This window comes from Natator depressus, chromosome 23, assembly GCF_965152275.1.
Source record: "Natator depressus isolate rNatDep1 chromosome 23, rNatDep2.hap1, whole genome shotgun sequence".
NCBI lineage: Eukaryota > Metazoa > Chordata > Testudines > Cheloniidae > Natator > Natator depressus.
In genome coordinates this window covers 11,365,905-11,510,083 of record NC_134256.1, presented here as the reverse complement: position 1 = coordinate 11,510,083, position 144,179 = coordinate 11,365,905, and the positions used below count along the sequence as shown (strand labels likewise).

At 44.9% G+C, this 144,179-nt stretch overlaps 1 protein-coding gene across 1 annotated transcript; it reads left to right on the top strand.

The window, feature by feature from the left end:
* Positions 1-43,702: 43,702 nt before the first annotated feature.
* Positions 43,703-129,517, top strand: LOC141976360 (butyrophilin subfamily 3 member A1-like). Its single transcript, XM_074937310.1, has 22 exons — positions 43,703-43,809; positions 44,036-44,157; positions 60,493-60,554; positions 64,054-64,074; positions 72,059-72,079; positions 78,418-78,438; positions 82,926-82,946; positions 87,519-87,539; positions 89,103-89,123; positions 89,534-89,554; positions 91,562-91,588; positions 93,998-94,018; positions 96,129-96,149; positions 107,410-107,430; positions 108,994-109,014; positions 109,425-109,445; positions 111,453-111,479; positions 113,889-113,909; positions 116,020-116,040; positions 117,349-117,369; positions 124,480-124,506; positions 128,608-129,517. The coding sequence occupies exons 4-22, from the start codon at positions 64,065-64,067 to the stop codon at positions 129,135-129,137; spliced, it is 915 nt and encodes a 304-aa protein (XP_074793411.1). The 5' UTR covers positions 43,703-43,809; positions 44,036-44,157; positions 60,493-60,554; positions 64,054-64,064; the 3' UTR covers positions 129,138-129,517.
* Positions 129,518-144,179: the final 14,662 nt, after the last annotated feature.

Sequence of the window (144,179 nt, the reverse complement as noted above, 5' to 3'; positions counted from 1 at the left end):
AGGGTAATGGCTTGTAGAAAGTGGTGTTGGAGAGCTGCTGAGCAGCCTCTCGTTCATATTCCGACCTATTCATGATGACAACAGCACCTCCTTTGTCAGCCTTTTTGATTATGATGTCAGAGTTGTTTCTGAGAGCAACAAAAATCTAGAAATTCATTAATAGCAATTCTTGGAGCCCAACAATTGTTCTCCTATGCTGCTGCATAGCCAATAACAAGTATTTATGTGTGAAGGGAAGATGCACTTATTTGAAGAAATATGTTGTTCACCTCTCCTTTTGTGAGAACCTTTGTGTTTCAGTTAAAGTGTTGAAAATCAGTTCAGACTTACCCAATTCTTTCCTGCATTCTGTTGTTCTGGCTTCTCCTATAAAATAAAATAAAAAAATCTTCAAATTTATCTATGTTAATTATTCAGTCCCATATTCTGTACATGGGCAAAACTTCTATTGCCAGAGCCTAGGTCCAAGGCCATTATTCAGCTATTTCATTCTTCAGAACAGAGTTCATATATTGTATACATTTAATCAACTAGAGATTATTAAATTAGAAGATAAATTAATAAAAAAAATAAATACAAGATTTTTTGTCAGACTATATCACTTTAATAAATTTGGGCCCTCCCTGTCCTTTTAAAAAGCTTTGTCCTCAAATGCATCCTGAATTATTAGGTGTCTCAGGTGAAACTAATACCAATTAGTGTTTGAACTAAGGCACTGACCGCAACATCTTCCAGGTCTTTACTACCTAGCACAAGGTGCACCTGATGTGTCTGGGACCAGTAGAAACAAACACTGAAAACACTACATAAAAATAGACTTCCACTGCAAAGTTTAGTTGGGAGTTACATGAAATATCTGCTAAATATTGTACTATATTTGGAAAGAGGGACTGTGACTTCCAAAGAGTACGGTGCCAGTTTCCAGCACTGAGTTTTCATCACTTTGATTAGATATCTAAGCAAAGTTAACTCTCTGAGCTAGCTTCCACTTGGGATACCCCAATGTTTTATAGATAGTTAGATAAAAGCCTTTGATTATAGCACTCCTTTGTGTGAGGTCGCATTTCAGAAAGCAGTGTAAACTCACCATTTCCTTCCTGGATTTGATCTGGAAAAAAATGATATTTTTAATATATTGAATTATCTAGGTCTACTTATGTTACTGTTCTTCCTAAATATGTTCCAGGTCTAATTCTTGAGGCCCCTCCCAGCTCTACATTTTTACAAGTGTATCCTGTGCCTTTGCCCCATAGGGTATTCTCTGCACACATACCCCAAACCTCCTCAGTCAGGTGTCTGCCAATAATTCATTATTCCCCCCCACTTCCCCAGATGAATTCCTTATCCCGTGGAGAATTCACTAATCTGATCAGCTTCCATTCAGGCCTCTAAGTACTTATCTGCCTCCGCAAACCAGCCATACAATTCCACAGTCTACCTTCTGCTTTCACTCCTATTGCACCCTCAGCCCACCATCTCTCCTGACATCAGTCCAGCCTAACACACATCCCAACAATCCATTGTCTGTCTCTACACAATTAATATTCCACTAGGTCACAGTATATACATTTTCACCATCACAAACCTCAGTCCTGGCACCTGGCCTCTGAACTCATTCTTATCCTCCCTAACACCACTAATGCAACCCCTCCTGCAATGTCCCTAGGAACCCACAGAAGGACACCATCCATCCTCTGTCCTCAAGGCATCTGAAATTAGCGCTGAAGGAAACATTTTTAAGTGACTTCTTTCTAGTTGAAAATACTGTTTTGTCAAAACTGAAATATTTCATAGAAACTTATTTTATCAGGAAGATTTCTGAGGTTTGGGTGAAATTTTTGGTTAAAACCAGAGTAGGCCCAAACCCAGAATATCTAACAGTGCAGTGGTTAGGGTACTCCACCATGGTGTGGAAAACCCAAATTTAAATCCCTCTTTTACTTAATGCAGAGCAAGGACTTGAATGTGGGCCACTCCACATTCACCAGGGAGATCTCCTCACCCCCAGGCTGTGGGGTCAATCTCCTCTTTTGGAGCTGTTCCACTTTGTCAAAATAATTAAATATTTCTGTTGGGGGGTGGGGGAGGTAACAGATTCTGCTTTTCCCCTCTTCCAGGCACAAGAGAGGGAATCCTTGACACTTCAATTCACCCTTGCTGACTCCTTTCACACAAGAAACATGTCTACTCCCTACCCCCAAGTAAAAGTTACCACTCCTCACCAAAAGGATTTAAGGTTTGGATCATCTTCTTGATGGGCCGAATCGTGAGAGCCAAAACATTTGCAACAATTCCTTTGTGTTCACTAACTTCTGCTTTCTCGTTATCTGAGAAAGGGATATGTTGAGGTTAGATAGACAGACACGTATAGCCTGGAAACTTTTTAGTCAGAAGAGGAATGTCAGGTGACTTTCCATCTAAACATCATTCTCAGTTATGAGACCCTGTATAGTGTATGAAAAAAATAATTCTGTTCCCTTCTCATTAGCTGCCCTTCCACACCCTGGTTCCACTCATATCTTTTCTGCCCAATCCATCAGCCTCAACAATATATAGTTTGGCCACCATCCATCTTCTGCTTTTCCTTCATACCCCATACCTGAACTCAGCCTGTTTATTTATACTCATCCTCCTGCCTTCAGCCCATCCACTACTGCAACGCTCCAGGCACCCACATATTTCATCCTTTTCCCTCCCTGTCTTACCCAATAACTTACCTGATCCTCTGCAGCCCCAGTCCCCAGCAATCCCTGCTCTGCCCCCATACCCTCGCCTATTCAATTGATCTTTTGTACCTATCACCACACTAATTTACTGCTCCTTGCCATCACCACTCAATGTTGTCATCTCTTTTCCTATAACCTGGTTCTCTGGCTTTCTTCCTCTAGTTACAGGCCCGTCCACAGTCGACTGTATGATGGACTTTGCTGATTATCTCCCAGGTATAAGAAAAGAAACGCTTGAAATTCCAATTAACCCTACCTGGCAACATGCACATTTTTTGTGGCAGAAAGCTCAAGAGTGCAAAAATCCTGAAGGGTAGACTTTTTTCTGCGTTAACGCTCTCTGAAAACAAAAATAAAAATTTACAGAAATAAAAATTATATATATTTCGATTGGCACAGCCTTGTTTTATTACAAGTTAAACAGAAGAATGGAAAATCACTTTGCATATAAATAGCTTGATAAATTATCAAAACTGTACATCATAAGAAATCAAAGTCAGAAAAATCACACTTTGTCATTACCATAATTACTGTACACCACAGACCAAGCGTCACAACCTTAGTTCTACCTCCTAGGAATGCCAGGTTTTCAGCCTTTACCCATACTTCCATATAAATCCCTTTCCCAAGCAATGCCCTCCCAACAGAACAAACTACTCAAAGAGAGGTTTCAGAGTAACAGCCGTGTTAGTCTGTATTCGCAAAAAGAAAAGGAGTACTTGTGGCACCTTAGAGACTAACCAATTTATTTGAGCATAAGCTTTCGTGAGCTACAGCTCACTTCATCGGATGCATACTGCGGAAAGTATCGATCTTATTATATGCACACACAAAAAGCATGAAAAAAATACCTCCTCCCACTCCACTCTCCTGCTGGTAATAGCTTATCTAAAGTGATCACTCTCCTTACAATGTGTATGATAATCAAGTTGGGCCATTTCCAGCACAAATCCAGGTTTTCTCACCCTCCTCCTCCCCCCCCCCGCCACACACACACAAACTCACTCTCCTGCTGGTAATAGCTTATCTAAAGTGACCACTCTCCTTACAATGTGTATGATAATCAAGGTGGGCCATTTCCAGCACAAATCCAGGTTTTCTCACCCCCCCACACACACACAAACTCACTCTCCTGCTGGTAATAGCTTATCCAAAGTGACCACTCTCCTTACATTGTGTATGATAATCAAGGTGGGCCATTTCCAGCACAAATCCAGGGTTTAACAAGAACGTCTGAGGGGGAGGGGGTAGGAAAAAACAAGGGGAAATAGGCTACCTTGCATAATGACTAAGCCACTCCCAGTCTCTATTCAAGCCTAAGTTAATTGTATCCAATTTGCAAATGAATTCCAATTCAGCAGTCTCTCACTGGAGTCTGGATTTGAAGTTTTTCTGTTGTAAAATAGCGACTTTCATGTCTGTAATCGCGTGACCAGAGAGATTGAAGTGTTCTCCGACTGGTTTATGAATGTTCGTAAAAAGAAAAAAGAAAAGGAGTACTTGTGGCACCTTAGAGACTAACCAGTTTATTTGAGCATGAGCTTTCGTGAGCTACAGCTCACTTCATCGGATGCATAGCATATCGTGGAAACTGCAGAAGACATTATATACACACAGAGACCATGAAACAAAACTTCCTCCCACCCCACTGTCCTGCTGCTAACAGCTTATCTAAAGTGATCATCAAGTGATCATCAAGGAAGGCCATTTCCAGCACAAATCAAGGTTTTCTCATTCCCCCCCCCACACACACACACAGACACACATACAAACTCACTCTCCTGCTGGTAATAGCCCATCCCTCTTTGAAACCTCTCTTTATAATGCGCATGATAATCAAGGTGGGTCATTTCCAGCACTAATCCAGGTTTTCTCACCACCACCCCCCCACACACACACCCCCTCCAAAAACCACACACACAAACTCACTCTCCTGCTGGCAATAGCTCATCTTACAATGTGCACAGCAATAATCCAAGTTTAACCAGAACGTCTTGGGGGGGGGGGGGGGGTTTGTAGGAAAAAAACAAGGGGAGATAGGCTACCTTGCATAATGACTTAGCCACTCCCAGTCTCTATTCAAGCCCAAATTAATAGTATCCAATTTGCAAATGAATTCCAATTCAGCAGTTTCTCGCTGGAGTCTGGATTTGAAGTTTTTTTGCTTTAAGATAGCGACCCTCATGTCTGTGATTGCGTGACCAGAGAGATTGAAGTGTTCTCCGACTGGTTTATGAATGTTATAATTCTTGACATCTGATTTGTGTCCATTTATTCTTTTACGTAGAGACTGTCCAGTTTGACCAATGTACATGGCAGAGGGGCATTGCTGGCACATGATGGCATATATCACATTGGTGGATGTGCAGGTGAACGAGCCTCTGATAGTGTGGCTGATGTTGTTAGGCCCTGTGATGGTGTTCCCTGAATAGATATGTGGGCACAGTTGGCAACGGGCTTTGTTGCAAGGATAGGTTCCTGGGTTAGTGGTTCTGTTGTGTGGTATGTGGTTGTTGGTGAGTATTCGCTTCAGGTTGGGGGGCTGTCTGTAGGCAAGGACTGGCCTTTCTCCCAAGATTTGTGAGAGTGTTGGGTCATCCTTCAGGATAGGTTGTAGATCCTTAATAATGCATTGGAGGGGTTTTAGTTGGGGGCTGAAGGTGACGGCTAGTGGCGTTCTGTTATTTTCTTTGTTAGGCCTGTCCTGTAGTAGGTGACTTCTGGGAACTCTTCTGGCTCTATCAATCTGTTTCTTCACTTCCGCAGGTGGGTATTGTAGTTGTAAGAATGCTTGATAGAGATCTTGTAGGTGTCTGTCTCTGTCTGAGGGGTTGGAGCAAATGCGGTTGTATCGCAGAGCTTGGCTGTAGACGATGGATCGTGTGGTGTGGTCAGGGTGAAAGCTGGAGGCATGTAGGTAGGAATAGCGGTCAGTAGGTTTCCGGTATAGGGTGGTGTTGATGTGACCATTGTTTATTAGCACTGTAGTGTCCAGGAAGTGGATCTCTTGTGTGGACTGGACCAGGCTGAGGTTGATGGTGGGATGGAAATTGTTGAAATCATGGTGGAATTCCTCAAGGGCTTCTTTTCCATGGGTCCAGATGATGAAGATGTCATCAATATAGCGCAAGTAGAGTAGGGGCGTTAGGGGACGAGAGCTGAGGAAGCGTTGTTCTAAATCAGCCATAAAAATGTTGGCATACTGTGGGGCCATGAGGGTACCCATAGCAGTGCCGCTGATCTGAAGGTATACATTGTCCCCAAATGTAAAATAGTTATGGGTAAGGACAAAGTCACAAAGTTCAGCCACCAGGTTAGCCGTGACATTATCGGGGATAGTGTTCTTGATGGCTTGTAGTCCATCTTTGTGTGGAATGTTGGTGTAGAGGGCTTCTACATCCATAGTGGCCAGGATGGTGTTATCAGGAAGATCAGCGATGGATTGTAGTTTCCTCAGGAAGTCAGTGGTGTCTCGAAGGTAGCTGGGAGTGCTGGTAGCGTAGGGCCTGAGGAGTGAGTCTACATAGCCGGACAATCCTGCTGTCAGGGTGCCAATGCCTGAGATGATGGGGCGTCCAGGATTTCCAGGTTTATGGATCTTGGGTAGTAGATAGAATATCCCAGGTCGGGGTTCCAGGGGTGTGTCTGTGCGGATTTGATCTTGCGCTTTTTCAGGAAGTTTCTTGAGCAAATGCTGTAGATGCTTTTGGTAACTCTCAGTGGGATCAGAGGGTAATGGCTTGTAGAAAGTGGTGTTGGAGAGCTGCCGAGCAGCCTCTTGTTCATATTCCGACCTATTCATGATGACAACAGCACCTCCTTTGTCAGCCTTTTTGATTATGATGTTAGAGTTGTTTCTGAGGCTGTGGATGGCATTGTGTTCTGCACGGCTGAGGTTATGGGGCAAGTGATGCTGCTTTTCCACAATTTCAGCCCGTGCACGTCGGCGGAAGCACTCTATGTAGAAGTCCAGTCTGCTGTTTCGACCTTCAGGGGGAGTCCACCTAGAATCCTTCTTTTTGTAATGTTGGTAGGCAGGCCTCTGTGGATCATTATGTTGTTCAGAGGTATCTTGGAAATATTCCTTGAGTCGGAGACGTCGAAAATAGGATTCTAGGTCACCACAGAACTGTATCATGTTCGAGGGGGTGGAGGGGCAGAAGGAGAGACCCCGAGATAGGACAGCTGCTTCTGCTGGGCTGAGAGTATAGTTGGATAGGTTAACAATATTGCTGGGTGGGTTGAGGGGACCATTGCTGTGGCCCCTTGTAGCCTGTAGTAGTTTAGAAAGTTTAGTGTCCTTTTTCTTTTGTAGAGAAGTAAAGTGTGCGTTGTAAATGGCTTGTCTAGTTTTAGTAAAATCCAGCCACGAGGAAGTTTGTGTGGAATACAGACTAACACGGCTGTTACTCTGAAACCTGTCTTTATGAATGTTATAATTCTTGACATCTGATTTGTGTCCATTTACTCTTTTACGTAGAGACTGTCCAGTTTGACCAATGTACATGGCAGAGGGGCATTGCTGGCACATGATGGCATATATCACATTGCTGGATGTGCAGGTGAACGAGCCTCTGATAGTGCGGCTGATGTTATTAGGCGCTGTGATGGTGTCCCCTGAATAGATATGTGGGCACAGTTGGCAACAGGCTTTGTTGCAAGGATAGGTTCCTGGGTTAGTGGTTCTGTTGTGTGGTATGTGGTTGCTGGTGAGTATTTGCTTCGGGTTGGGGGGCTGTCTGTAGGCAAGGACTGGCCTGTCTCCCAGGATTTGTGAGAGTGTTGGGTCATCCTTCAGGATAGGTTGTAGATCCTTAATAATGTGTTGGAGGGGTTTTAGTTGGGGGCTGAAGGTGACGGCTAGTGGCGTTCTGTTATTTTCTTTGTTAGGCCTGTCCTGTAGTAGGTGACTTCTGGGAACTCTTCTGGCTCTATCAATCTGTTTCTTCACTTCCGCAGGTGGGTATTGTAGTTGTAAGAATGCTTGATAGAGATCTTGTAGGTGTCTGTCTCTGTCTGAGGGGTTGGAGCAAATGCGGTTGTATCGCAGAGCTTGGCTGTAGACGATGGATCGTGTGGTGTGGTCAGGGTGAAAGCTGGAGGCATGTAGGTAGGAATAGCGGTCAGTAGGTTTCCGGTATAGGGTGGTGTTGATGTGACCATTGTTTATTAGCACTGTAGTGTCCAGGAAGTGGATCTCTTGTGTGGACTGGACCAGGCTGAGGTTGATGGTGGGATGGAAATTGTTGAAATCATGGTGGAATTCCTCAAGGGCTTCTTTTCCATGGGTCCAGATGATGAAGATGTCATCAATATAGCGCAAGTAGAGTAGGGGCGTTAGGGGACGAGAGCTGAGGAAGCGTTGTTCTAAATCAGCCATAAAAATGTTGGCATACTGTGGGGCCATGAGGGTACCCATAGCAGTGCCGCTGATCTGAAGGTATACATTGTCCCCAAATGTAAAATAGTTATGGGTAAGGACAAAGTCACAAAGTTCAGCCACCAGGTTAGCCGTGACATTATCGGGGATAGTGTTCTTGATGGCTTGTAGTCCATCTTTGTGTGGAATGTTGGTGTAGAGGGCTTCTACATCCATAGTGGCCAGGATGGTGTTATCAGGAAGATCAGCGATGGATTGTAGTTTCCTCAGGAAGTCAGTGGTGTCTCGAAGGTAGCTGGGAGTGCTGGTAGCGTAGGGCCTGAGGAGGGAGTCTACATAGCCAGACAATCCTGCTGTCAGGGTGCCAATGCCTGAGATGATGGGGCGCCCAGGATTTCCAGGTTTATGGATCTTGGGTAGTAGATAGAATATCCCAGGTCGGGGTTCCAGGGGTGTGTCTGTGCGCATTTGATCTTGTGCTTTTTCAGGGAGTTTCTTGAGCAAATGCTGTAGTTGCTTTTGGTAACTCTCAGTGGGATCAGAGGGTAATGGCTTGTAGAAAGTGGTGTTGGAGAGCTGCTGAGCAGCCTCTCGTTCATATTCCGACCTATTCATGATGACAACAGCACCTCCTTTGTCAGCCTTTTTGATTATGATGTCAGAGTTGTTTCTGAGAGCAACAAAAATCTAGAAATTCATTAATAGCAATTCTTGGAGCCCAACAATTGTTCTCCTATGCTGCTGCATAGCCAATAACAAGTATTTATGTGTGAAGGGAAGATGCACTTATTTGAAGAAATATGTTGTTCACCTCTCCTTTTGTGAGAACCTTTGTGTTTCAGTTAAAGTGTTGAAAATCAGTTCAGACTTACCCAATTCTTTCCTGCATTCTGTTGTTCTGGCTTCTCCTATAAAATAAAATAAAAAAATCTTCAAATTTATCTATGTTAATTATTCAGTCCCATATTCTGTACATGGGCAAAACTTCTATTGCCAGAGCCTAGGTCCAAGGCCATTATTCAGCTATTTCATTCTTCAGAACAGAGTTCATATATTGTATACATTTAATCAACTAGAGATTATTAAATTAGAAGATAAATTAATAAAAAAAATAAATACAAGATTTTTTGTCAGACTATATCACTTTAATAAATTTGGGCCCTCCCTGTCCTTTTAAAAAGCTTTGTCCTCAAATGCATCCTGAATTATTAGGTGTCTCAGGTGAAACTAATACCAATTAGTGTTTGAACTAAGGCACTGACCGCAACATCTTCCAGGTCTTTACTACCTAGCACAAGGTGCACCTGATGTGTCTGGGACCAGTAGAAACAAACACTGAAAACACTACATAAAAATAGACTTCCACTGCAAAGTTTAGTTGGGAGTTACATGAAATATCTGCTAAATATTGTACTATATTTGGAAAGAGGGACTGTGACTTCCAAAGAGTACGGTGCCAGTTTCCAGCACTGAGTTTTCATCACTTTGATTAGATATCTAAGCAAAGTTAACTCTCTGAGCTAGCTTCCACTTGGGATACCCCAATGTTTTATAGATAGTTAGATAAAAGCCTTTGATTATAGCACTCCTTTGTGTGAGGTCGCATTTCAGAAAGCAGTGTAAACTCACCATTTCCTTCCTGGATTTGATCTGGAAAAAAATGATATTTTTAATATATTGAATTATCTAGGTCTACTTATGTTACTGTTCTTCCTAAATATGTTCCAGGTCTAATTCTTGAGGCCCCTCCCAGCTCTACATTTTTACAAGTGTATCCTGTGCCTTTGCCCCATAGGGTATTCTCTGCACACATACCCCAAACCTCCTCAGTCAGGTGTCTGCCAATAATTCATTATTCCCCCCCACTTCCCCAGATGAATTCCTTATCCCGTGGAGAATTCACTAATCTGATCAGCTTCCATTCAGGCCTCTAAGTACTTATCTGCCTCCGCAAACCAGCCATACAATTCCACAGTCTACCTTCTGCTTTCACTCCTATTGCACCCTCAGCCCACCATCTCTCCTGACATCAGTCCAGCCTAACACACATCCCAACAATCCATTCTCCATCTCTACTCAATTAATATTCCACTGGTTCACAGTGTATACATGTTCACTCATTGGGAGAACCATCAGGACTGCATTAAGCACTAAGCTGCTCTATGTGGTAGAGCTGAACAGCCTCTTGTAATTGGAAAAACTGCAGGTCTGGTACTTGTGTGAAGGGAAGATACACTCATTTGAAGAAATATGTTGTTCACCTCTCCTTTTGTGAGAACTTTTGTGTTTCAGTTAAAGTGTTGAAAATCAGTTCAGACTTACCCATTTCTTTCCTGCGTTCTGTTGCTGGCTTCTCCTATAAAAGAATAAAAATCTTCAAATTTATCTATGTTAATTATTCAGTCCCATATTCTGTACATGGGCAAAACTTCTGTTGCCAGAGCCTAGGTCCAAGACCATTATTCAGCTATTTCATTCCTCAGAACAGAATTCATATATTGTATACATTTCATCAACTAAAAATTGTTAAATTAGAAGATAAATTAACAAAAAAAAATAGAATACAAGATTTTTGTCAGACTATTTCACTTTAATAAATTTAGCAATAAAATTCAGATATGAATTTCATCCCATAGAGCTTTATTCCTCACAAAAGGATAAATAAATCTTATTAGTTATTCCTTTTTCTTGTAACTAATTTACTTGTCTAAAGTTCCACATGGAGTTCTTAAAAAAAACCCTTGTTAACTATAACAGACAATCTATCAAGGGTATATTGACACCACGTAATGTAAAGTACAATAAAATTCAGTGCAATGAAGTTTTTGGAAATCAGTGCATAATTATCTATTGTTTTCTTTTTTGTTGTTGTTTTTTTCTGAAAGAGAAGTTTTTTTCAAAGTATACATGTTTTTTTAAATTGTAACCAGGAGGCTTATTTAAGCAACAAAAATTCCAAGATATGGTAGGGAGAGCCATTAGTCATGTTGATGTTATGATTTACTGTTTTAAATTATTATTTTTTATTACAGAGATTACTAATATGTCATTAGAATCACCATACCAGTGACCTAAAAGGGAAGGTTGTCTAACACTTTCATAATAAATCCCTGTTTACACTACTGACACACACCTAATAAATAATGCACAGCACCTAGTACAATAGGGTCCTGTCCATGACTGGGGCACCTAGGTGCTACCATAATATGTCTGATAAATAACGTACAGTGCCTAGCACAAAGATATTCTTGTCCATGACTGGGGCTTCCAGGCACTACCATAAGACACCTAATAAATAATGTGCAATGCCTAGCACAATGGGATCTGTGACAGAGTGCAGGAGGTGAACAGGCAAGCCTGCACTCTGAGCACTCAGATGTTAATTAGTTCCCATTGAGAAAGCTGATGGAGGTAATTAGACAATCAGGTTGGTCAGCTGGGTGGGATAAGGAGCCAACTGCCTCATCAGTCCAAAGCTGATAAAGAGGCAGGATTTTCCTCCACAGGGGAAGAGAGAGGGGACCAGGGCTAGTTGAGCCCAGTGACATGGAGGCCTCAAGGGAGGGAGACCTCTACTCCCCCTAGGGCTTGGGGAGAGGGCCAAAATGCACTGTCAGTGTTGTAAATAGCATGGGGATTGTTGTGGAAATGGGAGGAAACTTCAATAAAAGGGTACGGTGAAGGCAAAACCACTGGAGTCTGCTCAGTTTCTGCTCAGAGAAAGGTTGGAGAGAAGCCACACCCTGTAACAGGGTCCTGTTCAATGACTGGGACACTTAGGCACTACTATAATACTGTTAATAAATAATGTACAGCACCTAGCACAGTGGGGTCCTGGTTCAGGGATGGGGTTCCTAGGCACTACAGTGATACAAATAATAACAAGCCTCACCCATCAAAGGTAGACAGGCACCTATCTCTGCTCAGGATTCACAGCCATCAACCCTCTCATGCAGTTAGTCACCTGAGCTCAGTCAGCCCTTTCTTACAGAAAAAGCAAGGTTGTGTAGCCCAGGTTATCTAAATGTCTGCTGGTTGGTGCACTCACTCTGGAAGTTGAAGAATGGCTGAGATTCACTGCTGACTGCAAAATTGGGGTGTATGGCACTTTGGGGGAGTGCAAGGCTTCCCCAGGCGTTCCATGCAGGTGGACTTGCTGCAGGGATCTCATGGGGTGAATGGGATGTTCTGAATGCTTTGAGATTCAATCCAGGAATGCCAAAGCTGAGGAGGCTTCTTGCCCTGGACATCGTGCCCTGAAGGGAGTCATGCTGCACCAGAGTCCTGGCTAAGCTTCTCCCAGAGCAGGTTCAGAGCACTCAGTCTGTGACACCCGTGAGGGTCCAGAGTGAGTGGACTCCCTGAGGGGGCCCACGGCAGAGACAGGCGTGCTGGAGGCTCAGAGAGGTGCAGTTCCAGGAGGCGGTGGAGCCCAGGGCTTAACCCCCAGAGACAGAGTGGAACCCTGAGAAGGGCTGTCACGCTGAAGGAGGGTTCCTTCCAGTGACCGTTCGGAGCTGAGAGAGCACGGGGCCTATGAATCCATGACAGGGAATAATGGCTTGATCCTGGGTATCCACACCCTCATCTGTGAACGCCATCTCTGTGTCACATGCATCTGTAATAGCCATCTCCTGCTTGTCCAGGCTATGCTGTCTCCCTTGGGCCCCTCCTGGGAATGTCAGTGGTGTCTACAGTTTCCAGTGCCAAGGAGAATTTCTCTCTTGCTCCTAATCACTGTACACTGTGGTGTTGGGGCTGCCTGTCTCTAGGGAAATAGATAGGTCTGTGACCCTGTGGATCAGAGCAGTTAGGAAACCCCCAAGCCTCAGAGATGCAGCTGAGTGTCCACTCTCTGTAGAGTCCCGATGGTCCTTTCCAAGTTATGGCATGGATGCAGTGCAGACCCTGAGCAGCAGGGACAGGGCAAGGCTCCTCCAGCTCAGTCTATTAGCTCCCCCTTTCAGTGCTTCAGAGGGATAACATTAGGGTGAGCCTGAATCTCTGTATAGCCGGTGCACTAGGAATTAGGATTTGGGCTCCTTCATGCCTAAATCCCGTTTGAAAATGAGATTTAGGCTCCTAAATCAGTTAGACTTGCAACACTGAGCTCCACAACTCCTAGATACTTTTACAAATCTGGTCCTTAGAGCTTCTGATCCTCAGGCTCCTTTCATGAAAGGGGGGTAATAGCCTTCCCTGACTCACAGGGGTGTTGTGAGGTGCTCAGATACTGCAGTGATGAGGGTCACATAAATCCTGTAGATAGATGAGACTATGAATAAAGTCCTCTGAGGTGCTAGACCACATTGAGGGTTGAAGGGATTTCGGCCTCCCAGTCCCTGACACTTATGTTGCCTCATACTGTATAGACCCAGTCAGGTGACACCCTGAAACATCAACCTGCTGCCTCCCATGCTCCTAGGCGCTGGTCTATGTGCCTCTAGCCTTTCCTTTCCTTTTCCTGGCCTCTGAAAAAATCCTGGCTCTCCTCCTTCTATGTACTGATCTTATTAACCCTCACTAAATGCTGTCTGTGTCTGATGCTTGCACTATCCATTTTTCACTCAGGCAAATGTGTGTGTGGTGAGGTCATTACCCCAGTGCTGTCTTTTTTTCAGGGTGCACAGCAGCCAATAAGAGGCATCTTATCCTGTGCCTCCAGCTTTAGAAGGCCCTCTCACCCAACTCACTCATGGGCACCTGGGGTCGTCCTTGAACCCCCAAAGGGTCCTTCTAAAACATCCTGTTTGGGCCCTCATACCCCAGACGTCACTCCCCTGTCCTGCACCATTGGAGAGCTCTAGACAAATGATGCTCAGACAACTTGGGTGTGGCCAGATAGTAGTTGGAGCAATACTGTATTTACAACTTCATAAGAAAATTTAGTCTGAATCCAGACGAGGATGGGTCTCAAGGTAACTTTAAGAAAAGGAGTACTTGTGGCACCTTAGAGACTAACAAATTTATTTGAGCATAAGCTTTCGTGAGCTACAGCTCACTTCATCAGATGCATTCAGTGGAAAATACAGTGGGGAGATTTATATGCATAGAGAACATGAAACAATGGGTGTTACCATACACACTGTAACCAAAAAGAAAAGGAGTACTTGTGGCACCTTAGAGGCTAACCAGAGTGATCACTTAAGGTGAGCTATTACCAGCAGGAGAGTGGGGGAGGGGTGGAAACCTTTTGTAGTGATAATCAAGGTGGGCCATTTCCAGCAGTTGACAAGAAAGTCTGAGGAACAGTGGGGGGTGGGGGTGGGGGTGGGGGAAATAAACATGGGGAAATAATTTTACTTTGTGTAATGACCCATCCACTCCCAGTCTCTATTCAAGGCTAAGTTAATTGTATCCAGTTTGCAAATTAATTCCAATTCAGCAGTCTCTCATTGGAGTCTGTTTTTGAAGTTTTTTTGTTGAAGAATTGCCACTTTTAGGTCTGTAATCAAGTGACCAAAGAGATTGAAGTGTTCTCCGACTGGTTTTTGAATGTTATAATTCTTGACATCTGATTTGTGTCCATTTATTCTTTTACGTAGGGACTGTCCAGTTTGACCAATGTACATGGCAGAGGGGCATTGCTGGCACATGATGGCATATATCACATTGGTAGATGTGCAGGTGAACGAGCCTCTGATAGTGTGGCTGATGTGATTAGGCCCTATGATGGTGTCACCTGAATAGATATGTGGGCACAGTTGGCAACGGGCTTTGTTGCAAGGATAGGTTCCTGGGTTAGTGGTTCTGTTGTGTGGTGTGTGGTTGCTGGTGAATATTTGCTTCAGGTTTGGGGGCTGTCTGTAAGCAAGGACTGGCCTGTCTCCCAAGATCTGTGAGAGTGATGGGTCATCCTTCAGGATAGGTTGTAGATCCTTGATGATGCGTTGGAGAGGTTTTAGTTGGGGGCTGAAGGTGACGGCTAGTGGCGTTCTGTTATTTTCTTTGTTGGGCCTGTCCTGTAGTAGGTGACTTCAGGGTACTCTTCTGGCCTGTCAATCTGTTTTTTCACTTCAGCAGGTGGGTATTGTAGTTGTAGGAACGCTTGATAGAGATCTTGCAGGTGTTTGTCTCTGTCTGAGGGGTTGGAGCAAATGCGGTTGTTGTCATAAATATAAAGGGAAGGGTAAACCCCTTTAAAATCCCTCCTGGCCAGAGGAAAAATCCTCTCACCTGTAAAGGGTTAAGAAGCTAAAGGTAACCTCGCTGGCACCTGACCAAAATGACCAATCAGGAGACAAGATACTTTCAAAAGCTGGGAGGAGGGAGAAAAACAAAGGGTCTGTGTATGTCTGTATGCTGCTTTTGCCGGGGACAGAACAGGAATAGAGTCTTAGAACTTTTAGTAAGTAATCTAGCTAGGTATGTGTTAGATTATGATTTCTTTAAATGGCTGAGAAAAGAGCTGTGCTGAATAGAATGACTATCCCTGTCTGTGTGTCTTTTTTGTAACTTAAGGTTTTGCCTAGAGGGATTCTCTATGTTTTGAATCTAATTACCCTGTAAGGTATCTACCATCCTGATTTTACAGAGGTGATTCTCTTTTTACTTCTATTAAAAGTCTTCTTGTAAGAAAACTGAATGCTTTTTCATTGTTCTAAGTTCCAAGGGTTTGGGTCTGTGGTCACATATGCAAATTTACCAAACCTTCCCCATGAAGTGGGGTGCAAGGGTTGGGAGGATTTTGGGGGGAAAGATGTGTCCAAACTACGTTTCCCAGTAAACCCAGATAAAGTTTGGTGGTGGCAGTGGAAATCCAAGGGCAAAGGATAAAATTAATTTGTACCTTGGGGAATTTTTAACCTAAGCTGGTAAAAGTAAGCTTAGGAGGTTTTCATGCAGGTCCCCACATCTGTACCCTAGAGTTCAGAGTGGGGAAGGAACCTTGACAGTTGTATCGTGGAGCTTGGCTGTAGACGATGGATCGTGTGGTGTGGTCAGGGTGAAAGCTGGAGGCATGTAGTTAGGAATAGTGGTCAGTAGGTTTCCGGTATAGGGTGGTGTTTATGTGACCATCGCTTATTAGCACCATAGTGTCCAGAAAGTGGATCTCTTGTGTGGACTGGACCAGGCTGAGGTTGATGGTGGGATGGAAATTGTTGAAATCATGGTGGAATTCCTCAAGGGCTTCTTTTCCATGGCAGATGATGAAGATGTCATCAATATAACGCAAGTAGAGTAGGGGCATTAGGGGACGAGAGCTGAGGAAGCGTTGTTGTAAGTCAGCCGTAAAAATGTTGGCATACTGTGGGGCCATGTGGGTACCCATGGCAGTGCCACTGATTTGAAGGTATACATTGTCCCCAAATGTGAAATAGTTATGGGTGAGGACAAAGTCACAAAGTTCAGCCACCAGGTTTGCCGTGACATTATCGGGGATACTGTTCCTGATGGCTTGTAGTCCATCTTTGTGTGGAATGTTGGTGTAGAGGGCTTCTACATCCATAGTGGCCAGGATGGTGTTTTCAGGAAGATCAGCGATGGATTGTAGTTTCCTCAGAAAGTCAGTGGTGTCTCGAAGATAGCTGGGAGTGCTGGTAGCATAGAGCCTGAGGAGGGAGTCTACATAGCCAGACAATCCTGCTGTCAGGGTGCCAATGCCTGAGATGATGGGGCGCCCAGGATTTCCAGGTTTATGGATCTTGGGTAGCAGATAGAATACCCCAGGTCGGGGATCCAGGGCTGTGTCTATTGGATTTGTTCTTGTGCTTTTTCAGGGAGTTTCTTGAGCAAATGCTGTTGTTTCTTTTGGTAACCCTCAGTGGGATCAGAGGGTAGAGGCTTGTAGAAAGTGGTGTTGGAGAGCTGCCGAGCAGCCTCTTGTTCATATTCCGACCTATTCATGATGACGACCGCACCTCCTTTGTCAGCCTTTTTGATTATGATGTCAGAGTTGTTTCTGAGGCTGTGGATGGCATTGTGTTCTGCACGGCTGAGGTTATGGGGCAAGTGATGCTGCTTTTCCACAATTTCAGCCCATGAACGTCAGCAGAAGCATTTTATGTAGAAGTCCAGCCTGTTGTTTCGACCTTCAGCAGGAGTCCACCCAAAATCCTTCTTTTTGTAGTCTTGGTAGGAAGGTCTCTGTGGGTTAGTATGTTGTTGAGAGGTGTGCTGGAAATATTCCTGAGTTGGAGACATCGAAAATAGGTTTCTAGGTCTTTAAGCCTCCTTTCACATCCTACTCCACTTTGGGGGTTAGTGGTGAGAGGGGGCAGTGTCAGGCCTCCAGTAAACTGCACTGGCTGTTAATGTCCCCACAGGACTGCTCCATCAACCCCTGATCTTGAACGTATGGTAGGGTTTCAGCCAGGCACCCTTCCCTGGCCACACTCCTGACATGCACTCTACACTAGAGATGGAGAGAAGGTGGCATAGGGTCATAGTTGGAGAATCCCCATCTCACCAGTTAATCCAGCTTTCTCCATGCTTTGTGCTGGTGAAATACAGCAGTTCATGTAAAATAGCGGGGAAGGATCTGACTCTTGATTTAAACTTTCAGTCATATCATATACAAGGCAAGCAAAGGATGCAAAGTTGATCACATATCAAACTTTTGTTTACTTTATAGAAAACACAGACACTTACATTTAGATATTCAAAGACTCCAAAAATAATTATACAACACACATTGTTAAACTACATACAAACATATTGCATTTGTGCAATCATAAGAAGTTGTGTAATAAAGTAAAACGTACAGAGTACAGGCTTACAAACTATTTAATGGGACACTACACAATTCCTATACACAGGGTTAGAATTTTGGATTTTCGGTTCTTTAACGTGAAGTAATGTTGAAATGAAATGGAGTGTGTTATGGAGGTTGTTGGTATGCTGGTGTGATGACTATATTGAGCTACTACTTGGCGATTGGTTCTGATGGACATGACCATAGCCTCAGTTTCTGATTTCTCCGTTTGCCATTGCTTGTCATGTTCATCAATACACTTAAGCAGACTTAAATAAGAATGTTACTAAATAGTATTGCTACAAATCCTTTCTAAAGAAATAATTAGATTAATTATTTTTCAACCAATTTTCACCAAAAGTCTCACCAGAAATCCTTACTTGTTCCTTTAACTGAGGAGGTTAAAATGGGCAAATAAAAGTCATCAGTTTTTGAGTTACCTTTTCTAAAGGAAAGAACTAAAGGAAGCGTACAGTATTCCTCCACCTTTGTACCAACATGACATTGTAATGGGCTACTTACTTTCTAGTCACTCTGGATGAACAAAGATTAGGTACTGGAGAATCAGTAACAGTTTAGTTTAAATTCTCTTTGTAGAGTTATAACTCGGTCCTCCTAAGAACAGTCTTTTGACTTCTCTTATTTCTGTAAAGTATCATGAAAACTTGTAGCACTGGTATCACTAAAAAACCCCAAAAAACAGATTTTCTTTTTTAATGAGTTTTTTTGCTCTAATATTGAGATGTTTTGGAATATTAGATGATGCCAGTCTAATGTGACCAACAAACCCTTATGTAGAGGAAAGTGAAATTAAGCAAAGAGATGAAGACAAATGATTGAAAAATCATAATTTGACTAGAGTTTCAAACCATTGCATTCACAATAAGATCAAACAGAAGATGTTTTTATTACCAATAGTGCTCATGTTCAGACTTACGTTTGCTCTTTGAAGGGAATCCGGTCTCTGTGTCTGCCTTCTAACTTCCAGCTGAGAAAGGGACAGAGTTCAAACTCTTTTTCTTTTTATCTGTCCCTTTCAGACAGAAGACAGTTTTCCTGTTGGACAATGAAAGTACATGTTACAGCAACAATAAGTCAACATGACAAGGTTCAAAGATCATTAGTGACAAAAGCAAACTACAGAAGATAAAGGTGAACTTTGATCTCACTCTTTGAATACCTGGGGTGTGATTCACCACTCCATTATAGAATTTTATGCTGATGTGACTACAATCATAGAATCATAGAATATCAGGGTTGGAAGAGACCTCAGGAGGTCATCTAGTCCAATCCCCCGCTCAAAGCAGGACCAACACCAACTAAATCATCCCAGCCAGGACTTTGTCAAGCCAGGCCTTAAAAACCTCTAATGATGGAGATTCCACCACCTCCCTAGGTAACCCATTCCATTGCTTCACCACCCTCCTAGTGAAATAGTGTTTCCTAATATCCAACCTAGATCTCCCCCACTGAAACTTGAGACCATTGCTTCTTGTTCTGTCGTCTGCCACCACTGAGAACAGCTGAGCTCCATCCTCTTTGGAACCCCGCTTCAGGTAGTTGAAGATTTCTATCAAATCCCCCCTCACTCTTCTCTTCTGCAGACTAAATAACCGCAGTTCCCTCAGCCTCTCCTCGTAAGCCATGAGTCCCAGCCCCCTAATAATTTTCGTTGCCCTCTGCTGGACTATTTCCAATTTTTCCACATCCTTTTTGTAGTGTGGGGCCCAAAACTGGACACAGGACTCCAGATGAGGCCTCACCAGTGCCGAATAGAGGGGAATGATCACGTCCCTCGATCTGCTGGCAATACTCATACTAATACAGCTCAATATGCCGTTGGCCTTCTTGGCCACAAGGGCACACTGCTGACTCATATCCAGCTTCTCATCCACTGTAATTCCCACCCCCGCTTCTCTGCTACCAGGTTGCTGGCCAGCTGCTGGACCCCCCACCCTTCGGTGCTGCTACTGCTCCAACTGAAGCCCCTTTGCTGGGGGGCCTGCTAGCCCACTCTCAAGAGGCAGGGAGTGAGGGACCCCAGCCCCAGCCATTGCTGCTGTGGACACCACCACCATCACCTGAGAGGGGTCCTTTCTGCCTCCCCGGACCACCACCTGGAGTTCCTGGAGCTTCTGCTGCGGAGCTTGCTGCCTGGAGCTGCTGAAGCCCCGAGGAGGAGAAGAAGAGGAACATCTCCTAGTGGGGGAGCACCTAGAGACTCTGCAGACCACCGTGGAGGGGGCCTTCAGACTGAGTAACTTTTAAACTGTGCTCTTGTGGTGAGGGTTTTGACTGTGTTTGTGGGGACACAGAGGGTGTGGCGTGGAGCTGCCCCCGATCCATGTGTGTCCCCCCCAACCCCCACCACTACCACCACCGCTGCCCCCTCCAGCACCCCCACTGGCTGTCCTCAGCTCCTGTCTCTGGACTCAGCTGCTTTCTTGGCTTGCCACGCCCTATTTCCACCATTTGGGCCAGAAGCAGCAGCCAGCCCAAATTGACTTTGTGCAAGCGCACGTGGGCGCACGTGCCGCCCGCCCGGACTGCCCACCTCACAGCTTTGCCCCTTGCTACCTGCCCTATTTGCCCCTTGCAGCCTTTTGCCCCAGCCCCCCTTACTAGCTTCAGTTTGTTTGCCTGCCCCGCCCGTTTCCCTCTGCAGCCTTTATGTGTTTGCCCTGCCCCAGCTGCTGAAGCTAGCCCCTTGGTTTCAATTTCCTACCTCCAGCCCACTTAGCCCCTTGCTCCGTGCGCCCGTGCCCCCTCCCATGCGCTTGTGCCACTCCCCATTTTAGTTTAAACCCTCTTCACTGCACCCCCAATGCTGTTGTATCCCCCCTCCCCTAGTGCAGCTAGAGGAGCCGGAATTCCACCAAGTGTTGGTTATTGCCCCTCACCCCTGATTGCCCCCCTGTCCAGACCACCCCCTTTGGTGCCCTCCTCCCCTGCCTGCAGCCTAGCAGGGAGGAGTGGTTGACCTGCTTCTCCTTTTTCCCCTTCTCCTTCTGGTGTCTCCCCTTCCCTCCCTGCTCATGATGGCGGGGGCCGAGACAGGTGGGGCTCCTCCAGAAAACCCCACTGCCCCTCCCCAGTGCCACGTGGCCGGGATTCGAGCCACCGGGGCACCCCTCTTTGGTGTGGAGCAATCAACCTCCTTCCCGAGCGGGGGCCCTACAGAAGACAGTCCACCTCCTGATGCCGTAGCTGCCAAATCCACCATAGATCCTGTGCCCGGCATCGCTGAGAGTCCCCTCCCCACCCCACCAATCCTTGAGCCTGACCGGAAGGTACCACCACCCAGTTGCTTGGCCTCTGATGCCCAGAATCTCGCCTCTGCCCCTGCTCCTGCCCCTGTCCCTGATCCTGGCCCTGCCCTTGATGCTGACCCTGTCCCTAGCCCCTCCACCTCCCGCGATGTTATTGCCGCCCCTGGGCTGTCTCCTTCCCTTTTCCAACAAATGACCCCCAGGGAGCGGCCTTTGTGTTTCCCTGTCCCGACCCCTAGGGGCTGCTATCTTTGCTCCGCCGCCCCCTATTGCCCCAGGATTCGAGGTGGGCCACGTGGCACCAGCTTGTCGGGGGTCCGCACCCTGCCTGCCCGTCTCGGTGGGCCACGGGGCTGTGTCAGGGGCCCTTCCAGAGGATGGTCAGGAGTCAGTAATCCCACCCCACCCCATGCACTGTGAGAGGAGCTGAGGGAGTTTTTAGAAGACGTCCGTGGCTCCCTCAACAAGGTACAGCTTGCTCTCCAGTGATGGGGGGACTTTCATCAGATCCTCCGGGCCACAAGGGCCCTTATGGGGGAGGGTAAAAGGACTGGGAAGCAGGCCGCCACGGCCTGCCATCTGGTCTGCAGCTTCCATGACTCATTGCTCACCTGAAGGGTAGGTCATGGTTTGCTGCGTGGCCCAATCTGGGCCATGAGCGTCCCTGCCGGCGAGGATCCACCCCAACCCTCCTCATGGCACCGCTCATCTTCACAACATTGAACACCAGGGGCTGTAGAATGGGTCTCTGCAGGTCCCAGGTGCTCTCCTTCCTTCGGGAGGGGAGTACTCTGTGGTCTTCCTGCAGGAGACCCATACGGATCCAGCTGCCGAAGACAGCTGGTGGCTGGACTGGGGGGACAGGGTCTACTTTAGCCATCTCACAGTGCATATGGCTGGAATGGCAACCCTGTTCTCCCCCGACCTACGGCCCGAGGTGCTGGGGGTCGCCAAGGCTGTGCCGGGCCGCCTGCTGCACCTCCTGGTCCGTATGGAGGGGCTCATGGTCAACCTCGTTAACGTCTATGCCCCGACATCGGGCCCGGAGCGGCTGCGATTCTATCAGCAGGCATTTGCCTTCCTCGGCACTTTGGATCCTCAAAAGTGCCTGGTCCTCGGCGGGGACTTCAACACCACCCTCAAGGAGCGGGACCGCTCGGGGACCGAGCAGTGCCCAACCGCCACGGACGTCCTCCGGGAGATAGTGGAACATCAGTCCCTGGTGGACTTCTGGCACGACCACCACCCGGATGACATTTCCACATTCACCTTTGTCCGGGTGGAGGCCCATTGGTGGTGCCACTCCCGGTTGTTCCGCATTTATTTATCATGCTTCCACCTTTCAGGTCCTGTGAATCCCCCTCTTAGGCTGGGGGGGATCCTTTAGCAGTGGAAGCAGCCCGCCCACTTCCCGGATCCCAATAGGATCACTCTCCTGTAGCCATCTGGCACGACCCTGTCACACTACATTGGGAACAAGTATTTAATAATGGGCTCTTCAATCTAGCAGAGAAAGGTAGAACATGATTCAATGGCTGGCAGTTGAAGCTGGACAAATTCAGACTGGAAAGAAAGTGTACATTTTTAATAGTGCAAGTAATTAAATATTGGACCAATTTATCATGGTTTATGGTGGATTCTCCATCACTGACAATTGTTAAATCAAGATTGGATGTTTTTTTTCTAATATCTGCTCTGGGAATTATTTAAGGGAAGTTCTCATGTCTGTACTGTACGGGAGGTCAGACTAGATTGTTGCAATGGTCCCTTTTTGGTCTTGGAATATTTGAAATAACCTCAGCCATGCCAATTGTATTTAAACTTCAGGCCTGATCCTGATCCTACCTGATTAACTCTGCATTTATGCTGAAATAACTAGAGAAAAATCCAGCCTTAAATCAGGGCCTGTTTGATTTGACTAATTTTTCTTATTCATCCAAGAGTCAGCCCAGAAATTATGTAACTACACTGTTTACCATATGCACTACAATGTCTTGTTAGCTGTGTGTGACTGATACAGGATGAGGGGAAATAGGGTTTAGATGGGTTCACCCCCATCCCCGACATGCGTCCATTTTGCAGCATGAGGGGGACTCTGGTGCATGCCTACCTGGAATGCACCAGGTTGCAGCCCCTTTTCTGGCTCCTCCAGAACTTCCTGTACAGGTTCTTGCTGCACGTTTGCCCCACAACTTTTCATATATGCACACCCTGTCCTTGGCCCCAGAAAGTCTCGAGACCTCCTCATCAGCCTCCTCCTGGTGCTGGCCAAGGTGGCCATCTACAATAACAGGAGGAGGATGCTGGATGGGATGTTCTCTGTGACTTTGGGGGCCTATTTCCGTTCCTCCCTTGTTTCACACATCCGGGCAGAGTTCCTCTAGGTGGCATCGCTGGCTTCCTAGACAGCTTTGAGGAGCAGTGGGTGCTGTCCAGGGTTCTCTGCTCGGTGCCCCACTCTGGATCCCTAATTTTGAACCTATGACCCCCATCCTGACCCTGTTATTCTTTAGTTTTCTCCCATACTTTTTAGCTGAACCCAAGGTCCAGTAGCTCCTCCCGTTAAGTAGGGGGAATGGCCTCCCGGAATTCAATAAGGCCTCACTACACTATGCTATGGAGTACAGTGCTTAATGAAATCAATGTTTTTAAGGCAGCACTTGTGATTTTTTGTGGCCTAGGATTCAATGTAAGCCACTTGGGGCCAGATATTTAAAGGTATTTAGGTACCTAGTGGGATGTTCAAAGGGACCGGGGTGCCTAAAACCCATTGAAATCTAGCCTTTGGTCTAAGGCTGGGCTCAGTCACTATGGTCCAAATCCTGCCCTGCTGGGCTCCACTGCAGCAGCACAAAGCTCTTCTAAAGCCAGCAGACTGGTTACTAGAGGATTCCATCTCTCCAGGGGAACTTGTATGATACAGAGCCACCTTAGTATCTCCTGTGTCACCCCATTCCTAATAGTTGGTGAAAGGGCTGTGACTAGGGAAGGGGAGAGGCTGGAGCTGCCTTATGCCCTGCCAAGCCTCAATTATTGAAATGGCCCCTTTGGGCTAATAGCAGCCAGCAAAACTTAGAGCAGCCCCTACATTGCTCTAAATTGTATCAAAATGGCCCCAGCATTGGCATGTCCTCTTCCTGAGTCACGCACATCACTCCTTGCCCACAGCTCAGGATCTGTGCCTATTGCTCTAAAAATGGTGGGTCTGAGTCTACTCTGACTTCCATGGGTGTCAATAAAGAAAACTCCATTAAAGTGAAAGATTTTTTGCTGCTTTGCACCACCAGAGCTAGTGGGGCATACTGGCCCACAGCTTTTACAGGGAAGTGAGCTCAAATTGATTGTTATACTTCACTCAGCAAAGGAACCAGGTAAAGGGTAGTAGGCTAATGAGTATCTTGTTAGCACATTCCTGATGTCTAATTAGGAGTCTCATTCACCTAAGCTTTAAACATAAGAAAAAAGGTTAAAAATTGACTAAACAATACAATTGTTCAAAATAATTGGGGAAATGTGTTTATAACATGGTCCCTGATTATTATTTTTTTTCTGTTGGGAACTATTTTTCACAGTGCAAGGATCAGTTGCATTATTTAAAAAAATGTCAGAAATAAAAAGAATGGGCAAAACTCCACTAAAAAATAATCCATGACCTGAGAGTGCATTCATGGGCTCCTGAACAGAGCTGGTAAGGAATTTTCTGACAACACAATTTTATCTTAAAATTCTAATTAATGAAAAACAAAAGTTTTTATGGGACAAGGAGAATTCTGTGGGGGGAAAAATCACTGGGAAGATTTCTCAGGGTGTGTGGAAGATATTTTATTGAGACCTTTACATTGTTGAGCTGTGTTTGGGGTGTTTTAATAAGTTAGAGATTTCTTTGTACCCTGCTTGTGAAAAAAACCCAGCTTCTTTCATCTCTTACACATTACCCCATTAAACCCAATGGGATTGTACAAGAATCACTAAGGGCTGGTCTACACTGGGAACTTAGATTGTCATAGCTATGGGGCTATGGGAAATCCAAACCCCCAGAGAATCGTAGCTATATTGACATAGTCCTCACTGTAGACAGAATGACATAGATGGAAGAATTTTTCCATCAATTTAGCTACCACACCTCAGGGAGATGGAGAGAGAACCCCTCCCATCAGCACAGGTACCGTAACGTCTACACTGAATTGCTACAGAGGCGCTGCTGCAGCTGCACCACTTCAAACTTTAGACAACCCCTAAATATGTGAATTAAAAGAGCATTAAACCCGTGTGGACATTTTCATTAAGAATTAAAGTGGCCTGAATTCAATTTAACATAATTCACTTTGAGTGAATTCCCAGAAGAATTGTATCTTGGTAGGAAATGTCAAGAAGATTAGATAACTTTATTGGGGAGGGGGGTGTAAAAATTGGTTTTATAGTGGAAATCTGCCTTCAATCTGAATTTTGGTCCAGCCACTGCTACTCCATAATTCAACAGAATACAGTCCCCGAAAGTGCTTATTAGTGAGATATCCAAGTTATCTATCTTTTATTATCGAGGAAAATGATGAAATTAAGTAACCAATGAACTTCTTGTTATTGTGCCTTAAGATGAAGATGCCAATAAGGAAGATGTGAGATAAGGTTGTGTTTGTTTATTATTAACATCTGCAAACTGCAAGTCAGAAACACCAGGTTTTAAAGCACTCATATTGGACAAATATCATATTGGAGAAAAGTAACAAACAAAAATAAAATAGGAAATTAAAACATGTTTATTGCAAAACATGTAACAAAGAAAGCATGGCAATGTACAATTTAAAATAGTTTTTTTACATCAAAATGCATTCATGTAAACCTTGATTTCAGTGTCATTTTATATTTATTCCTTTTTAATTGAACAAATTCTCATTGTTGTTTCTTTGTGTGAATTTTTAAAGAACGAATAAACCTCTCCTGAGAATGAACAATTCTTATATGTGAACAACACAGACATGTCAGTTACATTGAAAAAAGTCACCTGCCTGTCTTGGTAACTAAGGTAAACTCCAATTTTCTTGGGCTTTTTCTGCACCATGACCCGGGTCCATGGGTCTGTTTTTGCCCAATAATCTCTCCCACTCAGACCCAGAGTCCAGAATCCCTCTTTAGGGGACAGGGAAAGTTTTCCTTTTCTCTGTATTGATGTTCTGGCTACTCCCAGGTCCCAGTCAGTGCTGCTCACAACCTCCACCTCCCAGTAGTGCTTTCCAGAGGAGAATCCTTCACAGCCCAACACACAGACAGTCGAATTCAACCTCTCTGGGTTTTTTGGAACTTTTTGAGGTTGGGCTTCATGTTTCAAACTCTTCTGATCCCCAGTAATGGAGAGGTTGGGGTGGGCTGTTCCTGCATCAAGAGAGATGTCAGCTACAGGAAGAGAGATTTGGTTTTGAGAATGCCAGTATAAACTGGAACAAGAGGGAAATATACACTATGAGTCTTCTCCTGCAGCCCCTCCTTATGCAAACCTCCCACTGATGGATATAAACTGTTCAGGAAGGACAGGCAGGGCAGAAAAGGTGGGGAAGTTGCACTGTATGTAAGGGAGCAGTATGACTGTTCAGAGCTCAAGTATGAAACTGCAGAAAAACCTGAGAGTCTCTGGATTAAGTTTAGAAGTATGAGCAACAAGGGTGATGTCTTGGTGGGAGTCTGCTATAGACCACCGGACCGGGGGGATGAGGTGGACGAGGCTTTTTCCGGCAACTCACGGAAGTTACTAGATCGCAGGCCCTGGTTCTCATAGGAGACTTCAATCACCCTGATATCTGCTGGGAGAGCAATACAGCGGTGCACAGACAATCCAGGAAGTTTTTGGAAAGTGTAGGGGACAATTTCCTGGTGCAAGTGCTGGAGGAACCAACTAGGGGCAGAGCTCTTCTTGACCTGCTGCTCACAAACCAGGAAGAATTAGTAGGGGAAGCAAAAGTGGATGGGAACCTGGGAGGCAGTGACCATGAGATGGTCGAGTTCAGGATCCTGACACAGGGAAGAAAGGTAAGCAGCAGGATACGGACCCTGGACTTCAGAAAAGCAGACTTTGACTCCCTCCGGGAACTGATGGGCAGGATCCCCGGGAGAATAACATAAGGGGGAAAGGAGTCCAGGAAAGCTAGCTGTATTTTAAAGAATCCTTATTGAGGTTGCAGGGACAAACCATCCCGATGTGTAGAAAAAATAGTAAATATGGCAGATGACCAGCTTGGCTTAACAGTGAAATCCTTGCTGCTCTTAAACACAAAAAAGCAGCTTACAAGAAGTGGAAGATTGGACAAATGACCAGGGAAGAGTATAAAAACATTGCTCGGGCATGTAGGAGTGAAATCAGGAAGGCCAAATCACACCTGGAGTTGCAGCTAGCAAGGGATGTTAAGAGTAACAAGAAGGGTTTCTTCAGGTATGTTAGCAACAAGAAGAAAGTCAAGGAAAGTGTGCGCCCCTTACTGAATGAGGGAGGCAACCTAGTGACAGAGGATGTGGAAAAAGCTAAAGTACTCCGTGCTTTTTTTGCCTCTGTCTTCACGAACAAGGTCAGCTTCCAGACTACTGCACTGGGCAGCACAGCATGGAGAGGAGGTGACCAGCCCTCTGTGGAGAAAGAAGTGGTTTGGGACTATTTAGAAAAGCTGGACGAGCACAAGTCCATGGGGCCGGATGCGTTGCATCCGAGAGTGCTAAAGGAGTTGGCGGATGTGATTGCAGAGCCATTGGCCATTATCTTTGAAAACTCATGGTGATCGGGGGAGGTCCCGGACGACTGGAAAAAGGCTAATGTAGTGCCCATCTTTAAAAAAGGGAAGAAGGAGGATCCTGGGAACTACAGGCCAGTCAGCCTCACCTCAGTCCCTGGAAAAATCATGGAGCAGGTCCTCAAGGAATCAATTCTGAAGCACTTAGAGGAGAGGAAAATGATCAGGAACAGTCAGCATGGATTCACCAAGGGCAAGTCATGCCTGACTAATCTAATTGCCTTCTATGATGAGATAACTGGCTCTGTGGATGAGGGGAAAGTAGTGGATGTGTTGTTCCTCGACTTTAGCAAATCTTTTGACACTGTCTCCCACAGTATTCTTGCTAGCAAGTTAAAGAAGGATGGGCTGGATGAATGGACTATAAGGTGGACAGAAAGTTGGCTAGATTGTTGGGCTCAACGGGTAGTGATCAATGGCTCCATGTCTAGTTGGCAGCCGGTATCAAGTGGAGTGACCCAAGGGTCGGTCCTGGGGCCAGTTTTGTTCAATATCTTCATAAATGATCTGGAGGATGGTGTGGACTGCACCCTCAGCGAGTTTGCAGATGACACTAAACTGGGAGGAGAGGTAGATACACTGGAGGGTAAGGATAGGATATAGAGGGACCAAGACAAATCAGAGGATTGGGCCAAAAGAAATCTGATGAGGTTCAACAAGGAGAAGTGCAGAGTCCTGCACTTAGGACGGAAGAATCCCATGCACCGCTACAGACTAGGGACCGAATGGCTCGGCAGCAGTTCTGCAGAAAAGGACCTAGGGTTTACAGTGGACAAGAAGCTGGATATGAGTCACCAGTGTGCCCTTGTTGCCAAGAAGGCCAATGGCATTTTGGGATGTATAAGTAGGGGCATTGCCAGCAGATCAAGGGACGTGATCGTTCCCCTCTATTTGACACTGGTAAGGCCTCATCTGGAGTACTGTGTCCAGTTTTGGGCCCCACACTACAAGAAGGATGTGGAAAAATTGGAAAGAGTACAGCGGAGGGTAACAAAAATGATTAAGGGACTGGAACACATGACTTTTGAGGAGAGGCTGAGGGAACTGGGGATGTTCAGTCTGCAGAAGAGAAGAATGAGGGGGGATTTGATAGAAATCTTCAACTACCTGAAGCGGGGTTCCAAAGAGGATGGCTCTAGACTGTTCTCAGTGGTAGCAGATGACAGAACAAGGAGTAATGGTCTCACGTTGCAGTGGGGGAGATTTAGGTTGGATATTAGGAAAATCTTTTTCACTAGGAGGGTGGTGAAACACTGGAATGCGTTACCTAGGGAGGTGGTAGAATTTCCTTCCTTAGAAGTTTTTAAGGTCAGGCTTGACAAAGCCCTGTCTGGGATGATTTAATTGGGGATCGGTCCTGCTTTGAGCAGGGGGTTGGACCAGATGACTTCCTGAGGTCCCTTCCAACCCTGATATTCTATGATTCTGTGAATATCGACACCTTCCACCTTGATTCCTGGCCCTATCAGGAAATGTGTCACCATATATCCTATGCTTTTCCAGGGATACCTGGGCAGGAGGATCCCAAAAGAAAAGAAAAAAAAGGGGTGGAGTGTTAGGATATAGATATTCAGGCCTGTCTGTAAAGGCCTATACTCTAAGAATTTAGGTGTGTTCTTATCACTTGGCTAGGTCTAGAGGTATAAAAGAAAGAATCAAAATCACTGTCTGCCAGTGTAAGGTCCTTCTCTTACTGTGACAGTCTGAGGCCCTGTTCTTAGGCTAAGGCCTTTGGCTAAGCAGCAGGGGCAGCCATAAGCTGGGAAGCGAACGGTCACATCCTCACATTACAAACTAGTCACATTGAAAGAAGGTGCTATTGGGCTGATTGTGCCTATCACCTCCAGAGAAAGGGAAGTGCCTAGAAGATGTAAAAGGAAACTTAGTTTGATAGCATCCTGTCTGGCAAGAACTCACTTATCAATAGCTGGGATGTGAAATCCTCACTTCTGTATTGTTTTGTCATTATAGTTCCCACTTTGCTATTTTTTATCTGAATAATCTCTGTCTGGTTCTGTGATTGTTCCTGTCTGCTGTATAATTAATTTTGCTGGGTGTAAACTAATTAAGGTGGTGGGATATAATTGGTTACATAATCATGTTACAATATGTTAGGATTGGTTAGTTAAATTTCAGTAAAATGATTGGTTAAGGTATAGCTAAGCAGAACTCAAATTTTACTGTATAGTCTGCAGTCAATCAGGAAGTGAGGGGGGTGTGTGGGTGTGGGCGGGGGGAAATGGGAACAGGGAATGGGGGTAAGGAAATTGGAATAATGTTTTGCTAAAGGGGGAAATGGGAACAGGGAATGGGGATGGGGAAATTGGAATCATGTTTGGCTAAGGGCAGGAATGGGAACAGGGACACAGGTGTAAGGCTCTGTGGTGTCAGAGCTGGGAAGGAGGATACTAAGGAAGGAAACTGGAATCATGCTTGCTGGAAGTTCACCCCAATAAACATCGAATTGTTTGCACCTTTGGACTTCGGGTATTGTTGCTCTCTGTTCATGCGAGAAGGATGAGGGAAGTAAGTGGGTGAAGGAATAAGCCCCCTAACACCTATCATAACATGTGGTATACCTCATCCAGTGCACTAAATGACCCAATAACAACTAGGTGGGTGAAACCAGACAAGCACTACAGTCTCAAATGAACTCACACAGGAAAATTATAAAAGACAAAAACACCCTATCACCTGTGGGTGAACACTTTTTCACAAAGTGATGGCTCTACAGTTGACCTATCAGTCCTCATCCTCAAAGGAAACCTGCACAACACTTTCAAAAGATGAGCCTGAATTCATAACTCTGCAAGACACTAAAAATCGTGGACTGAAGAGAGATACTATATATGTGGTTTATGTTAACAGTTAAGTCTAAAGCAGAGTGTGAAGAGTCACAGAGGGATCTCACAAAACTGGGTGACTGGGCAATAAAATGGCAGATGTAATTTGATGTTGATAAATGCAAAGTAATGCATATTGGAAAACATAATCTCAGCTGTACATACAAAATGATTGGGTCTAAATTGGATGTTACCACTCAAGAAAGATCTTGGAGTCATTGTGGATAGTTCTCTGAAATCACCCACTCGATATCTAGTGGCAGTCAAAAAAAGCTAACAGAATGTTAGGAACCATAAGGAAAGAGATAAATACTAAGACAGAAAATATCATAATGCCACTATATAAATCCATGGTACACCCACACCTTGAATACGGCATGCAGTTCTGGTTCCCCATCTCCAAAAAGATATATTAGAATTGGAAAAGGTACAGAGAAGGGCAATAAAAATGATTAGGGATACTGAACAGCTTCCGTATGAGGCAAGATTAAAAAGACTGGACTTTTCAGCTTGGAAAAGAGATGACTAAGGATGAATATGATAGAGGTCTATACAATTGATTGGTGTGGAGAAAATCAATAAGGACGTGTTATTTGCTCCTTCACATAACACAAGAACCAGGGGTCACCCCATGAAATTAATAGACATCAGGTTTAAAACAAACAGAAGGAAGTACTTCTTCATACAATGCACCGTCAACCTGTGGAACTAATTGTCAGGGGATGTTGTGAAGGCCAAAGCTATAATGTGGTTCAAAAAAGAACTAGACCAGTTCATGGAGTCCATCAATCGTATGTTGCTTACATTGGTAGATGTTAAAAGGTATCTGGCTACTTCCTAGGGGGTAACTGGACACAGTCAGCGTGCCTGGGATTGGTGGGTGGTTTCTGGGGTTGGCATGCTGGGTGCTGTTGGGGTTGGGTGGGTGCTGGATGTCTGGGAGTGCTAAGATCGGTAAGTGAGTGTTATCTGGGAGAGGCACTGAGGTCTGTCTGAGGGCCAGCTGCAAAGGAGCTCATGGCTGGGTTTTTGCCAGAGGACAGGGGACTGGAAGTTGTCTGGCTAAGGTCTGTTTGTGGAGCAGATTGTTCATAGAGATGTGAGGTCTCTTTGAAGGGCAGAGCCTCTAGGATTTCTCTCTGGATCCAGAGTCTGTCTGGGAGGCATGGAGACTTGCTGAAGTCTGGCAGGGGCAGCCTGGAGATAGTATGGAGCTCCCTCACTGTTACATGACATTCTGGACACATAGGATATATCTACACTGCAATTAAAAATCCACGGCTGATGTGTGCCAGCTGACTTGGGCTAAGGGGCTGTTTAATTATGGTGTAAACATTCGGGCTCAGGCTGGAGCCTGGGCTCTAGGATCCTGTGAGGTGGGAGGGTCTCAGAGCTTGAGCTGCAGCCTGAGCCCGAATGTCAACACCACAATTAAATAGCCTTTTAGCCCAAGCCTGAGTCAGTGAGCACAGACAAGCCATGTGTGTCTAACTGCAGTGCAGACATACCCATTGGGTCCCATGAGTTAGGCGGCTAAATACCTTTGGGAATAACATGCTTGGAAGCTCTGTCTGAGTATAACAAAGATTCTGCCTCACTTACAGACTTGCAGAATCCAAAATGAACCATTTAATGCTGCAGCACATTCAATAACGTTTCCTTTGTGCTTTTATTTACAGAATGGTTGAAGATCTATTTCCACAAAGATGAGAATAAAAAAGAAAAAAAAATATTGAAAATAAATATCTGGGAAAATTGTAATTCCCAAGCAAATGCTAATTAGAAAGCAGTAAAAGGGAGGTAACTTTTAGTCGTTGCTGTTTAGGACAGGGTTCACAGAGTTAATAGGCCACTTTCAGCCCTTATATAAAATGGGGAAGCTAGCGGAGTTGACGTCTGAGCAATCGGCGGTAGATGGATTGCCGCAGCGTTGATCCCGGCTGTAGTGTAGACAAGCCCTATGACTACGACAGTTCCTTTGCTTTCACTCGGCACTGCTGCTAATCCCTGTTGTAGCCTTTCTCCTCCATCCCCTGTGCAATCTGCTTATACTTGTTGACATGGCCCATAGTTGTGCTTATACAGCCTCTTCTTCCCACAGGCTCAGGAGATCCAATATCTATTCCATGGCAGAGCAGCTCTGGAGCTTGTAGCTGGCATGGGCAGTTGGGCAGTTGCACCCAACAATGGAGAGCTACTAGATGTGCTTACCGGGCTGGGCAATCAGGAAAAGACATTTCAAAAAATTGCAGGGCTTTAAAGGGGAGTGGGTCCTTCAGTCTGAGTGACCCCTGTGCAGTGGCGTTAACAATTGTGACCAGAGTGTACAGTGTTGGGCATTGTGGGACACCTGCTGGAGGACTGTTAGGGATGATACAGGTAATGTATTATCTTCACTCATGCTGCACCAACCTCAGTATATCTACCATGGCTCAACACTGCTTGGGGAGCTGGTGTTACTATGTTGGCATAACGGGTACTTATATCAGTGGCAGACAAATTAAAATGTTTACACACACATGAGTAATCCTGACACAGGGGAAGGACCTTGGGTAAGTGTGTAAGTTTATTTCCCATTACAGGGATGGCGCCCCAACTTAGCAGGACACAGCTACGGACATTTCATTAATGTACTGGTACTAGAAGAGGTCCTGGTACAACAAAGAGACGTAGTGTTGTTATCAGCTTTTCATTCCCCTGTAGATTTAGGCCAGGGGCAGGGGCATGTGGGGCAGTTTGTTATGTACACAGGGATGTCCCTTGAAACCTCCTGAGAGATCAGAATGAAACGTTCATGGATGTTCCCTGCAATCCTTTCCCGAAAGTTTCTAGGAGTGACAGACTTTTGTGTTCTCCACAGTAGGACACATTGCCACACGACTCAGAGATCGCAGCAGCAGGCACTACGGCAGCACACATCACAGCAGCATACGGGCTCGGGGGCATTGGGATGCCAGCAGCAGCTGTGCTTTCTCTGCCTTTGTTACCCTCAGGAGTGAGAAACCAGCTAAAATCACCACTGCCTGTGGAAAATGGTGCCAGTATTCAGTGTCAGTGCCACATAGTTTCATGCAACCAAGCAATTCCCTCATTTCCTTCACCCCTAGCAGGTCGTACTCACTGTCACCTGAGCAGTGAGTGGTGCCATGCACAAGCACTCTGAAGCTGAACTGTCACTAAGCATGATTTGTGTAAAACTGAAAGGGAGCAAGGGAAGCAATTTCTAAATCTTAAGTTTTGCTTTCCATTGTGAGTATACTGACAATGGTAGTTCTGTGTGATTTATCTGCAGCTGCTGCCATTGAGGCCTTGGCGGATTCCCCCTCCACAGCTGTGGAACACCTGAGCCAGATGAGGCAAAAGAAGAGGACTGAGGGGACATATTATTGCTCTCTATAAATACATCAGAGGGACAAACACCAAGGAGGCATTAGTTAAGCGCCAATGTGGACACAAGAACAAATGGATAGAAACTGGCCGTCAACAAGTTTAGGTTTGAAATTAGTCAAAGGTTTCTAACCATCAGAGGAGTGAATTTCTGGAGCAGCCTCCCGAGGAGTGAAGTTCTGGAGCAGCCTCCCAAGGGGAGAAGTGGGGGCAAAAAACCTAACTGGCTTCAAGACTGAACTTGATAATTTTACGGGGCAGGGGGGATGGTACGATGAGACTGCCTACAATGGTATGTAGCCAATCTGAGAATATCTCCAATAGCTGGTGATAGGACACTAAATGGCGAGGGCTCTGAGTTACTACAGAGAATTCTTTCCCAGGTGTCTGGCTGGTGGGTCTTGCCCACATCTCAGGGTCTAACTGATCACCATATTTGGGACTGGGAAGGAATTTCCCCCTGGGTCAGATTGGCAGAGACCCTGGGTGTTTTTCACCTTCCTCTGCAGCATGGGGCACGGCTCACTTTCAGGTTTATGGTAGTGTAATTTGAGAATTTTCTGTAACTTGAAGTCCTTAAACCATGATTTGAGGACTTCAGTTATTCAGTCAGAAGTTAGGGCTCTATTACAGAAGTGGGCAGGTGAGGTTTTGTGGCCTACAGTGTGCAGGAGGTCAGACTAGGTGATCATGATCGCCACTTCTGGCCTTAAAGTCTATGAGTCTATGAGGAGGACATGTACTGTGATGGGTTGGATCACAGAAACCCCTTTGGGGTTGCCAACTCAAGTGCCAAGACTACTTCTGCCCCTGCTTTCCCTGTCAGCTTGGGACTCCAGCACCCTGTCTTGCTGAGCCAGACACACCAGTCTGCTCCAGTACAGACCCAGGGTCTGAACCACGTGCCCCAAAGCTGAAGACTTAACTGAAAGCAACTTAAGAAGTATTCCTGTCTTTAACACTCAGATGCCCAACTCACAATGGGGTCCAAACCCCAAATAAACTCATAAATTGTTTGCCCTCTATAACACTGATAGAGAGATATGCACAGCTGTTTGCCTGCCCCCTCCCCTCGATATTAATACATACTCTGAGTTAATTAATAAGTAAAAAATGATTTTATTAAATACAGAAAGTAGGATTTAAGTGGTTCCAGGTAGTAACAGACAGAACAAAGTGAATTACCAAGCAAAATAAAATAAAACACGCAAGTCTAAGTCTAGTACAGAAATAAAACTGAATACAGATAAAATCTCACCATCAGAGATGTTTCAATAAGTTTCTTTCACAGACTGGATGCCTTCCTAGTCTGGGCACAATCCTTTCCCCGGTACAGCCCTTGTTCCAGCTCAGGTGGTAGCTAGGGGATTTCTCATGATGGCTGCCACTTTTGTTCTGTTCCACCCATTTATATATCTTTTGCATAAGGCGGAAATCCTTTATCCATCTGGGGTCCCACCCTCCTTCTCAATGGAAAAACACCAGGTTAAAGATGGATTTCAGTTCAGGTGACATGATCACATGTCACTGTCAGACTTCATTGATTGCATGATTCATCTGATTGCAGAGCCATTGGCCATTATCTTTGAAAACTCGTGGCGAACGGGGGAAGTCCCAGATGACTGGAAAAAGGCTAATGTAGTGCCAATCTTTAAAAAAGGGAAGAAGGAGGATCCTGGGAACTACAGGCCGGTCAGCCTCACCTCAGTCCCCGGAAAAATCATGGAGCAGGTCCTCAAGGAATCAATCCTGAAACACTTAGACGAGAGTAAAGTGATCAGGAACAGTCAGCATGGATTCACCAAGGGAAGGTCATGCCTGACTAATCTAATCGCCTTCTATGATGAGATTACTGATTCTGTGGATGAAGGGAAAGCAGTGGATGTATTGTTTCTTGACTTTAGCAAAGCTTTTGACACTGTCTCCCACAGTATTCTTGTCAGCAAGTTAAAGAAGTATGGGCTGGATGAATGTACTATAAGGTGGGTAGAAAGTTGGCTAGATTGTCGGGCTCAACGGGTAGTGATCAATGGCTCCATGTCTAGTTGGCAGCCGGTGTCAAGTGGAGTGCCCCAGGGGTCGGTCCTGGGGCCGGTTTTGTTCAATATCTTCATAAATGATCTGGAGGATGGTGTGGATTGCACTCTTAGCAAATTTGCGGATGATACTAAACTGGGAGGAGAGGTAGATATGTTGGAGGGCAGGGATAGGATACAGAGGGACCTGGACAAATTGGAGGATTGGGCCAAAAGAAACCTGATGAGGTTCAATAAGGATAAATGCAGGGTCCTGCACTTAGGACGGAAGAACCCAATGCACAGCTACAGACTAGGGACCGAATGGCTAGGCAGCAGTTCTGCGGAAAAGGACCTAGGGGTTACAGTGGACGAGAAGCTGGATATGAGTCAACAGTGTGCCCTTGTTGCCAAGAAGGCCAATGGCATTTTGGGATGTATAAGTAGGGGCATAGCGAGCAGATCGAGGGACGTGATCGTTCCCCTCTATTCGACATTGGTGAGGCCTCATCTGGAGTACTGTGTCCAGTTTTGGGCCCCACACTACAAGAAGGATGTGGATAAATTGGAGAGAGTCCAGCGAACGGCAACAAAAATGATTAGGGGTCTGGAACACATGACTTATGAGGAGAGGCTGAGGGAACTGGGATTGTTTAGTCTGCGGAAGAGAAGAATGAGGGGGGATTCGATAGCTGCTTTCAACTACCTGAGAGGTGGTTCCAAAGAGGATGGTTCTAGACTATTCTCAGTGGTAGAAGATGACAGGACAAGGAGTAATGGTCTCAAGTTGCAGTTGGGGAGATTTCGGTTGGATATTAGGAAAAACTTTTTCACTAGGAGGGTGGTGAAACACTGGAATGCGTTACCTAGGGAGGTGGTGGAATCTCCTTCCTTAGAAGTTTTTAAGGTCAGGCTTGACAAAGCCCTGGCTGGGATGATTTAATTGGGGATTGGTCCTGCTTTGAGCAGGGGGTTGGACTAGATGACCTCCTGAGGTCCCTTCCAACCCTGATATTCTATGGTTCTATGATTCTATGATTCATTACCCACTTGCCAACACACACGTATACAGGAAGACTCCCAAGTAAAACAGAGCCATCTACAGTCAATTGTCCTAGTTAATGGGAGCCATTAAGATTCCAAACCACCATTAGTGGCCCACACTTTGCATAACTACAATAGGACCTCAGAGTTATATTTCATATTTCTAGTTTCAGGTACAAGAACGATATATTAATACAAATAGGATGACCACACTCAGTAGAGTATAAGCTTTGTAATGATACCTTACAAGAGACCTTTTGCATGAAGTATATTCCAGTTACATTATATTCACACTCATTAGCATATTTTTATAAAATCATATAGAGTGCAACGTCACAATGTTCAATGAAATCCTGCAAGCCAGTGCTGCATCAGACAATAAGCACATGGCCTGGAGGGTAAACACTGCTGACAGAAAGAGCAGAAAGGAGAAAGAACCAGGAGGCCCAGTGTAAAAGGGAGAGGAAGATGCACCAGGGCTTCTCCAGCAGTGAAACACAGAGGCTGCAGACTCTTGTGGACCTACAGATTCAATGATCCTGGGCTCACCTCCCTTTGCAGTCCATGGAGAACTCCACTGTAGCACCTCCCAATACCCCCTCAATGTTCCATGGGGTATCAGGAGCTGCAGAGCTACCCCTATCACTCCACCCCATGGGACATTAATAGGGTGACCATATATCCCGTTTTGGCTGGGACAGTCCCTTTTTAAGTCCTGTCCTGGCCATCCTGACTTTTGGGGGAAAGTGGGCATTAGTCCCATTTGCTCTTGCCAGTTTGATCAGTTAGCAAGAGAAAATGGGACAAATACCCAATTTTATCAAAAAAGTGGGACGCGGAGGAATGTGCAGGGGGTAAGTGGCAATGCCAGCCCCAGGGCAGGGCAGGGAGGGGGGCTCAGTTCAGCCCGCTGTGTGAGGGAGTGGGAGGGCTTGGGCTAGTCCCACACGGTGTCCCATTTTCCCTTTGGGAAATATGGTCACCCTAGACATTAAGGACAAGCATAGCTTCACATACACTGACCTGTGAATGCCACAGTTTTAGTATGTGTAGGTAAAATGGACACGGATGTTCTTTGCCCTTGAAAAGTTCCATTCTATTATTTTATTAAGTTTTTAATGTATTTGCTTTCATATTGCAGATTTTTTTCTTTTCACTTATTTTGTTACTGAATAAATGCTGTTATTTGGAACATAATTCATCTTTATTGGTTCACAGTATAGGCTGCAACTTGCCTAGCAGTTCTGAAAGCACCCACTTGCTTAATGTACAGTGTGACACAATTCATAGGATCAGTGACACAGTGTAATAATCATAAAGGTACAGCAAGTGCCTCAAAAATAATAGGTACAGTGACAGTGTTCTATTTATACACCAAGCACTACACAATTCCTAACACATCCCAAAACAGCAGAGATAGGTACAGCACAGCACAGTACAGTACAATACCATGAATCACTGTGGCTCACTATCAAAGTGCTTCTTCAAAGTGTCTCTGAGCTGTATTGCTCCACGCTGAGCTTTTCTAATAGCCCTTGTGTCTGGCTGCTCAAACTCAGTAGACAGCCTCCACCCTCCTCCCTGATGGCAACTTGCCCCCTTTGCTTCACAGCTATTATGCAGGACACAGCAGGCAGCTATAACCATTGGGATATTTTTCTCACTGAGAGACAATCTTGTGAGTAAACCACGACAGCATCTCTTCAATCTATCAAAAACTCATTTGGCTGTCATTCTGCACCTGCTGAACTGGTAGTTGAATCTTTCTTTGGGGGATGTCAAGGTAGCCAGAGTACAGGTTTATGACCCAGGGGAGCCAGGGGTAGGCTGGGTCCCCCAGGATCACCACTGGCATTTCAACATTGCCAGTGGTAATCCACAAGTTGGGAAAGATAGTCTCTGCTTGTAGCTTTCTGAAAATTCCTGGGTTTTCAAAGATGTGAGTATCAATTACAATTACAGACCGGTAAATCTAACATCAGTACTGGGCAAATTAGTAGAAACAATAGTAAAGAATAAAATTGTCAGACACATAGAAGAACATAAATTGTTGGGAAAAAGTCAACATGGTTTCTGTAAAGGGAAATCATGTCTTACTAATCTATTAGAGTTCTTTGAAGGGGTCAGCAAACATGTGGACAAGGGGGATCCAGTGGACATAGTATATTTAGATTTCCAGAAAGCCTTTGACAAGGTGCTTCACCAAAGGCTCTTATGTAAATTAAATTGTCATGGGATAAGAGGGAAGATCCTCTCATGGATTGAGAATTGGTTAAAAGACAGGGAACAAAGGGTAGGAATAAATGGTAAATTTTCAGTATGGAGAGGGGTAACTAGTGGTGTTCCCCAAGGGTCAGTCCTAGGACCAATCCTATTCAACTTATTCATAAATGATCTGGAGAAAGGGGTAAACAGTGAGGTGGCAAAGTTTGCAGACGATACTAAACTGATCAAGATAGTTAAGAAAGCAGACTGTGAAGAACTTCAAAAAGATCTCACAAAACTAAGTGATTGGGCAACAAAATGGCAAATGAAATTTAATGTGGATAAATGTAAAGTAATGCACATTGGAAAAAATAACCCCGACTATACATACAATATGATGGGGGCTAATTTAGCTACAACTAATCAGGAAAGAGATCTTGGAGTCATCATGGATAGTTCTCTGAAGACGTCCACGTGGTGCACAACGGCAGTGAAAAAAGTGAACAGGATGTTAGGAATCATTAAAAAAGGGAGAGAGAGTAAGATGGAGAATATCTTATTCCCCTTATATAAATCCGTGTTACTCCCACATCTTGAATATTGTGTACAGATGTGGTCTCCTCAAAAAAATATACTGGCATTAGAAAAGGTTCAGAGAAGGGCAACTGAAATGGTTAGGGGTTTGGAACAGGTCCCATATGAGGAGAGATTAAAGAGGCTAGGGCTTTTCAGCTTGGAAAAAAGGAGACTAAGGGGGGATATGATAGAGGTATATAAAATCATGAGTGGGGTGGAGAAAGTGAATAAGGAAAAGTTATTGGCTTGTTCCCATAATATGAGAACTAGGGGCCACCAAATGAAATTAATGGGCAGCAGGTTTAAAACGAATAAAAGGAAGTTGTTCTTCACTCAGCACACAGTCAACCTGTGGAACTCCTTGCCTGAGGAGGTTGTGAAGGTTAGGACTATAACAGGGTTTAAAAGAGAACCAGATAAATTCATGGAGGTTAAGTCCATTAATGGCTATTAGCCAGGATGGGTAAGGAATGGTGTCCCTAGCCTCTGTTTGTCAGAGGGTGGAGATGGATAGCAGGAGAGAGATCACTTGATCATTACCTGTTAGGTTCACTCCCTCCGGGGCACCTGGCATTGGCCACTGTCTGCAGACGGGATGCTGGGCTGGATGGACCTTTGGTCTGACCTGGTATGGCCATTCTTGTGTTCTTATGTTCATGCACCTTTCCTAACCAGCCCACATTGATATCAGTGAAGTGTCCCCAGTGATCCACCAATGTTTGCATATCCATGGAACAGTAGACCTTTCTCTTGGTGTACTCTGGGGCCAGGTGGATTTATGCCAAAATAGGGGTATGTGTGCCCTATATCACCTCACCACATTTCAGAAACCCTGTTGCTACAAATCCATCCGTGATTTCCTGCACATTGCCTAGAATCACAGTCCTCCATAACAGGAGATGATTAATGGCCCTTGAATTGTTTTTTGCTATGTTCTTCAGCAACTTGTCCATGAAGGACTTGTCCATGAAGAATTAATTGTTGCAGTACTTCCTGGAGGTCTGCAAATGCAGGATAATTGTGTGTCCTGTATTTGCAATGTTCATGGGAATGGTGCAGACTTCTGTAGGATCCATACGTCTGTCAGAGATGGCAGACACAGAAAAGCGCCACACAAGTTTGTGGGATTTTTTAAAACAACGTGTGAAAATTATGGGATGTGGATGGATTTAGGGGATGAAGAAGTTGCATGCTGGGAATTTGACCCCAAGCTCCCAGAGGTCCCTGCCTGACTCATTTCTACCCCCACAACACATATGAAAAGTTCCCAAAAGGCATTACGTCAGACAGCGTGACGTGTGGCACATTGGGGTACCTACGCATGGTGCGCTGCACTCTGCATTGACACAAGCCCTCCTGGTTAGTATAAGCCGTGCACAGAAGATACATTAACGGTGGTGGTTATGTGCTGACATAACTTGCATTAACCGAAGTTTGTAATGTAGACATGGATATAGGGAAACAGAAAGGGGCTGTTCAGAAGGGGAGATATAAACAAAGTGTTTCCTGCATCAGTTTCATTATATGATAACTATATGATCTGTAAATTGTAAATAATTTCCACACAGAGAGCTCTGGGACATTGGCATGAGAACATAAGAACAGCCATAAAGGGTCAGACCAATGGTCCATCTAGCCCAGTATCCTGTCTCCCAATGATAACCAATGCCAAGTGCTTCAGCGGGAATCAATAGAACAGGACAATTATTGAGTGATTCCTCCCCTGTTGTCAGGTCCCAGCTTCTTGCAGTCAGAGTCTAGGGGTTGCATCCCTGACTGTACTGGCTAATAGCCATTGGTGGACCTATCCAGGAACTTATCTAATTCTTTTTTTGATCCCTGTTATAGTTTTTGCCTTCACAACATCCCCTGGAAATAAGATCCACAGGTTGACTGTGTGTTGTGTGAAGCACTACTTTCTTATATTTGTTTTAAACCTTCTGCCTATTAATTTCTCTGAGTGGCCCCTGCTTCTTGTGAAGGGGTAAATTATCACTGCACCATTTCCAATTCTAATGTATCTGTTTTGAGATGAGGTGACCAGAACGGCAAGTGGTATCCAACGTGTGGGTGTACCGTGGATTGATATTTCGGCTTTATGATACTTCCTGTTCTGGTCCGGTCCCAAGATAGGTATATGTGTTCCATCTATCATCCCACCCAGTTAGGGAATCCCATTGCAGCAAAGCCATCCACTATGACCCGCACATTTCCCAGAGTCACTACCCTTGATAGTAGCAGCTCAGTGATCACGTTGGCTACTTGTATCACAGCAGCCCCCACAGTAGATTTGCCCACTCCAAATTGATTCCCGACTAACCGGTAGCTGTCTGGCATTGCAAGCTTCCAGAGGGCTATTGCCACTTGCTTGTGAACTGTGAGGGCTGCTCTCATCTTGGTATTCTTGCGCTTCAGGGCAGGGGAAAACAAGTCACAAAGTTCCATGGAAGTGCCCTTACGCATGCAAAAGTTTCGCAGCCACTGGGAATCATCCCAGACCTGCAACACTATGCAGTCCCACCAGGTGGCGCTTGTTTTCTGGGCCCAGAATCGGCTTTCCACAGCATGAGCCTGCCCCATTGCCACCAGGATGTCCAAATTGCCTAGGCCCATACTTTGAGAGAAGTCTGTGTCCAAGTCCTCATCACTCTCGTCACCATGCTGCTGAAGCCTCCTCGCCTGCTTTTGGAGGTTCTGGTTCTGCACATACTGCAGGATAATGCGCGAGGTGTTTACAATGCTCATAACTGCCGCAGTGATCTGAGCGGGCTCCATGCTTGCCGTGGTATGGCGTCTGCAGGAGAGCAGGAGAGCAGAGTTGCAGCAGAAGGTGGCTGACGACGGATGCCATGAGAATAGATATTTATAGACAACAACGAGAGGACCTGCGAGGTGGATTCATGAGAGTAGGAGAGCAGAGTTGCAGCAGAAGTGGTGGAGGATGACTGTTAGCACCGCGCTAACATTTTCTGAGGAAGAATGCACGTACCTGGGAGCCCATGACAAACAACATGGAGAAATTCGCTATTGAGACAATAGCAGCAGAGCAGAGTTGCAGCGGAAGCGGTGGATGACGACGGTTAGCAGTCCTACTGCACCGTCTGCTGAAAGCAGTATGGGGTCTGCATGGAAAAAAGGCGCGAAATGATTGTCTGCCATTGCTTTCACGGAGGAAAGGGCGACTGACGACATGTACCCAAAACCACCCGCGACAATGTTTTTGCCCCATCAGGCATTGGGAGCTTAACCCAGAATTCCAATGGGTGGCGGAGACTGCAGGAACTGTGAGATAGCTACCCATAGTGCATCGCTCCGTAAGTCGATGCTAGCCATGGTAGTGAGGATGCACTCTGCCGACTTAATGCGCTTAATGTGGACATACACAATGGACTGTATAAAATCGATTTCTAAAAATCAACTTCTATAATATCAAGCTAATTTCATAGTGTAGACATACCCTTACTATCTATCCCTTTCCTGAGGGTGCCTAACATTCTGTTAACATTTTTTGACTGCTGCTGCACACTGAGCAGATGTTTTAAGAGAACTCTTCATGAAGACTCTTTCAATGTAAGTACAAAAATTTCAGCAAACTGAAATTTCCTCATGGAAAATGTTGATTTTGAGGAAACCCCATTTTTTCTGAATTGTTACCATTTAATTTGGTTTAGATCAAATGTACCTTCACATTTAAAGAGCGAGGTCACATAACAACCACACTGTTTAGGTGGGATGGTATTAAAATTAAAAATTGTCACTTTAAATTCTACTGGGTTTCCTGGTCCTGCTTGCAAGAGTGGGCTCTGAGTGGAAGTGTGCAATATGGATCTTCGGCAATCAGTCTACTATCGGGACAGTCTGGATCAAGATGGGTTGAGTTGTGCCTCTCTGCCTTAGGTAGCAGTCTGCTGGATCTATTTCTGTGTTTTCTTGTTGAGTGTTAAATGTCTGGATTCAAAGATATAGAGTGGTGTTAAGTTGCAACCATCTAGCAAGAGTAGGGTTTCTTTCTAACTCTGTGTATGTGTGTTGTGAGCATAACAGGGAGAGTCTTGCTCTTTGAACCTTTGCACTTTTTTGCATACCAGCTGCAGTGAGTGAAACTTGCACTTTGATTTTCCAGAAGGGAGACTGGTTTCTGTTTCAGAGAAAGAGAGAAGAGAGTGACTTCCGATCAATGCTCTTACTCAACGGGATATTCCAGAAGGCACTCACAGAGTCTGTGATTATCTTCAAAGTGAAAATGTGAGTCAATTTTCATACTTTTTTTCTAAATAAGGCTTTGTTCCATTGCTACAAATTGAAAGTTTTGTTGTTGAAGTTCCTATCTTATAGCGTTATTCTATCAGCACATCGATCAGCAAAAGGATGGTATTTATGAAAAAATGAGTATGATCAAAGAGGCAATTAAGTCTAATAAAACTTTAATAATGAGTAACTTCAGCAACCCTCAAACTGGCCAAATTTCAGATGTTACAAGCTTTCGAGTACAAAAGAGGAGAGACAATTCTCGTACTGCCCAGAGTAACACACACATACAACAAAGGTAGCAGGTAGACAAAGGGTAAAATAGCATGTTGAAACAGCCAGGTTCACAATGATAATTGACCTGAACTGATTCCTTCAGAAAATAGAAATCAAGCTCAAGCAAAGACAATGTCGTAAAGGAACATAAAATATGTCAGATAAAATATCCTCTATGTGCAGATTATTCAGTAATGGCTATTACAGGGCTCTTGCACCTTGTCAGATCCAACATGGCAATTGCTATTTTCCTGTGTCTCCTTGATAGTGTTTAGCTTTTTTCCTTGTCCTGATAATAAATAACAACATCAACTATTTTTTCAGGAGTATCTCAAGTATTCTTTCCATCACACCCACTGAGGGCTAGATGTGGTTAAAACACATCCTCCAACTTAGGTCACAAACGTCACTTTCTACCTTTTTCTCCATATCTGATTATAAATAGGTGGATTCTTAAGATGTACGTTCATTTCGGATTTTCTGTCAATTTGCTTAATTTACTTGTTTATTTTCTGTTTGTCCAATTAAAGGTCTGTTGGGAACATCAGCCTGTCAACAAGGACTAGGTGATTTTATTTTTTCAGGTCAACTGAAACAGTTGGCACACTTAGGTTGAACTTGGTGAATAGCTTTTGCTGAAAAAAATGGTATAAAAATTACTGAAAAAGTTGAAATGTTTTGTTTTGACTTTTTGTAAATGAAACATTTTAACCTTTCATTTCAAAATGCTCTTTCATGTAAATATTTGCTAATTTAATTAAACCAAAACACAAAAAGGTAAAACACTCAAAAAACAAAATGAAACATTTTGTTTAACTGTATTTTTTCAGGGGAGCGTCTTTCTGACACCAAATTGAAAATCTATTATTCACCCAGTTCTGCTATTAATTGCAGATATTAAAAATCACAGAAATATCTGTACAGTGCCATCTCATTTAGAGAATGATTTAAATTAAAATAACAATTTTTTACGATAGCAGTGCTATAGGTGTGTTTGACATTGTATAGAAACCAAAGAAAAATAAGACCTCTGTCCTGATCAGGGCAAACAATCCACAGTTGTTTTGAAAACCTAAAATAAATGTTCTCTGTTAGTAAGTAGCCCATATAGAGAAGAAGCAGGACCGGAGGGATGCTGTACATTTCTCTTCACTCAAAAATGGCTACATAAGGGCTCGTGATCACAACTTTTATTTGACCACTTGAAGAAAGAGTGAATGATTGTTATTGATATAAATAATATGAAACATGCAAACCACAGTATTTTCATCCTTCAGATTTCTCCTTCAAAAAAACTCAGGGGTGGTTCAGCATCCAGGGAGCCGAAATCACAATTATATAATTGTTTCCTAATGTTCCACATGCCCCCACCCACACCCAAGTGTTTGTTTTGTTCTCTTGCTTCATACGTAGAGTATAGACCTGTTTGGGCAGGTATTTTATTTTATTTTATTAAATACATGTGTACGCTGCCTAGCCCTGTCAGGCTGTTGCTAGGTTGCACACAGTACAAATAAATAATAATAATTAAAACACTGAAAATTTAATATATGTAGCAGATAAAAAGTGGGGATTGTGGTATCCCTAATTTATTAAATAATAATAAAATTAATAAATTATTAAGACACGTTAGATTCATAGATTCCAAGCCTGGAAGAGACCTCTGTGTTAATCCAGTCTGAGCACCTGTGTAAACAGGCCAGAGAATTCCACCAGCTGATTCCAGCACTGACTCTAACATGGTTGAGCTGGAGCAGACCTTTTAGAAAGAGACATTCGGATTTGATTTAAAGAATCCAAGGGAGGGAATCCGAGTGATTGGGTCAACTCCCAATACCCCAGAAGGTATGGGCAGCTGTTCCAATGATTAATTACCCTCTGTCATAAATAGAAAGGGAAGGGTAAACCCCTTTAAAATCCCTCCTGGCCAGAGGAAATCTCCTCTCACCTGTAAAGGGTTAAGAAGCTAAAGGTAACCTCGCTGGCACCTGACCAAAATGACCAATGAGGAGACAAGATACTTTCAAAAGCTGGTAGGAGGGAGAGAAACAAAGGGTTTGTGGGTCTGTCTACATTTTGTCTTTGCCAGGGATAGACCAGGAATGAAGCCTTAGAACTTTTAGTAAGTAATCTAGCTAGGTATGTGTTAGATTATGATTTCTTTAAATGGCTGAGAAAAGAATTGTGCTGAATAGAATAACTATTTCTGTCTGTGTATCTTTTTTGTAACTTAAGGTTTTTGCCTAGAGGGGTTCTCTATGTTTTGAATCTAATTACCCTGTAAGGTATTTACCATCCTGATTTTACAGGGGGGATTTCTTATTTCTAATTCTATTTTTATTAAAAGTCTTCTTGTAAGAAAACTGAATGCTTTTTCATTGTTCTCAGATCCAGGGGTTTGGGTCTGTGGTCACCTATGCAAATTGGTGAGGCTTTTTATCCAACATTTCCCAGGAAAGGGAGGGTGCAAGTGTTGGGAGGATTGTTCATTGTTCTTAAGATCCAAGGGTCTGGGTCTGTAGTCACCTAGGCAAATTGGTGAGGCTTTTTACCAAACCTTGTCCAGGAAGTAGGGTGCAAGGTTTTTGGGAAGTATTTTGGGGGGAAAGACGTGTCCAAACAGCTCTTCCCCAGTAACCAGTATTTGTTTGGTGGTGGTAGCGGCCAATCCAAGGACAAAAGGGTGGAATATTTTGTACCTTGGGGAAGTTTTGACCTAAGCTGGTAAAGATAAGCTTAGGAGGTTTTTCATGCAGGTCCCCACATCTGTACCCTAGAGTTCAGAGTGGGGGAGGAACCTTGACACCCTCATTATTCAAAAGCTGTATCTTAGTTCCAGCTTGAATATTTCTGGCTTGAACTTCTAGCAGCTGGTTGCTTTTTATGCCTCTGACTGACAGATTCAAGAGCCACCCAGCGTTAGATATCTTGAGTCTCTCTATCTCTCTAGGTATTTGTAGACAGGAACAAGTTCTTTCTTTCTTTCTTTCTTTCTCTATTTGTGTGTGTATATTATGGTAGGGCCTAGGAGCCCCAGTCATGACCAAGTACCGCATTGTGCTAGGTGCCCTGCATTACTTATTAGATGTACCATGGCAGTGCTAGACGCCCCAGTCATGGATTATGACCCCATTGTGCCAGGCCATGTACAAACACAGAACAAAAAGATGGTCCCCGCCCTCAAGAAGTTACTTTCTAAATAGAGACGACAGACGAGGGGGGGAGGGGTAAAGCACACAAGCAGAGGGGAACAAAGAGAGAGTAGCAAATAGTAGTTACTGCTACATTGGATTTTTTGGGAGAGGAGGGTTAGTTAGGCAGAGGATCAGCTAAAGGGCAGAGGGAGGGGACACTGAAGGGAAGAGTGGTAAGGGGGACAGGGCAGGGGAGAAGAGGGCAAGAGGAGCAGTAGCAGATTACCACACAGGCCAACAGGGCCCATGCCCAGGGGCCCCAGTCAATTTGGGGGACCTCGCAGGCCAGCATCCTGGCCCCGCCCCCTGCTCCTCCTCTCCCCCCCCCAGATATTGCCCTGCCACCTTGCTCCTCCTCTTCCCCCTGAGACCTGTCCCCCTGGCCAGACCAGAAACTGGAGTTGTGGTCGGGTGAACATATTCCCCTGCCCTGCACGGAGCTGCCCTCCTGCCGCTTTCTCCCCCCTCCATCTCCCACACAGAGCTGCCCCCCCAAGCCACTCTCTCCTCACCCCTCCATCTCCTGTGTGAAGCTGCACCCCCCCTGAACTCCTCTCTCCTCTCCCCTCACTCCCGCATAGATCTGCCCCCCCGCCTCTCTCTACCCGCCTCCACCTGCCTTGTGGATCTGGCCCCCTTAGCCCTTCTCCCCCCTCCCCATTTTACACATGGGTGTAGTGAAACACACAGAGGTTAAGTGAATTCCTACAATCAAGCACAGAGTAAATATAGTATCACTTCTAATTAGAGAACTCAAGCGTCCTGACTCCCAGTCCCCAACACTTACAAACAGACAATACTGTTTTAATGAAAACCCTCATGTTTCAGCTATTACAATATTTGGCACTTAGGCAGAGTTCTCTGGCATAATGCTGTATTATTTCTACAGACAACTGCAGCTGTCCAAACTCACTCACCTGAAACTGCAAGCTCCAGTACCTCTGTCACAAGTATCAGCAGGGTTATTAATTCAAAACCAAACAATTTATTGACAAGGTGACAAGTTTAAGATAGCCACAATTTTAGTGCATTGAACCATTTATTTCCATTCATATTTATTTTATGCTGCCTTTTTAATTAGTGTTTTAGATTCTTTGACATGTAAAGAGACAAGGTTTCCACCCTGAGCAGCTTACAATCTAGTATTTTTCCAACAAATATATAGTTTATATTCAGTGTTTTTAAACTTCAGTCTGCTTTATAAAAGCTAAATAATTAATCCTCATGCCTTGCTGGGAGATAAGTAAGTAAAAATCATTTTATAATGTGGAAACTCAGAGAATGCAAAGTTACGAAACAAGCAAAGATCACCTAGCAAGGAGGAGAACTCATTTTTCTGGCTCCATGGCCTGTGCTCAGATGCTCTGACTACATAAGCTTCCCAAACAACTTAAAAAGGAAAAATTACATATCGGATCTAAGTTAAATAGGAATAATTGAAGTATTTTAAATCGTAACATGTTTTTTCTTTATCAAACCATTTACAATCAGATAGGCAGTTCTAAGTCATTTAAAACAATAAAGGCAGTAAAATAAAGTGCAGCAACTGTGCATGGTTCCTTTGTTGTCTTCACTAAATAGGTGGTTTTCCCCCATAGCTGTTTTTTTAAAAAGACTTTTCCAGCCAGCCCAGTTGTCATAAATGTAAAGGGAAGGGTAACCACCTTTCTGTATACAGGCTATAAAATCCCTCCTGGCCAGAGGCAAAATCCTTTCACCTGTAAAGGGTTAAGAAGCTCAGGTAACCTCACTGACACCTGACCAACATCACCGATGAGGGGGCAAGATTCTTTCAAATCTGGAGGTAGGGAAAGAGGCTTTTGTCTGTCTGTGTGATGCTTTTGCAGGGAACAGATCAGGAATGCAAGCCTTACAACTCCTGTAAAGTTAGTAAGTAATCTAGCTAGAAAATGCGTTAGATTTTCTTTTGTTTAATGGCTTGTGTCATAAATATAAAGGGAAGGGTAAACACCTTTAAATCCCTCCTGGCAAGAGGAAAAACCCTTTCACTTGTAAAGGGTTAAGAAGGTAGGATAACTTCTCTGGCACCTGACCAAAATGACCAGTGAGGAGACAAGATACTTTCAAAGCTGGAGGGTGGGGGAGAAACAAATGTTCTCTCTGTCTGTGTGATGCTTTTGCCGGGAACAGAAAAGGAATGGAGCCTTAGAACGTAGTAAGTAATCTAGCTAGATATGTGTTAGATTCTGTTTTGTTTAAATGGCTGATAAAATAGCTGTGCTGAATGGAATGTATATTCCTGTTTTTTTGTCTTTTTGTAACTTAAGGTTTTGCCTAGAGGGATTCTCTATGTTTTGAATCTGATTATCCTGTAAGGTGTTTATCATCCTGATTTTACAGAGGTGATTCTTTTACTTTTTCTTCAATTAAAATTCTTCTTTTAAGAACCGGATTGCTTTTTCATTGTTCTTAAGATCCAAGGGTTTGGGTCCGTGTTCACCTATGCAAATTGGTGAGGATTTTTATCAAGCCTACCCCAGGAAAGGGGGTGTAGGGTTTGGGAGGATTTTGGGAGGAAAGATGTTTCCAAGCGGGTTCTTTCCCTGTTATATATTTGTTAGACACTTGGTGGTGGCAGCAATAAAGTCCAAGGGCAAAAGGTAAAATAGTTTGTACCTTGGGGAAGTTTTAACCTAAGCTGGTAAAAATAAGCTTAGGGGTTTTTTCATGCAGGTCCCCACATCTATACCCTAGAGTTCAGAGTGGGGAAGGAACCTTGACAGCTTGTAAAATAAGCTGTGCTGGAGGGAATGTATATTCCTGTTTTTGTGTCTTTTTGTAACTTAAGGTTTTGCCTAGAGGGATGCTCTATGTTTTGAATCTGATTACCCTGTAAAGTATTTACCATCCTGATTTTACAGAGGTGATTCTTTTACCTTTTCTTTAAATAAAATTCTTCTTTTAAGAACCTGATTGATTTTTCATTGTTCTTAAGATCCAAGGGTTTGGGTCTGTGATCACCTGTACCAATTGGTGAGGATATTATTATCAAGCCTTCCCCAGGAAAGGGGTTGTAGGGCTTGGGGGGATATTTTGGGGGAAGACATCTCCAAGTGGGCTTTTTCCCTGTTCTTTGTTTAAAACGCTTGGTGGTGGCAGCATACTGTTCAAGGACAAGGCAAAGTTTGTACCTTGGGGAAGTTTTTAACTTAAGCTGGTAAGAATAAGCTTAGGGGGTCTTTCATGCAGGTCCCCACATCTGTACCCTAGAGTTCAGTGTAGGGAAGGAACCGTGACACCAGTACATTATATATAAGCTATCTAGGCTTTTCTCTGCTCCCCTCTCACCCTCACTCAGATTCATTCCTTCCCTATTTGAATGGGCCTTTTAGACAGCCAAAATTTCCCCTCTCTTTTATTTGTAAACACACCTTCCCTTCTAGGGACCCCCGAACCCCTCTCTCCCCCCTCCCCACATGGAGCTGCCCCCCCAAGCCTCTTTTTCACAAAACTGGGCATTTGTCCCATTTGCTCTTGCCAACTATGATGGACAAATTACCAGTTTTGCCAAAAAAAAAAAAAATCAGGACGTCTGGGGCAGGGCTTAAAAATGGGACTGTCCTCACCAAAACAGGGTGTATGGTCACCCTAGACTGTACTAAGAGCTGCCCAGGCAGCCTGGGCAGCGGTGGGGAGCCTGCCCTGGGTGAGGAACTGGGGTGCCAGAGAGCAGCCCTTGGCCCATGTCCCTGCTCCCCAGGTCGTGCCATCTAGGACAGGTGGAGGGTCCAGGGCTCCCCACAGGAGCCCAGACTTTCTGGGCAGCTCTTACCATGGCCTGGCTTGAGGCCAGGCCAGGAGGCAGGGCCATGGGGGGAAGGCAAGGAGCAGTGGGAGGGGCCCCATGGCGGGAGTGTGGGGGGCCCAAATGTTCTTTGTGCCCAGGGATCCAATAAATCTTAATCAGCCTCTGAAGAGGAGTAATACTGAGGGGAAGAAACTAGGACACTTTGGTAACCTACATAGACAGCACTGCTTTATTCTCTCACTGTAAAGTAAGTTTTCCAGACCTTGAATCATTCTTGTCACTCTCCTCTTGAATCCCTACCAATTTTTCAACATCCTTTACAAAGTGTGGACACCAGAACTGTGTCTAGTAGTAGTCTTACCAGTGCCACATATGAAGGTTATGTTAGTGTTTATTTTTTATATATTGATATCTAGATCTTGATATAGGTAGGTAGATATATGTATAATGATTCCATGGGTACTTAGCAAAATATACTGCATGAGCAATTCCTATTACAGGAAAACAGGTATGTGTAGGTTTAGATTGGCATTTACTGCAGATATGGTATATGGCTTCCATGTCCTATTTTCTGTAACTGCCCTTCTAAAGTTCACACAAACCTTTGAGGTATTTAGGCAATAAAACAGGCTGTTCTTAAGGTTAAATAATAAACCATATCAGGCAAAATACTTGTAGCTGATAAGAACTGGCACAGTTATAAAGCCCAGGTCTGACCACACAAAACAGAGCATAGCCCTTTATGGGCAAAGTCTGCTGTCTGCTCTGCAGTAACTGAGGAAACGCTCTGCACTGGAACTAGGTGCAATCCCTTTGGGTCTAGGACCGGGTGTGGGGAGAAGGAAGAGCACAAGCAATCCATCTTCTTATTGCCCTGTGTAGCAGTGGGGCAAAATGTCCCTTTGCAAACAACTGTTTATAAATGAATTGACACTTACTGTCTTTCTCCTGGACCTCTCCTTCCTTATCTACCAAGTTACCTATATGGCTTCCACCATTGTAATACCTGATCATGTCCCAAATATTTAAAAATAGAAACAGCAATTCTCTTCCTTCTTTCCCAGCCTGTAGTATGACTCGATTTTAGGGATATTTATTTTTTCTGCATGTGTATGTGTGAGGGTTTGTTCTGTGTCTCAATGTGCATGAAGAATTTCTGGTGGAAAATCTATGGAAAAGAAAGGAGCTTTATATTTAGTGAGGTCTGTGCTCATTCTTGTCTTCTGTCAGTATGAGTTCTATACCCTAGGTCTGGCTCCCATGGAAATGCTCTCTGCTGAGCTCATGAGGCTTCCTCTGTCTGTTGATACTTTCACAGTTCCATTACAGCAGAGCAGTATTGGTTGGTCATTGTGATAGAGAGAGAGAGGAACTTTCTATTGTGTTCTACTCAGTTTTCGATACTAAACCCATCACCCAAGTATCTGTGAACGATGGGTACGATAGAGGGTTGCATGGAGGCCTTGCGTATCATAGAATCATCAAAAATCAGGTTTGGAAGAGACCTCAGGAGGCCGTCTAGACCAACCCCTGCTCAAAGTAGAACCAACACCAACTAATTCATCCCAGCTAGGATGTTGTCAAGCCGGCCTTAAAAACCTCTAAGGATGAAGATTCCACTACCTCCCTAGGTAACCCATTCCAGTGTAGAAAGAATAGTAAATATGGCAGGTGACCAGCTTGGCTTAACAGTGAAATCCTTGCTGATATTAAACAGAAAAAAGAAGCTTACAAGAAGTGGAAGCTTAGACAAATGACCAGGGAAGAGTATAAAAATATTGCTTAGGCATGCAGGAGTGATATCAGGAAGGCCAAATCACACTTGGATTTGCAGCTAGCAAGGGATGTTAAGAGTAACAAGAAGGGTTTCTGTAGGTATGTTAGCAACAAGGAGAAGTTCAAGGAAAGTGTGGGCCCCTTACTGAATGGGGGAGGCAACCTAGTGACAGAGGATGTGGGAAAAGCTAACTCAATGCTTTTTTTACCTCTATCTTCACGAACAAGGTCAGCTCGCAGACTACGGCACTGGGCAGCACAGTATGGGGAGGAGTGACCAGCCCTCTGTGGAGAAAATAGTGGTTCAGGACTATTTAGAAAAGATGGACGAGCACAAGTCCATGGGGCCAGGTGCACTGCATCTGAGGGTGCTAAAGGAGTTGGCAGATGTGATTGCAGAGCTATTGGCCATTATCTCTGAAAACTCATGGGGATTGGGCGAGATCTCGCATGACTGGAAAAAGGCTAATGTAGTGCCCATCTTTAAAAAAGGGAAGAAGGAGGATCCAGGAAACTACAGGCCAGTCAGCCTCACCTTAGTCCCTGGAAAAATCATGGAGCAGGTCCTCAAGGAATCATTTTTGAAGCACTTTGAGGAGAGGAAAGTGATCAGGAACAGTCAGCATGGATTCACCAAGGGCAAGTCATGCCTGATTAACCTAATTGCCTTCTCTGATGAGATAACTGTCTCCGTGGACGAGGGGAAAGCTGTGGATGTGTTATTCCTTGACTTTAGCAAAGCTTTTGATATGGTCTCCCACAATATTCTTGTCAGCAAGTTAAAGAAGTATGGGCTGGATGAATGGACTATAAGGTGGATAGAAAGCTGGCTAGATTGATGGGCTCACCGAGTCGTGATCAATGGCTCCATGTCTAGTTGGCAGCTGGTATCAAGCAGAGTGCCCCAAGGGTCGGTCCTGGGGCCGGTTTCGTTTAACATCTTCATTAATGATCTGGAGAATAGTGTGGATTGCACTCTCAACAAGTTTGCAGATGACACTAAACTGGGAGGAGTGGTAGATACGCTGGAGGGTAGGGATAGGATACAGAGGGACCTAGACAAATTAGAGGATTGGGCGAAAAGAAATCTGATGAGGTTCAACAAGGACAAGTGCAGAGTCCTGCACTTAGGACGGAAGAATCCCATGCACCGCTACAGACTAGGGACCGAATGGCTAGGCAGCAGTTCTGCAGAAAAGGACCTAGGGGTTACAGTGGACGAGAAGCTGGATATGAGTCAACAGTGTTATTAGGTTTCCTCCCCCATTCAGTAAGGGTCCTACACTTTCCCTTACCATCTTTTTGTTGCTAACATACCTGTAGAAACACTTTCTGTTACCTTTCTTGTCTGTTGCTAGCTGCAATTCCAGTAGCAGTTTGGCTTTCCTGATTGTGACAGGTTGAATCACAGAAACCCCCTGGGGAGCTGCCACCTGATGTACCAAGACTACTTCTTCCCCTGCTCTCTTTTCTTCCTTTTGTCAGGATCCTGAACTCAACCATCTCATGCGCACTGCTGCCCAGGTTGCCACCCACTTCTACCTCCCTTACCAATTCTTCCCTGTTTGTGAGCAGCAGGTCAAGAGGAGTATGGCCCTTGGTTGGTTCCTCCAGCACTTGTACCAGGAAGTTGTACTCAACAGTCTCCAAAAACTTCCTGGATTATCTGTGCACTTCTGTATTGTTCTCCCAGCAGATGTCAGGGTGACTGAAGTCCCCCATGAGAATCAGGGCCTGTGATCTGGAAACTTCTGTTAGTTGTTCAAAGAAAGCCTTGTCTACCTCATCCTCCTGGTCTGGTGGTCTATAGCAGTTGCCCACCATGACATCACCCTTGTTGCTCTTGCCTCTAAACTTAACCTAAAGACTGTCAACAGGCTTTTTTTCCAGTTTCATACCGGAGCTCTGAGCAGTCATACTGCTCTCTTACATACAGTGCAACTCCTCCACCTTTTCTCCCTCGCCTGTCTTTCTTTAACAGTTTATACCCATCCATGACAATGATCCAGTTATGTGAGTTACCCCACCAAGTCTCTGTTATTCCAATCACATCATAGTGCCTTGATTGTGCCAGGACTTCCAGTTCTTCCTGCTTGTCTCCCAGGCTCCTTGTGTTTGTGTACATGCACCTAAGATAACTGGTCAGACCTGCTGGAAAATCACAGTGAGGTGCAGAGGGACTGGAAGGCTGAAACCCTGGTTGGGAGGGAGAGAGATGCAGGTCTCTGCCTAAGCAAGGTGATGGCTGGGAGCCTGAAACCTAAGGTTGGTGCCCTCAAGAAGGAGCAGAAGTGTGGGCGTGGTCAAAGCTGCAGTTAACCCTGAAACTATGACAATTGGAAGTTCAGGAGTGTTTTAAGGTGTGTGGCTACATTCCTAGCTTTGATGATGTGCAGTAATCAAACCTTGAGGTTACTAATGTATGGATTACAGTGGCCAGGTCTGTGGCTGTAGGATGAGTGTGAAGGGGCAGTCTGTTCCTTAAAGACAGTAGTGCCTAGTGGTCTGCCAATATAAGGTCCAATACAAGGTCTAATATAAGGACCTAAGGGGATATGTATAGAGGGGAAGTGATCCTGGGACTGAATGATGCTTGGTAGGAAATTCCATCACTATATTTTCAAGGTTCAAGGACCAGGAGCCATGCACAGAGGGTGGGGTAAGGTTCCCGATTCATCCAACCAATCAGGAATGAGCTGGAGAATGGGGGACTAGCATATATGCTCCCTGCTCTGTCATAACAAGGCAGACACACAGGAGAAGATGAGGCTGCTGAACCCTTGAGCACTAACTAGGGAAAAGGACCAGCTGAGGGAGCAGCCGGCTAAGGGCCTACAGTGGGCTAAATTACAGCCGTGCTCCTGGAGCAGAACTGGGGATACCTAGTTTAAGGAGAGAGGAAACAACTGCTTGAATTACCCAACCCCAGGAGGAGGGATGTGGGCATCTGCCATAAGTAGAGATACAGAGACTGAGACGTAACCTTCTGGGGACTATGAGCAGAGTTCAGAGGGTGGGCCTCAGAGATATCCCAAAAGCCAAAAGAAGCTTTTGTTTATTTGGGATTTTCATTATGGACTATTTTGCCCTAGGTTTTGTGTTATCCCCATTCTGACTCTCGCCTTGGATTTAAACAGTTCATACTTGTTCATGTGTTCTTTAGGCATTTCAGCTGCCACCTCAGCTAAGGGTCCACTGAGCTGCGGCCTCAGCTCTACCATGTATTGGTCAGTAGAGATGTTGTACCCAAGGCAGGCCCTTTTGAAGTTTTCTAGGAAGGCCCCAGTATCATCGCCTGCCTTGTAGGTGGGGAACTTTCTGGGGTGGGGAGTGGTACCTGGAGAAGGATTGCTAGGGTTTGTTGGTATATTCTGCTGAGCCTTTACCTTCTCCATCTCCAGTGCATGCTTCCTCTCTTTTTCCCTCTCCTCCTCCTTCAGCCGCATGAGTTCTATCTGTCTTTCATGTTCCCTTTGTTTTTCCTCAGCCTGAAATTTGGCTAATTCCAGCGTTTGTCAAGTCGTGGATTTTGTCATCTTAACCTCTCTGTTTTTAACTAACTTTACACCCGAGGTTTAGAAATAAACAAACAAAACTTGGCTGTAAAATTTTGCTGTGCTGGAATAGAATACCTATTCTCTGATAGTGATTGTCAGCCTACAGAAAAAGACAATTCCCTTTGTCTCTGCTCTGGCCCCAAATCAAAGCAAAAAACCTCCAACTACTTGGAAACCTGCTTACCAGCAGCCTAAAGGAAAAAAAAACGTCCTTTTCAAACTTGTGCTTCTTGTAAAAAAATCAAAATCCTAAAAAAAAAAAGCCCCTGCCACTTTTGTCTCCAGCAAATGGGTAGAACATCCCCCCTATTTACTTTTAGGGGAAAAAAAAACTTCTGGTTTACCAAGACTGTGAATTTCCCTGCAGGAGGTTAAGTACCCTGCCTCCAGGCAAAGAAAACCTGCAATTCACAAAGATAATCCCCTTTTTTCTCTCCTCTGGCCCCAAAGCAGAGAAAAAACAAGCTGCTTTCAGTTTCAGCTGCTTTCTGGACCTCCTTTCCAGCAGTCCCAAAGAAAAAAAAAATCCTTTTTAAAATCTGTATTTCTGGTTCAAAAAATCTCAAATTGATCTCAAAATGATTTCAAGTTAATCCCACCACTCTGCCACCATGTCAAGGTTCCTCCCCCCCTCTGAACTCTAGGGTACAGATGTGGGGACCGGCATGAAAACCTCCTAACCTTACTTTTACCAGCTTAGGTTAAAACTTCCCCAAGGTACAAATTAATTTTATCCTTTGTCCTTGGAATATCCACTGCCACCACCAAACTCTAACTGGGTTTACTGGGAAACGTAGTTTGGACACGTCTTTCCCCCCAAAATCCTCCCAACTCTTGCACCCCACTTTCTGGGAAAGGTTTGGTAAAAATCCTCACCAATTTGCATAGGTGACCACAGACCCAAACCCTTGGATCTGAGAACAATGAAAAAGCTTTCAGTTTTCTTACAAGAAGACTTTGAATAGAAATAGAAATAAATAGAAGTAAAGAAATCACCTCTATAAAATCAAGATGGTAGATACCTTACAGGGTAATTAGATTCAGAACATAGATAATCCCTCTAGGCAAAACCTTAAGTTACAAAAAAGACACACGGACAGAAATAGTCATTCTATTCAGCACAATTCTTTTCTCAGCCATTTAAAGAAATCATAATCTAACACATACCTAACTAGATTACTTACTAAAGTTCTCAGACTCCATTCCTGGTCTATCCCCAGCAAAAGCAGCATACCGACAGACACAGACACAGACCCTTTGTTTCTCTCCCTCCTCCCAGCTTTTGAAAGTATCTTGTCTCCTCATTGGTCATTTTGGTCAGGTGCCAGCGAGGTTACCTTTAGCTTCTTAACCCTTTACAGGTGAGAGGATTTTTCCTCTGGCCAGGAGGGATTTTAAAGGGGTTTACCCTTCCCTTTATATTTATGACACTCCACGTAACCCTTCTCTCTCTAGAGATAAGGGTCACAGTCTACTGAGCCATTTTCACCATAAGCCAGCAAGGGAGGTGAGGAGAAGCTATCCTCCCTTGCACAGTCTCTGTTGTCTCCCAGTCTCAGTGATTAATTGGGGAGGGGGGGAGGGCAAAGGGGGGAGCCCAGGCCCACCCTCTACTCCAGGCTCCAGCCCAGGGACCCTAATAGTATCAGCTATGGTAGCTGAACTTTTAGAAACATGACATGTACAATTCCCTGGGCTACTTCCCCACAGCAGCCCCCACTTCCTCAAGCTCCACTTCACCCTTACCTTAGGGCCTCCTTCCTTGTGCCTGATATGGTGTGTACTGCTCAGTCTCTCCAACAGCACAACTTCCTCTCACAGCTCCTGACATCCACCCCCACCTGACTAACTGGGAGGCTTTTAACTAGTTTCAGCCAGTACCTGATTGGCTTCAGGTGTCTCAATCAACCTAGCATTCTCCCTGCCTTCTGGAAGTTCTTAATTGGCCCCAGGTGTCTTAACTGACCTGGAGCAGCTGCTATTTAACTTATCCTGGTACCAGGGATTTGTTTAGCCTGGAGCTAATATATCTATCTCCCACTACTTTTCTATAGCCATCTGGCCTTGCCCCGTCACACAGTCAACATGATTTTATGGAAAATAGGTCTTGTCAAACAAAATTAATTTCATTCTTTGATTAGGCATTTAAGAAAATAAATCAGATTAAAAGTTCCTAGACTCTGTTTGCCAGAAACTGGGAATGGATGAAAGGGGTTGGATCCCTTGATGATTGCCTGTTCTATTCATTCCTTCTGCGGCTCTGGCATTGGCCACTGTCGGAAGACAGGATACTGGGCTAGATGGACCTTTGGTCTGACCCAGTATGGCCGCTCTTATGTTCTTATGTTTGATGAAGGTAGTTTTGAATATGTAATATGCTTAGACTTTTTTTTTAAATTAGTACCACATGACATTATGATTTAAAATTAGCACTATGCAATATCAATAAAGCACATAGAAAATGGATTAAAAGTGGTTGGCAGATCTAAAAAAATAGCCATCATGGGGAAACATGATCGAATACGGGTGTTTGTAGTGGGATTCTGCAGGGATCAGTTCTAGGCCAGAACTACGCAACATTTTGAACATTAGCATAAATTCATAGCATAAACTATTCAACATTAGCATAAATGCTATTCAACATTTTCCTCAATGATCTGGAAGTAAATATAAAATCACTGTTGATAAAAATTGCAGATGAAACAAAGATTGGCAGAATGGTAAATAATGATGAGGACAGGGCAGTCATACAGAGCAGCCAGGATCAATTGGTAGCTGAATCTGTTCAAGCAAAGTGTGTTTTAATGAAGCCATATGCATAGTTATCCACGTAGGGAATAGGAATGCAGCCCATAGCTACAGAATGGAGAACAGTGTCCTGGAGAGCAGTGACTCTGAAAAGGATTTAGGGGTCAACATGAGCTCCCAGTGTGATACAATGTTTTTTGGATGTATAGACAGGGGAGTAGTGTTGTGTATATATACAGGAATAGTATATACAGAGGGAGTAGTTTTTACACACACACACACACACACAAACACACACACGGTCAGACTAGATGATCTAAAGGTCTCTTCTGGCCTATGGATCTATGGGAACCATGAACTGGACAGTAAATACCCTTTACAGTAGGGAATATTATTGAAGAAACCAATTCTTCAAACATTCTTTAATCCTAACATCATCACCACAGTCCTGACTGGTTTCATTTTTAGCCAGCTGCCCTTCATCCAGGTGCTAATATCATCCATGTGTTAGGAAAGCTGGGAGATAAAACAGAAATATAGAGCTGGGAGCATCTGCATACTATTGGCTCATCAGGTCACATTGGCACAGATCCTCAAATGTATTTAGGCATCTATTTCCATTCACGTCAATGAAAGGTACATGTGTAAGTAACTTTTGAACATCTGGGCTCCTGTACCAGCAGCTTCATGTATATGTTGAATAGGGTTCTGGAGTTGGAGGAACAGTTGTCTGTGAAACCCTCCTGGGTAACGCTTGTATTTTACAGACTGTGTTTAATTTGACATGTCTCTGTGTCTCGAGTATTTGCGTGTTGTTGCAATTTCCCCTGATTTTATGAATTTCCAGATTAACTAAGGTTTGGAATGGTTTCTGAGCACTTCAGAATATTGGGATTTTGCTGCATTTATGCATCTGATAGTTTAACATTATTATTATTATTACTGTGCATGATTGCACACTGCTTTTTAACACAGTGCTTATATATTTAAACATTTCCTCTCCATCTTTTAGAAACACTTGAGGAGAATAGCAGAGTCTGCACTAATTTTTTCACCAATTTCAGCCAAATACAGGTTGGTTGTATTAAAATATGTAAATGGCTCCTTGAACTCCTTTCCTTCTCCTTTCCACTGAAAATAACTGCTTTCACTTTGAACCAGCCAAGCTGATGTCTATTCTATTCTATTCTATTCTATTCTATTCTAATTTTGCATTCTTATGTAGAATTTTTCATTAATTTCTGTGTGTTTACATTCAAACAAAATAATGATCTGGGAGTGATTTCTTGGGTAAAATTCTGCCCTATTTAAGTCAATAGCAAAGCTCCCATTTATTTCAATGGGGCAGGATTTCATCTATTACTGTCAATGTTGTAACCTATCCATTAAAAATAAATCATTGTTTACTGGTTCCTTTTACAAAATCTAGTATTGAAATTCTTGACGTTGTAAATTAGTTCACAGGAAGAGTGTTAATTAGCAGAGAATGTTTCTCGGAATCTTTAAGGCTAAATCAATTCAATGATAGGGCTAACTAAGGTATTCATAGAGAACATTGTGCCTACTTACCTTCCTGAATCAGGAAGAGTCTTGGGTGTCAAAATGACTTTCTGTGAAGGTAACTGAAAATGTACTGTTGAACCTAACAGACCACCAATTAATCCTGTTTGCTGGAATATTCATAGAAAGTTTCAGAGTAACAGCCGTGTTAGTCTGTATTCGTAAAAAGAAAAAAGAAAAGGAGTACTTGTGGCACCTTAGAGACTAACCAGTTTATTTGAGCATGAGCTTTCGTGAGCTACAGCTCACTTCATCGGATGCATAGCTATGCATCCGATGAAGTGAGCTGTAGCTCACGAAAGCTCATGCTCAAATAAACTGGTTAGTCTCTAAGGTGCCACAAGTACTCCTTTTCTTTTTTCTTCATAGAAAGTGTGCACATGAGGGAAAAATGCAGTCACAATGAACTCATGTACAATCCTACATGTCTGGTAATTATCCTCATACATCGTTATTCCATTTGTCTGCAATGGACTGTTGGTTGACCATGCCTATCAGCATTTACTGTGACAGTCCAAAGGTGAGGAGTTTGGCACTGAATAGTTCCCCCCATATAACTGCATCACACGCCAATGGTTTGCTTCTCTATTGGCAGAAACAACTTGCCATTTGGAAATTGAATTTGGTCCTGGAACCATAGATGGAGCCGGCATCTGAGCCAGTGGTTTCTGTATCAATGTGTTTGCTTTTAATTACAGTGGCTTTTCTTGTGGCAATCAGTTCTACCAGAAGGCTCAATAAATGGAAAGCCTTATCAGTTAAAAAAATAAAGCAAACCTCTACTTTTTTTTCACCAATGTAGATCATAGAATCATAGAATATTAGGGTTGGAAGGGACCTCAGAAGGTCATCTAGTCCAACCCCCTGTTCAGAGCAGGACCAACACCAACTAAATCATCCCAGCCAAGGCTTTGTCAAGCCAGGGCTTAAAAACCTCTGAGGATGGAGATTCCACAACCTCCCTAGTTAACGCATTCCAGTGCTTCACCACCCTCCTAGTGAAATAGTGTTTCCGAATATCCAACCTAGACCTCCCCCACTGCAACTTGAGACCATTGCTCCTTGTTCTGTCATTTGCCATCACTGAGAACAGCTGAGCTCCATCCTTTTTGGAACCCCCCCTTCAGGTAATTAAAGGCTGCTATCAAACTCCCCCTCACTCTAGACGCCTCCTCCTCTTGAGATGCCGTATTTAGTTGCTTCGCCTTGCAGCCAGCTGTATCCCTTTGATTCTTTCATGCTCTCTCCAACTCCTTATTCTTTGGGTTTAGACTGCTTGTTCATTCCCAGTACTCTTCTATACTCAAGGATTCACTGTATAAAAATAAGCAACTCTCTTCTTACTTGCCAATTTGTCTTAAGAGAATATGGAAGACATGAGTCTAGATTTCAGCCATTCTTTGGACTTACCTTATTAATTCTTGGGTTTGAAAGTACTGGAAATTGTCTATGGGGCTTATGACAGTCACTGAGGTTATTTAGGGAGAACTATTCAGTGTCACAACTTAGTTCTCAGCAGCAAGCTGCCTCTCTGAGTGTAGTAGGGAATGGTCAACCCAATTGTCAGTTCCAGCTAAAGAATTCATAGTCGTAAGAGGATAGATTTACAGGCAAGAACATGTTGTTCAAAGTTTGCAGTATTTACCCAGCTCCAGCGAAGTGACAAGAAAACTATTCCTGACTCTGACACACACTTTTTTTATATGACCACAGTCAAGTCTCTTCTGCTGTCTGTGCCTCAGTTTACACCTCTGTAAAATGAGGATACAATTTCTTACTCACCTTTATAAAACACTATGACACCTACTGCTGGAAGAGCACTATTCTTTAAAGTGCAAATTACACTTAAACGTCTGAAAACCAGGAAATAGTTAAGGTACACAGAAGCACCATCGACATCGTATATGGATTTTAGAGCACTAGGCATTTTTAATGCACCTAAGCATTGCCTGGATGTTTATATTTAACAAACAGAGTTATCTGGGATCCACCAGTGCCATGCGGTTTCTCCATACTGCAATTGTGATGCAAAGAGCAATAGACACAATAAATGGCAATGAGGCTGGGCTCCTAACCCAGGAACAGAGAGCAACAGAGAATGACTGGAGAGGCCTAGTGAAAGTAGAAGTTAAAGGAAACTGGACCCACTCAGCATGAAACTGCTCAGTCGGGGAAAAACGATTAAAAATGCCTGGCTGTTTTGGGAAAATGCAATTGTTTGCAGACTCATTAAAAGATCAGTCCCCTGTATTGAAAGACTGGAAGTGTATATAATGGTTCGCATGATGAGATAAAGGTGCTGGTTGTACAGAGTTTCATGGGGGCTTACATTTATAACCTGCTGCATACCCAAAGAGCTCATATTAAACCCACAGACAAAACACCTGCTGCATGGAGATGTGTGAATCATGGTCAACCCAATAGTCAGTTCCAGCTAAAGAATTAACTGCTGTAAAAGGATAGATTTACAGGCAAGAACATGTTGTTCACAATTTACAGTATTTACACAGCTTCAGTGAAGTGACAAGAAAACTATTCCTGACTCTGACACACACTTTTTATATGACCACAGACAAGTCTCTTCTGCTGTCTTTGCCTCAGTTTACACCGCTATAAAACAGTATGACTCCTACTGCTGGAAGAGCACCATTCACTGATCAAAAACTTTATGAATGCAGACAGTGTCTCATACCATTCCATTCCATACCATACAGTTAAGGTACAAAGAAGCAGCATCAACATCATATATGGATTTTAGAGCACTTGGAAAAAACACCTTTTAAAAAAAGTGAGCTTCTCACAACCCTTAACTATTTTGGAACTAGTGTGCCTCCATAATAGGAGTGTATGGTGATAATGTTTTAATATTATCTAGTAAAAATCCCCAAAGTATTGTTCTTCTGTTGCTTATCATTTAGGACAATTTCTAGTTGATAAAATCAGATTACATTTTATAATGACATCGTTTGGATAAAGCAATGTGCTGACACTTCGATGTGTTTCTTTTTTTCAGGATCTGTCAAGATGGGAGGGAGTAAGTCTGCATGGATTTTTCAGCAGTTTAACTCAGGGAAGATCAACAGGATATACAATTTTTTTTCATCTTTTTTTAATCTTTACAGTATCCTGTCCACATAAATGTCTGTAGCAGCTTAGGTTTGATACAGCCTAGAATCTGATCCCATTAACAGAGTCACATATTCCTTAATCCAACACATCCCATTGAATGAAGCTGAACATTGGGTTTTAAAATCAATAACTGTGAATGTTGTTTGTAGGACGAAGAGTCAGTTTTTAAAGGCATTTAGATACCTAACTCCCATTAAAACCAATGGGAGATAGGCAGTTTAATATCTTTAAACATCTAGCCGTAACTGCAGGTGAATCACAGGGACATATCAAGCTATGGATATTAATGCAGAAAATCATACAATTTAATGAAGAAATGCTGTAAAGATTAACAATTCACAGTGTGTTATAATGGTTGATTGGGCTGGAACTTATTTCTCAGGACATATGGATTGTAATAAAAATCAGTTACATTTTATCGGTATGCAGTTTAGATAAAACAATGTGCAGGTATTTAAAGAGCTGTTTTTCTTTTCCAGAATCTCTCAAGGAATTAATGAGTAAGTCTTCCTGGAAATTTCAACAGGTTCACTCTCTCTCTCCTTCTCTCTCACTCACACACACAGAAGATGGGCAGTGCAAATGTTAACTGTATTTTCTGGAATACTTACATCCTGCCCTCTGAAATGGGTAAAGAAGTGGTTCGGGACTATTTAGAAAAGCTGGATGAGCACAAGTCCATGGGGCTGGATGTGCTGCATCTGAGTGCTAAAGGAGTTGGCGGATGTGATTGCAGAGCCATTGGCCATTATCTTTGAAAACTCATGGCGATCGGGGAGGTCCCAGACGACTGGAAAAAGGCTAATGTAGTGCCCATTTTTAAAAAAGGGAAGAAGGAGGATCCGGAGAACTACAGGCCAATCAGCCTCACCTCAGTCCCTGGAAAAATCATGGAGCAGGTCCTCAAGGAATCAATTCTGAATTATTTAGTTGGGGATTGGTCCTGCTTTGAGCAGTGGGTTGGACTAGATGACCTCCTGAGGTCCCTTCCAACCCTAATATTCTATGATTCTATGAAGCACTTAGAGGAGAAGAAAGTGTTCAGGAACAGTCAGCATGGATTCACCAAGGGTAAGTCATGCCTGACTAATCTAATTGCCTTCTATGGTGAGATAACTGGCTCTGTGGATGAAGGAAAAGCAGTGGACGTGTTGTTCCTTGACCTTAGCAAAGCTTTTGACATGGTCTCCCACAGTATTCTTGCCAGCAAGTTAAAGAAGTATGGGCTGGATGAATGGACTATAAAGTGGATAAAAAGTTGGCTAGATTGTCGGGCTCAATGGGTAGTGATCAATGGCTCCATGTCTAGTTGGCAGCCGGTATCAAGCGGAGTGCCCCAAGGGTCGGTCCTCAGGCCAATTTTGTTCAATATCTTCATTAATGATCTGGAGGATGGCGTGGATTGCACCCTCAGCGAGTTTGCAGATGACACTAAACTGGGAGGAGAGGTAGATACGCTGGAGGGTAGGGATATGATACAGAGGGCCCTAGACAAATTAGAGGATTGGGTCAAAAGAAATCTGATGAGGTTCAACAAGGACAGGTGCAGAGTCCTGCACTTAGGATGGAAGAATCCAATGCACCGCTACAGACTAGGGACCGAATGGCTAGGCAGCAGTTCTGCAGAAAAGGATCTAGGGGTTACAGTGGACAAGAAGCTGGATATGAGTCAACAGTGTGCCCTTGTTGCCAAGAAGGCCAATGGAATTTTGGGATGTATAAGTAGGGGCATTGCCAGCAGATCGAGGGACGTGATCATTCCCCTCTGTTCGACATGGGTGAGGCCTCATCTGGAGTACTGTGTCCAGTTTTGGGCCCCACACTACAAGAAGGATGTGGAAAAATTGGAAAGAGTCCAGCGGAGGGGAACAAAAATGATTAGGGGACTGGAACACATGACTTATGAGGAGAGGCTGAGGGAACTGGGATTGTTATTCTGCGGAAGAGAAGAATGAGGGGGGATTTGATAGCTGCTTTCAACTATCTGAAAGGGGGTTCCAAAGAGGATGGATCAGTGGTAGCAGTGGTAGCAGATGACAGAACAAGGAGTAATGGTCTCAAGTTGCAGTGGGGGAGATTTAGGTTGGATATTAGGAAAAACTTTTTCACTAGGAGGGTGGTGAAACACTGGAATGCGTTACCTAGGGAGGTGGTGGAATCTCCTTCCTTCGAAGTTTTTAAGGTCAAGTGTGACAAAGCCCTGGCTGGGATGATTTAGTTGTGGATTGGTCCTGCTTTGAGCAGGGGGTTGGACTAGATGACCTCCTGAGGTCCCTTCCAACCCTGATATTCTATGATTCTATGATTTTAAAAACCTTATTTACTTTACATAGAACAATAGTTTAGTTATATATTATAGACTTATAGAAAGAGACCTTCTAAAAACATTAAAATGTATTACTGGCACGCGAAACCTTAAATTAGAGTGAATAAATGAAGACTCGGCACACCACTTCTGAAAGGTTGCCGACCCCTGCTATAGAGGATTAACAATAATGAGTCATGTGGGATTTCATCTCACCTGTGCTACCCCAAAAAATAATCTATTACTCAGAATTTTTTTTAGTGAAACATGCACTGATTAATGAGTGAATTGTTTCACAAGCTGAAATTAATCTGAAGGATTTATTAACTTAGTGGAGAGATTGCATACTGATTTTTTCTTAGATTAGTAAATGAAAATTTTGCTGGTAAGAAAAAAAGAAATACTCCATAATCTGCTGAATGTTTCTGTTCCTGCCTATCAGCAAGTGTTCTCGGAATTTAATTAATATTTGGTCAGGTTTTACCCCCTATCGGTTGGGTAACAGTGCACACCTCGGAGTGGTGGAAGTCTGCATCGTGTCGAAAACTGGTTGTGGTTTTGTGTCCTCCACAGTGGGGTTTTGGTATCCCTGTGGCAGTGAGAAAGTGGGTGGTTCAGGGTTACTGTAGATCTGAGGTGGATTTTACACTTGTATTTCATGGTGGGAGATTCTGCATTTCCAGTGAGGGGAGCTGGATCAGACCATGAATCAAGGGGTAAGGTAGAATGAGAGGGTTATGCAATGGGGGCTGAGGGATGCATGTGCAGCAATTTTTCACCTTGGGAACTGCATCTCAGTTCAAACCAATTTCTGTCAGAAAAGTGTATGGATGATTTGGTGATTTTTCTTTCAGACCGTGCCCAAGAAGTGGAGGGTAACTTTCCATTGCTTTCTGAACATTGACAGCCAAACAGAATAACACTGTAGGAGTGATCCTGTGTAGTTACTTTCAAATGTCACTACTCAACATGCAGCAAGAGCCATTTGTTTTCTGCTGGGTTTTCCTTCCATCCTGATTAGTTCACCCATAGTAAATTAGGAAAGTGTATGGCCTCCGAGGTAATTATCCTGGCTGCACAGGTAGCTCTTACCACCAATGGTATAAGGGCTTTGTTGAGAGCAAGACTATGCATTGAAGGAATGGCAGAGCTCACCTGTACTCCAGCCCTATAGGGCTTCTCACCATTTCGTGTAGGTTAGGGCAGCAATGGTTCTGAGCTAATACTGTGTAGGGTTTGCCACATCACATTTGATAAACCCTGTCTTGTGTTGGGTCTCAGGTAGAGGTGGTTCCAAATGGCATTTTTTCCATAGAAAATTTCACCTCTATAGACTACATCTTTTATGAACCATGGTCACCCCTCTTGGTAAGCGGAGCCTGTGTATCATGGTCTCACTGGCCATGGTGCATCTTGGTATATATAGTCCAGTTGGGGAACCTGGACCATATAAGAAAATGGGGACATGAGGTAACCGAATCACAACTCCCACCAATTTTCCTCCAAAATATTTCTCTTTTCAGTTAAAACTAAATATTTTTTGTTTGTTTGTTTTATGACAAATCAATGTTTTCTGTATTAAGCAGATACTCTTTGCAAAAAAAAAAATCATTTTGTTGGAAACCCAGTCTTCCACTGAAAACCAGTTTCAAGAGAGAATTTTTAATCAACACTAATTTCAGTCTCTGGTTTCTAACTGATGCTTCCAAAATGTGTTGGATTTCAGGAAACTGGGATGTGCATCCACCATCTATTTTGCTCCTTTCAGAACCTCCCAAGGACAGAGATTTTATTCTGTAGCATACATTTGAAAATACCAATGTGTAAAAAATGTTTTTCTTTTTTAGAAATGTCTGGGATATTTGTCAGTAAGTCTGCTTTGATGTCATACCGTTTTCTCTCACAGATGATTTTAGCATTATGTCTTCCTTTTCCTGGGATAGTCTTCTTGGTCCTGCAGAGGAGAGACAGTCCCATCCCTGAGGTGCTATCATCCTGGCAGAAGAGAATTAGATGTACTGGATAGAAGACAATGTGTTGCACTTCCCCACCAGGTTGGCAACCTAGGGCTTGTCTGGATGAACAGTTATTGCATGGCAAGCTGGGGTGTAAATTGATAATGCATTAGCTGTCCATGTGGACCCTGCTGGCACACACCAATGATTCCCTAATGTGCTTTGATGTGCTCTGCAGCAGGGTGTACACGGACATTTAATACATGGCTGGCTATTGCACTGTGGATTTACATCCCAGCTTGCTGTACACTAACTGTTCACCTAGACAGAACAACCAGTACATGACTGAGCATGGGTCCTTCCTTCCTTCCCCCTGCATTGCATCCCCAGAGACGGCCAGGTGCATGAGTTAGCCCTTTCTTCTCCCACGGTCCTTTGGTTCTCCAAGACCTGCAAGTGTCACAAATGGGAGGGCAGTTCAGGGGTCACATTATAATGGGTTTCTATAAACCCCACCCTTCCCTGTGATATTTCATGTTTGAGGGTGGTGTGGGGGGCATTAGTGGAAGTAGGGGACAGTTTGTGGAGGTGGAGATGGCTTAGGGGGAAGGCCAAGGAGGGTAAGAGGGGATTCTCAACCAGTGAACTGTTGGAGGTTTACCAGATAAGGCAACTGTGAAGCCAAATTACTAATGACACCTCCTGGTGTGGAGGGCTATTTGCAACATTTGTGCATGTAGCGCCATACACATCAGCACTGAAACAATTCAGTCACAATAAGTACTTAGCCCTGAAGACTGAAAGACAATTTGTGATGTTACCTAATGCTCCCCACAGTGGATTGAAGCACTTTTGTGTGTGGATGCAAGTTCATTTCAATAAATTTACAAGGAGATAAATGACATTCTGTAGTCAAGCCAAGGCCTAAGATGTTACAGTACCTCAGTTCATGGAGTAGGGCAGGTCAAGAAGATTTTTTGGAACTTGATATTAAGTATTATGTACTTGGGAATGTCTGGAATCTCTAGTAGATGCAGGACGTTATGGTTTCGGTTTGCCCAGGTTTTATTAGAAGTGATGTGTGAATGTACTTAAACATGAGCCTTTTTTATTCTTTTCCAGAAGGAAAGGACAATAAGAAGAGTAAGTTTGAATTGATATTGGGACAGCTACATTTGTAGGAGAACTATGTGCCTTCAATATAACAATAAAATTTTACTCTGGTTAGCTTGCTCTATTTTGGAAGTGGATTAAACTAAACTGGAAAAGGTCATTTTTCTGGAAAAAGAGTGTCCAGAGGGGGAGTTACCCCAGAATAGCTATAGAGCTTTAAATGCATACCTTATGTTATTCCGAGATAACTTCCTCATGTAGGCAAGCCCTTATCTGGAAAGGTTTGGCCACAAAGTTTGGTAGCAAGCCATTCTGCAGACAGGGCATGTGCAAGTTCTCCTTTGATTTAGTTTCTGCTGGTTTTATTCACTTCTTTAGTGGAGGAGCTTGTAGAACATAAGGCTGCTGTGTGTTGAGCAGACCCAGGTTCTGCATGAGGAGTCCATTACTGGTGGATTGTTAATATGTTCCTTAGGGAGAGAAAGAGGCCTGTGTCTCTCACACAGACCACTCTTTCTAGGCCTCTGCTTAACAACCCTTCTCTTTACATTTACAGGATTATTAATTTGTACCTACACACGGATTCACAGAGCGATTTAGGGGTTGTGACACTGAGCATCACATCTAACTTTTAGGCACCTACAAACTCACTGGGATAACAATGGGATCCCCATAAACCTCAGTTAGGCACCTAAGCTCCCTGCACAATGCTTGGGGAGAGATAGGCACCTTAAAATAGGATCCACAGAAACCAGCATGATAGGCAGGGAGTTGCCTAAGCCATACAATGGGGGATGCCAACGAGAGGGATGTGTGCTAAACCCCACTCCTCTCACAAACACAGGCATCTAAGTCCAGGATTCAGGGAGGTGTCAAAGTCTGTTTGCAATCTGCAGCCAGCTCTAGCTCTGCTCTACACTACAGACTGACATCAGTATCACTATGTTGCACAGTGGTGCAAATAATCCAGACCCCTGAGCCACATAGTTAAACTGACTTAACCGCCCCCTGTGCACAGCAGTATGTTGAGGGGAGGGCTTCTGCTGCTGACACAGCTACTGCCTCTCATGCTATGTCTACCCTGCCACTTACATCGGTATAACTGATGTCACTCAAGGGTGTTGGTGTCTCACCAACATAGCTACCACCGCTCATTGGGGGAGGATTAATTATGTCAATGGGAGAGCTCTCTCCTGTTGGCATAGAGCGGCTACATTTGAGATCTTACAGCAGCTGTGTTGGTATACCCGAGCAGCTGTAAGATCTCTATTGTAGTCATAGCCTTAGGGAAGTGGATTAACTATACCCCTGCAAGAGCTCTCTGCCATCAGCCTAGAGCGCCTTTGTTAAAGTGCCAGAGCTGCAGCCTTTTAAGTGTAGGCCTGCCCCTAGGCATGGAAGCTGTTTGTTGCAAGAAACACCTGAGGAGGTGATAATAGCAGCTCCCTTTTAGCCCAGTGGTTAGTGCACTCACCTGGGATGTGAGAGACCAAGGACAGGTCTTCCCTACCCGCCGGATTGGCGGGTAGTGATTGATCTATCGGGGATCGATTTATCGCGTCTCATGGTAATGTGATAAAATCGATCCCCGAACGCACTTCCCATTGACTCTGGAACTCCGGCTCCGGAACACTTACCTCACAGACAGGTAAGCCGACCTAAGATACGCCGACTTCAGCTACGCTATTCGCCTAGCTGAAGTTGCGTATCATAGGTTGACCCCCGCCGCCAGTGTAGACCAGGGCCAAGGTTCAATTCCTGATTCTACCTACTGGGGAGAAAGGATTTGAACGGGGGATTCCTAACTTTCAGATGAATGTTGTAACCACTGTGCTATGGGATAGTTTGACATGGTGCTCTCTCAGTCTCTCCTGGTGCAGCTGTTCTACTTTGGAGAACTAATTAAACAGTCACTGGGCCAGAGAGAGAGAAAAAATAAGATTATTCTGTAACCTGGTGGTTAGGAAAATAGGAGACACAGGGGCCAGTCCCCTTGTGCCACCCAAAGAGGCTACAATAAGAAATGAATCATAGAATCATAGTATAACAGGGTTGGAAGGGACCTCAGGAGGTCATCTAGTCCAACCCCCTGCCATGAACATCATGGAAGAAAAAAATGAACTCTGAATGGATTCATCCTCAATTCATGTTGCCATTGTTGTTTCTTTTTTACTATTTTCTGTCCAAAACTTTCAGGAAATGAACAGAAATCCATTTGCACTTCAGGTCTGCAAGAAATTTCCTCTGAAATCTGTGTCTCAAAACAGGCCTCAGCCACCCATCCACCCCCACCCCCACCCCGAGAGAGAGAGAGAGAGAGAGAGGACTTACTCTTAGAAATATGGGAGCAACATTTTTTTCTCTAATAATCTAACTGGTGCTTCAGAAATGTGTTGGATTACAGGAAACTGGGATGTGCATCCACCCTCTATTTTGCCCCTTCTCAAAATGTAGCATAAATGTGAACAAAAAAATATATACAAATCTCAACATTTGGATTTTTTTTTCTTTTTCAGATTCAACCAAGATTGTTGATAGTAAGTCTGCTTTGATGTCACACCATTTTCACTCACAGATGACTTTATCATTATGTCTTTGTTTTGCTGGGATAGTCTCCTTGGTCCTGGGGAGAGAGACAGTCCCAGCCCTGAGGTGCTTTCGGCCTGAGAGAAAATAATGGGATATACTGTACAGAAGACAATGTGTTGCACTTCTCCATCAGAGCTGTGCCCACCAATGGGTTGGCAACCTAGGACATGTCTAGATGAACAGTTAGTGCATGGGAAGCTGGGGTATGAATCAATAGTGCATTAGCTGTCCTTGTGGATCCTGATGGCACACACTAATAATTCCCTAATGTACTTTGATCTATTCTGCTTTGAAGCAGGAGTAGTTGAATGTGCACTAGGGCAGTGTTTCTCAAACTAGGGCCGCCACTTGTTCAGGGAAAGCCCCTGGTGGGCTGGGCCGGTTTGTTTACCTGCTGCGTCCACAGGTTCAGCCAATCATGGCTCCCACTGACCTCGGTTCGCCGCTCCAGGCCAATGGGGGCTGCAGGAAGCAGCACAGGCCGAGGGATGTGCTGGCCGCCCTTCTTTTTTCAGAAGGAAAGGCCAATAAGAGTTACTCCAGAATAGCTATAGAGCTTTCAATTCATACCGTACACTTTGAGACAATTTTCTCGTGTAGGCAAGCCCTTATTTGGAAAGGTTTGGTCACAAGGTTTGGTAGCAAGCCGCTCTGCAGGTGGGACATCTACAAGTTCTTTGCTTGAGTTCTTGCTGGTTTATTCACTTCTTTAGTGGAGGAGCTTGTGGAACATAAGTCTACTGTGTTTTGGTGAGACCCATGCTCCTCATGGTTGGTGAAATCTTGTGAGGGGTTGTCAAGGTTCCTCCCCCACTCTGAACTCTAGGGTACAGATGTGGGGACCTGCATGAAAAACCTCCTAAGCTTATCTTTACCAGCTTAGATCAAAACTTCCCCAAGGTACAAAATATTCCACCCTTTTGTCCTTGGATTGGCCGCTACCACCACCAAACAAATACTGGTTACTGGGGAAGAGCTGTTTGGACACGTCTTTCCCCCCAAAATACTTCCCAAAAACCTTGCACCCTACTTCCTGGACAAGGTTTGGTAAAAAGCCTCACCAATTTGCCTAGGTGACTACAGACCCAGACCCTTGGATCTTAAGAACAATGAACAATCCTCCCAACACTTGCACCCTCCCTTTCCTGGGAAATGTTGGATAAAAAGCCTCACCAATTTGCATAGGTGACCACAGACCCAAACCCCTGGATCTGAGAACAATGAAAAAGCATTCAGTTTTCTTACAAGAAGACTTTTAATAAAAATAGAATTAGAAATAAGAAATCCCCCCTGTAAAATCAGGATGGTAAATACCTTACAGGGTAATTAGATTCAAAACATAGAGAACCCCTCTAGGCAAAAACCTTAAGTTACAAAAAAGATACACAGACAGAAATAGTTATTCTATTCAGCACAATTCTTTTCTCAGCCATTTAAAGAAATCATAATCTAACACATACCTAGCTAGATTACTTACTAAAAGTTCTAAGGCTTCATTCCTGGTCTATCCCCGGCAAAGACAAAATGTAGACAGACACACAAACCCTTTGTTTCTCTCCCTCCTCCCAGCTTTTGAAAGTATCTTGTCTCCTCATTGGTCATTTTGGTCAGGTGCCAGCGAGGTTACCTTTAGCTTCTTAACCCTTTACAGGTGAGAGGAGATTTCCTCTGGCCAGGAGGGATTTTAAAGGGGTTTACCCTTCCCTTTCTATTTATGACAGGGGTCCACATCCATTGCTGGTGGAGATTGTTAATATGTTCTTAGGGAGGAAAAGTGGCCTTCATCTCTTACACAGGCATCTCTTTCTAGGTTTCTGCTTAACAACCCATCTCTTTACACTTACATGTTTATTAATCTGTATCTATGCCTGGATCCACATAGGGACTTAGGGATTGTGACACTTAGCACCACAACACCTGATTTTAGGCACCTAGAAACTCACTGGAATAACAATAGAATCCCCATAAACTTGAGTTAGGCACCTAAGCTCCCTGCACAATGCTTGGGGAGAGATAGGCACCTTAAAATAGGATCCACAAAAGCCAGCATGATAGGCAGGGAGTCACCTAAGACAGACAATGGGAGATGCCAAAGAGATGGGTGTGTGCTAAACCCCACTGCTCTCACAAAGACAGGCATCTAAATCCAGGTTTCAGCGAGGTGTCAATGTCTGTTTGCAATCTGCAGCCAGCTCTAGCTGTGCTTTACACTACCGACTGGCCTTGGTATTACTATGTCGCTCAGCGGTGTGAATAATCCAGACTCCTGAGCGATGTAGTTAAATTAACTTAATCGTCCCCTGTGCACAGCACTATGTTGAGAGGAGGGCTTCTGCTCCTGACACAGCTAATGCCTCTCACACTATGTCTACACTGCCACTTATGTCAGTATAACTTATGTTGCTTAAGGGTGTTGGTGTCCCCCAACATAGCTCCCACTGCTCATTGGGGGAGGATTAATTATGTTGGTGGGAGAGCTCTCTCCTGTTGGCGAAGAGCAGCTACACTGGAGATCTTACAGCAGCACAGCTGCATTGGTATAGCTGTAAGATCTCTCGCATTGACATAAGCCTTGGAGAGGTGGATTAACTATACCCCTGCGAGAGTTCTTTGCCATCATCCTAGAGCATCTTTATTAAAGCACTAGAGCTGCAGCCTTTTACATGTAGACCTGCCCCAAGGTATGGAAACTATTTGTTGCAAGGAACACCATGGGAAGAGATAGCAGCAGATCTCTTATTACTTTTAGCCCAGTGGTTAGTGCACTCACATGGGATGTGGGAGAACCAGGTTCAATTCCTGATTCGGTCTACTGGGGAGAAAGGATTTGAACTGAGGACTCCTACCTTTCAAATGAGTGTTGTAACCACTGTGCTATGGAATAGTCTGACATGGTGCAGCTGTTCCACTTTGGATAACTAATTAAACAGTCACTGGGCCAGAGAGAGAGAGAAAATAAGACTTATTCTGTAACCTGGTGGTTAGGAAAATGGGAAACCCAGGGGCCAGTCCTCTTGTGCCATACAAAGAGGCTACAATAAGAAATGGACATCATGGCACTAAAAAAGGAACTCTGAATGGATTCCTCCTCAATATATGGTTCCATTGTTGTTTCTTTTTTATTTTTTCTGTCTGTCCAAAACATTCAGCAAGTGAACAGAAATCCATTTTCATTTCGGGTCTGCAAGAAATTCCCTCTGAAATCTGTGTCCCAAAACAGACCCCAGCCACCTTTTATATTCCCCTGGGTGGAAAGCCACACCTCCACCCCCTCCCCAACCCCGAGAGAGAGAGAGAGACTTATGATTTACTCTTAGAAATATGGTAGCAACATTTTTTTCTCTAATAATCTTTTTTTTTTATATTTATCTCATGGGATGTTTTTGAACTCCAGAAATAGGTAACATGTAGGATCTCTACAGCAGTGGTAATGTTCAGCATTTCCTCTATTGCAGTAACAAGGGGGGTTTTACAGTTGGGAGCTGAGTCTCGTTGGGAATTTTTCGAATGGACTTCACGAGGGTGTCAGATTGGAATTTGCCATTAATCTCTTGAATGGTTTCAAGATCAGGCACTTTGAGAGAGTGTATATGTGTGGGCATGGAGCTGAGAACCACTTCTGTTTAGCCAATGAGAAATGTTCTCTCTTTGAACATAATGAAGAAGGTAAGGTTTCCCAGAATCCTATTTGCCCTTCAGTCAGGTCAAATCTCAGTCATATGGAGAGAAGAGAAAGGATCAGGCAAATGGATATTTCAGATGGCAGGTGAAGACATTTGCCATTGCAGCGGAAGGAGGTGCTTTATGGAAGTGCTGAGCTTTTAACAAAGTGACAGCCAAGGGATGTGAGTTTTTATTTTTTCAGCCTCCTTCTGGATCACTTGTTGTGGTGGATGCCAACAAGAAGGACCATCAGGGCCAGACAAGGTCTGCTGCAAAGGAGAAGGAGCCCCGGAAGCTGAACATACTGGGCAGGAAAGCCTACTTGACTGGGTGGCTTCAACTTTGCATAGCAAACCAGCAGGCACTGCTGGGTTGCTATGACAATAACATGGGGGAAGCAACGAACAAGTTCAAGGACAGACTTTCCCATGACAGCCAGTAGGAGTTCTCAACCCTCGTGTACAAGGGCAAGACAGTGGGCTGGGCCTCTCTGCAGGCAGCCCTGGATGCCACGAATTCTGTGGCTAGATCTATGGCCACATCAGTCACCATGCTCAGGAGCTCATAATTGCAGGCATTAGGGTTCCTGCAGGAAGTAAAACAAACCTTCCAGGACCTGCTGTTTGAGGTACGCTTGTTCTTTTCAGAGCAAAATGATGCCAGATTGCATGGCCTAAAAGACTTCAGGGTAACACTAAAGTTCCTGGGCCTGCATTCTCCAGCACAAGCCAGGAGACTGTGTAGGCCACAGCATTACAGGCATTTCTATGCCCAGCTGGCAAGGCTTGATTAGTGGAGAAGGAAGAACAAGGGATTTGGGTGTAGGCCATCTCCACCATCTTCCTCCTCCACAGGACTGTCAGTCATCCCCATATCACTCAGTCTCCTCAAAACACTAATTTTGACAAGTTGATAGAGGACAACCTACCAATTGCTATCCAGGATCCAGTCACCCCTATCTTTTCAAACCACCTTTCACATTTTTCAGAACCTGGAAGTGGATCACTTCTGACTGCTGGGTTTTGAACATAATAAAGTTTGGTTACGCCCTTCAGTTTATTTCTATCCCACTTTCCCACCCACCTTCCCCATCCCTCTTCAGGGACTCATCTCTCTCCTTCAGATGGGAGCCGTAGAAGAGGTTCTGCTGCCGTTAAGGGGAAAAGGGTTCTATTGCTGGTACTTTCTGGTTCCCAAGACCAAGGGAGGTCTCAGACCCATTGTACGCCTGTGTTGGCTTAATCTCTATCTCAGGAAGCTGAAGTTCTGCATGATGTCCTTGGGGTCAATCATTCCATCACTGGATTCAGGGGATTGGTGTGCCAAACTCTACTTAAAAGACACATACTTCCACATCTCAGTTTTCCACAACCACAGAAGGAGTTGATACAGAGAAGAAACCCTCTGGGACTCCACTCAGTATGCCGGGGTGGCCAAACTTACTGACCTGCTGAGCTGCATACAACAATCTTCAGAAGTTCAAGAGCAGGGGCACGCCTGACAGGGCTTGGGGTTTCAGCCCCACTCCTGCTGAAGCCCCGAGCCCTGGCAGGCATGCCCTGCAGGGCTGAACCCCCTTCCCCCCACCCTGCTGAGCAGAAGCCCCTATCCCTAGGTGGAGAATGGGGGGAGGTGTATGGGGGACTCTGAGAGCCATACTTTAACTGTTAAAGAGCCACATGCGGCTCACGAGCTATAGTTTGGCCACCCCTGCAATATGCCCTTCCAGTTTCATTGTGAACCATTGATAACAACTCTCTGGGAACAGTTCTCAAATCAGTTATGCACCCACAATATAGTAGTTCCATCTAGTTTGTATTTTCCTAATTTGTTCATGAGAAGGTCATGTGAGGTAGTATCAAAATCCTTACTAAGGTAATTATATACCACATCTACCACTTCTTCCCTATCCACAAGAATTGCTACCCTGTCAAAGAAAGCTATTAGGTTGGATTAACATGATTTGTTCTTGTCATGTCCGGCTTGACTTACTTATCACCTGTTAACTTCTAGGTACTCAGTGCAATCCATTTAGCTCATGAGCATTTGGTATTTGCCCTAAATGAGAACTATTTTTTTTCTGATAACAGTGTGATTTTGGCTTTCCCCAAAAGACCTAGCAATTTCCATGTACCCTCAAGCAATTGCAACTGTCCTGCAATGATCATAGTCCTGTCAATGGACAAAAATATGATGATAGAACCCATAAACTTTAAGAAAAATATTTTTTCAAGGTTGCTTTATCATGGAAACCTATTGGTCAAATTACCCCAGATTTGGATCTCTAACCAAGCCAGGTCCCACATATGGCACATCAGAATTCAAGGCACTGCAAGTAGCTGGGTAGATTCTAGGAAAGTCGAGCTATAAACAGAAGGCTAGTCTAAACCTTAACTAAGGCAGACCCTACAATCTGCTAGAATAAGTATTACCATTTTGTGTTTTTCTATCCTCTAGGGAAAGCAATTGTTCCTAAAAGAAACCTAAGAAACAAGACTATCTACTTAATATTATTCTGACATTTTAACACTGAAGAAAGAAATATTTCAGATAAATGTTGTTGCAGGCTTTTCCTCTTGACTTTGTTGCACAATGACACTCTATATTTTGTTTGTTTGACTAGGGACAAAAAGAGGGGGAAAAGGTAAGATTGCATTGACTTTTCAACAGTTGCAAGCAAAACTATTGTTATACAACAACAATAACAAAACCTCCCAAATGTTTTTAATCCTGCTTGTACTCAAGACTTTCCCACTCATTAGTAAATGGGGATATATTATTGGTTAGTAGATGTATTTTTTACTAATTTCTGCAAAGTTCCATTAAACAATCCACCAAATCTGGAAAAAATATGCACACATTGAAAATATTTTTTTTTTATTGTGCGGATTCACACAAAATGGAAATGAATAAGTGTTCATTCCTGTTTGAGCAGTTATACTGAGAGGGACAAATTCTACCCTCAGACTTACCTGTGCTTTAATGTAATTGAAGGCAGAGAATCAACAGCAATGAACTACGTGGTTTTCATTTCACCTATACTACCTCCTAACATAGTCTGTTACTCAGAAGTGTTTTCAGTGAAACAGTACAGTGATTAATGAGTGAATTGTTTCACAAGTTGAAGTTAATTTGAAGGGTTTATTAACATTATAGTTGAGAGATTGCACACTCATATTTTTTCTAAGATTAGTAAACGAAAATGTTGCTGGTAAGAAATAAAGAAAGAAATACCCCTACATTTCCTGAATATGATTCTGTTCCTGCCATCAGCTAGTGTTATCAGAATTTGGTTAAAACCTGATTAGGTTTTCCCCCTGTTGGTTGGGCATTGCTGTATGCCTGGTAGTGGTGGAAGCCTGCAGCATGTCTGAAACTGGTTGCAATTTTCTGAATTTGATAGTGGGGGTTTGGTGTTTCTGTGGCAGAGGCCCAGGGGGTAGGGTGTGTCTCAGTGTTTCTGTAGGTCTGAGGTGCATTTTACACTTGCATTTCATGGTGGGAGATTCTGCAGCATTTCCAGTGAGGGGAGCTGGATCAGACCATGAATCAAGGGGGTAGGGTAGAATGAGAGGGTTCAGCAATGGGTGCTGAGGGATGCATGTTCAGTAATTTTTCACCCTGGGAATTGCATCTCTATTGAAAACAATGTCTGTGAGAAAACTGTAAAGATGATTTGGTGATTTTTCTTTCAGCCCAAGTCCAACAAGTGGAGGGTAATGTTCCATTGCTTTCTGAACATTGACAGCCAAAGAGAATAATGCTCTGGGAGTGATCCTGTGTAGTTACTTTCAGATGTCACTACTCAACATGCAGCCATTTGTTTTCTGCTGAGTTTTTACTCCCTCCAGATTAGTTCACAGGTGGTTAATTAGGAAGGTGTGTGGCTTCCGGGGCAAGGGGCAGATTCTGCCTGGCCTTGGTACAGGTGCACAGTGTGAATAGGTAGGGAGTAAAGTCCCCTCCCTCTCACGTGGCAGACTTTCAAGCTCCGTATTCAGGGGAACATGGGCACTGCTTTTTCCCTGCTCCCTTGGTGTGTACAGTGTCCCACAGGGGGCAAGGAGAATGGGTCTGCTCCCCCTGCAGCCCATATGCTGGACATTTTACTAAATAAGTCAGAGGAGTTTTACTTTATCAACTGAATTTATCACAGACAATAGAGCAAATGGGAAAATGATTTTCTCTGGTTATGTTTGGGTAGAATTATCATCCAAACTGTACTCAAACAGCACCATAGCCCCAGTGATCCTCTCCGGGTGAGGCAGCAAAATGCTTAAAGGACTGGAGGCACACAGGGCAGACAGCCTGATTATCCCAGGTCTTCAATGTCACAGAAGTCCCCGCTCAGGAACACCATAAGTTGAATTTCTGTGGCTGAGAATGAGGCTTGTGTATTTCAGGATGATTGGCTAGAGGGAATTCTGACTTTGTATGATTGATCAGGTCTCCTTCTATCCCCTGACATGCCCTGTGCCCTGTTTGCTCCCTTTGCACTGTCTGGGCCATGGAAAGGGAAAGGAACAGGGTAGAGAATCTGTCCCAAACTCCCTTTAGAAATAACCAGTAAAGTTCCCATGTTGATTTCTCTTTCAGATGGAGTCCAAGTGACAGAGGGTACGTTCTCAGAATACTATTTTGAGAATGACATATTACCATATTTTCTTCAGAACTTTTGTCCTAGTTCAACAGCAAGATTTTTTTTTCTTCTACCCTTTTCACTAGAACTCCCATTATACTTGCTGGAACCTAGATTAACTCACAGGAGGGTTAGTTAGCAGATCCCATGTCTCTGAGTTTCAGAGCCCCCCGCCCCACATGTACAGTGTGTGGCAGAGGGAAAAAGTATTTCACCTTTCCAGTGTATTTTGTTTTATCTTATTGGGAGCTGGGGGGAGGGAGGGAGTTATGATTAATGGGTTTTTTTGGTGACTTTTTTTCTAAATGAAGATTTATTTATCAGTGCATGCTGTTTGCTGGAGGATAATGGTCTTTAACTCCACAAAGAACTTCCCTGTTACAAGATGGCTGCCATCTCCCCTTGTTCTCAGTATTAGTGAAGCCTCAGTACCCTCAGTTATGTAGCATTTTTGCATAGGGCATCTCTCACTCATTGCTCTCACAAGGACTGAAGGCCCAACAAAGACCGATGCCACCTCCATTTGCCTGTTCTTCCCAGGACTCCTCTTTGCATCCTGTCACCAGAGATGCTGCTGTGACATTTGTTATGGCATGTAGGACATACTTTGTAGCATTTGCCACTGCAGATTTTGTTGGGCCAGTATGGTACTGTATCTCTTGAATTGGCTTATCATTGATGATTCAGAAAAATGCCTTAGTTAAAGTGAAGTAGGATCTGCACCCAGAAATATTTTGGGCCCATTCAAAACCTTCAGTATATGGTTTATCTCACAGCATGTGTTTGAAACTAAAAATGTGTTAAGCCATCATTTATGCTCATTGAGGGAATGGCAGAGCCCACCTCTGGTCCAGGAATTTGCAAGTGGCACATGGCCCCATAGGGACCCTTACCAGCTGGTGTAAATTAGAGCAGTAATGGCTCTGAGCTAATACTGTGTAGGGTTTGCCACATCATGTTCGATAAACCCTGTCTGGCTTTCGAGTCTCAGGTAGAGGTGGTTCCAAATGGCATTTTTTCCATAGAAAAGTTCACCTCTGTAGAACTTCTGATGAACTATTTACTCTGAGGAACCTCTTGGTAAGGGGAGTCTGTTCATCATGGTCTCACTGGCCCTGTCATAACCATACAGCTAAGGGTAACCTAGAATTCCCCCTTTACCTCAAAGGGGTTAAGAAGCTGAAATAACCTGGTTGGCACCTGATCAAAAGGACCAATGGGGAAAGAAGATACTTTCAAATCTGTGGGGGGGGGAGGCTTTGTTTTGTGTGTTCTCTTGGGAAGCAGAGAAGCATCAGGTCAGAAAACTCCTTCTCCTATAAACCAATCCTGAACCAGTCTCTAATATTACAAAAAGAGTAAGTAAATAAGGCAAGGCGTGTTAGATTACCTTTTGTTTTCCACTTGTGAATTTTCCCTTTGCTAGAGGGAGGTTTATTCCTGTTTTTTTTTGTAACTTTGAACTAATCCTACAGGGAGTTCCTCTGTGTTTGTGAATCTTTTGTTACCCTGTAAAGTTATCTTCCATCCTGATTTTACAGAGGTGATTCTTTTACCTTTTCTTTAAATAAAATTCTTCTTTTAAGAATCTGATTGGGGTTTTTAGTGTCCTAAAAACCCAAGGGTCTGGTTTACCTATTTGGTTGGTATATTATTCTCAAGCTTCCCCAGGAAATGGGGTGAAGGGGCTTGGGGGGATATTTTACGGAACAGGAACTCCAAGTGGTCCTTCCCCTGATTCTTTGTCTAAATCACTTGGTGGTGGCAGCATACTGTTCAAGGACAAGGTGGAATTTGTGCCTTGGGGAAGTTTTTAACCTAAGCTGGTAAAAATAAGCTTACTGTTCAAGGACAAGGTGGAATTTGTGCCTTGGGGAAGTTTTTAACCTAAGCTGGTAAAAATAAGCTTAGGGGGTCTTTCATGCGGGTCCCCACATCTGTACCCCAGAGTTCAGAGTGGGGAAGGAACCCTGACTGGCCCATATAAGAGAATGGGAACATGAGGTAACCAACCCCCCCACGCCCCAAAACCTCTCTCAAATGTTCCACCAAAATATGTAAATTTTCACGTAAAACTAAATATTTTTGGTTTGGGATGTTTGGCTTTTTATGATAAATCAACATTTCCTGTGTTATGTAGAAATTTTTTGCAAAAAACCCACCATTTTGTTGTAAACCTAATCATCCATTGACAAACAGTTTCAAGAGAATTTTCAGCCAAGCCTAATTTCAGTCTCTGGTTTCATTTCAGTAGATTTACAAGGAGGACAATAACAGACATTCTGTAGTCAACCCGAGGCCTAAGGTGTTACAGTACCTCAGTTCACACAGTTTGGCGGGTCAAGAAGATTTTTGGAACTTGATATTAATTATTATGTACTTGGGAATGTCTGAAATCTCTACTAGACACAGTATGTTATGGTATTTGTCCAGGTTTTATTAAAACTGGTGTGTGAATGTACTTAAACATGAGGCTTTCTTTTCTTTTTCAGAAGGAAAGGACAACAAGAAGAGTAAGTTTGAATTGGTATCAGGACAGCTACATTCAGAGGGGAACTATGTGCCTTCTTTGTAACAATAACATTTACTCAGTTTAGCAGTGAGGGAGGTTTATAATCTTTAATGGTGCCCAGTATATAAAATGGGGTCAGGAACATAGTGGGGACCTGTTCAGCACCCTCCACAGGCATATCTGCAGAAAAGGCTTAATGTGACTGTGGCATAGGGAGTCTGTGAAACTTATGTGCTGGGTGTATTGGAGTCAGATAGGTTTCCACTCAAATATAGGAAACAGAGTATTGCTCAGGGTGTGGAGTTTCCATCTACTGCCAAGGAAAACAATGACTCTTTGGGCTTGTCTACATGGTGAAATTGTCTGTCATAATTATTCTGGAACAACTCCCCCTTTTGGACACTCCTCTTCTGGAAAAAAAATGTCATTTCCAGTTTAGCTGAATCCATTTTAGAAGTGGATTCAGCTAAACTGGAAAATTCACTCTCTCTGAAAAAAGAGTGTCCACATGGGGAGTTACTCCAGAATAGCTATAGAACTTTAGATTCACATCCTACATTATTCCGAGATAACTTCCTCGTGTAGGCAAGCCCTTATTTGGAAAGATTTGGTCACATTGATGGTATCAAGCCATTCTGCAGGTGGGACATGTACAAGTTCTTCTTTGCTTGAGTTCCTGCTTGTTTTATTCATTTCTTTAGGGGAGGAGTTTGTGGAACATAAGGCTAATGTGTTTTTGTCAGACCTATGCTGCTCATGGTTGGTGAAATCTTGTGAGGAGTTCACATCCATTGCTGATGGAGAGTGTTAACATGTTCCTTAGGGAGTACAAGTGGCCTGCGTCTCTTACACAGGCATTTCTTTCTAGGCCTCTGCTTTACAACCCATCACTTTACACTTACATGTTTATAAATTTGTACCTGGAACCACAGAGGAACTTAGTGGTTGTGATACTGAGCTTCACAATACCTAACTTTTAGGAACCTAGAAAATCACTGGGATAATGATGGGATCCCCATAATCCTCTGTTAGGCACCTAAACTCCCAGCAAAATGCTTGGGGAGAGATCAGCACCTTAAAATAGATCCACAAAAGCCAGCATGATAGGCAGGGAATCACCTAAGTCAGAGAATGGGGAATGCCAACGAGAGGGGTGTGTGCTAAACCCCACTCCTCTTACAAACACAGGCATCTAAGTCCAGGCTTCAGGGAGGTGTCAAAGTCTGTTTGCAATCTGCAGCCAGCTCTAGCTCTGCTCTACACTACAGACTGACCTTGATATTACTATGTCGCTCAGCAGTGTGAATAATCCAGACCCCTGAGCGACGTAGACCTAACTGCCTGCCTGTGCACAGTGCTATGTTGAGTGGAGGGCTTCTGCCGCCACACAGCTACTGCTTCTCACGCTATGTCTACACTACCATTTACGTTGGTATAACATGTTCCTGAGCAGCATAAATTACACCAACATAAACGCTGGTGTGGACAGTGCTATATCAGCGGGAGAGCTTCTCCCTCTGACATAGCAACTGCTGCTTATTGGGGTGGATTAATTATGTCAATGGGAGAGCTCTTTCCCATTGATATAGAGCAGCTACACTAGAGATCTTACAGCAGCGCAACTTCATGGGTACACCTGAGCAGCAGCAAGATCTCTAGTGTAGACATAGCCTTAGAGAGGTGGATTACCTATACCATCGGGAGCGCTCTCTGCCATCTCCATTAAAGCTCTACAGCTGCAGCTTTTTAAGTGTAGACCTGCCCCTAGGCACTGACGCTGTTTGTTGCAAGACACACCACAAAAGGTGATAGTAGCAGCTCCCTTATTGCTTTTATCCCAGTGGTTAGTACACTCACCTGGCATGTGGGAGATCCAGATTCAATTCCTGTTTCTTCCTAATGGGGAAAAAGGATTTGAACTGTGGACTCCTATACGCTATGGGATATTCTGACATTGTGCTCTTTCAATCTCTCCTCTTGAAGCTGCTCCACTTTGGATAAAAAATTAAACAGTCACTGGTCCAGAGAAAGAAAAAATTAAGACTTATTCTATAGCCTGATGGTTAGGACAATGGGGCTACAATAAGTAATGAACATCATGGCAAAAAAGGAACTCTGAATGGATTCCCCCTCAATATATTTTGCCATTGTTGTAAATCATAGAATATCAGGGTTGGAAGGGACCTCAGGATGTCATCTAGTCCAACCCCCTGCTCAAAGCAGGACCAATCCCCGATTAAATCATCCCAGCCAGGGCTTTGTCAAGCCTGACCTTAAAAACTTCTAGGGAAGAAGATTCCACCACCTCCCTAGGTAACGCATTCCAGTGTTTCACCACCCTCTTAGTGAAAAAGTTTTTCCTAATATCCAACCTAAATCTCCCCCACTGCAACTTGAGACCATTACTCCTTGTTCTGTCATCTGCTACCACTGAGAACAGTCTAGAGCCATCTTCTTTGGAACCCCCTTTCAGGTAGTTGAAAGCAGCTATCAAATCCCCCCTCATTCTTCTCTTCTGAAAACTAAACATCCCCAGTTCCCTCAGCCTCTCCTCATAAGTCATGTGTTCCAGTCCCCTAATCATTTTTGTTGCCCTCCGTTGGACTCTTTCCAATTTTTCCACATCCTTCTTGTAGTGTGGGGCCCAAAACTGGACACAGTACTCCAGATGAGGCCTCACCAATGTCAAATAGAGGGGAACGATCACGTCCCTCTATCTGCTGGCAATGCCCCTACTTATACATCCCAAAATGCCATTGGCCTTCTTGGCAACAAGGGCACACTGTTGACTCATGTCCAACTTCTCATCCACTGTAACCCCTAGGTCCTTTTCTGCAGAACTGCTGCCGAGCCATTCGGTCCCTAGTCTGTAGCGGTGCATTGGATTCTTCCGTCCTAAGTGCAGGACTCTGCACTTGTCCTTGTTGAACCTCATCAGATTTCTTTTGGCCCAATCCTCCAATTTGTCTAGGGCCCTCTGTATCCTATCCCTACCCTCCAGCGTATCTACCACTCCTCCCAGTTTAGTGTCATCTGCAAACTTGCTGAGGGTGCAATCCACACCATCCTCCAGATCATTTATGAAGATATTGAACAAAACCGGCCCCAGGATCGACTCCTGGGGCACTCCACTTGATACTGGCTGCCAACTAGACATGGAGCCATTGATCACTACCCGTTGAGCCCAACAATCTAGCCAGCTTTCTATCCACCTTATAGTCCATTCATCCAGCCCATACTTCTTTAACTTGCTGGCAGGAATACCGTGGGAGACCATGTCAAAAGCTTTGCTAAGGTCAAGGAACAACACGTCCACTGCTTTCCCTTCATCCACAGAGCCAGTTATCTCATCATAGAAGGCAATTAGATTAGTCAGGCATGACTTGCCCTTGGTGAATCCGTGCTGACTGTTCTGATCTCTTTCTTCTCCTCTAAGTGCTTCAGAATTGATTCCTTGAGGACCTGCTCCATGATTTTTCCAGGGACTGAGGTGAGGCTGAGTGGCCTGTAGTTCCCAGGATCCTCCTTCTTCCCTTTTTTAAAGATGGGCACTACTTTACCCTTTTTCCAGTCATCTGGGACCTCCCCTGATAGCCATGAGTTTTCAAAGATAATGGCCAATGGCTCTGCAATCACATCCGCCAACTCCTTTAGCACTCTCGGATGCAGTGCATCCGGCCCCATGGACTTGTGCTCATCCAGCTTTTCTAAATAGTCCCGAACCACTTCTTTCTCCACAGAGGGCTGGTCACCTCCTCCCCATGCTGTGCTGCCCAGTGTAGTAGTCTGGGAGCTGACCTTGTTCGTGAGGGCACACTCGACTGGAGTGCAAGCCTTGTCGGCTGCCTTTCTGGCCCATGTCCCTATTCAGAACATCTGTAGGGCTGCCACATGGTCATCGGTTCACACGTTTACCTCACATTATGCGATTGTCTCCCAAACCAGGGATGATGCCGGGTTCGGCAGTGCTGTGCTCCATCCCGAGTGTCTGTGAACTCCTACCCACCTCCAACAGATATAGCTTGAAATCACCTATTGTGGAATACACATGAGAAATAACTCAACGAAGAAAAGACAGTTACCATTTCTGTAACTGGGGTTCTTCGAGATGTGTTGCTCATGTCCATTCCACATCCTGCCCTCCTTCCCCTCTGTTGGAGTTGTCTTGCAAGAAGGAACTGAGGGCGGGGGGAGTGCACAGCACCCCTTCTACCACACCATGGCGGCGCCACTCCAGGGGTCGCTAGGGGCGCTCCGCTATAGGTACTGCTAAGGGAAAAACTTCTGGCACCAATGCATGTGGTGAGCACGCACACCTATTGTGGAATGGACATGAGCATCACATCTCAAGAAACACCAGTTACGGAAAAGGTAACTGTCTTTTTCATGGAGTTATGGAGTACAATATTGACTGTTGTTACCAGTTCTGGGTGATGGATCGAGTGTGTAAGAAAGGCCATGAATGAGAAAACTGGGAGCTGATGACTGGGTATGTCTGCAGTGACAGCTTCTTCACTGAAGTAAGGTAATACCTGTTCACCAATTTGTCACTGAAATCACTCTTCTTTTGCAGAACAGCTCCAGAAGGAGCACGGTAAGTTCTCTTTGATTACTCATCTGCTACTCTCCTCAGGAAGAATATTCATAAATGAAAATGGATATTTCTTCATTGCATTGGCTTTCCTCAATCCAAAGAGATTTCTTCACCCTTCAAATGTATTATCATCCCCAAAGCAGAGCAGTTGATGGCTTGCGCTCACAGGAAATTGGTTCATTTACCTAGACTATTTATATTTATAATAACTCAAAAATTGAAAGCCTGATTTTTGTATCACCATAGACTATAAACCTTAAATAATGCCATGCCTCCCGTTCTGGTAATTATATCTTTGAGTGTATGGAGGAGGCTCACATGTTTATAATGCTGTTTATGTATTCATGATTTCAATGTGTTCATGATATGGTATATGCTGTTAATTGGGAAAATCATTTTGAGTAGATATATATTATGTGTTTTAAATTCTGTATACTGCTGTGGAATAGTAACTCTTTCAGTCAGAAAAAAAAAACCCACCATTTAGTTAGATTCTCTGCTACTCTGAAACTTCTTCATGCTGCTTTCAATATGTTATCTTCCACAAAGAAACAATTGAACTGAGTACTACTGGTTTGCGGTTGTGATGTGGAATCTTTGTATGGTGCTACTATATTGCCCTCTTTGTGAGCAAGTGCAAGGAGTGTGTCCATTACAAGGGGGGCATGGCTCGACATCCACACAACCTGCCTTCTGAAATACCCATAGGATCTCTTAATGTCAGAACAGTTCAGACCAAACTTCAGGATGCTGTTTTCTGCAAAGAGGGAAAATCCCAGTGCAGAGGCAACTCAGAACAGGAGAATAGGATGCAAACACAACCTTTCATCACTGCTTCCGAGCCCCACCTCAGTCTCCAGTGAATGTTCTTTAGCTGCAGCTCCAGACCTCTGTTATAACCTTCAGCCCAGTGATTATGGTTCTCAGGAGAGAGGTGGGAAACCCAAGTTCTAACCTCTGTCTCCTCCACCTCATGCAGAGGGTGAGGTCTGGCTCTCCCACAAAACTGCATGAGTGCTATAACAACTGGACTAAAGGTGAAAAGGGAGGTAGTCCTCCTTGCCATCCTTTGTGTGTGCAGTTAAGTGCACTCTACTATCTTACTTGGAAGGTAGGACTTAGGCTCCTGATTCAAGGAAGAATCACTCTCACAGTCCAGGATGCAGTTGTTTTTCTTACTTGAGTTAGCAAGGTTATTTTTCTTACTTGAGTTAGCAAGGTAAAAACATAAGTGTTGACACAGTGGCAGAAATGTCAGCTCCGGTTAGTCATAGAGGTACAATGCTACCCAACTCCCTGGGTACGTGCTTAGGCAGAGAAACCAAGACATTCCCTGTGCTGCCAGAGCCACAGTGCTGTTTTTAGGGAGAGGTTCATGCAGAGCTGTACTAGGTACATCCCACCAAACCTGCAGCTCCTGTTAGACCTATGCTAAATGCCACAAAGGAAGTAGAGAAGAGTATACGGAAGATGCCCATTAGTGGAAATTGAGATGCTACAGTATATATTGCACGTTGAAAGACTTGTTTTACTTTCAATTCTTTTTCTTTTCTGTTTTTTCGGACAATCTTTGGAAAGAGAAAGGTAAATTTCCTTTCCTTTTTGAGTTTATTGTTAATCAGATTGAGCCCAAATTGTTTGTTGATAGTGTGTATCACTATAGTTCCCTGAACCAACTGCGGGTTCAAGGCATTGTTAATAATGTATCTGTGATGATGTGTGAGTGGGGAAGGGCGTTTGGAAACAGGATTTGGTGAGTTGAAGGCTGGTTCTCCATTTTTGGAAAAGCACAGGTCTTCGTTTCATGGAGTTATGGAGTACAATATTGACAGTTGTTACCGATTCTGGATGATGGAACGGGTGTGTAAGAAATACTGTGAATGAGAAAACTGGAAGCTGATGATTGGGTATGTCTGCAGTGACAGCTTCTTCAGTGAAGTAAGGTAATACCTGTTCAACCAATTTGACATTGAAATCACACTCTTCTTTTGTAGAACAACTGCAGAAGGAGCATGGTAAGTTCTCCTTGATTACTCATCTGCTACTCTCCTCAAGAAGAATAGTCTTAAATGAAAACATATTTCTTCATTGCATTTTCTTTCCTCAATCCAAAGAGATTTCATCTCCCTTCAAATGTATTATTATCCCCAAGGCAGAACTCTTGATGTCTTGCTTTCACAGGAAGTTGGTTCATTCACCTAGACTATTTTTATTTATATTCTCTTGAAAATTGAAAGCCTGATTTTGTATCACCATAGACTATAGACCTTAGATAATGCCATGCCATTCTCGTAATTATATCTTTAAGTGTATGGAGGAGGCTCAGAAACGTATATAATGGTGGTTATGTTTTCATGATTTCAGTGTGCTCATGATATGGTATATGCTGTTAATTGGGAAAATCATTTTGAGTAGATAAATATTATGTGTTTTAAATTCTGTATACTGCTGTGGAATAGTAACTGTGTGCAGTTAAGTGCATGCTACTGTCTTACTTGCCAGCTAGGCTTAGGCTCTTGATTTAAGGAATAATTACTTTCACAGTCCAGGTTGCAGATTTGTTTGTCTAGTTACTTTTCTTGCTTGAGTTAGCAAGGTAAAAACATAAGTGTTGACACAGTGGCAGAGATGTTGGTTCCAGGTAGCCATGGAGGTACAATGCCACCCAACTCCCTGGGTACACGCTTAGGCAGAGAGCCCAAGACACCCCCTGTGCTGCCACAGCCACCATGCTATCTTTACGTAAAAGTTTGAGTAGAGGTCTGTCCTGCACATCCCACCAAAGCTCGGAATCAGACATCCTAGCTCCTGTGTAGACCTATGCTAAATGTCACAAAGGAAATAGAGGAGGGCAGGGAATCTGCCCGTTACTGGAAATTGAGATGGTACAGTATAGTATTACTATAGTATTACTATAGTATTACCATAGTAATCTAGCTAGAGATGTGTTCGATTATGATTTCTTTAAATGGCTGAGAAAATAGCTGTGCTGAATAGAATGACTATTCCTGTCTGTGTGTCTTTTTTGTAACTTAAGGTTTTGCCTAGAGGGATTCTCTATGTTTTGAATCTAATTACCCTGTAAGGTATTCACCATCCTGATTTTACAGAGGTGATTCTTTTTTACTTCTATTAAAAGTCTTCTTGTAAGGAAACTGAATGCTTTTTCGTTGTTCTAAGATCCAAGGGTTTGGGTCTGTGGTCACCTATGCAAATTGGTGAGGATTTTTACCAAACCTTCCCCAGGAAGTGGGGTGCAAGGGTTGGGAGGATTTTGGGGGGAAAGACGTTGCCAAACTACATTTTCTCAGGAACCCAGATAAAGTTTGGTGGTGGCAGTGGAAGTCCAAGGGCAAAGGGTAAAACAGTTTGTACCTTGGGGAAGTTTTAACCTAAGCTGGTAAAAGTAAGCTTAGGAGGTTTTCATGCAGGTCCCCACATCTGTACCCTAGAGTTCAGAGTGGGGAAGGAACCTTGACACAGCCCTTAGAGTACCTCCTCTCAGGCAAATCCCAGGCAAACTCCTTCTGTTAGCTGCTCTGCTGTTCACTGCTCAGTTGGTTCAGGATTGGTGGAAAAGCAAACCCCTGGCCATGCTCCGACTGTCACAACCACTACCCCTAGTGAAGCAGTCAAGGGACAAGTGTGGTATAGCAGACACTGTGCTGTCCAAGGATCTGTCTAGAATTGGTCAGTCCTCCTGTGGCCACCAGCCTTGTGCTGAGGGCTCAGCATACAGCAGCCACACCACACAGGAGAATCTGGGCCTGCATATGGAATGTCTAGAATGGCCCCATTTGGCAAAAGTCATTGACCTTAAGGGCCCACTTACGCTTAAGAGACATAAGACTGAGGATACCAGGTCTTATTATTTCCTGATCTTTCTGTTTCCTTTCACTCCAGTGGGAACTGGAGCTGGCATTACAGAGATCCCAGGGGTGCGGGAAGCGTGGGTGCTTGTGGAAACTGGAAAATTCCTAACTACATTAGACTTTTCTGATCCTGTTACTGTCTTTTTTTAGAACTACAAACCATGAGGTCTCAATTAGGTAAGAAAAATGGACCTTCTGTTGTTATTGATGAATGAAATAATTCATTCCTTAGTAACCCTATTTAACATCACAGCTGGCCCGGAAATGACAAATAGGAAGAAGGCTGAAAATGGTTTCTGTTATAAAGCCCTATTAGCAGATGCTCAGAGCTTTGTGTAAGAGCCTTGTTCTCATTTAGAAGGGTCTCTCTTTTGTCCTTGCCCAAAGATTTTTTTTCCCTTTTGCGAAGATTTTAAAGAAAAGCTGTTCAGATCTTTCTGAGAAGAGAGTGAATATTTTTTTCTGAATTATTAGGAAAAATAAGAAAATTGTGAACATTTTTTGTGTAGAGCCATAAGGCCCAAATGGCTGAGGGCTGAAAGCTGCAATTTGATACTACAGCATGACAAGCATTGTACAGTCTTTTCTGGAGAAGTCTGGTCTAGATTTAGCTGAGTTCCTAACTTTTGAAAATCCCACACTGAGTGTGTAGACTGGGCTATTCTGTTTAGGAGGAATTCACTGCATTTGTGGGCCTAGCTTAGCTTTGCAGTTAATTTACCAGTGTCAGTGACTGACAAGGATCTGTGCATTGGGATCTCTGCTGTCAACCTTCACACCCGTGCAGACTTCCACTGCTGTCAGCTGTACTCTGCAGGATCACAGGTCTCACCTGCCTAGAACCAACTGCAGACTCAGGACCAACGCTGACTCCCAGTGTTCTTAGAGGACCATACACAGGGTTGTGGGCCAGGAGGACCTGTCGATGCAGGTACTGGAATGATTCCTGATGCAGCTGGTGGCATAATCAGGACCTAGTTAGGCCACCTCTAAATCTAGTCAATACCATGCGTCTGGCCCATGCATCATTAGAATGAGAAAAAAGAAAAAATTAGGAAAAAAAAAAAGAATGAGAAAAAGTGAGAAAAAAGAATAGACAAGGTGGGTGAGGTAATAACTTTTATTAGACCAACCTCTACTGGGGAGAGAGACAAGCTTTCAAGCTTACACAGAAGCTCTTCCTCAGGTCTGGGAAACATTCAGAGTGTCACAGCTTGTCAAGATTCCTTCCCCACTCTGAACTCTAGGGTACAGATGTGGGGACCTGCATGAAAACCTCCTAAGCTTACTTTTACCAGCTTAGGTTAAAACTTCCCCAAGGTACAAACTATTTTATCCTTTGCCCTTGGACTTCCACTGCCACCACCAAACTTTATCTGGGTTCCTGAGAAAATGTAGTTTGGCAACGTCTTTCCCCCCAAAATCCTCCCAACCCTTGCACCCCACTTCCTGGGGAAGGTTTGGTAAAAATCCTCACCAATTTGCATAGGTGACCACAGACCCAAACCCTTGGATCTCAGAACAATGAAAAAGCATTCAGTTTTCTTACAAGAAGACTTTTAATAGAAATAGAAGTAAATAGAAGTAAAATCAGGATGGTGAATACCTTACAGGGTAATTAGATTCAAAACATAGAGAATCCCTCTAGGCAAAACCTTAAGTTACAAAAAAGACACACAGACAGGAATAGTCATTCTATTCAGCACAGCTATTTTCTCAGCCATTTAAAGAAATCATAATCGAACACATCTCTAGCTAGATTACTTACTAAGTTCTAAGACTCCATTCCTGTTCTGTCCCCGGCAAAAGCATCACACAGACAGACACAGACCCTTTGTTTTTCTCCCTCCTCCCAGCTTTTGAAAGTATCTTGTCTCCTCATTGGTCATTTTGGTCAGGTGCCAGCGAGGTTACCTTTAGCTTCTTAACCCTTTACAGGTGAGAGGATTTTTCCTCTGGCCAGGAGGGATTTTAAAGGGGTTTACCCTTCCCTTTATATTTATGACACAGCTAAATACAAGGTATTGTTTATCATAAGTGGTTAGCACACACTGTAAGAGACCATTCAAAGTGAAATGGCCTGTTTACACCTCTGCAGTCATGTGATAAAAAGGGGTTTATTAGGTTACATATTCTTGTAATAAACCATAAATCCAGTGACTTTATTGAGATCAGGACTTTTAGTGCCTAGCAAAGTTATGAATTTAAGCTCCCAGGCTAATCTTCTGAAGGTGTTGTGCAGGTTCCTTTGAGGATTAGGACTGAGAGGTCAGATATGGAGTGATTGTTTAGTAAAAATGTGCACCCACAGGTGGTAGGGTGTTTTTATCTTTTTTTTCATTTTTCTGTGTGAGTTCATTTGAGAAAGTGGTGATTGTCTGGTTTTACCCACAGAGTTGTTGTTGAGGCATTTAGTGCACTGGATGAGGTATATCACATCTTGTGATAAGCATGTGTAGGACCCATGAATCTTGCTCAGTCCGTATTGGCCTCTCAGTCCTCATCTTCAGAGGAGAGGCATAATATTCACTAACCCAAAAGAAATTAAAATGATGCCTACATTAAGAAGTGTTTTTTGCTTTGCAGATGGACTCCAGATAACAGTGGGTAAGTTTTGCATTGACTTTTCAAATGTAAATGTTACTTTAGTTCCATGATAGAAAAGAGATACAAATAGAAACAAAGTTGTCCCAGTAACAAACACAGGACTGAATGATTTTTTGTTAGAATATTATTTTTCTAAAATTTGCTATGATAGACAGATCAGTGCTACAGTCCTATTCCTGCTCTCATTGGGTGAAAAATCTCCTCGGTGGAATGGGTTATTCACCATTTAAATCCCAACTAGACCTTCAAAATAGGGCATAGGTGTGTACCTTGTGCTGCACAGGTCTAGTTCTTCTCTCTGTCCAGGGATGAATTTCAACCAAAATCAGTCATAACATGCCTTTGAATATATGAGGAGTGAGACCCTGACAATGTGTCATTGCTTATATGATTTGCAATTTGCCCTTGACATCAATAATGAGAGTAACAGCACACCCTTTGAGATAATGTGTGTGCGCGGGTGTCCTGCTGACAAAATATAGAGATCATCTATCACTCTTTCTGATTTTTTGCTTTATAAGTCAGTTTCTCTTCTCCACCCCCTTTGAGATCTGGGGAGGTAAAAACACACACTCCTGCCAGGCTTCAAGGGTATTGGTGTCCCTCCAAGCTCTGTCACCCTGGCCAGGGTGCACCCCTGAGGGGTGCAGCCAGGAATCACTTCCTCCCACCCCCCTGTTTTTTGGAGGCTGCTGGTAAGAAGTCTTTCCATTATCACTCCTGGCCTATGGGGCTTGGTGGAGCAAGAGAGGGGAGACGAGTTGCAGAGCCAACATGGATTGACTCCTTCATAGCATGGCACAGAGATGAAAGGGTTGAAGGCCTCAGCACATTCCTTATGTGCTCTTAGAATCATAGAATATCAGGGTTAGAAGAGACCTCAGGAGGTCATCTAGTCCAACCCCCTGCTCAAAGCAGGACCAACACCAACTAAATCATCCCAGCCAGGGCTTTGTCAAGCCTGACCTTAAAATCAAAATGTGTAAAACCGTATACTCGTATTTCTAACACAAGATGAAAAGTTGATGGTGGGCTTTGTTAGAAGGGTCGTTCTTTACCTTTCCACCTGACATTCTCCAACCTCACCTTACAAGAGCTCGGACAAATATTCTCAAACTTTATTATATGCCAAACTGCTCTTTGTTAAAGTATTCTATTTTATTCTATTAGTAGTATGGCTGGGTGTGGATTGATTTTCCTCTCTAATTCCACTAGAATTTTCAACATTTCAAAACATTTTCCCATCCTGAATCAGGATGAACAGTTGAAATCTTGAAAAGTTTTACAAATTGAAAGCCCCCCACCCCACCCAGTACAGTTTAGGATAATTGAAACCTGTTTTGATAATTTTGAAGAAAAAAATAGATTTTGACGTTTTTTCTTTTTTTCCAAAACCATTTTAGTGTAAATTTACTGAAGTTACTAAACAAAAAAAATCTCTTGACTTGAAAATTCAAAACTTTCATTTACAAAAATGTTGAAATGGGATGTTTTTAAAATCTCAACCCTTCTTTTATGAAAAGTGTTTTGATTCACCATTTCAGTGAACAGAATACTATTTCTCAAACAGTTTCTGTTTTGATGAATCAGCATTTTTCAACTAAAAACATTTCATTGAAAAAATTCCCAATCCAGTCTGAATTTGTTTAATTTCAATGTCCATTGGATCATATCATAACTTTCTCTGCTAATGAGCTCTTCAGTCTAGTACAATAAGGTATAATATAATCCAGTGGCTATAAACTGAAGCTAGACAAATTCAGACTGGAAATTAGGAGTCAATTTTTAATTGTGAGAGTAATTAACTGTTGGAGAAATTTACCAAGGTTCTCTAGGAATTATTTTGGGGAAATTCTGTGGCCTGTTTTATATCAGGGTTCATCTTATATAATCTCAGTGGTCTCTTCTGGCATTGGAGTCCAAGAACTGCATTCGTATCCAAGTACCATTGGCTTTGATTCATGCATTTTACTATTTCTGTACTTACAGTATTTTATAAATTACCAAACTTCGGCTTGGTTCTGGTATTATATTATTTCTGTCTGGTATGGAGACAAAACTAGAAGTACAGAGTTAAGCACATGGTTTTCTTTTTGTTTTTGTTTTTCAGGAAGACTCCAGAAAGAAAAAGGTTAATTCCCATTTCCGTCTGTTGCTTGGAGGATGTCTGGCTGGGTAATATTTGGGTGAGATGTTTTGGGGGACAAGAACTGTGAATTCAAGAAAGATTGAGTGCAAATTGTTTGTAGATAGTGTGTATCACTATAGTTGCTTGAACTGACTGAGGATTCAAGGCATTGTTAATAATGTATCTGTGGTGATGTGTGAGTGGGAAAGGGCATTTGGAAAGAGGATTTGGTGAGTTGAAGGCTGGTTCTCCATTTTTGGGAGAGCACAGGACTTAGTTCTTCTTCAAGTGATTGCTCATGTGCATTCCACAATAGGTGTGCATGCTCACCACTTGCACTGGTGCCAGAAGTTTTTCCCTTAGCAGTACCCATACGGGAGTGCCCCTACCGACCCCTGGAGAGGCACCACCATGGCACAGTATAAGGGGCACTGCACATTCCTCCCACCCTCAATTCCTTCTTACCTCCAGTGAAGGTGCTTCGGAACTGCTCTGCTCCAGCTGAGCTGTAGATTTCCCTCTTGGACTCTGTTAGTTCATAGTTAGTAGTGCCTGTAGTTAAAAGTAATTTTAAAGTGCTCCCGGTTCGGGGCATGCCCCGTGATCCGGGCTTTAAGTCATGCATCACTTGCAAATGGCCTATGCCCGTGAGTGATCTGCATGCTGACTGTTTATGCTGTCTGGGGAAAACCCATCTCAGCGACCATTGGAAGATTTGCAGATCCTTCAAACCTCGGGCCAAGAAGGAGTGGGACATTCGGTTCCGAGCTATTTTGATGGACTTGGCCCTGACCCCAAAACTGCTGCACTGCTCCGAGTCAGCGCCGAGCACTGCTCATTGGTGTGCGGCGACCCAGCTGTGCCCTCCAAGAGTCGGCACCACTCCCCGTCCACAGGACACTCTAAGAAGGTGAAGAAGAGGTCTTCTCCACCAAGGCACCGGAGCAAGACTGGGGGAGAGACTAGACCCATGTTGGGCAGCTCTTCATCCCCATCGGCCTTGCAGCCTCTGACTCAAGTTGAGCAGAGTAGCCCAGCCCACTCTGAGCGGACCTCCCGGGATGCCAGTAGCCACATTTGGGTGCCCTCCACGCCAGAGGCCTTGCAGGTGGCTCGAGACATTATGTCTCTACCAGTACTGGTAACACCCCATCAACTCCCACGAGGTTGTCTGGCTGGGTACCGACCGGCAGGGGTTCCAGGCACCGCTCCACCTCGAGGGAAAGTAGACCGCATGAGGAGAGTGTGCCCCACCAAGACTGGGACAGATGACACTGGAGGTCATTGTCTCAAAGAAGCTACCATAGCTCCTCACGGTCCGGACATCCACACCATTCCTGTTCTTCGTCTCTCTTGAGGTCCCCACCGCGGCACCACTCCCGCAGCCCCAGGCGTCAATCGCCAACACCCTGCCATCAGGGATACGCCCGTCGGAGCTGGTCATGGAGCAGCTGCTACCTGCAGTACTACTGCTCCTCCACACTGGGATCATGGTCTTGCATCTGGCACCACTCCCGATTCCGCCACTCATCCCAGTCCCAGGATGGCATGCCAGCCCGGCCTCCCTTCGGAGTTAGAATCATAGAATATCAGGGTTGGAAGGGACCTCAGGAGGTCATCTAGTCCAACCCCCTGCTCAAAGCAGGACCCTTCTCCAATTAAATCATCCCAGCCAGGGCTTTGTCAAGCCTGACCTTAAAAACTTCTAAGGAAGGAGATTCCACCACCTCCCTAGGTAACACATTCCAGTGTTTCACCACCCTCCGAGTGAAAACGTTTTTCCTAATATCCAACCTAAACCTCCCCCACTGCAACTTGAGACCATTACTCCTTGTCCTGTCCTCTTCTACCACTGAGAATAGTCTAGAACCATCCTCTCTGGAACCACCTCTCAGGTAGGTCAAAGCAGCTATCAAATCCCCCCTCATTCTTCTCTTCTGCAGACTAAACAATCCCAGTTCCCTCAGCCTCTCGTCATAAGTCATGTGTTCCAGACCCCTAATCATTTTTGTTGCCCTTCGCTGGACTATCTCCAATTTATCCACATCCTTCTTGTAGTGTGGGGCCCAAAACTGGACACAGTACTCCAGATGAGGCCTCACCAATGTCGAATAGAGGGGGACAATCACGTCCCTCGATCTGCTCGCTATACCCCTACTTATATATCCCTAAATGCCATTGGCCTTCTTGGCAACAAGGGCACACTGCTGACTCATATCCAGCTTCTCGTCCACTGTCACCCCTAGGTCCTTTTCCGCAGAACTGCTGCCTAGCCATTCGGTCCCTAGTCTGTAGCGGTGCATTGGGTTCTTCCATCCTAAGTGCAGGACCCTGCACTTATCCTTATTGAACCTCATCAGATTTATTTTGGCCCAATCATCCAATTTGTCTAGGTCCCTCTGTATCCTATCCCTGCCCTCCAGCGTATCTACCACTCCTCCTAGTTTAGTATCATCCGCAAATTTGCTGAGCGTGCAATCCACACCATCCTCCAGATCATTTATGAAGATATTGAACAAAACCGGCCCCAGGACCGACCCCTGGGGCACTCCACTTGACACCGGCTGCCAACTAGACATAGAGCCATTGATCACTACCCGTTGAGCCCGACAATCTAGCCAACTTTCTACCCACCTTATAGTCCATTCATCCAGCCCATACTTCTTTAACTTGCTGACAAGAATACTGTGGGAGACTGTGTCAAAAGCTTTGCTAATGTCAAGAAACAATACATCCACTGCTTTCCCTTCATCCACAGAACCAGTAATCTCATCTTAGAAGGCGATTAGATTAGTCAGGCATGACCTTCCCTTGGTGAATCCACGCTGACTGTTCCTGATCACTTTCCTCTCACGTAAGTGCTTCAGGATTAATTCCTTGAGGACCTGCTCCATGATTTTTCCAGGGACTGAGGTGAGGCTGACTGGCCTGTAGTTCCCAGGATCCTCCTTCTTCCCTTTTTTAAAGATTGGCACTACATTAGCCTTTTTCCAGTCATCCGGGACTTCCCCCGTTCGCCACGAGTTTTCAAAGATAATGGCCAATGGCTCTGCAATCACATCCGCCAATTCCTTTAGCACTCTCGGATGCAACGCGTCCGGCCCCATGGACTTGTGCACGTCCAGCTTTTCTAAATAGTCCCTAACCACCTCTTTCTCCACAGAGGACTGGCCATCTACTCCCCATGCTGTGATGCTCAGTTCAGGAGTCTGGGAGCTGACCTTGTTCGTGAAGACAGAGGCAAAAAAAGCATTGAGTACATTAGCTTTTTCCACATCCTCTGTCACTAGGTTGCCTCCCTCATTCAGTAAGGGGCCCACACTTTCCTTGACTTTCTTCTTGTTGCCAACATACCTGAAGAAACCCTTCTTGTTAGTTGTCAGTCAATGAGCCAGGCTAGTCAGGCTGGACAGCCCTCTCTGCCAGTGCCATAGCAGGTGCAGTGGCACCGGGCTCCCTGGCCAGCGCCATGGTACCATCAGCCCGTGGGCCCCGACGCAGCCCTCAGTGGTGGCTCGCTCAGTGGCCGGAGCCTCGGAAAGGCCATCAGCCTTCCTCTCTCAACCTCCCAGAAAGGAGTTGGTGGAGCATTCATCCCTGGTCCCGTGCTCAGAAGGGGACCAAGTATTGGGACCTCCGGCACTGGTGGTACTGCATCCCTGGATGAGGCGATCACAGCCCCTCCTCCGCCTGTCCCACAAAAGGACACGAAAGCCCACCAAGAGCTGTTGAAAAGGGTGGCATCAAGCCTCAACCTACAAGCAGAGGAGGTGGAGGAACCCCCGGACTCCCTCTTCAATGTCTTGTGAGCTTTGGCACCCGCCAGGGTGGCTCTCCCACTCCATGAAGGGGTAGCAAAGATCTCAAACGCCTTGTGGCAAATCCCAGTTTCCTTGCCCTCCATCTCTATGAGTGCAGAATGGAAGTATTTCGTGCCCACCAAGGGGCATGAATACCTGTATACCCACCTTGCCCCCAACTCTCTAGTGGTCGAGTCGGTCAACCATAGGAAGCGGCAAGGTCAACCCACTCCTATCCCCAAAATAAGGACTCGAGGAGACTAGATCTATTTGGTAGAAAGGTTTATTTGTCCTCGAGCTTCCAACTGAGGGTAGTGAATCACCAAGCCCTGCTGGGTAGATACGATTACAATTTGTGGGGCTCCCTGCCCAAATTTGCAGACTCCCTCCAGGAGCGTGATAAGAAAGAGTTCAAGGCTCTGGTTGAGGAGGGCATGGCTGCCACCAGGGCAGCCCTTCAAGCAGTCTCGGATGCTGCGGTTACAGCTGCAAGGTCTATGACCTCCGCGGTGTCCATGAGGAGAATGTCTTGGCTCCTGCTGTCTGGGTTGCCCAGGGAGACACAGAACTCCTTGCAGGACCTTCAATTTGATGGCAAGGCCCTGTTTGTGGAACAAACAGACATGAAGTTACATGGTCTAAAGGACTCCCACATGACATTAAAGACCCTTGGCCTCTATGTCCCGGTCCCAGCTAGGACCAAGTTCAAACCACAGCAGGCTCCCAGTCAGGCCATCCACTCCAGATATGAGCACCCTTATAAAAAATCAAGGGTCTATAAAACGCGCCCACAAAGGAAATCCTGGACTGCACCCCTGCCTGGGGCCTCTAAGGGTAAACAGTTGGGAAAGTGCCAGTTTTCACAGGATGCCTGGGGGTGACTTACCAGTTCATACCAGGGATCCACCCTCAATAAAATTTCCCTTCTTCAACCGGTTGTGTGCTTTTCTCCCGGAGTGGTCGCGGATGATCTCAGACCGATGGGTCCTCAACACTGTCTCCTGGGGCTACCCCACCCACCCACCCTCCATCCCTCTTCAGGGACCCCTCTCATGAAATCCTACTCGAGCAGGAGGTGAGGCGGCTCCTTGGCTTAAGAGCAGTGGAGATGGTAGCAGCTGAGTTCAGATGCAAGGGGTTCTACTTCTGCTATGTCCTTATCCCGAAGGCTAAAGCGGGGCTCAGGCCCATCCTGGACCTGTGAGGCCTGAACAAGTACATGGTAAAGATCAAGTTTCGCATGGTCTCTCTGGTCTCCATCATCCCCTCCCTGGATCCCGGGGACTGGTATGCCGCCCTCGATCTACAGGACACATACTTCCTACAGCCATTGGCCATTATCTTTGAAAACTCATGGCGATCAGGGGAAGTCCCGGACGACTGGAAAAAAGCTAATGTAGTGCCCATCTTTAAAAAAGGGAAGAAGGAGGATCCTGGGAACTACAGGACACTCAGCCTCACCTCAGTCCCCGGAAAAATCGTGGAGCAGGTCCTCAAGGAATCAATTCTGAAGCACTTAGAGGAGAGGAGAGTGATCAGGAACAGTCAGCACGGATTCACCAAGGGCAAGTCATGCCTGACTAATCTAATTGCCTTCTATGACGAGATAACTGGTTCTATGGATGAAGGGAAAGCAGTGGACATGTTGTTCCTTGACCTTAGCAAAGCTTTTGACACTGTCTCCCACAGTATTCTTGTCAGCAAGTTAAAGAAGTATGGGCTGGATTAATGGACTATAAGGTGGGTAGAAAGTTGGCAAGATTGTCGGGCTCAACGGGTAGTGATCAATGGCTCCATGTCTAGTTGGCAGCCGGTATCAAGGGGAGTGCCCCAAGGGTCGGTCCTGGGGCCGGTTTTCTTCAATATCTTCATTAATGATCTGGAGGATGGTGTAGATTGCACCCTCAGCAAGTTTGCAGATGACACTAAACTGGGAGGAGACGTAGATACGCTGGAGGGCAGGGATAGGATACAGAGGGACCTAGACAAATTGGAGGATTGGGCCAAAAGAAATCTGATGAGGTTCAACAAGGACAAGTGCAGAGTCCTGCACTTAGGACGGAAGAATCCAATGCACTGCTACAGACTAGGGACTCAATGGCTCGGCAGCAGTTCTGCAGAAAAGGACCTAGGGGTTACAGTGGATGAGAAGCTGGACATGAGTCAACAGTGTGCCCTTGTTGCCAAGAAGGCCAGTGGCATTTTGGGATGTATAAGTAGGGGCATTGCCAGCGGATCGAGGGACGTGATCGTTCCCCTCTATTCGACATTGGTGAGGCCTCATCTGGAGTACTGTGTCCAGTTTTGGGCCCCACACTACAAGAAGGATGTGGAAAAATTGAAAGAGTCCAGCGGAGGGCAACAAAAATGATTAGGGGTCTGGAACACATGACTTATGAGGAGAGGCTGAGGGAAGTGGGATTGTTTAGTCTACGGAAGAGAAGAATGAGGGGGGATTTGATAGCTGCTTTGAACTACCTGAAAGGGGGTTCCAAGGAGGATGGACCTAGACTGTTCTCAGTGGTAGTAGATGACAGAACAAGGAGTAATGGTCTCAAGTTGCAGTGGGGGAGGTTTAGGTTGGATATTAGGAAAAACTTTTTCACTAGGAGGGTGGTGAAACACTGGAATGCGTTACCTAGGGAGGTGGTGGAATCTCCTTCCTTCGAAGTTTTTAAGGTCAGGCTTGACAAAGCCCTGTCTGGGATGATTTGATTGGGGATTGGTCCTGCTTTGAGGAGGGGGTTGGACTAGATGACCTCCTGAGATCCCTTCCAACCCTGATATTCTATGATTCTATGATTCTATGATTCCACATTCATGTATTCGGGGGACACAGGCATTTCCTCCGTTTCACGGTTGGACAGGAGCACTACCAGTTCACTGTTCTCCCGTTTCGCCTAATCACGGCTCCCAAGGTCTTCACAAAGTGTATGTCTGTGGTAGCAGCCTACCTCAGACATCAGGGTGTCTAGATCTTTCTCTACCTCGATGACTGGCTGGTCAAGGGCAGCTTCAGGTCACAGGTACAGGATCACATAACACTTCTTCTGTCCACATGCACCTCACTGGGCCTGTTGGTAAACGACACCAAGCCCACATTAGTTCCGGTGCAGGGCATAGAGTTCATTGGGGCAATTCTGGCTGCAATGTGGGCCAGAGCTTCCCTCCCACCAAACAGATTCAAAACCCTAAGGGAGCTCATCAGCACAGTCACGAGGTTCCCTGTGATGACAGCCAGAGCGTGCCTCCAACTCCTGGGTCATACGTCTGCATGTATGTACGTGGTTCGTCACACCAGACTCAGGATGTGGCCCCTCCAGCTTTGGTTGGCCTCGATATTCTCCTAGTCCAGAGACAGGATGGACAAAGTCTTCACTGTGCCTGAACCGGTGATAACCTCCCTGCGCTGGTTGTCCTCCCCAGGGAACATGCTCCACGGGGTCCCGTTCAGGGGCCGACCCCCGTCTGTGGAATTGGTGTCTGACACGTTGAATTTAGGGTGAGGAAATCATGTGGGAAGCCTCCAGACCCAAGGTCTGTGGTCCGCACAAGACCTTGCCCTGCCCATAAATGTCAAGGAGCTCAGGGAAGTCCTTCTGGCATGTGTGCCAGTGGTCAGAGTGGTCAGAGAGCAGAGTGGTCAGGGTTCTCACGATCAACACAGCCTTGATGTTCTACATCAACAGGCAAGGCAGGGCCCGTTCCTCAGCCCTCTGCCAGGAAGCCTTCAGACTGTAGGACTTCTGCACAGCCCATGATATTTACTTGGAAGCCCACCACTTACCAGGCGTCTGGAATTCCTGGGCAGGGTGACTGAGCTGGGACTTCTCTTCTCAGCACGAGTGGTGACTGCACCCAGCAGAACGACCAGTATCCCCACTTCTGCTCCAGGGGAGGGTTGGGCATGGCCACGATCTCCAACGCCTTCCTTCTGTCCTGGTTGGGCCAACTTTTCTATGCCTTTCCCCCAATTCCACTGATCGGCAAGGTCTTGGAAAAGATAAAAACGGACAGGGCCCGGGTCCTCCTGATTGCCCTGGCATGGCCCAGGCAACATTGGTATGGGATTCTCACGAGCCTGGCAGTCACCCTGCTGTGGACATTGCCATCCCGCCTGGATTTGCTCTCCCAGGACCAAGGTCGCCTCCTCCACCCCAACCTAGCAGCATTCCACATCATGGCATAGCTGCTCAATGGTTAGGCTGAGAGGAGAGGACTTGCTCGGAAGGGTTTCAGCATATCCTCCTGGAGAGCAGGTGGCCCTCCACATGTCAGGCTTACCTGGCAAAATGGGCTCGGTTTTCCCTGTGGGCTGCTGATCAGGGCATCTCACCTGTGGCTTCTCTGATCCAGCTTATATTAGACTACCTCCTTCATCTTAGAGCCCAGGTCCTAGTGCCCTCATCTGTCAAGGTGCATTTGGTGGCCAAAATCGCCTTCCACCTGCCAGTGCAGGGTCACACGATATTCTCTCATGCCATGACTGGCCGATTCCTTAAGGGCTTGAATCACCTCTTTCCATATGGTAGGCCTCCAGTCCCACAGTGGGACTGAACTTGGTCCTGGCCAGGTTAACTGGACCTCCATCTGAACCGTTAGCTACATGCTCCTGGTCACACCTCTCATGGAAGGTAGCCTTCCTGGTGGCAATCACATATGCTAGATGGGTCTCAGAGCTCCGGGCTCTACAGGGTGTTCCATAAGGATAAAGTCCAGCTTTGACCACATCCTTCGTTCCTTCCGAAGGTGGTCGCCGCCCACCCTATGGGCCAGGACATTTTCCTGCTGCTGCTCTGTCCCAAATCCCATGCATCCAGTGAGGAGCACTGCCTCCACATGCTGGATGTGAGACTGGCTTTGTCTTTTTACCTGGAACATACAAAACCATTCAGGAAGTCTTCGTAACTCTTCATCACCTCTGCAGAATGCATGAGAGGCCGGCCGATCTCCACTCAGCGGCTCTCCAACTGGATCACCTCATGTATCCATACTTGTTACGACCTGGTGGGAGTCCCCCCACCGCCGATTGTGAGAATCATAGAATCATAGAATATCAGGGTTGGAAGGGACCTCAGGAGGTCATCTAGTCCAACCCCCTGCTCAAAGCAGGACCAATCCCCGATTAAATCATCCCAGCCAGGGCTTTGTCAAGCCTGACCTTAAAAACTTCTAGGGAAGAAGATTCCACCACCTCCCTAGGTAACGCATTCCAGTGTTTCACCACCCTCTTAGTGAAAAAGTTTTTCCTAATATCCAACCTAAATCTCCCCCACTGCAACTTGAGACCATTACTCCTTGTTCTGTCATCTGCTACCACTGAGAACAGTCTAGAGCCATCTTCTTTGGAACCCCCTTTCAGGTAGTTGAAAGCAGCTATCAAATCCCCCCTCATTCTTCTCTTCTGAAAACTAAACATCCCCAGTTCCCTCAGCCTCTCCTCATAAGTCATGTGTTCCAGTCCCCTAATCATTTTTGTTGCCCTCCGTTGGACTCTTTCCAATTTTTCCACATCCTTCTTGTAGTGTGGGGCCCAAAACTGGACACAGTACTCCAGATGAGGCCTCACCAATGTCAAATAGAGGGGAACGATCACGTCCCTCTATCTGCTGGCAATGCCCCTACTTATACATCCCAAAATGCCATTGGCCTTCTTGGCAACAAGGGCACACTGTTGACTCATGTCCAACTTCTCATCCACTGTAACCCCTAGGTCCTTTTCTGCAGAACTGCTGCCGAGCCATTCGGTCCCTAGTCTGTAGCGGTGCATTGGATTCTTCCGTCCTAAGTGCAGGACTCTGCACTTGTCCTTGTTGAACCTCATCAGATTTCTTTTGGCCCAATCCTCCAATTTGTCTAGGGCCCTCTGTATCCTATCCCTACCCTCCAGCGTATCTACCACTCCTCCGACTTTAGTGTCATCTGCAAACTTGCTGAGGGTGCAATCCACACCATCCTCCAGATCATTTATGAAGATATTGAACAAAACCGGCCCCAGGATCGACTCCTGGGGCACTCCACTTGATACTGGCTGCCAACTAGACATGGAGCCATTGATCACTACCCGTTGAGCCCAACAATCTAGCCAGCTTTCTATCCACCTTATCGTCCATTCATCCAGCCCATACTTCTTTAACTTGCTGGCAAGAATACCGTGGGAGACAGTGTCAAAAGCTTTGCTAAAGTCAAGGAATAACACGTCTACTGCTTTCCCTTCATCCACAGAGCCAGTTATCTCATCATAGAAGGCAATTAGATTAGTCAGGCATGACTTGCCCTTGGTGAATCCATGCTGACTGTTCCTGATCTCTTTCCTCTCCTCTGAGTGCTTCAGAATTGATTCCTTGAGGACCTGCTCCATGATTTTTCCAGGGACTGAGGTGAGGCTGACTGGCCTGTAGTTCCCAGGATCCTCCTTCTTCCCTTTTTTAAAGATGGGCACTACATTAGCCTTTTTCCAGTCATCTGGGACCTCTCCCGATCGCCATGAGTTTTCAAAGATAATGTCCAATGGCTCTGCAATCACATCCGCCAACTCCTTTAGCACTCTCGGATGCAACGCATCCGGCCCCATGGACTTGTGCTCATCCAGCTTTTCTAAATAGTCCCGAACCACTTCTTTCTCCACAGAGGGCTGGTCACCTCCTCCCCATGCTGTGCTGCCCAGTGTAGTAGTCTGGGAGCTGACCTTGTTCGTGAGGGCACACTCGACTGGAGTGCAAGCCTTGTCGGCTGCCTTTCTGGCCCATGTCCCTATTCAGAACATCTGTAGGGCTGCCACATGGTCATCGGTTCACACGTTTACCTCACATTATGCGATTGTCTCCCAAACCAGGGATGATGCCGGGTTCGGCAGTGCTGTGCTCCATCCCGAGTGTCTGTGAACTCCTACCCACCTCCAACAGATATAGCTTGAAATCACCTATTGTGGAATACACATGAGAAATAACTCAACGAAGAAAAGACAGTTACCATTTCTGTAACTGGGGTTCTTCGAGATGTGTTGCTCATGTCCATTCCACATCCTGCCCTCCTTCCCCTCTGTTGGAGTTGTCTTGCAAGAAGGAACTGAGGGCGGGGGGAGTGCACAGCACCCCTTCTACCACACCATGGCGGCGCCACTCCAGGGGTCGCTAGGGGCGCTCCGCTATAGGTACTGCTAAGGGAAAAACTTCTGGCACCAATGCATGTGGTGAGCACGCACACCTATTGTGGAATGGACATGAGCATCACATCTCAAGAAACACCAGTTACGGAAAAGGTAACTGTCTTTTTCATGGAGTTATGGAGTACAATATTGACTGTTGTTACCAGTTCTGGGTGATGGATCGAGTGTGTAAGAAAGGCCATGAATGAGAAAACTGGGAGCTGATGACTGGGTATGTCTGCAGTGACAGCTTCTTCACTGAAGTAAGGTAATACCTGTTCACCAATTTGTCACTGAAATCACTCTTCTTTTGCAGAACAGCTCCAGAAGGAGCACGGTAAGTTCTCTTTGATTACTCATCTGCTACTCTCCTCAGGAAGAATATTCATAAATGAAAATGGATATTTCTTCATTGCATTGGCTTTCCTCAATCCAAAGAGATTTCTTCACCCTTCAAATGTATTATCATCCCCAAAGCAGAGCAGTTGATGGCTTGCGCTCACAGGAAATTGGTTCATTTACCTAGACTATTTATATTTATAATAACTCAAAAATTGAAAGCCTGATTTTTGTATCACCATAGACTATAAACCTTAAATAATGCCATGCCTCCCGTTCTGGTAATTATATCTTTGAGTGTATGGAGGAGGCTCACATGTTTATAATGCTGTTTATGTATTCATGATTTCAATGTGTTCATGATATGGTATATGCTGTTAATTGGGAAAATCATTTTGAGTAGATATATATTATGTGTTTTAAATTCTGTATACTGCTGTGGAATAGTAACTCTTTCAGTCAGAAAAAAAAAACCCACCATTTAGTTAGATTCTCTGCTACTCTGAAACTTCTTCATGCTGCTTTCAATATGTTATCTTCCACAAAGAAACAATTGAACTGAGTACTACTGGTTTGCGGTTGTGATGTGGAATCTTTGTATGGTGCTACTATATTGCCCTCTTTGTGAGCAAGTGCAAGGAGTGTGTCCATTACAAGGGGGGCATGGCTCGACATCCACACAACCTGCCTTCTGAAATACCCATAGGATCTCTTAATGTCAGAACAGTTCAGACCAAACTTCAGGATGCTGTTTTCTGCAAAGAGGGAAAATCCCAGTGCAGAGGCAACTCAGAACAGGAGAATAGGATGCAAACACAACCTTTCATCACTGCTTCCGAGCCCCACCTCAGTCTCCAGTGAATGTTCTTTAGCTGCAGCTCCAGACCTCTGTTATAACCTTCAGCCCAGTGATTATGGTTCTCAGGAGAGAGGTGGGAAACCCAAGTTCTAACCTCTGTCTCCTCCACCTCATGCAGAGGGTGAGGTCTGGCTCTCCCACAAAACTGCATGAGTGCTATAACAACTGGACTAAAGGTGAAAAGGGAGGTAGTCCTCCTTGCCATCCTTTGTGTGTGCAGTTAAGTGCACTCTACTATCTTACTTGGAAGGTAGGACTTAGGCTCCTGATTCAAGGAAGAATCACTCTCACAGTCCAGGATGCAGTTGTTTTTCTTACTTGAGTTAGCAAGGTTATTTTTCTTACTTGAGTTAGCAAGGTAAAAACATAAGTGTTGACACAGTGGCAGAAATGTCAGCTCCGGTTAGTCATAGAGGTACAATGCTACCCAACTCCCTGGGTACGTGCTTAGGCAGAGAAACCAAGACATTCCCTGTGCTGCCAGAGCCACAGTGCTGTTTTTAGGGAGAGGTTCATGCAGAGCTGTACTAGGTACATCCCACCAAACCTGCAGCTCCTGTTAGACCTATGCTAAATGCCACAAAGGAAGTAGAGAAGAGTATACGGAAGATGCCCATTAGTGGAAATTGAGATGCTACAGTATATATTGCACGTTGAAAGACTTGTTTTACTTTCAATTCTTTTTCTTTTCTGTTTTTTCGGACAATCTTTGGAAAGAGAAAGGTAAATTTCCTTTCCTTTTTGAGTTTATTGTTAATCAGATTGAGCCCAAATTGTTTGTTGATAGTGTGTATCACTATAGTTCCCTGAACCAACTGCGGGTTCAAGGCATTGTTAATAATGTATCTGTGATGATGTGTGAGTGGGGAAGGGCGTTTGGAAACAGGATTTGGTGAGTTGAAGGCTGGTTCTCCATTTTTGGAAAAGCACAGGTCTTCGTTTCATGGAGTTATGGAGTACAATATTGACAGTTGTTACCGATTCTGGATGATGGAACGGGTGTGTAAGAAATACTGTGAATGAGAAAACTGGAAGCTGATGATTGGGTATGTCTGCAGTGACAGCTTCTTCAGTGAAGTAAGGTAATACCTGTTCAACCAATTTGACATTGAAATCACACTCTTCTTTTGTAGAACAACTGCAGAAGGAGCATGGTAAGTTCTCCTTGATTACTCATCTGCTACTCTCCTCAAGAAGAATAGTCTTAAATGAAAACATATTTCTTCATTGCATTTTCTTTCCTCAATCCAAAGAGATTTCATCTCCCTTCAAATGTATTATTATCCCCAAGGCAGAACTCTTGATGTCTTGCTTTCACAGGAAGTTGGTTCATTCACCTAGACTATTTTTATTTATATTCTCTTGAAAATTGAAAGCCTGATTTTGTATCACCATAGACTATAGACCTTAGATAATGCCATGCCATTCTCGTAATTATATCTTTAAGTGTATGGAGGAGGCTCAGAAACGTATATAATGGTGGTTATGTTTTCATGATTTCAGTGTGCTCATGATATGGTATATGCTGTTAATTGGGAAAATCATTTTGAGTAGATAAATATTATGTGTTTTAAATTCTGTATACTGCTGTGGAATAGTAACTGTGTGCAGTTAAGTGCATGCTACTGTCTTACTTGCCAGCTAGGCTTAGGCTCTTGATTTAAGGAATAATTACTTTCACAGTCCAGGTTGCAGATTTGTTTGTCTAGTTACTTTTCTTGCTTGAGTTAGCAAGGTAAAAACATAAGTGTTGACACAGTGGCAGAGATGTTGGTTCCAGGTAGCCATGGAGGTACAATGCCACCCAACTCCCTGGGTACACGCTTAGGCAGAGAGCCCAAGACACCCCCTGTGCTGCCACAGCCACCATGCTATCTTTACGTAAAAGTTTGAGTAGAGGTCTGTCCTGCACATCCCACCAAAGCTCGGAATCAGACATCCTAGCTCCTGTGTAGACCTATGCTAAATGTCACAAAGGAAATAGAGGAGGGCAGGGAATCTGCCCGTTACTGGAAATTGAGATGGTACAGTATAGTATTACTATAGTATTACTATAGTATTACCATAGTAATCTAGCTAGAGATGTGTTCGATTATGATTTCTTTAAATGGCTGAGAAAATAGCTGTGCTGAATAGAATGACTATTCCTGTCTGTGTGTCTTTTTTGTAACTTAAGGTTTTGCCTAGAGGGATTCTCTATGTTTTGAATCTAATTACCCTGTAAGGTATTCACCATCCTGATTTTACAGAGGTGATTCTTTTTTACTTCTATTAAAAGTCTTCTTGTAAGGAAACTGAATGCTTTTTCGTTGTTCTAAGATCCAAGGGTTTGGGTCTGTGGTCACCTATGCAAATTGGTGAGGATTTTTACCAAACCTTCCCCAGGAAGTGGGGTGCAAGGGTTGGGAGGATTTTGGGGGGAAAGACGTTGCCAAACTACATTTTCTCAGGAACCCAGATAAAGTTTGGTGGTGGCAGTGGAAGTCCAAGGGCAAAGGGTAAAACAGTTTGTACCTTGGGGAAGTTTTAACCTAAGCTGGTAAAAGTAAGCTTAGGAGGTTTTCATGCAGGTCCCCACATCTGTACCCTAGAGTTCAGAGTGGGGAAGGAACCTTGACACAGCCCTTAGAGTACCTCCTCTCAGGCAAATCCCAGGCAAACTCCTTCTGTTAGCTGCTCTGCTGTTCACTGCTCAGTTGGTTCAGGATTGGTGGAAAAGCAAACCCCTGGCCATGCTCCGACTGTCACAACCACTACCCCTAGTGAAGCAGTCAAGGGACAAGTGTGGTATAGCAGACACTGTGCTGTCCAAGGATCTGTCTAGAATTGGTCAGTCCTCCTGTGGCCACCAGCCTTGTGCTGAGGGCTCAGCATACAGCAGCCACACCACACAGGAGAATCTGGGCCTGCATATGGAATGTCTAGAATGGCCCCATTTGGCAAAAGTCATTGACCTTAAGGGCCCACTTACGCTTAAGAGACATAAGACTGAGGATACCAGGTCTTATTATTTCCTGATCTTTCTGTTTCCTTTCACTCCAGTGGGAACTGGAGCTGGCATTACAGAGATCCCAGGGGTGCGGGAAGCGTGGGTGCTTGTGGAAACTGGAAAATTCCTAACTACATTAGACTTTTCTGATCCTGTTACTGTCTTTTTTTAGAACTACAAACCATGAGGTCTCAATTAGGTAAGAAAAATGGACCTTCTGTTGTTATTGATGAATGAAATAATTCATTCCTTAGTAACCCTATTTAACATCACAGCTGGCCCGGAAATGACAAATAGGAAGAAGGCTGAAAATGGTTTCTGTTATAAAGCCCTATTAGCAGATGCTCAGAGCTTTGTGTAAGAGCCTTGTTCTCATTTAGAAGGGTCTCTCTTTTGTCCTTGCCCAAAGATTTTTTTTCCCTTTTGCGAAGATTTTAAAGAAAAGCTGTTCAGATCTTTCTGAGAAGAGAGTGAATATTTTTTTCTGAATTATTAGGAAAAATAAGAAAATTGTGAACATTTTTTGTGTAGAGCCATAAGGCCCAAATGGCTGAGGGCTGAAAGCTGCAATTTGATACTACAGCATGACAAGCATTGTACAGTCTTTTCTGGAGAAGTCTGGTCTAGATTTAGCTGAGTTCCTAACTTTTGAAAATCCCACACTGAGTGTGTAGACTGGGCTATTCTGTTTAGGAGGAATTCACTGCATTTGTGGGCCTAGCTTAGCTTTGCAGTTAATTTACCAGTGTCAGTGACTGACAAGGATCTGTGCATTGGGATCTCTGCTGTCAACCTTCACACCCGTGCAGACTTCCACTGCTGTCAGCTGTACTCTGCAGGATCACAGGTCTCACCTGCCTAGAACCAACTGCAGACTCAGGACCAACGCTGACTCCCAGTGTTCTTAGAGGACCATACACAGGGTTGTGGGCCAGGAGGACCTGTCGATGCAGGTACTGGAATGATTCCTGATGCAGCTGGTGGCATAATCAGGACCTAGTTAGGCCACCTCTAAATCTAGTCAATACCATGCGTCTGGCCCATGCATCATTAGAATGAGAAAAAAGAAAAAATTAGGAAAAAAAAAAAGAATGAGAAAAAGTGAGAAAAAAGAATAGACAAGGTGGGTGAGGTAATAACTTTTATTAGACCAACCTCTACTGGGGAGAGAGACAAGCTTTCAAGCTTACACAGAAGCTCTTCCTCAGGTCTGGGAAACATTCAGAGTGTCACAGCTTGTCAAGATTCCTTCCCCACTCTGAACTCTAGGGTACAGATGTGGGGACCTGCATGAAAACCTCCTAAGCTTACTTTTACCAGCTTAGGTTAAAACTTCCCCAAGGTACAAACTATTTTATCCTTTGCCCTTGGACTTCCACTGCCACCACCAAACTTTATCTGGGTTCCTGAGAAAATGTAGTTTGGCAACGTCTTTCCCCCCAAAATCCTCCCAACCCTTGCACCCCACTTCCTGGGGAAGGTTTGGTAAAAATCCTCACCAATTTGCATAGGTGACCACAGACCCAAACCCTTGGATCTCAGAACAATGAAAAAGCATTCAGTTTTCTTACAAGAAGACTTTTAATAGAAATAGAAGTAAATAGAAGTAAAATCAGGATGGTGAATACCTTACAGGGTAATTAGATTCAAAACATAGAGAATCCCTCTAGGCAAAACCTTAAGTTACAAAAAAGACACACAGACAGGAATAGTCATTCTATTCAGCACAGCTATTTTCTCAGCCATTTAAAGAAATCATAATCGAACACATCTCTAGCTAGATTACTTACTAAGTTCTAAGACTCCATTCCTGTTCTGTCCCCGGCAAAAGCATCACACAGACAGACACAGACCCTTTGTTTTTCTCCCTCCTCCCAGCTTTTGAAAGTATCTTGTCTCCTCATTGGTCATTTTGGTCAGGTGCCAGCGAGGTTACCTTTAGCTTCTTAACCCTTTACAGGTGAGAGGATTTTTCCTCTGGCCAGGAGGGATTTTAAAGGGGTTTACCCTTCCCTTTATATTTATGACACAGCTAAATACAAGGTATTGTTTATCATAAGTGGTTAGCACACACTGTAAGAGACCATTCAAAGTGAAATGGCCTGTTTACACCTCTGCAGTCATGTGATAAAAAGGGGTTTATTAGGTTACATATTCTTGTAATAAACCATAAATCCAGTGACTTTATTGAGATCAGGACTTTTAGTGCCTAGCAAAGTTATGAATTTAAGCTCCCAGGCTAATCTTCTGAAGGTGTTGTGCAGGTTCCTTTGAGGATTAGGACTGAGAGGTCAGATATGGAGTGATTGTTTAGTAAAAATGTGCACCCACAGGTGGTAGGGTGTTTTTATCTTTTTTTTCATTTTTCTGTGTGAGTTCATTTGAGAAAGTGGTGATTGTCTGGTTTTACCCACAGAGTTGTTGTTGAGGCATTTAGTGCACTGGATGAGGTATATCACATCTTGTGATAAGCATGTGTAGGACCCATGAATCTTGCTCAGTCCGTATTGGCCTCTCAGTCCTCATCTTCAGAGGAGAGGCATAATATTCACTAACCCAAAAGAAATTAAAATGATGCCTACATTAAGAAGTGTTTTTTGCTTTGCAGATGGACTCCAGATAACAGTGGGTAAGTTTTGCATTGACTTTTCAAATGTAAATGTTACTTTAGTTCCATGATAGAAAAGAGATACAAATAGAAACAAAGTTGTCCCAGTAACAAACACAGGACTGAATGATTTTTTGTTAGAATATTATTTTTCTAAAATTTGCTATGATAGACAGATCAGTGCTACAGTCCTATTCCTGCTCTCATTGGGTGAAAAATCTCCTCGGTGGAATGGGTTATTCACCATTTAAATCCCAACTAGACCTTCAAAATAGGGCATAGGTGTGTACCTTGTGCTGCACAGGTCTAGTTCTTCTCTCTGTCCAGGGATGAATTTCAACCAAAATCAGTCATAACATGCCTTTGAATATATGAGGAGTGAGACCCTGACAATGTGTCATTGCTTATATGATTTGCAATTTGCCCTTGACATCAATAATGAGAGTAACAGCACACCCTTTGAGATAATGTGTGTGCGCGGGTGTCCTGCTGACAAAATATAGAGATCATCTATCACTCTTTCTGATTTTTTGCTTTATAAGTCAGTTTCTCTTCTCCACCCCCTTTGAGATCTGGGGAGGTAAAAACACACACTCCTGCCAGGCTTCAAGGGTATTGGTGTCCCTCCAAGCTCTGTCACCCTGGCCAGGGTGCACCCCTGAGGGGTGCAGCCAGGAATCACTTCCTCCCACCCCCCTGTTTTTTGGAGGCTGCTGGTAAGAAGTCTTTCCATTATCACTCCTGGCCTATGGGGCTTGGTGGAGCAAGAGAGGGGAGACGAGTTGCAGAGCCAACATGGATTGACTCCTTCATAGCATGGCACAGAGATGAAAGGGTTGAAGGCCTCAGCACATTCCTTATGTGCTCTTAGAATCATAGAATATCAGGGTTAGAAGAGACCTCAGGAGGTCATCTAGTCCAACCCCCTGCTCAAAGCAGGACCAACACCAACTAAATCATCCCAGCCAGGGCTTTGTCAAGCCTGACCTTAAAATCAAAATGTGTAAAACCGTATACTCGTATTTCTAACACAAGATGAAAAGTTGATGGTGGGCTTTGTTAGAAGGGTCGTTCTTTACCTTTCCACCTGACATTCTCCAACCTCACCTTACAAGAGCTCGGACAAATATTCTCAAACTTTATTATATGCCAAACTGCTCTTTGTTAAAGTATTCTATTTTATTCTATTAGTAGTATGGCTGGGTGTGGATTGATTTTCCTCTCTAATTCCACTAGAATTTTCAACATTTCAAAACATTTTCCCATCCTGAATCAGGATGAACAGTTGAAATCTTGAAAAGTTTTACAAATTGAAAGCCCCCCACCCCACCCAGTACAGTTTAGGATAATTGAAACCTGTTTTGATAATTTTGAAGAAAAAAATAGATTTTGACGTTTTTTCTTTTTTTCCAAAACCATTTTAGTGTAAATTTACTGAAGTTACTAAACAAAAAAAATCTCTTGACTTGAAAATTCAAAACTTTCATTTACAAAAATGTTGAAATGGGATGTTTTTAAAATCTCAACCCTTCTTTTATGAAAAGTGTTTTGATTCACCATTTCAGTGAACAGAATACTATTTCTCAAACAGTTTCTGTTTTGATGAATCAGCATTTTTCAACTAAAAACATTTCATTGAAAAAATTCCCAATCCAGTCTGAATTTGTTTAATTTCAATGTCCATTGGATCATATCATAACTTTCTCTGCTAATGAGCTCTTCAGTCTAGTACAATAAGGTATAATATAATCCAGTGGCTATAAACTGAAGCTAGACAAATTCAGACTGGAAATTAGGAGTCAATTTTTAATTGTGAGAGTAATTAACTGTTGGAGAAATTTACCAAGGTTCTCTAGGAATTATTTTGGGGAAATTCTGTGGCCTGTTTTATATCAGGGTTCATCTTATATAATCTCAGTGGTCTCTTCTGGCATTGGAGTCCAAGAACTGCATTCGTATCCAAGTACCATTGGCTTTGATTCATGCATTTTACTATTTCTGTACTTACAGTATTTTATAAATTACCAAACTTCGGCTTGGTTCTGGTATTATATTATTTCTGTCTGGTATGGAGACAAAACTAGAAGTACAGAGTTAAGCACATGGTTTTCTTTTTGTTTTTGTTTTTCAGGAAGACTCCAGAAAGAAAAAGGTTAATTCCCATTTCCGTCTGTTGCTTGGAGGATGTCTGGCTGGGTAATATTTGGGTGAGATGTTTTGGGGGACAAGAACTGTGAATTCAAGAAAGATTGAGTGCAAATTGTTTGTAGATAGTGTGTATCACTATAGTTGCTTGAACTGACTGAGGATTCAAGGCATTGTTAATAATGTATCTGTGGTGATGTGTGAGTGGGAAAGGGCATTTGGAAAGAGGATTTGGTGAGTTGAAGGCTGGTTCTCCATTTTTGGGAGAGCACAGGACTTAGTTCTTCTTCAAGTGATTGCTCATGTGCATTCCACAATAGGTGTGCATGCTCACCACTTGCACTGGTGCCAGAAGTTTTTCCCTTAGCAGTACCCATACGGGAGTGCCCCTACCGACCCCTGGAGAGGCACCACCATGGCACAGTATAAGGGGCACTGCACATTCCTCCCACCCTCAATTCCTTCTTACCTCCAGTGAAGGTGCTTCGGAACTGCTCTGCTCCAGCTGAGCTGTAGATTTCCCTCTTGGACTCTGTTAGTTCATAGTTAGTAGTGCCTGTAGTTAAAAGTAATTTTAAAGTGCTCCCGGTTCGGGGCATGCCCCGTGATCCGGGCTTTAAGTCATGCATCACTTGCAAATGGCCTATGCCCGTGAGTGATCTGCATGCTGACTGTTTATGCTGTCTGGGGAAAACCCATCTCAGCGACCATTGGAAGATTTGCAGATCCTTCAAACCTCGGGCCAAGAAGGAGTGGGACATTCGGTTCCGAGCTATTTTGATGGACTTGGCCCTGACCCCAAAACTGACGTGTATTACTTTCAATTATGTTTTTATTATTATTATTTATAATATGTTTTTATTATTATTATTTATTATTTTCAGACAAACTAGTTTGGGAGAAAGGTAGCTTTCTTTTGATTTTTGAGCATATTGTTAATCAGATTGAGTGCAAATTGTTTGTTGATAGTGTGTATCACCATAGTTCCCTGAACCAACTGAGGGTTCAAGGCATTGTTAATAATGTATCTGTGGTGATGTGTGAGTGGGGAAGGACATTTGGAAAGAGGATTTTGTGAGTTGAAGGCTGGTTCTCCACTTTTGGAAGAACACAGGCCTTAGTTTCATGGAGTTATGGAGTACAGTATTGACAGTTGTTACCGATTCTGAGTGATCAATCAGGTGTGTAAGAAATACTGTGAATGAGAAAACTGGGAGCTGATGATTGTGTGGGTCTGCAGTGACAACTTCTTCGTTGAGGTAAGGTAATACCTGTTCACCCAATTTGACATTGAAATCACACTCTTTTTTTGCAGAACAACTCCAGAAGGAGAATGGTAAGTTCTTTTTGATTACTCAACTGCTACTCTCCTCCGGAAGAATATTCTTAAATGAAAATGGATATTTCTTCATTGCATTGGCTTTCATCAATCCAAAGTGATTTCCTCTCCCTTCAAATGTATTATCATCCCCAAAGAAGAGCAGTTGATGGCTTGCGCTCACAGGAATTTGGTTCATTTACCTAGACTATTTATATTTATATTCTCTCAAAAATTGAAAGCCTGATTTTCAGTATCATCATCGACTATAGTCCTTAAATGATGCCATGACTCCCTTTCTGTTAATTTTATTGTTGATTGTATGGACGAATATAGTCCTACAATGTTGCCTCCCTCTAAGATAGGATTAGAGCATCCACTTTCTGTGTGCAGGTGGGCGGCCCTAGATTAGCCTCAACCCTCCTACAGGAAGTGGACATGCATGATGGGAAGTATAAGACACAGAGCCTCCAGTGCAGTTGGGGCCTAGACAGCAATGGAGACAGATGCGTCCTGGTCGCTTTAGGCTGCTGACTTTGCTGCCGAGCCAAAGGACTCCCTGCTCCTGGAGACCCTGTGTCCACAGGGGAGCTGCCAGGACTGCCTCTGGCCGCCTGCCCCTGCTTAATGTGCAGCCAGGGAGATTTATGTTAGATATTAGGAAAAACTTTCTAACTGTAAGGGTAATTATGTTCTGGAATAGGCTTCCAAGGAAGGTTGTGGAATTCCCAGCACTGGATATTTTTAAGAACAAGTTGGAAAAACATCTGTCAGGGATGGTCTTGGTGTACCTGGTCCTGCCTGAGCACAGGAAGCTGGACTAATTGACCTCTTGAGGTCCATTCCAGCCCTAAATTCCTATGATTCAATTATTCTATGATAAAACAAGATATTAGCAGGGCCTGCTATGTGACAGAGTATTAAGGAGCATTAAGTCCTCTAGGGATCAGGGAAAACCCCACTTTATGCACCTGCTTTTTGGCTATAGTAAAGTAGTATGAGACTCAACTCCAAATATGAAGTACAAATGAGAGGATATGATGCTTAGCTTTGTATTTCCCCAGTCCTTGGTTTGCTGTATGCTGGGCCAATCCAGTGCCCCCCACTGAGGGCTATTCTAGTTGCAACAGCTTCCATTGACTCCACAGGAGTGATGCAGCCATTATAGAATCATAGAATATCAGGGTTGGAAGGGACCTCAGGAGGTCATCTAGTCCAACCCCCTGCTCAAAGCAGGACCTAATCCCCAACTAAATCATCCCAGCCAGGGCTTGGTCAAGCCTGACCTTAAAAATCTCTAAGGAAGGAAATTCTACCACCTCCATAGGTAACCCATTCCAGTGTTTCACCACCCTCCTAGTGAAAAAGTTTTTCCTAATATCCAACCTAAACCTCCCCCACTGCAACTTGAGACCATTACTCCTTGTTCTGTCATCTGCTACCACTGAGAACAGTCTAGGTCCATCCTCTTTGGAACCCCCTTTCAGGTACTTGAAAGCAGCTATCAAACCCCCCCTCATTCTTCTCTTCTGTAGATTAAACAATCCCAGTTCTCTCAGCCTCTCCTCATAAATCATGTGTTCCAGTCCCCTAATCATTTTTGTTGCCCTCTGCTGGACTCTTTCCAATTTTTCCACATCCTTCTTGTAGTGTGGGGCCCAAAACTGGACACAGTACTTCAGATGAGGCCTCACCAATGTCGAATAGAGGGGAACTATCATGTCCCTCGATCTGCTGGCAATGCCCCTACTTATACATCCCAAAATGCCATTGGCCTTCTTGGCAACAAGGGCACACTGTTGACTCATATCCAGCTTCTTGTCCACTATAACCCTGTCATAAATATAAAGGGAAGGGTAAACCCCTTTAAAATCCCTCCTGGCCAGAGGAAAAATCCTTTCACCTGTAAAGGGTTAAGAAGCTAAAGGTAACCTCACTGGCACCTGACCAAAATGACCAATGAGGAGACAAGATACTTTCAAAAGCTTGGAGGAGGGAGAAAAACAAAGGGTCTGTGTCTGTCTGTGTGATGCTTTTGCTGGGGACAGAACAGGAATGGAGTCTTAGAACTTAGTAAGTAATCTAGCTAGAGATGTGTTCGATTATGATTTCTTTAAATGGCTGAGAAAATAGCTGTGCTGAATAGAATGACTATTCCTGTCTGTGTGTCTTTTTTGTAACTTAAGGTTTTGCCTAGAGGGATTCTCTATGTTTTGAATCTAATTACCCTGCACCTGTTTGAGGACCAGAGCCTACAGAGTCCTTGGCTTTACTCTTACCTGAGGGCCAGAGCCTATAGACTAGCATTTCTCAAATGCAGCCACTGTGGCCGCATGCAGCCACCAGGGGCTTTTCTTGTGGCCACAGCCTCTTGGGTGGTGATTGGTGGGGGGCAAAGTAGCAGCCCCTCTGCCTCCCTGGTGCTCTTGGATGCACTGCCTTGGTGTTGGTTGCTGAGTTTGCCAACAGGGGTTTGGTCCTGCCCCCCTGGAGACAACTGGGGCACAATACTGGAGGAGCAAGCAGCTGGTGAGTTCCACATCTTCCTGGGGCAGTGGAGTTCATGCTTTGGGCTTTAGCCCCAGGCTTCATCCCACATGGTATAGGGCTCCATCCCTCAGCCCCAGCCTCAGGGCTTTGGTCTCTGGCCATGGGGCTTCAGGCTCTAGTCCCCCTCTGCTTCCCACCCCCACCCCCATCGCCTTGGTCCCTGCTGCCTCACCTGACCCTCCATCCAGGGCTTAATTTGTACCCAGGCATGCCAGGGCTGAATACGTCTGTTGTGAAAAGTGATGCACTTAGGACGGAAGAATCCCATGCACTGCTACAGACTAGGGACCAAATGGCTTGGCAGCAGTTCTGCAGAAAAGGACCTAGGAGTTACAGTGGATGAGAAGCTGGACATGAGTCAACAGTGTGCCCTTGTTGCCAAGAAGGTCAATGGCATTTTGGGATGTGTAAGTAGGGGCATTGCCAGCGGATCGAGGGACGTGATCGTTCCCCTCTATTCGACATTGGTGAGGCCTCATCTGGAGTACTGTGTCCAGTTTTGGGCCCCAAACTACAAGACGGATGTGGAAAAATTGGAAAGAGTCCAGCAGAGGGCAACAAAAATGATTAGGGGATTGGAACACATGACTTATGAGGAGAGGCTGAGGGAACTGGGATTGTTTAGTCTGCGGAAGAGAAGAATGAGGGGGGATTTGAAAGCTCCTTTCAACTACCTGAAAGGGGGTTCCAAAGAGGATGGATCTAGACTGTTATCAGTGGTAGCTGATGACAGAACAAGGAGTAATGATCTCAAGTTGCAGTGGGGGAGGTTTAGGTTGGATATTAGGAAAAACTTTTTCACTAGGAGGGTGGTGAAACACTGGAATGCGTTACCTAGGGAGGTGGTGGAATCTTCTTCCCTAGAAGTTTTTAAGGTCAGGCTTGACAAAGTCCTGGCTGGGATGATTTAATCGGGGATTGGTCCTGCTTTGAGCAGGGGGTTGGACTAGATGACCTCCTGAGGTCCCTTCCAACCCTGATATTCTATGATTCTATGATACTTGTATGTTTGTTAATATCACCTTTCACAAAAGACTTACTAGCTAGCAATAAATAAATTACAATGATTTGGATGTGTATATGCATCTATTTATTTGGTTTTCCTAAAGCTAATTAAGTATTTTAGTAAAAAGTGTGAGAGTGGCCACCAGCAAGAGTTGGTGGCTGCACTATGAGGCTACCAAAAATTTTGCCTTGAAAACCCTGCTATAGATTGTTTGAGGTTTCATCCATTAGGGCGGTCGGAACACAAACTCTTGGGCTGCTAATTCCCCTGAGACTATGCATTGGTCCATATGATGTAGTGAGGTGATGTGGCCTCCCTCTGACCCAGAAGGGGAGGGATAACTGCAACACAACTACACTTGTTGGAGAACGCGGTCAGCCACCCCACACCTGAGAGAAGGGGTCTGGAGCAAGTCGCTCAAACTGTCCCTGTTGCAACCATGGATATGGACAAGTTAATCATTTTCCTGGCGAAGAGTCAGCAGCAACAACAAACATCCCAGTAGCAGTAGCAGCGGCATCTGTACATCAGATGGGGGCCGAAAAACAGCAGTTACTCCGCGAGCTGGGGAACCAACACCGTGAACAGCAGCAAGAGTGCCTCCAGCACCCAGCAGCTCTGATGTCCAGTCCGAGTGGGGCCCAAGCCACAGGAAAGCCCAGCTCCTCCAGCCCCACCATACCAGTACGACTGACCAAGATGTGGCCCAAAGACAACCCAGAATCCTTCCTTATGACCTTTGAGCTGGTTGAAACAGTCGTGGGGTGGCCACCAGAACAGTGGGCCACCCTCCTTGCTCCATACCTGCCTGGGGTGGCCCAAATCGCCTACCGGTGGCTTCTGAATGACGAAGCCCAAGACTATGGGCAAGTGAAGGCAGTCATCTTCGACACCCTGGATATCAGACCCGAAACCTTCCAACAATGGTTCCATGGGAAGGTCTACCAGTCAGGCACTCAGCCCTGGGTTGTGGTGCAGGAGCTGAAGGACACCTGCTGGCAGTGGTTGCAGCCTGAGCGGAGGTCCATGAACAATGTTGCTGAACAACTCACACTTGAGCAGTTTGTGCACATCTTTCCACCCTGAGGGGGTGCCTGGGTCTTCAGACATTGGCCAACAATGCTAAGTGCAGCCGCCACATTCATAGAGGACTTTTTGGCTGAGAAGGCCCCAATCAGGCTGGCAGCCTCAGCCCAGCCCCCAGGACTGGACCACCCATGCCCCTAGAAAAAGGTCAGGCCCAGAGCCAATGGGCAAACCAGTCCCCGTGGACATGATTCCTGGAATGGCCAATGCCCTGACACAACCCAAACCTGCACAAGATCAAGGGGTTGCCCCTAAGTCCACCCAGCTACCTGGCTGGAGCCATGACCCGTCCAGGGCACCCAAAAGTGGGGTCCTGTTTTTCACACCTGCAATGGGACTGTCCTGAGATGGATTGCAGCTTTGGCCAAGTCTGCACCAGGGAGACCTATGCCTGCAAGCAACAAGCCACCAAGATTACGATCCCGACGGAGGTCAGTGAACACCCGACCCTTGCCCTTATTGACTTGGGCTGCGGGCAGATGCTGGTCCACCAACCCCACCTCCCACCCCCCCACCCCCAGCAGACTCCCCAACCTCGGAGTGATCCGCCTACAACATGTCCACAGGGACATGAAATCCTATCCCAGTACATGGGTTCTGCTGACCGTGAGTGGCGTAACCCGACCAATGGTGGTGGGACTGGCACCTAGACTTGCCTACCACGTAATCCTGGGATGAGACTGGCCTGGATTTTCTGAAGTCTTGCATGCTGCAAACCTGGGGAACCCCCTGGTCCCAATGGCCTTGGATAGGGACACTCTCGAGGCCAGATGTGGCTCAGAGGAGAACTCTGACACCAATTACCAGGGGTGGAAAGACTCTGGACCCCCCACCGATGCATGAGGAGAGCCCCAGCTTGACTGTCAATTTTAGCTAAGATCAAAGGGAGGACTCCACACTCATCCGGGCATACGAACACCTGGCTGAGCTCAATGGAGAGGTAATAGACCCCCAACGAGTGAACCAGTGGCTCCACTTTGAGTTGACCAATGACCACCTCTAACGTGTAGGCCGGGACTCCTGAACCAAAGAGCCTCAGATGCAGCAGGTAGTGCCCAGGTGTAATTGCTTGGCTGTGTTTAAACTAGCCCATGATATGCTTGCCATAGGTCACCTGGGGCATGAGAAGACCCTGTCATGAGTCCTGACATGATTATTTTGACCCATAGTGCATCACAAGGTCAGAAACTACTGCAACTCATGCCCAGAGTGCCAGATAGTGGCCCTGCAGTGGGTACTCAAGGCTCCCCTGATCCTCTTGCCGGTGATGGAGGTCCCCTTCAAGCAGGTCGCAATGGACCTCGTGGGACCCCTCCCAAAAACTGCCGCTGGGTTCTGGTACATCCTCATTATAATGACCCAACACAACTCAAACCTGCGCTCCAGCAAATGCCAGTGTGCCCCGACAAGAAGGTCAAGGGGTCGCCCCCGAGTCCAGGCCTGGAGCCAATGGGCGAACCAGCCCCCGTGGACGTGATCTCTCCTCCACCACATGGAGAGGGTGAGATCTGATTCTCCCACATGCTGGGTGAGTGCTGTAACAACTGGGCTAAAGGTGAAAAGGGAGGTACTCCTCTTCCCCAGGCATTTTGTGTGCAATTAAGCACATATTGCTGCCTTACTTGCAAGATATGGCTTAGGCACCTGATTCAAGGAGATGGTTCATGCTTGTGAATCCCAAGAAGAGGTAGGAACTCCCTCCAGCCCAGATTTAGGCCCCAAACTCCCTGAAGGGGCAGGGTTTAGCATTGCTGATTGGCTAAATTCAGTGGCTCCCCCTGAATGTGCTGACTTTTGTGGATTCCATTGTTAGGCACCTCTCTGTCCCCATGATGTGACTAGGGAGCCCAGGCACCTAACTCAGGCTTTGTAAATTCACTTGTGTGACTAGATGCCTAAAAGTAAGATGTGGGCATGCTGAGCAGTACAACACCTTCATCTCTTTTTGGCTCTGGGCCCTAGGTCCTGTCTCATTTGGGGTGTACTTCTACTTCCACACTACTAAAGTAAATAATAGTGAAGTCAGAATTATTGCTACCTAAGATGCTAGTGATGTGAAACAGAGTGTGTATGTGTGGAAAAAAATGTTGTTGTTGTTTTTTTGGGGGGGTGGGAGAGTTCAGTTTATGAAAGAAAAAGTTGAAAACATACCACACCCGAAAAAAGAGCTGGTTACATGCTGAGATGAGGCATTGGCTTGAGGTGCAAGACAAAGCAGTTCTTAGGCAGACACCTGGTCAAGTGTCTAATCATAACAGTGCAGAAAAACCCACATGTAAGTATGATGTACTACGTCTGTCTGTCTGTGTGTGAATTCTTGGGACTTTTTTTTTGTTTCTTTTTAATATCTATACTCCTTTGTGCTAGTCAATAAATCGCCCCTGACTGCTCCCTCCATCCGTAATATTCTACTGACAGATGCAAGAAAAATCCTTTGTGTGGGCCTCTTTTAATTCAATGTCTGTTATTTCTCACTCTGATTTCAGAATGGAGAAAGGCTCGCAATAAAGCAGGTAACAAAACACATTTCTTCCAGTATTAATAAATCATTGTGTTAATACAGTAACCAAACTAGAAACATACCTGTTGGAAGAAGAACAGGCTGACCCAGAGGCGGATTTGAGTAGATGGGCTTCTTTATTGCGGTACTTGTTCCCCTATGATATTGAGATGGACATTGGGGCCAACCACGCAAGGAGCGGGAGTCAAAAGGCCCTCCCTCAGAGGGCCAGAATATCTCGTCCTGTTCAATTCCCCAATTTTGGCCTCCCGTGGCACCTCCAAACAATATTTGCCAGCCTCGTTCCCAGGCAGGACCATGTTCCAGATTTAAGCTTGATCCGGAATCCAAAAGGTATGTCCCTTCGGGCCCACCATTCAGCAGCCCCCAGATTACTGGGCAGCCAACTGTTCCACAGAGAGAGACCAGCTCCACAGACCAGCCTGAGGGCTCCCCTCGTCAATGACCACCACCACAGGGGCCCGTGCATGCCCGCATTTAAAGCATGTCTCCCTCCGGGCGAAATTACTGGCTTGGCAACCGGGGCAGGGACAGTCTCCTTTCCTTGCTACAGGGCTGGGCTTAGAGCCCGAGGAAGTTGGTGGACCGGGCTAGGACCTTTGGCCCATGGTCCCTGAGGAGGGCATCAAGGTGCTCCTCCAAGCACCAGATCTGGGCAGAGGTATCCCTACCTCATGGGTCCATTTTGAGATGTAGGGGTTTCTCGGGCCATATTCTGCCACACGTACGCGGAGGCCCTGTCCACTAATGCAGGCGGGTTGGCCACCCAGAAGGGTCCTGCCTGCAACTCCAGCTAATCACGGAGTGGGGGGCTCAGGCACTGAAGCCAAGCATCGAGAAGGGCTGCTCCCCGACTGGCCCCAGGGAGTAATAACCATTCATCTTCGAGGTCACCAAATACCCTAATCCAGACTTGGATGCGGGAGATGGCAGCGTGCGGGTGTTCCCCTGGTATAGTGTCTAACTTAACCAAGCCCGCTGTTAGGGAATACACCTCAAAAAGAATCTGGGCCATGTCTAGGACAATCGTTCAACAATCCTTGTCCTGGAGGCCTACAGCTGCTGCAAAGGGGCCCAACAGCATCTCCCAGGCTAAAATCAAATCACTACCAGAATACCGGTACAACCGGCTTTCTACTCACTCTAGCTATTGCAGGAAAGCATTCCATTCAGTGGGTGGGGGGCCCATTTCTTGGTATAGGCTTTCCCTGTCACCTTCTTGCCGGATAGTGGGGCCACTGTCCCAAGCATTTAGAGCCTGGGGCGGTACCTGAATTTTGGACCGGCGCAGGAGTTCTGTCACCTCGTCTTTTGCAGCCTGGTCCTCCTTTTCCATCCAGACCATAGTTCGTATCTTGACAGGGTAGATGGATTTCATTGAGGAATTGGGGTCTTCATAGGTGGGAGGGGTGGAGGGTGCAGGAGGGGCAGGAGAGGTGGAGGATGGGTAAATAGGGTCCAGGGAACAAGAATTCTGCTTTAAGGCATCTACTTGTCCCTTCCGGGCCAGGTTCTCAGACTTAAGATGATTAAGATCATCCATACAATTCTCAGCCATTCTGACTGCGAGCACACTGTGATGATTTACCATGCGCTGCTCTTCAGCAATCTGCTGTAGAGTCTCCACTTTGCTTTTAAGATCCTTAACCTCCTCCCATAAACCTGACAGACCCTCACACAGAGCCTGCAACAAAACAGCCTTTTTCTTATCCTGGGAGCATTTGGATGCTAGGGAAGCTTCCATCCACCCCTGGATGGCTAGCCAATCCTGACAGTCCCCTGGGGCGGGCCACATAAGGACCCCCCATTTCCCCATCAGTTTATTAATAAACTCCTTAACTGGGGTTGCAGTAAAGGGCCCATTCAACTTACTCATTGAATCCATGGCGAGACATGGCGATCAGGCACGACTCTCCCCTGGGATCCCGTTTGTGACACCAGATGTTGGAAGAAGGACAGGCTGACCCAGAGACGGAATTGAGTAGAAGGGCTTCTTTACTGTGGTACTTGTTCCCCTGGACTCAATTGTCCAGTAAGCGACTGGATTAGTTAAATCATACTCTTTTTATCTACATTAGTATGTAAATTCCTACATTTATTACAACATCCCCAAAACCCTTATGGAGTAATGTAAACGCCCACACAATGAATATTAATAACCCTCTACCGAATATAATTATCCCCGCCCCTGATTACTATTTACCTCATTAGCAGATTCTACTGATAAGTTTTACTTTGAAGATACACTTATTTGCTATAATTGCAGTCATGAACTCCTTGGATCAGCAGTTTGCAGGGAAGGGAGAAAGGGCCATGACCCCAAATTTGCTTGTGCAGCTGGGAAAGAAAGGGAGAGGGAGATAACACTACTTTATGCAAGAAGATATTATTTTGATCCCCACATTCCTTAGGCAGCTGCCACCTTATCAAACCCTTAACAAGGAGAAAGGAGGGGAGAGGGGTAGCCCTAAATCTATCCAACACAGAACGATGCCTGCACTTTATCTATCAAGCGCAGAAGCGGTTCTTGCCCGTGCCTTTACTCCCTAATGCCTTCTCTGTTCACCAGCAGTTTCCCAGTTTTCTGCTTTAACCGTTACATATCCCAAAAATACTATAACATACTTTTTTTCCTGAGAAGAAATCCTAAGAGCAGTGCTAAGTTTTTTACATAGCCTTTACTTGGCAAAACTTGCATTTATACCAGAACCTGATTCTTACTTCATACCAGTTTTACATCAGTGTAACTTCATGGATTTATGTGGAGTCACTCCTAATTTACACAGGTGTGAGATCAGAATCAGCCCTAAATGAGAGTTTTATCTGAGTAAGGACTGAAGACATGGTAAGGGCCTCAGGATTTGGAGCACGGTAAAAGCACAGAGGTTATGGTAGCAGTGACAGTGATCGCAGTGATCATAGTAATCACAGTAATGATGATGAGGTTATAAAAGTGGGTAGTTTTGGCAAGGAGTAAAATGTGTGGGCTCTTGGTGGTAATTGATAATGATGAAGACAGTGATGGAAAGTTAGCTCTGGTAGTGGGGGTTTTGATTTCAGATTGATGGTGATGGTTAAAAAAATGAATATGATACTGAGTGATAATCATTAAGGGGATGTTGAAAGACACAGCTGTATTCATGGTGATTTATGGCAGATATGGATATGACAGTGGTGCTAGTAATTTGTATTTTATTGTAATTTTCCTCTAATCATCTCAAAGCTCTGGGCAAATATTAGTCTAGTTGGATCTCAATGAGGTTAACATTATACACAGTTTACAGAGAATACTTAAGTTATTTTAACATGTTCACTCAACAAGTCAGTGTCAAAGAAGGAATAGAACCCAAGAGTCCTGATTCTAAATCCCCACCTTTAGCCTCTACACAAAACATTGTTTTCATTACTAAGATAACCCATTATAACATTTATAGTAGAATAATGAAGACAATAGAGAATCACAGTGATCCAACATAATAGATGCAATAATTTTCTTCTCTACAATTCAATTGTCTGTTTGGAGATTAATGGCTTTTTCAAGGCCGAAGTTTAGCAGGGTTCTTAAGCAAGGGTTAAACTTTCCAAATTTAAGGGTAGCACCTCCTCATATGAGCATATTTATTAGATCAGGCCCCAAAGGCATGTAGACAGGGGAGCACATAGTTTGTGTATCCTGCTGGAGTTTGGGCATGAGTTAGGTGGCAAGCTGCTGGGCAATGTCAGGACTCAGGTGGCACTTTAATGGTGGAAACCGAGGTGCCTAGAGAACTTATGTGCCTGCAGGGTTAGGCAGCAGCTGAGTAAGGGTTTTGTGAATGCCAGTGTCACCTAAATGTTGGACGTGTTTGACTATCTCCCCCTTGTGAATGCCACACAAATAATTCAGAATCACTTTCATTTTTGTGTGAACCTCACACAACTCTCATATATCTGATGAATTTCAATACAACAAAACCATTGTAACAGGCTTCAGTCAGGCAAAACTCCCACCTGAGAAGGGAGTGCAGGATGGGGCCCACCCACTAAACTTCCCTTATCCCAGCTTAGACAGACATTAGATAAGTGCTTTTGAAAACCCAATCTGTCTTTGCAGATGACATCATTCTTGATGCCGCAACAGCTCACCCCAACCTTTCCATTGCCGGGGAGCAGAAGAGTTTTAAACATGAAGCCCAACCTCAGAAAGCTCCACAAAAGCCAGAGAGGTTTGATTCGACTGTCTGTGTGTTGGGCTTCAAAGGATTCTCCTCTGGAAAGCACTACTGGGAGGTGGATGTTGATCAGAGCAGTGCCTGGGACCTGGGAGTGGCCAGAAAATCAATACAGAGAAAAGGAAAACTTTCCTTATCCCCTAAAGAGGGATTCTGGGCTCTGGGTGTGAGTGGGAGAGATTATTGGGCAAAAACAGATCCATGGACCCAGGTCCTGGTGCAGAAAAGACCCAAGAAAATTGGGGTTTACCTTAGTTACCAAGATGGGTGGGTGACTTTTTTCAATGTAACTGACATGTCTGTGTTGTTCACATTTAACACTTGTTCATTCTCAGAAGACGTTTATCCTTTCTTTAAAAATTCCCACAAAGGAACAACAATGAGAGTTTGTTCAATTAAAGAAGAGGAATGAATTTAAAATGCAGTGATGATCCGTTTTTTTGACCAAACTCAGCCAAAGTCCTATGGTTCTTTATGGCACTGTTGACCAAACGGAGCCAAAGTAACAGAATATTTTGCAGCCAGAAGAAAGGTAATCTGGAATGACATTCCCTATGAAATTATAGTTACAAATATTGCTACTGCTGCAGGGGTGGATCCTCATATAAGGAATGGATCTGTACTGGCATCTCACAAACAGAGCTATTGATTAAAGTAATTTTTTTTTTCATTGCTAACTACCAGTTTATCTGGATTAGGTGTATTAGCAGCTAAGAGTAAGAAAATAATATCCTATACTAATGTTTCTCTGCTAAATTGTATAACCAATCTTTGAGTCAGGGTATAAATACAGGTGGCAGATGCACCTCATCTTGAGAAAGTTTGAACAGCTATCTTCAGTATGGGTTGGCAATGAATTGACTTTTCCTTTCTGTATCGTGTTGCGCTAATTTTGATTAATAATTTTTGATTAATAAAAGTTGATTGAGCCTAGTTATTTAACATCTCGTGATTGGTTTATATCAAACCCATAACAATTTTCTCTGATGTTTCCTTGGAAAATAAAAGATTAGCTGTGTTCAGGGGTGCTGGAACAATTTTTATAGTGGGGGTGCTGAGAGCCATTGAACCAAACTGTAAACCCTGTATATAATGGAAACCACTTCAAGACAGGGGGGTGTGACACCTTTAGTTCCAGCACCCATTCTGTGTATTGTTTGTGGTGTATTTTTTCCATAAAATTAGTGTTCAACCTCTTGGCAATTACCAATATCTGTAATCTGTGTAATATTTTAAGAACATAATGTTTCTGACACAGAATATGAAGATTTTACAGAGGAAAACAGAGCCCTGTTTCATATAATTGATTTTGGAAACACAATAACACCAAGCTTGATCCTAAATTTCAGACTGATGTCTCACTAATAACTATAACTATCTGGGGCTATATTCAGCAGAATAAATCTATTTGTGTATGTCCCTCTCCCTGTCAGCAGGGAACACAGGAGCTCAGCTACTGCCAGCATTGGCCAGTAGCCTTTAAAGACATTTTCACACTTCACAGGTAATTACAGTTCCGAGGAGGTGGGTAGCCATCCTGTTCCCCTTCTGATACAGAGGATGGTCCACCTATGAATGACTCTACACCACATCCTTCTTTCCAGAACATGTGTTGATAGATGTTCAACGGCATGTGTGTTGGTTCACTCTGTATGCTGCCCCAGCTCTGCTCAGATTGCAGAGACAGCAGGCTTTGATTGAACTGTCCTATAAATCCACAGACTCAGTTTTCAGCGAAGGAACTTGGTCAGGTTTATTGCTGAGGAAGCACGGCACTAATGCCCTGGCTCAATGGTTACAGGTACACTAACACATGTATGCTCATGACAATGGTCCGGCTCAGCTAGTGGCAGGACTTTCCACTATCCCCTCGGCCAGACCCTGACGACCCCCTCTGTGATACCTCTTATACCCCAATACATAGAAGTTATGTATTGCCCCTCTGACGAATCTAGGTGCCACCCTCTGACGCATCTATGTGCCACCCATTACCTTGTACATGTTGGTTTGATCAAAACATCTCCATCCATCATGCTGTCATCCTGACCTTATCTTTAAGATGGGTCAGCATGTTCCTGTTATCTTTGGGGATTGTGTTGGTATCAGGATGTTCTGGTACCACCCTTCTGGAATGTGTTTGCATGTATATTCTTGTGCCTAGCACTACTTAGGAATGTGTGTTTCTGTAATATCAACCCTGTTCTTGCCAGATTCTGTGAGGCCAGGCCTCTATCTCACAATCTGACTTCGCTTTATATCAGCAAAGCTTTGACCACTACTTTATTTCAGGCCTCGGGCCTCATACCAGGCCTCTGATACATGAGCTTATGTTTGAGGCCCTCTTCCTACTACAGCATATAGTGTACATACAAACATAGTCCCCCTAGGATAGTTATAAATAACAGCCTAGATAGTGAGGTATGGTTTAGGCAAGTGAAGTAAAGACACAAATGAAAGATGCCGGTATATACCCAAGTACATACACTACACAGCTCTTTACTTGCCCAAGCCATGCTGGAGCCTTTCACTGTGGATGTGCTCAGCTTTTCACTGCCATGTGTAGCTACATGTCTGCTATACGGCACTGCCAGTGGCATGTGGTGTAACAAACATGCGACTACCTGTATGTGATCTGCAGGGCACAGGTTGAGATACTCGTAGTTGGGTAGAGCCCTCCAGATGCAAACACTATCAAGCCGAGAGGAACTCACAGAACTGCTCCCCAGTACGACACTGGACTTCCCCATGTTTCTTGTCCATGGACACATCTACCTTCATTTACACAATACAGATGGTACCATAGTACTTGATCTCATTGACCACATGGGACTCTCCCAGACAGTCTCTGGACCGACCCCATACCTGCAGACATACATTCAATTATATCTTCAGTCTAGGACTGGAAATTTGAGTTTTTGTAAATGTATCACACTTCTGATCTGATCACATCCTCATCCAGGCAGAGGTCAAAGCCTTCCATCCTTCCCACCTCAGTAGCAATCAAAGCTGGCCATCCCTGAAGACTCCTGAACTTTCTAGCTTTTCAACTTACTCTAAGAGACCAAGCTCCACAATTACAAAGCCAAGGTGCTGATGACTTAATACAATCACCTGATGTCTACTATCAGATGCCTTGGTCCCAAGCTGCCCACTCCCCCACACCAACTGGGGCAACCACAATGCTTCACAGATGAACTTCAGCAGATGAAGTGCACAGGCAGAAAGTTAGAACATCACTGGAGCAAAAAACTTTCTGAATCCCTCCACCAGAAGCACAAATAACACTCACAGAACTAGGCCTCTGCAGCAAAACAGGTGAAATAACCCTTCAGCTCCCCTTCAGTGAAGGCAGCAGGGGTAGGGCTGGGAGATATAGTCTGCCTAGCGACTTGTCTAATCAACCCAGAATGCGTAGTCCAGGCACCAGACCCAAGCATCAACTACCATGAAGAGCTGTCATGTTGCTTCATTGATACGATCAAATGAATCTCTGGCATGCTTCCATTTCCACATCCGGAGCCAATTAGAGAGGCAGAACTGCAGGGTCTCAATGTGTAGATAAGATGATGGTGTTGGAAGGAAGGATTTAGGTTAATTAGGTCCTGAGGAACCTTTGGGGAAAGAAGGAGCCTATTCAGCAGGGGTGGGGAACCTTTTTTCTATCAGGGGCCATTGACCACCAGAAAAAATCAGTTGGGGGCCACACACAGCCCTGCAGGTTGGGGTGGGAGTGGAGGCTTGGACTTCCCCTAGGCTCCGGGGTGGGGCCAGAAATGAGGGGCTCAGGGTGTGGGACCGGTCTTGGTGCTAGGGCAGGTGGTTGAAGTTCAGGAGGAGGTGAGGCCCCTGGTTTTGGGTGGACATGCGGGATCTTGGAGGGAGTTAGGGTGCAGGAGGAGTTCTGGCTTGGGGTAGGGGGTTGGGGTGTGGGAGGGGACTCAGGGTGCAGGCTCCAGCCGGGTGGCGCTTACCTCAGGCGGCACCCAGTTGACTGCGCAGCAGGGCTAAGGCAGGCTCCCTGCCTGCCCTGGCTCCGTGCTGCTCCTGGAAGGGGCTGCCATGTTCAGCCCCTAGGCGGAGGGGCCAGGCAACTCTACATGGTGCGTGCTGCCCTCGCCTGCAGGCACCGCCCCCACAGCTCCCATTTGCCACGGTTCTCCAATTTCATAAATGAGTTCCTTCAAAAACTTGGGTGAATACCATCTGTTCCTGGTAACTTATTACAGTTTAATTTTTTAATTTGTTCCAAAACCTCCTCTATTGACACCTCAATCTAGGACAATTCCTAAGATTTGTCACCTAAAAAAAATGGCTCAGGTAACAGGTTTGGGAATCTCCCTCGCATTCCATGCAGTAAAGACTGACGAAAATAATTAATTTAGCTTCTCTGCAACAGTCTTGTCTTCTTCGAGTGCTCCTTTAACACCTGTATCCTCCAGTGGCTCCACTGGTTGTTTGGCATACTTCCTTGCTTCTGATGTACTTCAAAAAAAAATGCTGGTTTTTTCTCCTGTCTTTCACTAGTTGCTCTTGAAATTCTTTTTTGGATTGCCTAATGATGCTTTTGCGCTTGACTTGCCAGAGTTTATGCTCCTTTCTATTTTCCTCAGTAGGATTTCACTTTAATTTTTTAAAGGAGGCCTTTTCCCCTCAAACCACCTCTTTTACTCTGTTATTTAGCCATAGTGACATTTGGTTTTCTTTGATCCTCTTACTCTTTGTTATTTGGGGTATAATTTAGTTTGAGCCTCTATTATGGATTTTTTGAATAGTTTCCATGCAGCTTGCAAGCATTTAATTCTTGTGACTCTTCCTTTAATATCCATTTAAATAGCTCCTGATTTTCATGTTGTTCCTGTTCTTCATTTTAAATGCTACTGTGGTGGGTTTCTTTGCTATTTTCCCTGACACAAGGCTAACACTAGCTACTGCTCTGCCATATTTTATTAATTCTTTTGTCCTTATTACACAGATGAAATGTCCTGTGAGGATGGAGCGGCTGGGTTGTTTCCTGCTGGCAACAGTGACTATTCCTATTATTTACCCCTGATTGACAACAATGGTCAATTATCCACAGGCTGGCTATGTCCCCACGGTTCTGATTTTAGTTTGTAAAATCTTTGGATCAAAGTCACCCCAAATTTCACTCTTCTGATGTCATTTAAGATACATACACCAGACATGGATTTTGACACTTTATGTGCATAAAAGATTTCATCATATAAAAACAATTCAGCCAATCAAGTGAGCCCTTGATAATCCAGTGGTGTCAGATATCTCTGAACCATCACGTAATTGAGGTTGCTTTTCATATTTGCCCTACTAATATTTAACTAAAGAGAAATGAAATTCCCCTCCTTACACTGGAACAAGGGAATGAATATGAATCTGAGTATATCTCACTGGATCAATTCCCTGACATTGCAGGGACCTCAGGCCTCTCCAGTTCTCTGTCTCTGGCACACAATAGCTTAGTCTTCTGAGGGTGGTAACACTTTGGTCCAATGCTGGTTGTTGGCTTGGTCTTAGGGAGAGTGGCTAGATGGTGTTGGTGGCCTGGGATATACAGGAGGTCAGACAAGATGATCTGGCACTCAGTTAGGACCTTAAATTCTATTAATCTAATTCCCCGTTCAGGAAATCTCTGTCATTTAGGCCCTGTGTATATTGCAAAACTGACCCATTTGTAGCAGATTTGGTTCGATTGCATTAATTTAAGCACAGACACTTCAGTGTATCCATACTAGTCATAATCAATAGGTGCCTATTTACCTTTGAGGAGATCAACCAATGTGACCTGAAGAGCCAACACTATGCAGATGCTCCTGCAGTTAAGCAAAGTTGCTTGCAAGAGCAACATTAGTGGATGCTGAACTCCACACAAAATGTTGTGGTGGGCAACCTCCCTTTAGCACAGTGGGTTATGGGAGACAGCAGTTCAGTTCCCCCCGTTGGGTGAGTAGAAGAGATTTGAATATGGGCTTCCCACTTCTCAGGTGAATGTCTTAACCACCGGAGGAGGGAATATTCTAATGTGGGCTGCTCTCAGTTTCCCCTGTTGAACTATGTATACAGAATGCACACCAAGCCATAGTGAGAGCATAAATTACTCTATAGTTCAATGACTAGGACACATGCCTGAGAGGTAGAAAACTCAAATTCATATCCCTTTGCCAAATCAGGTAGAGGCGGGAATTGAACTGGATCTCCTATATGGTGAGTGAGTGCACCAATCACTGGGATAAAAGGGAGCAGGGCAGGGAAAGAAGAGCAACATCTGCTAGGAAATAATTAAATGTGAGCCTCAGGGACTCTAATGGTGGAAATTTAAGTTCTAAGGGAGTTCAGGTGCCTCCAGAATTAGGCAGCAGCTGAGCAGGGCTGTTGATAATATGAGTGGTGCCTAAATTTTGGATTTAAGTGCCTCAAGTGGGATTTAGGACCTGTTTCTTTTTGTGAATCTGGCCCTTAGTGTTTGAAGGATTGGAGCCAACATGTGTCTCTCAACATTTACATCCTTCCATCCTCAAGGCCATTATCTATTGTGAGGAAGGGCAAGGTCTTTAGGATTGCTAGCTAACCTGTTTCCAAATGACTAACTACTTCATCAGACAGACAGCTCCTGGCCTGCTAGGTGAGATCCATTCTGTCAGAGTTTCAGGGCAACTGCATCTGTATCCCTCCTGGATGGTCCACCAAAGGCTCTGACTCCAGGCTCCCAGCTCCTCAGCCATCACCTCTCTTGGGCAGAGATGTATGACTCTCTCCCTCCTGACCTGGGTTATTCCGGGCTGAACAGATCCCTGGCTATACTGTGATATTCCTAGCAAGCCAAACTGCCTAAACAGGCCACTATATGAGCTTTGCTTTCTCTCTGAATTCTATGAAAATAATTATGGCCCACAGTTATATGTTACCACACAGCTCTTTTTAAGCAAGCACATTTATTCTTAAGGTGAAAGCATTACAGAGAAAACACATTAAAACAATAAATGTATGTACACACATACTAAAAATCTTACCAGAGATCACCCTCAACTCCAACCTTGGGCTCTGGTAGATGTAAGGTCTTCCAGCCCTTCTCTAAGGATGAGGGTCCTCCCCTTGGACAGAAGGTCTTGTCTATTTGTTAGATCAGAGAGAAGGCCCAGAGTCAGGCTATTTACCCAAAGGTCCTTTCTTTGTCTATTGGCCTCTGGAGAATCCAGTTTGAACTAGTATATGTGAGTCTCCCCAGGAGAGGGACAGGTTTTTGTTCCTGAAGGATCTGTGGCAACCCTCCCCCATGGAGGAGAACAAAATCATACATAAATCATTCATTTGAAACAATGTACCCAAAGATACTGCATGATGTTGTAATATTTACCACATCTCCCATAAGAAAGTTACTTACAATAAAAACCCACCATAATACATACACTTAATACCATGAGGTCTTTTGAGGATATTGAAAGAAATTGCTGAATCTGTCACACATTTAATAGCTCTTTTTCTGTGTTTAGAAAGGTAGCTTCCAGATGTCACTCACTCATTGCTAAGACAGTATTGCTGATCTCAAAAGATCAAATAACATAAGTTAAACACCCAAAACTCCTGAGATTCTCCCAAAAATTTGTTTTAATTATATTGTTGGGTGGGGGGGGAGGTTGGGCGTGTGTCTGTCCGTTGAGTGTTGCACTCTCCCTGACCAGCCCCAGTGCATGGGTGACAATCAGTGCTATCCACTCTCCCAAATTTATTGGGGAAGCTGATTTTGGCCACTGCTGTGAGATCTCTCACCTCACATATGGTTGTCCCCGGCCTAGCAGTTAATCCTGACCTACCACATCAGTTCTGTCCCTGCCCAACTGCCATCCCCATCAGTTCAGCTTCTCTCAGTGCCCCCATCCATTCAGCTCTCCAACCCCACCCCTTTCATTTCAGCCCCTCAGCCCCTTATCCGTTCAGCTCCCCCAGTCCCCACTCCTAAGTTCTGCTGCCCTTCTGCTCCTCTTGGGGTTCTTCACCCTCCTCTCCCAGGGCTGCAGCAGAGGTTCCCCTCTCTCCCTTCCAGGCTGGAGGCAGCCCCAGAGGTTCTTCTCCCTCTTTTGCCCCTTCTCAGGCTGCATGGGGCAGAGAAGCAGATTTGTTGTCCTGTCCCTATTGCTCACAGGAGGGGCAAGCCGGGCTTTTTGCTCCATTCTCCCTGCTCCCCTCCTGTGAGAGCAGCAAGCAGAGGGAAGAGACTCTGCCAGCTTCTGGCAGGGCGCAACTTTGCAAGGGGGCTGGAGCTTCTCAAGTCATGGCCAGATGTACCACTGTGAGAAGATGGCAAGAGATGGCAACACTGCTAAGCACAACTCAGCTCCATATTAGATATCATTTTTGACAGAAAACAAGCCCTCTGCGACATCACTAATGTTCACCACCCACTGAGGTCTGGCAAACATCTGCATGGAAATTTCAGATGTGTAATTAGTTCACAGGAAGAGAGTTAATTATCAGGGCTGCTTCTCAGTCTGTGAGCTTGGTTTTATAGAGGGACAATTTTCAGATCTGTTTATTACTGTTGTTTTTATTTGGTTAGTGTAGTTATTCTAGGGGCAGAGCAGGGAACAGGGAGTTCAGTAGAGCTGGAAAAACTCCACATTGTCCTTAGAGGCAGCATTCTCTAGTGGATAGAGCAACAGACTGGGACTCTGGAGGTGTTCTGTTCTTATCCCTGCCACTAGTCTGCAGGTGAGTAAGCCTTCTCTGTGCCTCAGTTTCCCTTTTTGTGTGATAGCCTGGACAGGCCAAGGTCCAGCACAGCCCTATTTCAGATTGCAGCCCAGCATGGAGTTTAGGAAAGCAAAACATGCAAGGAAATGGGGAAGGGGTATAAAAGTGTCCTTATCTGCAAGCCTAGCTTTGCCTCTACACATGCTGATTTGCCACAGAGACTAGCAATCCTGTAGCACATGCAGAAATCATTCTCATGCCCAGACTCAAGTCACTTTATGGACTTTAACTTGAATCCCAAAGACATTTTCAAATCTTGCTACCCAGAAGTGGCTGTGGGTGCAGGACACCCTCTGAGATCAAACCTGATTGAATGATACAGTTTGGGGCAGAATTCAGAACTATGGTTTGAGCCCCAGATGTGCTCACACACACGCACAAAATAATTATGAGAACAGAACCATTTCACTCTCAGGACTTTTTTTGAGGGTTCTGTATCTTGGAAACCCATTGACCAAATGACTCTAAATTTGAATAATTAAACCTACCCTGGAATTCAATGAGGCAGAGCAATTTTCCAGACAATTTGAGTATGTGTCTGCGTTTTAAAGTACTTAGAAAAATCACCTCTTGAAAAGTAAGTTTGTCTTAACTGCAAAGTTGGAGCTAACAGTGGTCCATAATAGGAATGCGAGCTATCACAATTATCTTATTCATTAGTATTATGGTCTGGTAAGGAAAAAACAATCCACAAAGTATCTGGCTTTCCAATTTTATTCTGTATGATATAATTTGGGGAAAACATTAGTTGATATAGTTAGCTATATTTTAAAATGACACAATTTTGATAAAACAATGTGCAGATATTTAAAACAGTTATTCTTTTTTCAGGAACATTCAGGAAGGGAAGCAGTAAGCCTGATTGGATTTTTCAACCATTTAACTCAGAGAAGATCTGTACGTTACAAATATATTTATTGTCTTTCCTGGGATCTTTACATCTTCCTGCCCTCAGAAATGTTTAGTACCAACTTGGGTTTGAAATAGCCTTGATCTGATTCTGCTAATGGATCCACATATGCTTAAATCCCACATAGTACCATGAGTATGACTCTGTATGGGGTTTTAAAATCTGCATTGGTGGATTTGTTTAGAGGAGTATGCTGAAAGCGAGCCACAAGGAGATATCATGATATAGATTTTAGTGCAGATATGCCCAACAATTGCATAAACTGTGTCTTATGCTAAAATTTGATGGCATGCTAAAGTGGTTGGTTGGGGTGTAGCCTGTTTCTCACGACATGTGGATTATAATAAAAATGAGTTACTTTTTGTTACGAGAAGTGACGAGAAATTAATAAGTATGGCTGAAAGGTTCAACAAGTTCACTCACACAGAAAGGATCCCTGTGGTACAAATGCTAACTGCATTTTCTGGATCCTCACAAAGCCTAAAGGTTTCAGAGTAGCAGCCGTGTTAGTCTGTATTCGCAAAAAGAAAAGGAGTACTTGTGGCACCTTAGAGACTAACAAATTTAGTTGAGCATAAGTTTTCGTGAGCTACAGCTCACTTCATCGGATGCATTAAGTGGAAAACCTAAAGGTGTAATCCTGAAAAATTATCAACACACATAAACCTTGATTCTCATTTCTGGACAAGATACACTGGGTGCTGGAATGGGCAATGAGCTTGGAAAGGGGGAAATGGTCACTTAAAGCCATCTTTGCCCCTCCTGGTATTCTGGGCCCAGTCCCCAGCATAGGTTAGAGCAGTCTCAGAGATGATCTAACCCAGGGGTCTCCAAACTTTTTACGCAGAAGATTACTTTTTGAATTTAAGTGCAACCCAGGATCTACCCAGAGACCCCTCCCCTTCCCCGAGGCTCTGCCCCACTCACTCTATCCCCCCTCCCTCCATCGCTCACACTCCCCCTCCCTCCCTCCCTCCCTTTTACTGGGCTGGGGCAGGGGGTTGAGGTGTGGGAGGGGCCTCTGGGCTGGGGCCAAGGGGTTCAGAGTGTGCTAGGGCAGGGGGTTGGGGTGCAGGAGGGGGTGCGCAGTGCAAGCTCTGGGAGGGGGCTCTGGGCTGGGGAAGGGGGTTGTGGTGCGGGAGGGGGGTTTGGGGTGCAGGTGGGGGCAGGGGGGCTGGCTCTGGGAGGGGGATCAGGGCTGGGGTGTGGGAGAGGTGCGGGCTCCTGCTGGGTGGCACTTACCTCTGGTGGATCCTGGTCAGTGGTGCAGTGGGGCTAAAGCAGTTTCCCTGCCTGCCCCAGCCCCATGCCACTCCTGGAAGCAGCCAGCACGCCCCTGCGACCCCTGGGGGGGCACGTGGCTCTGTGCAGTTACCCGTTCCAGGCCAAAGGTTGCTGCAGGGATGAAGCTTGCAGGCAGCAGCAGTGTGCGGAGACCCCTGCCCTCCACCCCCAAGGGGCCATAGGGGTGTGCTGGTCACTTCCGGGAGTGCCATGGGGTCGGAGCAGGCAGGGCCCTGCTGCACCGCTGGACTTTTAGTGGACAGAGATCATGATCAGCTGTCAGAGGCTCCAGGATCGACCAGTTGATTGTGATCTACTGGTTGGTGATCACTGATCTAACCTACAGTCATTTGTGTGCATCCCCAACCAACACTGTAGCCAGCCCCTCCCAGCTTCTCCAGAACATATCCCTATGACTGAGGCTATGGGAGGAGTGGCAGTGAAATGCTACAGAACTATTCATGGAGCTCTACACTGCCTGGAGAAAGAAGGGTGCATTTTGCAGACCTGACTTTTTCTATCCAATTTCTGAATATTAAATGGACTAAAAGAAGTGAGCCATTGCACAGAGGGATGAAGATTAGCAGATCCTCTGCACCAGTCTCACTCCAGGGATTCTCTGGAGCAGGGATCAAGTTCCCTTGGTCCAGAGGCTCACAAATACTCCTTTATCACTGGGCTTTGGGTGTGATTTTTTTTTAAATGGCACTTTAGTTATTTTGATACCCAGAAAGTGAATATAAAAGGCAGGAACATAGTCACAGTGAATTTGTTTATTAACTATAATGAAAATCTGAGAGTAGCTTTCTGCTATATTTGTCCAGATCTAATGAGGAGAACTAGATTTTATTCCTGACTTTGCCACTGACATGCAGTGTAACATCTATTATTATCATTATCATTTAAGTTTATTTATTTATTATTACTAAGGAAAAAAAAGTAGAAAGTATGTGGATGTTCATTATTGATATATACCTTCTAAGTTAGGAAATATATAGTTAATTAAATTAGTTATATTTGGTAAATATATAGTTTGCACTAAACTATATAAAGACTCTTAAATCATCTCTCTCTCTCTCTCAGAATATTTTAAGAAGAAAATGAGTAAGTTTGCCTTTATACTGAAGAAGTTTTATTCAAGCTGTGGCAAATTGCCGGCACTACTATGATGGGTCTCACACTTTCTGTTCTTGGGGTGGGGGTTCAGGGCACCGTTTCTTGCCCCTGACCTGGGGTATTAACTGCCCCACTAGTGTCCTAGGGGAGGGGAGTGGAGAGGGAGGGACCCAGGCCTGCCGTCTACTCCGGATCCCAGCCCAGGGGCCCTAGGGATAGCGGTAAACCACTTGAACTAGCAGTTCCTTCCCCTGGGCTACTTCCCTCTCCTGCCCTTCAGCTTGTGGGGCTTCCTGCCCTACCTCTGCACAAACCAGGTGTCCCTTTACCTAGTGTCTTGGTTTTCTTAGTCCTCTGCAGCACTTCTCCAAACTCTCCTCTACCTCCCTCAAACTGCTCTCTACTCCAACATCAATCCACTCTGCTTCAACTCCTCCAAACTGCTGTCTGCTTCAACACCAAACCACTCTGCTTCAACTCCTCCTCTTGTCTGATTGAAGCAGGGGGGTTTTATCAGGTGACTGGTTTCAGGTGCTCTAATTGGCTTCAGGTGCTTTAATTGGCTTCAGGTGCTTTAATTAATTTAAAGCAAACTTCCTTCCCTCTACAGGGAAGAAGGCTCCCTTCTAGCCCTCTCCTGCTAGCCCCGGTGGGCCAACCTATATTCCACCTTGGTCCCGAGGCCCGCCAGGGACATTAGTTGGTGGCTCCTTCACGGAGCCATGAGCACGGGCGTGTTCTTGGCGCGGTTCATCCCTATCCCAGACACTTGTCCCTTCTGTGGCGTGAGGGAAACCCTGGCACACGTATATCTGGAGTGTGCCAGGCTGCAGCCCCTATTCCGGCTCCTCACAAATCTTTTATTACGATTTTGATTGCACTTTTCCCCTCACCTTTTTATTTATGCACTCCCCATTCATGGCCCCACTAAGTCGCGGGATCTCCTGGTCAACCTCCTCCTGGCCCTAGCTAAAACGGCCATTTATACAACTAGAGAGAGGAGGTTGGCCGATGGAGTTTCCTGTGACTGTAGGGCCGTTTTCCGATCCTCAGTCTGTTCACGTATACGGGCAGAGTTCCTCTGGGCGGCGTCCACTGACTCCCTTGATGCCTTCGAGGAGCAGTGGGCGCTGTCCGAGGTTCTCTGCTCAGTGACCCCGTCCGGTTCCCTCCGTCTGACCCTTTGATTGAGGGGAAGAGCGAGAGACCCCAGCCCCAGCCGTTGCCGCTGTGGATACCATCATTACTGTCACCTAGGAGGGGCCCTATCACACGTGGTGTACGTCCCCCCCCCACCCCCAAACCGCCCACCCCGCAGCCGTGCCCATCTTGTCGGGCACTCTCAGGAGAGGAATAATCGGTGACACTGAGCGTGGCACTAGGTAACTCGAGGGGGTGGAAGACCATGAGTGTCAAGAAGCCCCCCCGCTCTAGGCCACCAGGTAACTCAGGAGGGTGGAAGACCACGAGTGTCGAGGAAGCCCCCCCGCTCTGGGCCCAGGCTAGCCTGAACACTTCTCCCTCCTGAAGGCTGCTGTGTTATACCTTGTGTTTGCTTTTGTTTTGTTGCATAGTTTTGCTTTATCCTTTTTGGTGATTCCTTGTACGTGTTACACAAATAAAATTCTTTTCTGCTTTAAAAAAAAAAAAAAAAAGCTCTCTCCTGCTAGCCCCGGTGGGCCAACCTATATTCCACCTTGGTCCCGAGGCCCTCCGGGGACACTAGTTGGTGGCTCCTTCACGGAGCCGTGAGCACGGGCGTGTTCTTGGCGCGGTTCACCCCTATCCCAGACACTTGTCCCTTCTGCGGCGTGAGGGAAACCCTGGCACACGTATATCTGGAGTGTGCCAGGCTGCAGCCCCTATTCCGGCTCCTCACAAATCTTTTTTTACGATTTTGATTGCACTTTTCCCCTCACCTTTTTATTTATGCACTCCCCATTCGTGGCCCCACTAAGTCACACGATCTCCTGGTCAACCTCCTCCTAGCCCTAGCTAAAATGGCCATTTATAAAACCAGAGAGAGGAGGTTGGCTGATGGTGTTTCCTGTGACTGTAGGGCCGTTTTCCAATCCTCAGTCTGTTCACGTAGCTGGGCAGAGTTCCTCTGGGCGGCGTCCACTGACTCCCTTGATGCCTTTGAGGAGCAGTGGGCGCTGTCCGAGATTCCCTGCTCGGTGTTCCTGACTGGTTCCCTTCGATTGACCCTTTAATTGAGGGGAAGAGTGAGGGACCCCAGCCCAGCCATTTCTGCTGTGGACACCATTACCACCACCACCTAAGAGAGGTCCTTTCACACAAGGGTGCATGTGCTCCCCCCACCCCCCTGGATTGCCTACCCCACAGCTTTGCCCCTCTTGTTGGGTGCTCTCAAGGGAAGGAATTGTTGGGGACACTGGGCGTGGTGCCAGGTAACTCGAGGGGGTGGCAGACTTTGAGAGTCGATGAAGCCCCCACGCTCTGGGCCACCAGGTAACTCAGGAGGGTGGAAGACCACGTGAGTCGAGGAAGCCCCCCCGCTCTGGGCTCAGGCAAGCCTGAACACTTTCCCTCCCTTGAGGTTACTGAGAAAACAATTGTGATTAGCTGCTGTGTTACACATTGTATATGCGGTTAGTTGTTGCATAGTATTTGGTTTTTTTTTTCCTTGATAATTTTGTCTCTGTGTTATGCAAATAAAAATACTTTTTTTGCTTTATAAAAAAAAAAAAGCCCTCTCCTGCTTCCCTCTGGCCCGGGCTTTCCTTGCTTCTGCCCCGCCACTGCTGCTGCTGTTTCAGCTTCTTCCCCGACCGGGCCAGATGCTCTCCGCCCCTTCCCCCCCCACACTTTTTTTTTTGTTTTTGCTGCTGCTTAGTGGCCGGCGGCCAGCCGGGCCTCCCAGGCCTTGGATGCTACTATCGCTCCGGCTGCTCTTAGGCCTGGGGCTTTCCCTCCCCCTGCCCCTGCCGCTGCTGCTGCTACCACCCCAGCTGCCCCCCAGGCTGGGCTGGACGCCACCACCCCCCTCCCTTTCTGCTGTCGCCTGGGTGCTGGTCGGACGGCTGCAAGCCCCTCCTCCGCCCTTGGACGCCGCTCCCCTGCCCCAGCTGCCCCTCCCCCGTCTGCCCCTCCATCCTGCCCCCAAGCCAAACCACCTGCCACCGCCCCCGCTGGGGCATCGGCAGCAGAGGGCACTGGGGTAACCTCCGCCGCTGCCACGTCCATCACCTCCCCAGACTCTGGTGGAGCCCCCCCAGGTGTCGGGAAAGGCCAGAGTAAGAAGAAGGGGAAAGGCCCCGCTAAAACCACCAGGCCCTTCATGGCAGGGGCTGCCCCCACTGCTGCGGCCCCGCCACCGGCCACAGCGTCCCTCCCCGCTGTTCCCTCCACCAGCTCTGCGGG

Bases quoted from the DNA above. Each gene is read 5' to 3' on its own strand.
- LOC141976360 (XM_074937310.1), top strand. The intron at 89,555-91,561 runs GTAAGTTCTCCT...GTCTTTTTTTAG, and splicing joins ACAACTGCAGAAGGAGCATG to AACTACAAACCATGAGGTCT. The intron at 124,507-128,607 runs GTAACAAAACAC...CTGTCTTTGCAG, and splicing joins AAAGGCTCGCAATAAAGCAG to ATGACATCATTCTTGATGCC.